The 144,179-nt window shown below is 37.6% G+C and overlaps 10 protein-coding genes, 5 long non-coding RNA genes and 5 pseudogenes across 24 annotated transcripts; 11 read left to right on the top strand and 9 right to left on the bottom strand.

Moving 5' to 3' along the window:
- LOC147522998 (uncharacterized) overlaps nt 1–303 on the top strand; it is a 2,325-nt pseudogene extending 2,022 nt beyond the window's left edge.
- Nucleotides 304–8,506: 8,203 nt separating this feature from the next.
- LOC147522997 (TORTIFOLIA1-like protein 3) lies at nt 8,507–12,809 on the top strand. Of its 2 annotated transcripts, none has more exons than XM_086596413.1 (5): nt 8,507–9,463; nt 9,558–9,666; nt 9,988–10,550; nt 11,318–11,801; nt 12,379–12,809. In XM_086596413.1, exons 1-4 carry the CDS (start codon nt 8,621–8,623, stop codon nt 11,780–11,782), a joined length of 1,980 nt encoding a protein of 659 aa, XP_086452539.1. In that variant the 5' UTR covers nt 8,507–8,620; the 3' UTR covers nt 11,783–11,801; nt 12,379–12,809. The 2 variants fall into 2 exon arrangements, with proteins under 2 accessions (XP_086452539.1, XP_086452532.1); XM_086596406.1 differs by having other exon boundaries at nt 9,985–10,550.
- A 138-nt stretch (nt 12,810–12,947) lies between these two features.
- Nucleotides 12,948–16,421, bottom strand: LOC147522996 (F-box/kelch-repeat protein At3g23880-like). Its single transcript, XM_086569185.1, has 2 exons — nt 15,818–16,421; nt 12,948–13,144 (listed from the first exon to the last, which is right to left on the bottom strand). The coding sequence occupies exons 1-2, from the start codon at nt 16,419–16,421 to the stop codon at nt 12,948–12,950; spliced, it is 801 nt and encodes a 266-aa protein (XP_086425311.1).
- Nucleotides 16,422–20,285: 3,864 nt separating this feature from the next.
- On the top strand, nt 20,286–21,044 carry LOC147522995 (uncharacterized). Its single transcript, XM_086569171.1, has one exon. It carries the CDS (start codon nt 20,286–20,288, stop codon nt 21,042–21,044), a length of 759 nt encoding a protein of 252 aa, XP_086425297.1.
- Nucleotides 21,045–24,480: 3,436 nt separating this feature from the next.
- Nucleotides 24,481–26,193, bottom strand: LOC147522994 (uncharacterized). The gene is made up of 2 exons (XM_086561179.1): nt 25,300–26,193; nt 24,481–25,231 (listed from the first exon to the last, which is right to left on the bottom strand). Exons 1-2 carry the CDS (start codon nt 25,690–25,692, stop codon nt 25,058–25,060), a joined length of 567 nt encoding a protein of 188 aa, XP_086417305.1. The 5' UTR covers nt 25,693–26,193; the 3' UTR covers nt 24,481–25,057.
- A 2,361-nt stretch (nt 26,194–28,554) lies between these two features.
- Nucleotides 28,555–31,770, bottom strand: LOC147522993 (type I inositol polyphosphate 5-phosphatase 8-like). Of its 3 annotated transcripts, none has more exons than XM_086596385.1 (7): nt 31,536–31,770; nt 31,369–31,462; nt 31,140–31,250; nt 30,413–31,018; nt 30,028–30,291; nt 29,689–29,881; nt 28,555–29,126 (listed from the first exon to the last, which is right to left on the bottom strand). In XM_086596385.1, the coding sequence occupies exons 1-7, from the start codon at nt 31,633–31,635 to the stop codon at nt 28,956–28,958; spliced, it is 1,539 nt and encodes a 512-aa protein (XP_086452511.1). In that variant the 5' UTR covers nt 31,636–31,770; the 3' UTR covers nt 28,555–28,955. The 3 variants fall into 3 exon arrangements, with proteins under 3 accessions (XP_086452511.1, XP_086452523.1, XP_086452516.1); XM_086596397.1 differs by lacking the exon at nt 28,555–29,126 and adding an exon at nt 29,193–29,555; XM_086596390.1 differs by lacking the exon at nt 28,555–29,126 and adding an exon at nt 29,193–29,547.
- A 35,318-nt stretch (nt 31,771–67,088) lies between these two features.
- LOC147522992 (uncharacterized) lies at nt 67,089–67,799 on the top strand. Its single transcript, XM_086561169.1, has one exon. It carries the CDS (start codon nt 67,401–67,403, stop codon nt 67,635–67,637), a length of 237 nt encoding a protein of 78 aa, XP_086417295.1. The 5' UTR covers nt 67,089–67,400; the 3' UTR covers nt 67,638–67,799.
- Nucleotides 67,800–74,037: 6,238 nt separating this feature from the next.
- LOC147522991 (glycosyltransferase family 92 protein RCOM_0530710 pseudogene) lies at nt 74,038–76,133 on the top strand (annotated as a pseudogene).
- A 257-nt stretch (nt 76,134–76,390) lies between these two features.
- LOC147522990 (uncharacterized) lies at nt 76,391–77,708 on the bottom strand. Its single transcript, XR_015215406.1, has 2 exons — nt 77,498–77,708; nt 76,391–76,638 (listed from the first exon to the last, which is right to left on the bottom strand). It is a non-coding gene; the product is annotated as an uncharacterized LOC147522990 (long non-coding RNA).
- Nucleotides 77,709–82,284: 4,576 nt separating this feature from the next.
- On the bottom strand, nt 82,285–87,019 carry LOC147522989 (protein COFACTOR ASSEMBLY OF COMPLEX C SUBUNIT B CCB4, chloroplastic-like). Of its 2 annotated transcripts, none has more exons than XM_086596371.1 (7): nt 86,506–87,019; nt 86,049–86,148; nt 85,884–85,957; nt 84,960–85,144; nt 84,788–84,858; nt 83,676–83,759; nt 82,285–83,130 (listed from the first exon to the last, which is right to left on the bottom strand). In XM_086596371.1, the coding sequence occupies exons 1-7, from the start codon at nt 86,826–86,828 to the stop codon at nt 83,035–83,037; spliced, it is 933 nt and encodes a 310-aa protein (XP_086452497.1). In that variant the 5' UTR covers nt 86,829–87,019; the 3' UTR covers nt 82,285–83,034. The 2 variants fall into 2 exon arrangements, with proteins under 2 accessions (XP_086452497.1, XP_086452501.1); XM_086596375.1 differs by having other exon boundaries at nt 84,960–85,108; nt 86,506–86,761.
- A 3,972-nt stretch (nt 87,020–90,991) lies between these two features.
- LOC147522988 (uncharacterized) lies at nt 90,992–92,423 on the bottom strand. The gene is made up of 2 exons (XM_086569148.1): nt 91,572–92,423; nt 90,992–91,303 (listed from the first exon to the last, which is right to left on the bottom strand). Exons 1-2 carry the CDS (start codon nt 92,421–92,423, stop codon nt 91,268–91,270), a joined length of 888 nt encoding a protein of 295 aa, XP_086425274.1. The 3' UTR covers nt 90,992–91,267.
- Nucleotides 92,424–92,447: 24 nt separating this feature from the next.
- LOC147522987 (uncharacterized) lies at nt 92,448–96,490 on the bottom strand. Its single transcript, XM_086569139.1, has 3 exons — nt 96,361–96,490; nt 96,110–96,286; nt 92,448–92,918 (listed from the first exon to the last, which is right to left on the bottom strand). The coding sequence occupies exons 1-3, from the start codon at nt 96,373–96,375 to the stop codon at nt 92,448–92,450; spliced, it is 663 nt and encodes a 220-aa protein (XP_086425265.1). The 5' UTR covers nt 96,376–96,490.
- Nucleotides 96,491–99,376: 2,886 nt separating this feature from the next.
- Nucleotides 99,377–102,540, top strand: LOC147522986 (serine carboxypeptidase 1-like; annotated as a pseudogene). The gene is made up of 4 exons (XR_015215403.1): nt 99,377–99,791; nt 101,429–101,637; nt 101,766–101,873; nt 101,982–102,540. The product of XR_015215403.1 is annotated as a serine carboxypeptidase 1-like (transcript).
- Nucleotides 102,541–103,663: 1,123 nt separating this feature from the next.
- LOC147522985 (uncharacterized) lies at nt 103,664–104,230 on the bottom strand. The gene has a single exon (XM_086569130.1). It carries the CDS (start codon nt 104,228–104,230, stop codon nt 103,664–103,666), a length of 567 nt encoding a protein of 188 aa, XP_086425256.1.
- Nucleotides 104,231–111,860: 7,630 nt separating this feature from the next.
- Nucleotides 111,861–114,048, top strand: LOC147522984 (uncharacterized). 2 transcript variants are annotated; one of them, XR_015195812.1, is made up of 3 exons: nt 111,861–111,959; nt 112,218–112,335; nt 113,334–114,048. It is a non-coding gene; the product is annotated as an uncharacterized LOC147522984 (long non-coding RNA). The 2 variants fall into 2 exon arrangements; XR_015195822.1 differs by having other exon boundaries at nt 112,218–112,421.
- Nucleotides 114,049–114,378: 330 nt separating this feature from the next.
- Nucleotides 114,379–115,398, top strand: LOC147522983 (uncharacterized). Its single transcript, XR_015195805.1, has 2 exons — nt 114,379–114,850; nt 114,940–115,398. It is a non-coding gene; the product is annotated as an uncharacterized LOC147522983 (long non-coding RNA).
- A 3,704-nt stretch (nt 115,399–119,102) lies between these two features.
- On the top strand, nt 119,103–119,694 carry LOC147522982 (uncharacterized). The gene is made up of 4 exons (XR_015195803.1): nt 119,103–119,193; nt 119,286–119,392; nt 119,467–119,537; nt 119,654–119,694. It is a non-coding gene; the product is annotated as an uncharacterized LOC147522982 (long non-coding RNA).
- A 575-nt stretch (nt 119,695–120,269) lies between these two features.
- LOC147522981 (uncharacterized) lies at nt 120,270–121,932 on the top strand. 2 transcript variants are annotated; one of them, XR_015215400.1, is made up of 4 exons: nt 120,270–120,527; nt 120,634–120,718; nt 121,170–121,292; nt 121,464–121,932. It is a non-coding gene; the product is annotated as an uncharacterized LOC147522981 (long non-coding RNA). The 2 variants fall into 2 exon arrangements; XR_015215398.1 differs by having other exon boundaries at nt 120,270–120,718.
- A 755-nt stretch (nt 121,933–122,687) lies between these two features.
- Nucleotides 122,688–128,382, top strand: LOC147522980 (pentatricopeptide repeat-containing protein At1g74850, chloroplastic-like; annotated as a pseudogene). The gene is made up of 4 exons (XR_015215395.1): nt 122,688–124,605; nt 126,651–126,965; nt 127,068–127,175; nt 127,628–128,382. The product of XR_015215395.1 is annotated as a pentatricopeptide repeat-containing protein At1g74850, chloroplastic-like (transcript).
- A 1,852-nt stretch (nt 128,383–130,234) lies between these two features.
- LOC147522979 (hexokinase-1-like) lies at nt 130,235–133,757 on the bottom strand (annotated as a pseudogene). The gene is made up of 3 exons (XR_015215387.1): nt 133,601–133,757; nt 132,015–133,279; nt 130,235–131,836 (listed from the first exon to the last, which is right to left on the bottom strand). The product of XR_015215387.1 is annotated as a hexokinase-1-like (transcript).
- Between the last annotated feature and the right edge of the window lie 10,422 nt (nt 133,758–144,179).

Genomic DNA, 144,179 nt, shown 5'->3' with positions numbered 1-144,179 from the left:
GAGAAAATTGTAACTGAAATGTTAGATAGTGGGGTGATCAGACCTTCAAGCAGTCCTTTTGCTTTCCCGGTTATATTGGTTAAAAAGAAAGACAACTCATGGAGATTGTGCATCGACTACAGGCGGGTAAATGACTTTACCATCAAAAATAAATTCCCTATTCCCGTAATTGATGAGCTACTCGATGAGTTACATGGTGCTTGTATTTTTTCTAAACTAGATCTCAGATTGGGATTTTACCAGATAAGGGTATATGCGCTGGACATTCCGAAGACCGCATTTCGTACTCATGACGGACACTGAGTTTTAGTCATGCCATTTGGGTTGATGAATGCTCCTGCCTCGTTTCAAGCGTTAATGAATTCTGTTTTCAAGCCTCATCTTAGAGAGTTCATCCTTGTCTTTTTTGATGACATACTAATATATAGTACTTCTATGGATGAGCACAAGGAACATTTGCGTATTACACTAGATTTGCTGCGACAACATCAACTATATGCCGAGAGTTCGAAATGTTCTTTTGGGCAAGATAAGCTGGAATATCTTGGGCATATTATTTCTAAGCAAGGTGTATCTGCTGATAAGTCTAAAGTGGAAGCTATGGTCAATTGGCCTTTACCTAAGACTGTAAAAGGATTGAGGGGATTTTTGGGTCTGACCGGATATTATAGGAAGTTTGTTCGAGGGTATGGTATCATCAGTAAACCACTAACTAAGATGTTGAAGAAGGACCGGTTTAAATGGGCTCCAGCAGCCGTAGATGCCTTCAACTGTTTGAAACAAGCAATGGTTTCTACACCTGTCCTCACTCTCCCAAATTTCAACAGGCCATTTGTGTTAGAAACTGATGCGAGAAAAGATGGCATAGGCGCAGTTCTTATGCAAGATGGTAGACCCTTAGCATTTTTGAGCAAGGCGCTTCCCCCTCGCAAGTTGGGTCTCTCGACATATGAAAAGGAATTGTGGGCAATAGTTTTTGCCGTAGAAAAATGGAGGACCTATCTGTTTGATAACTACTTTGTGATCAAAACAGACCACCAAAGCTTAAAGTATTTGCTCGAGCAGCGACTCTCTTCTATGTTGCAGCAAAAATGGTTGACAAAACTATTGGGCCTTGACTATGAAATAGTCTACAAAAAGGGGGTTGATAATAAGGTGGCAGATGCTTTATCAAGAATACCAGAAGAAGAAGGCAGTTTCCACAATTTTTCTACACTCCAATCATCTTGTTAACCGGGTACAAAAAGTTTGGAAGGGAACGAATTAGCTGAACAGTTGGTAACTCAATTAGTAAGCAACCCTCACGATGTCTCTGATTATTCTTTCAGGAACGGAACATTGCGATTTCAGGGCAAGTTGTTTATTGGGGATAATGGAAGTTTGAGGAAGCGAATTATAGAGGAATTACATTCTTCGGGTACAGGTGGACACTCTGGCAGAAAAGCAACCATTAAAAGGGTAGAGCAGTTTTTCTCTTGGCCTACTCTCAAACAGGATGTGGTGAATACTGTTGCAGCTTGCGATGTGTGTCAGCATAATAAAGGTGAACATATCCCATACCCTGGCCTTTTACAACCTCTACCCATCCCTACCCAACCATGGCAAGATATCTCCATGGACTTCATTGAAGGTCTTTCAAATTCAACCTCCAAGAATACTATTTTTGTGGTAATCGACCGAATGACGAAATATGGCCATTTTATAGCTATCACTCGTCCTTATACTGCTAACACAATCGCCCAAAATTTCTTTGATCACATCCATAAGCTTCATGGCCTTCCTACCACCATAGTTTCAGATCGAGATACCATCTTCCTTAGCCAATTTTGGACTCACGTGTTCAAGTTAGTTGGTACTAAATTACATCATTCCACTGCCTATCATCCCTAATCCAATGGCCAAACAGAACGGTTAAACCAATGCCTTGAGAATTACCTCCGTTGCATGACTAGTGATCGCCCTACCCAATGGGCAAAATGGTTATCCTTAGCAGAATGGTGGTACAACACAAGTTACCACACCACTCTACTGACTACTCCATTTGAAGCTCTCTATGGCTATCCACCCCCTCATTTAGCCATTCCCCAACAATTAGCTACCCGTAATCCAGAAGTTCATCAGTTTTTGGAGGAGCGAAAGTCTACAATGCAGTTACTACAGGAACAACTTCAGCAAGCCCAACAACGAATGAAGTTTTATGCCGATAAGCACAGAACTGAACGGGTTTTTGCAGTAGGGGATTGGGTGTATTTGAGGTTGCAGCCTTATAGACAAACTACGTTAGCCATGCGACGAAACCTCAAACTTGCACCAAAATATTTTGGCCCATACAAAATTATTGAGAAAATTGGTTTAGTAGCATACAAGTTAGACTTGCCTACAACTTCAGCTGTTCATCCAGTTTTCCATGTGTCCTTGTTGAAGAAAAAAATTGGTGAAGATGTTAACCCTGTGCCACAATTACCTCCCACCAATGATCAAGGTCAGTTCTTGGTGGAACCTATTGCTGTATTGGATCGAAGGATGGTTCAAAGAAGGGATCGAGCAGTGACTTGAGTCTTAGTTCAATGGTTTAATACACAGCCTGCTGATGCCACTTGGGAAGACTACGATAAGGTTCTTGCACAATTTCCAAACTTTGATCCTTGAGGACAAGGATCTTTTGAAGAAGAGTGCTATGTCAGGAGGCTATGTATAAGAAATTAGTGCATTTGCAATGGCCCACGTGTCTGTTAGTTAGTGGTCCAGGTGTCAAATTGTTAGGCTGTTTGGTTTAGTATTTGAAACCAAAAGTGTATTTCGGAGATTATCGATTGAAATATATTTCCTCTATTATTGTCTTGTCTGACTTTCCTTTCTCTCTGAATCCTCATTCTTCCTCTTCTTTCAACTCTATCTCCCTCATTTATTCATTTCTCCAAGTCCTATTCCACTAGGGCATGACAATATGCCACAACATTATTTGTGAAAGGAAAAAAAGGACAAACCAACAATACAATATTACGTTGTAAAAGTAAATTCCTTAATAAGGGGTGTGACATTTTTTTTCCCAAGAATATATAATTGTTTGTATGATCAAATTATTAGCGTCAATATGATCAACCTTGTCAGAATCGCCTGAATTTGTCCAACAATTAAGCGAAAATGTCTCTATTTAGATAGTTCACCTCTCCATGTCAGATCCAAATGCAAGGACCTACTACTATATTATATCTATCGATCCCTTTACATTTTTATCCATACATTCTCATTTCTTTCTTTTGATTCTATGGTAGGAAAACATCCCTTCGTTTTGTCATTAGTCGTAGCACTAAATTAGAGTAAATTGAGTAATCTACTAATCTGGATAATGCAGTAGAAGTTTAAGTGTGGTGAATGCGAAGTAATTGACCAACAATTTAGTCTCTATAACTCTCTATATTGAAAGAGAAACCGTGGGTACGTCTATATCCTATAAGCAATGTAAGCTGTGAACTTTTAATGTGATCCCAAATTCCTAATTACTATCAAATGTTTAAAACTCCCAACGAACTGGAAGCAGATGTGGCCATGTTGAATATTGAAAGTGTTAACCCCAGAGATGTTTGGATAATTTGGATCCAAGGGAAAACAATGCTTATTAGGATGTACATGTGCTTTGGTTCTTTTGCCACGATTTTTTGTTTGTTGAATTGTTGATTCAAAATGAACTTGGATGGTCATTGTCTCATTGAGTTAAATAATCTCGAGAATGCAGCTTACCTTACGTAAGTCTGATGGTTGTCGAACTTGGTTTAGAAATAAACCGACTAAACTTTGTTGAACTACTGTTTGATTGAGAGGTATTCATCATATCCGACCCACTACATTTGATTAAGAGATTCATTATTATTAGGTAAAGCATGCTTACTTATTTACCAACTTTTGAGAAAACAAATCAAGTTGCGCCATTTTAATTAAAGTCTCACCATAATAAAGAGTTTCTTAGTACTTAAGCAGGATTTCCTTAGAAATCAAGGGATTGAGAATGTCTAGGCTATCTGTTTGTTTTGTTTTAATAAACACGTAAGCATACTCAGTTCTTTATTAGCTTATGTCATGAAGCCACATGACTGCCGGAACATGTTGGATACTTAGTTAGATCTCAATGATTTTTAGTAATATCTGATCAGAAATGGACAGGAGTGAACGGGGTCTAGTGTTTTTTCTAATCCAAAAAGTCGCTGCAACAAGCATGAAGCCAAAGACCAAGCATGATTGACTACTGCATTCCATGTGGTGCTAATGTGCTATGAAAGGCGAGATGAAATATACTCGAACGGTGGAACCTAACATATGTGTAACATGCTACACGATAGAGTTATGACAAAAGGAATGGGTCCACCGCTACTTGCTGTGTTCGAGAACAGGGCACCACATGCTTCCTAATCCTCCAAATAGAAACATCCCAATTGCCTTTTATTTTAAGTTCACTCAGGAGAAGCTCTTGTGAATCCCTTCTCACAAGAAAATTTCCGTTAAAATTAGTGATTATGTTGTTTTGCATGGTTCAAGACTTCAAGAGTACAAATTGGCTTAAGTTCTAAAGGATTGAAATATCAGAACCTTTGCACCACAAAAGTGTATTTGGTATCTTTACCAAAAATAAAACATAGAGATTTTAACGAGTATTGCTCATCTAGTGGGGGGTGGGAACCCTTATGGTATTGCATTTCCAAAAGTGCATACCAAAAAATGTACCTCATTCACATTTTACACCCATAGACCACCAACCAACGTAAACGCCAACATGAATAGTCGCGTTCATGTGTAACTGTCCTCCTTTTCTCATACTTAAAAAAGATGCTAAATTGTCGTTGAGGAAACTGAAACCTCGTAAGCGTACAAAATGTATATCCACATAAGAATGTCTTTGTGAATAATTTGTTCTCCAATGCAGACTGTATTCCTTCAACATCACTTGGGGTCCTCAATAGTCAATATACTTCATGAATCTCCCTTACTCTCCTACACGGGCACATGTGACATTGTGAGAAGGGGATTTCACATGGAAATATATGTATCTGTTAAGAGAAATGGACGGGCAATGAATTGATAGGTGTTCCATTCCACATTTGTATTTCTCCATGTTAACTTGTAGTACTCTTGAGTCCTTATTTGCCGATTCTGCCTCTTAGTCAACCAACATTTGGGTTGACTGTCCTGAAGATTAAACATATGCACATGTTAAAGTTATCAGATTATGATGGTACATGCACCCATCACCCATGGGACGAAATATACATGTCATTTTAGATCTATCTTGCTCTCCAAAAATTCTTCTTTTCCATGCCAAATTGCCAACCACAGCAAGAGAAAGAAAATGCTGTATTTTAAGATATCTGGATTGTGAAATGCATGCAGCCCATGAGAATGTTACCCAATTACGAATTGAATGAGAACGGAGAAACGCCCAGTAATGCGCTCAAACTCGCAGATTGCTTCTTTTTAATTTGATCAATCTGCTTGTTTTTGTTTCTTTAATTTTACCCATACCTTTTTGTCATGATCCCCACGTGTTAACATCTTTTACTCTGGTGCTCCTGGAAAAGTCCTCACGTGTTTTCTCCATTTCCCAACTCTTCCTCCCTATCCAATGAAATTAGGATTTAGAATTATCTGATATATGTTTTGACAATTTGACTAGTGATTGTTCCAAGCAGTGGTAAGAAAGTTGTATTTTATGGTGAATATATCAGTAATGTATTGTAGCATCTTCTGTATTTATTTATTTTTTCGTTCTTGTTGTAGAAATAAGAAGTGTTATATTATTGATAGATTTTTGGGGAAAAACTTTAGTGGACAGATTTAGCTGATTGACCCTTCAAAAGGAGTCTTCTGAAGTGTGTGGCTAGCAAAATCAGGAAGCGTAAATCATTTGAGACCCCTCTCATAATTTTAATTAGCAACACTGCATCTGTACTACTCTACCAAGTGGCTACAGACTCGAGGTATAAACTAGTTCTTAAGAGATTTTTTACCATTATTTGGAGGATATATTAGAAAAAATGCAGCAGGCCAGCACTATATAATAAATGTTCTACTCACAATCTCTCGCTATTAATTAGATTTTGCACAATTTTAGTTCATAAGAAAGTTCCGATCCATAGTAGTTTTTGTGAACTTAAACAAATGCACTCCTTAATCCTTATCTTATCTTTTAAAAAAAAACAAAAAAAAAAAAAAAAACAATTCCTTGAGCATGCAACCAACGGTTTCTGTTCCAACACCGGCACAAAATAAAGTGCTAAAGGGTTCACAAGATTCTACACCTTTGCCATCATCCTCTTACACTCTTACCTATTAATTAAGGAGATATGTAATAATGGTACAGAATTTTCTTTCCAGTTTTTCTACAGCAACACAAAAATTGAACCGAATTGAAGAACACACTGAAGTGGCAGATAGCACGTGACTTTTGTTGTTATCTCTCTTTTTTAGTTTTCTCTCTCACCCGCTAACCGACCCAACCAGTTAACCTTTCTCCTCTCCTCTGTGTAGATGACACTGGATTAGTGATGCGAGACCACAAAGGTTTAGTCGTGCTCTAAAGTTGCATCACTTGTTCCACACTTCCATCTACTAAAATTGTTTTCTACAAATCCGAAAATGTCTTAATTTGTGAAAAATCCAACTTGGGGTTCATTTGATGATATACTTTCTCTATATCATTTTGCTATACAATCCAATCTCATTTTGATGATATACTGTTTGTAGTTGTTGGTAAGTCATACTCGATTGACGCCGGTGCTGAATTTGAAGCATATAAACAATGAGTGAACATAATCAACAGATAATTGGCCACAAGGATCTTTAGTTCTTCACTTCTTCACTTCTTCACAAACTACTAAGATTCAATGATCTATGAATAAATATTAAGCTAATAAAGTACATATTTGGGAGCGTAATTCAAAGTTAGAAAGCCTGAATTATTAATGGAAGTAATTCAACTAAACAGTTTGTGATTGCTGTAATAGTAATGTCCTACTTGTTACAAGAAAGACAAATCTTGATTGGGTCTTTTCTTTTGTAGCACGTGATAGCCTTTGCCACATCAGTGTGTTATGAAATTTGGTTCAACTTGTGTGTTACTTTAGAATTTTTGTTTTCTTTTTCTTCTCCTCGAGATCACACTCAAAGCTCATCTATGCGATTTTAGACCTACGAGATCATAATTATGTTCTGGTGAAAATATATAGAGTAGTAGTTACCATCATAGTTACTTGAGGGGAAAAAAAAGGTTACTGTCATAGTTCTTAAAAACGAGCATTTGATATTGACCTTTTTTGCGGATACCCTCATTCTTTCTTGATTCCTAAGACTCTAAGAGACAATGGGTATGTAGATCCCTTGGTACACTCACGCAGTTGCCATTATTCAATTGGTCCAAATACAGCATGGATCCTATCTATGCTACAAAAGAAGTGAACAACCAAATGACTGTTCTAATATCATTTGGTTTGTTATCTCTTTACTATGGATCATATCTATGTTTAAAAGAAGTGAACAACCAGCTGACTGTTCTAATATATATCATTTAGTTTGTTATCTTTTTTAGTTGGTAGTCTTCTTTCCTACAAATCCACAACCAAGAAGAGAAAAAAGGAAATTGGCGTTAAGTGAGGTAGTTAATGTCATCATGTATGGTTGTTGACTTGTTGTACGTTTTGCGGATTCTTGCTTGGTTCTACTAAATAAATCATGGGTCCAGAAAAGTGGATCCAAGGATTTTCAGAGGGCTCCAGCAGGATCAGTTTATTTATTATGTCTTAGGCTTTAGGTTTGTAGTTCAACCCAGCATCGGAAAAATGTTTATTAGATTATCAGGAATTCAGGATACAGAAGTGGTAGGAAACTAGGAATTGCAGGTTGAACTAATTCTTTTCTCGGAATCAGATTTTTAAATATCAGATCTTATATCAGAAAAAAACCAAACTGCTGCCTTATAAATTTTCTCCAACCAATCAGAATAAGAACTAAATATGTTGACCAAACAATTTACACTGTTTCTACACTTTAGTAAATTGTCAAATTGTTAATCCCAATGTGAAAATACACTTGATACAGAATTAACGCATAAAATCAAATTCTCAATAGTAGTTGAGCTGTTATCAACAGTTGTTACTCAGACTAAAATCAATAAAACAAAAAAGTGTACAAATTAGATTTTCCATCAAATCATCACAACTTTGTCATTTACAATAAGTTTTGAGATCATCCAAAATTCTTTTTTAGTTACACCACTAAAGATCTTTCTATTAATGGCCCTGGCTAATGGAAACAAATGAACTCAATTAATTTTTGGATAATCCCCGATTTAAGAAACAAATTAACAGAAATTCCAGCTACACTAATTCTTTTTTTGAAGTAAAAAGCAACTGTCTTTACTAACACTTTGAGTAAACTAAAAACAAGATCCATAATACCCACACTACCCTTCTCTCCCTCCCCCCACTCAAAACTATAAAACCCAACCCATAAACAACACCACAAAGAGAAACACACAAAAAAAAAAACGAGACACGATTCCCTCAACCGACAACCCACTCCCGCCAATATCCCACCGATCCAACCGCCACCACCATCCTAAAAACTCAAACAAATGCCAGAACCACACTCTCATCACATTCACACACACCACTTTTCATCAATGTCTAGACCAACTCATCAAACTCGCGATTTAAAACAAAGAGTTATAACATGTATAAACAAACTATCTGATCGTGACACTTACACTATAGCTATAACTGAACTCGAATCAATAGCTAAATCATTGAGTCATCATGACTCATATTCTATATACCTTAACTGTATATACTACACTGATCCATCTCAGAAATCTCCAGTACGTAAACAATGTGCACGTCTACTTGGTTTCATGTCTGAACTGCATGGGAATGAGTTAGCGCCATTTGTCACGAAAATGCTTAGTAATATAATAAAAAGACTGCGTGATTCTGATTCATCGGTTCGATCTGCATTGATCAATGCAGTTTCTAGTATGGTGTTACATATTTCGAAAGTTCCGTTTTCTGCTTTCTTGAAACCGTTGATGGAAGCGATATCGGTTGAACAAGAAGTGCATTCACAGATGGGCTGTTCTTTATGTCTTGCTAAAGCTATTGATAGTTGTAGTGATCCGGGTGTTGTTCAGTTGGAGAGATGTGTGATGAAGTTGATGAAGTTGTTAAGGAATGAGAGTTTTAAAGGGAAGGCTGGTTTGTTGACTTTGGTTGGAAGTGTTGTTGGGAAGGGAGGAGTTTCTAGTCGGAGTTTGTTAGGGAATTTGATTCCTTGTTTGGTTGAGTTTTTGGGTAGTGATGATTGGGCATCTAGGAAGGCGGCGGCCGAGGCGCTGGAGAGAGTGGCTGTTGTTGAGAGAGATCTAGTTTCGGAGTTTAAATCGTCGTGTCTGTTGAGTTTTGAATCAAGGAGATTTGATAAGGTAATTATGAATCTGTGGAAAAATAAGATTTTTTTTTTTTTTTTTTTTTTTTAATTTTAGTTGATGAATTTGTTGAATTTTGGTGTAATTGTAGGTGAAAGCTGTTAGGGAGACTATGAATCAGATGTTGGAAGCATGGAAAGTTGTTCCTGATGTTTCTGACGAGATCTCACAGCCTTCTCAATCCAAATCTTCTTCAAAAGGTAAATTACATCATTTTCAGTGATTTATTAATGTAGTCTAGGCTTGTTTATCACCAATTTGTAATTAAATGGAATTTAGGTAGTTTCTGAATTGGAATTAATGGGGAGAATGTTAATTTTGATGCTACACAAAAAAGGATTTATGGTTGTTTGCTTAATTTGATTACTTGACTTGAAGGATTTATCAAGGTTTATATTCTGATACTGTACTTGTATTGCATTTCTTGTTATTGCTTATTGTTTAGATCTGTTGAGCTGTACTAATATTCTACTCAAATCAAATGTTGTTGATTTATTTAATGTATTGTTGGAATTTAGCAGAAAATGCAAGTGATGGGTGTTTCCAAAGGGGTTCAAGAAATTCTGGATCACCTCAAACTAGGAAGTTTAGAAGTCCAATCAGCAGACAAACTCCACCTGAAAGATCATCTGCAACAAATGTCAGAGAGAAAAGTCCTTGGAAGATTAGTGAGAGTAAATCGACTCCAGCTCTGTTTCGTAAGCTGGATCGTAAGAAACCTGCAAATTGGAAAGTTGAGATTGCTCTTCCTCACACTCCACCTTCTCAAGCTGTATACGAGGAAAGAGATCTGGTAGTTACAGAATCTCGGGAGAATGAAGACGATAGACATCACAAGCTTGGAACTAGGCGTGCACTTTTTAATAGGAATAGTGATAATAAGATGCACAAATTTGGTGGGTTGAAGTCTGGGTCTCGTGTGGTTCCTGTGCAATCAGAGGAGTGCTTAGAGTCAACTGTTGTAGCAAGCAATAATACAGAGTACCTCCATGGGTACCAAAAGAACAGCGAGGATCTCTCTTTGATAAGGAGGCAGCTTGTTCAGATAGAGAATCAACAGTCTAATCTTTTGGATCTTCTACAGGTATGCCATTAAGCACATTAACAACAACATGTATGTCTACGGCTTTGATAGAATGCTGATAGGATAGTGGATGGCACTTGCTTTTCTTTTCATTCTTTCTCGCCTTCCATGTTATCAGCTTCTTCATCGTTTCGTATAGTAGTTGTTGGTAGAAATGTTGCAAGAAACAAACAGATCTTTCTTATTTAGAGCAGAGAATATCCTTCCTGGTTCCAATGTAGGCTAATACAATATTTGCATGATATAGATATTTCATAATTATTGTCAAGTGATAACAAAGAACATTATAGAAACAGCATACAAGTTTTGGAGCATCATTTTTCTGAGTACAATGAACAAGAAATTTTCTGATACTGAATATGAAAACAATAGATGATTTGCCCTATTGATCGAACGCTAATAGAAGACATGTCTTTCAAGAACAACTGTCTTCCTTTACTTGGGTGTCATGAACACCAATCTATTGAAACCAATTACCCTACAGCTACTGTTATCTTCAAACATTTCTTATGAATCTTTAGTCAAAATATTTGGTTCCAGTAAAAATAGTTATACACCAAATTCTTGTACATTGTCACTGTCCCAATATGTTTCTCGCGCGGAGCAAATTTCATTAATTCTTCTCTGTTTGTCTGTTAAGTTTTCTGGTGACGACTTTCTCATTATGCCACTTTATACTTCATACTAGCCGCCAATGCATTCCATGCTTTCTGAATAAGCCTGCATTTGCATACTGACCTTTTCCCAAATGATTTTCTGCAATGCAGCGATTCATGGGGAGTTCACAGAATGGAATGCGATCCCTTGAGACACGTGTTCATGGCCTGGAGGTGGCATTGGACGAGATCTCTTACGATTTAGCTGTGTCAACAGGAAGGATTTCAAACTCTGAGTCTGCAGGAAATACATGTTGCAAGTTACCTGGAGCCGAGTTTCTGAGCTCTAAGTTTTGGAGAAAAACAGAAGGGCGATATTTTACATCGAGGTTATCTTCTTCCTTGAGCAAACCATTGAGGGCTACGATGCACGACATAGCTGATAGAGATGGCATTGCAGACTCTTTTAGATTGAAGAACCGGAGGCTTCGCCTTCAGGGTGGTGGTGCACTTGTTGTCAATCCATTGGCAGATATTTCCAGTGGACCAAGAGAAAGTTTAGACGTCAATAGATTGCCAAAAACTGCTGGTCATGGTTCTGTGGGGGTTGTGGCTTCACCATCGATGGGTGTATGATGAGCTGCTGCTACCTAAGGTGATTGACTACTTTATAACCTTTACAGTTTCAATTATCTTTTTCAGGAAATCTTAGTAAGTGCAACATTTTTTTATTTACCACATGATGCTTTGTTCACTTTCCGTCTAGATGGTGTACAATGATTGTCTTTTATTTTCTTTTTCCTCCAAGAGTTCTGTTTCTTTTCTATTCTAAACTGATTAGAGCAGCTACTCATTATTTATTTCATCTCACTGTGAATGTTATTGCATTTGTGATATTTGTCATAAAAATGTTATAACAATGTATATTAATAGTCAAAGTATTGTTTTGCTTCTTTCATGTATACTTTTACTTCCCAAATACAAAAGACTATTAAGTCGGTGCCATATCTGACATAAATCCACATCCTGTGAGGTCATCCCAGGTATTAAGATGGACATAGCCTATCTAAAAGGTGCTTTTAATTTCTTATGCAGTAAGTTCTAATTTGTTAGTACTAACCATTTCGAAGTAATGGGCCCAATGGTGGTTTATTTATTTTCTAGTTGCTCTCCAATGGCATGGTTCTCCCCTGTAATATTTCTGATTAGTTTTAACCCTTGCCAATTTCCAGATAATGTTCATAGTTCATTGGAGTTTTTGTAATATACCTTTTAAGCTGGGAGGAGGCAGAGCGTCCTGGATAACATCATGTTGAATCTAATATGGCAAAGAAGTTGCTCCCCCGGTTGAGCAGAAAGCATGGTGAAGTGTTTACTCCGATATACAGAGTGCATAGAAATCTTATGACTGGATTAAATTCAAATTCACCCCATTTGTTTCTACCATACAGATGCAGCAATATCTTAATGCTAGTTTGTCCCCTTTGTATTTTCTTGATTTTTTATTTGTTATAGAACTTCAAATGTGAGAGGAGATGTATAATGTACTCAATGCATCAAATATCATACCACGCTGGGGAAACTAGTGCAATGTATATAACTGAGAAGAGTTTCTGTTCATTCTTTCCTATTGACAGAATGCAGAATGCTTTGTTGATGTCGATATTTGATTCTAGTGAATTTGGGGATTGTGGGCTCTATAACCATGCTCGATGCATGGCGCTTATAATAAAGTGCACAGGTGATCCGTTAGTGACCATTCATTATAATGAATTGGTGCTCGAAATGGCGAGTCCGATGGTTAGACTGTCATATCAGTGTGATCTTTTGCTCCATTTAAATCTTTTCCTGATTCCATTGTGGTCCATGCTCCAAGGTTGTTTACCAAACGGTCTTCTTGAGTTAATGAGTTCAAATTGAGCTGAAGCTGTGAAGGTTGGTATGGTGGAGCCTCATAGCCCATTAATAGTTGTCCATGTCTTCCCCATGACCCCATGCCTGTTTTTAATCACTTTATCCAAATTATACATAGGTACTAGATCTCCAAGACCCGAACCTGAGTATTGATATGCACTTGCGTGGGCTTCCTTAATGAATGCACATGGAGTGTAAGTGCATGAAGAAAGCAAGTTCTTTTCAACCAGGGTATAAACACTGTAAACAATTATTGGTCATGTGTTATGAGTGATATATGATGGTGATACAACAATTGCTATATGTTTCTATCCAAGAACAAATTAATAGATGGAAAAAACAATCAAATATATAGATTATAATTTGCAGAGTTAGTATGTAGTTTTGGTTGTTTGGGGTAGGCATAGCTGCTTTAAGAACAGACCCTCCATTAGTTGTCCAGCTTAGGTCTTGAGGTACCTTTACGCCACTTGACAACTACCTTTTGATTTAGCAACCTACTTTTGTTGGTCTAATTGCATCTGTAATTCGCTATATGCAGGTGTGTAGTTAATAATGTGTAATTGAACCTTTCTTAAAGGGCACGCGTTTTCTGGATATTTTATGCCAAAAATGGGGCCTGGCGCAGGGATTATTAGTTGGGAAGTATACCATAAACTGGAATAATGTCATGTAATTATCAACCATGATTATTTTAAAACCCGACTCCCACACCCAGGCCATGATGAATTGATGACTTAGTGTGTCCTTTTTTTTTTTCTGCCCACAACAATGTTTACTCAGTTGCTCATATGCCCAAAAAGGAGTTGTGAGAAGTTGGATGTGTAGGAAACTTATTCCAAAAATATATTTATTGTTAAGTAAACAAGAAAATCAAATTGATATGAACAAACCTTTAATTTTAATTTGATTTTCTTGTTTACTTAACAATAAATATATTTTTGGAATAAGTTTCCTACAAACTTAAAACATTTTCCTCACACCTTGAAGGTTGATGGGAAACTATCTCCCAAGATAAACGGATTTCCTTCTATGAAAGCTAAGACTTCAATTCTATGTACTCAAATAACACAACATAAGTATTTGACTAAATCGTAGGAGAAGAGAAAGATCGAACTCGTGTGATCTAGTTTTTTTTTTCTCCAAATTCATCCACTATTTATAAAGTGAGTGGTGCGATTTTCAAAACAACACAAATGACTCTTGGGAAAAAGTAAAACTCTTTGAAAAGTCACATGTTTCGAAAGGACACACCATTTCGCATATAAGATCAAGTTTCAACCCGATTGCCTATTTCGAAGGTTACACCTTTTTTCAAGATCTGATTACTATTTCAAACCAAAGACATTTCGAAAAGTCGCGACTTTTTTCGCATAATGCACTATTTCAAACAAATGCATCATTTTGAAAAGGTTTTCTCACATTATGTGATCGTTTGAAAAAAACTCATTTCATCTTAAGTGGGGTAATTTGGGAGACAAACTACTCATTCATATTTAAATGGATTTGAGCAAATCATTTTTCTAACATGATGCTATGTCAATGTGGTTTTCAATGAGATTCAGCAGATAGCGCTTCGTGGTCCGGATTTGTGTTGCATCCAATTGATCTCGGGGGTATCTGAAACTCAGGGAGCGGTTGACTTGGTCTTGCCATGGGGGGAAGTCATTTCAGGCTTTTCAGCAAAGTTAGTGGGGGTCTAAAATCCTGCAGTCTTTGTTATTTTATTAAGTCTATTAGTAAAACACTATTCTCTACTGTGAAAATGCAAAAACATTGGATTCAAAAGGTTGTACTGTACATTAGTACAGGATGTTGAGTTGCAAGCAAACGGTGTAGAAGAGGATAGAGCAATTAGTCTTGAAGAAGTAAGTACATAAAGCTATACAAGTGCATGGCAAAGTACTCACTTTCCCTTGTGGAAGGAACAACTAAATCCGTGGTAGAGTTTTTCACTACTAATATATGATGGTCTTGACAACATTGTAGAACAAATTCTATTACTAATTTTTTGTCACAACCAAATATATAGTAATTGAGGTACTTGAAAGAACAATCCATTGAGTATAATTGTAGAATTAGCTAGCCTGTTACTGAAGATTTGTGCTTCGCTGCAACTTAAACAATCTTCGAAGGAGACACAAGACTTCCTACATGAGTAAAAACTAGCTGAAGTGAATTTCCATCAGCATCCAGATCTTTTGCAAAGGGAAGCCGGATAGCAGTGTGTATCCTATTCTCTGCATGGTAAGATAAAAATGTTTTTCCCATTATATGTTTGACTACTCCAGGTCGTCCCCCAGTCTCCCTGCGTATCAGCTCCATAGTTCAATTGGTTGCGTATCCCTCAGTCGTCCCTCAGTCTCTCTGCGTACACAAGAGCTTCTAGCTCAATTGGTTGTGTATTCCTCTCCTCATGGAAGAGGTTGCAAGTTCGAATCCCACCAAGTATTGGTTAGAATTTCTTTCTTGTGTAATTATGTGATGGGCCTTTGGGCCAAATGAGCCTTCGTGCTAGAGACAAAATGCTCTTACAATGGGTGGATCAAGGAGCGAAAGCAAGTCTTCATGGACAAGATGGAGGTGGTTAGGTCGCATCGGCGAGAGCCTTCAGGCTAGGCTAAGGTCTTTCAATGTAACCGGTGAACCCTCTAAATATTTCGAAAAAAAAAAAAAAAAAAAGAAGCTCCGTAGTTCTTTCAATACCAGACATTTCTTGATTCATCCAAAGCCCCAATAAGTGATAGGATGCCTGACCAGTCTCCAAAGTTGTATAAGCATAACATTTCTTGACCCATAAGTCTTCCACTTCGTCCATCAGTGTACAGACTTCATGACCTGTCCTACAATTTTTCACGAGAGCAACGGTTTCCCCGAGTACAGCGAGGTAAAAATATGACCGTATCAGCTTATAGCCGGTACCCTTGAGACAAACTGGCCGCCTTAGTCGAAATTTCTCAGTCTTAAGGTCAAAGGAGAAGACATGATGCTGTGACTCGTCCTCGTAAAAATATGTCACCCAATACAAAACTCCATTGCAGTAAACAGGTGACTGCAAAAAATCAAACCAAAATGGAACATGAACCAACACTCTCCAAGATTTGTCTCCAAGAGTGAAAATCTTAGGAGTCGTTCCCGGCTGTGGATCACATGAGAACTGAACGTACTTAGATTTTTTGCTCAAGGGAGCATAACCGAAGCCCACAAAAGTATAACCACAATCGTTTTCACAGGGTATTTCAACATAGTCCCCAAGCACTGGATTGCATATGTAAATCGATTTATCTCCCTTGGCAGGACAGCATACTAAACCAGCACATGAAGCAAAACGTGTAAACTTCTCGTCTACCAGAAGCTTCATGCCTACGCCCTACAGTTGCATCCCGTGGTGTTTAAGCATAATATAGGCTAGAATCACTGGCCTTATGTTTGTAGAGGTAACCAGGATTCTTCAGAGCGTGCGTCAAGTGCAACTCGGGGAACATAGGATCCTTGATTATGTTGTGCCAGAGTTTACAAGTGTACCTAGCGGCTCCTAGGAGAGATGTAAGATGTAGTCTGGAAAGAATATTGTAGAGGCCATATTCCTGACATAAGAGGTTATAGGAGTTAAGTGGGATGTAGGCAAGTTAAGAAGGAGGAGACATGCTGCAATAGATCATGTCCGCGGAACCATAACTGCTCAAAACTGCCGCGACAGGTGGGGGAACAGATGACGATGGATTAAGAAGAGATCAACGAAGGACAAAAGGTGATAGAAGGCAAATGGGCCGTAGGCAAGCTAAAAAGGAGGAGACATGCCACAGTAGATCATGTCCGCGAAACCCCAATCAGCAGAAACTGCCGCGACAGGTGGGGGAACAGATGACGCTGGATTGAGAAGAGATCAACGAAATACAAGAGGCGGTTAAGAAAGGGGTGAGAGAGATGGAAAAAGATAGAAAAAGGGAGAGAAAAAGAGAGAGGAGGAAGTAAGCTCAGAGGTTGTAATTTTTGATAACACATTTGGCGCCGTCTGTGGGGACCAGCGAAAATGGCCACCATAGCGAAAAGAGCAGTAGGGAGACCTAAGAAAGAAGCGGTTCGAGAGGCGAAAGAAGATGCAGCGAGTGTAGAGATAGAAGGAGTTGGGGAAGAAGAGACATCGGAGGTGGCGGCGGACGCCACCAGACTACTGCAAGAGGAGATAGTCAGGTTACGTAATGAGAATGAGAGGCTGAGAAAAGAAAAGGAGTCCACCCAGGTAGAAACAGAGCGGAGGGATCTACAAGGTAGTGAAGTGGAGGGGGAGAATGAAGAATTTCCGTCTGTAGGTGTGGAACAAACAGTGGGCATCACGCTGGAGGTGATACAGGCGATGATTGAGAAAGATAAAGAAGCGAACAAAGGAGTAGAAAGAGTGAACCAGAGCGCAGCGCAGAAAGAGGTTGCGAGTCTCAACAAGAATCCACTGGCAGATTCGATATGGAATTCTGAAGTACCTAAGAGGTTCAGCCAACCAAGGTTCGAAAGGTATATGGCAGGAAATCAAATATGATGGACGTACTTCGTCGTATGATGTTCCCGGCTAGTCTTAAGGGGGGGCGCATCACACTGGTATTACAGGTTAGCATCGAGGAGCATCAGCAGATTTGAAGAACTAGAGCGCGCCTTTGTCGATCACTTCATACACCAAAAGCAGAGGGTGGTCGATATCGCGGCTCTATTCAATGTTAAGCAAAGGTCAACGGAATCGTTGAGGGAGTTTTTATGTAGATTCAAGGAAGAGACGCTGAGAGTGGAAAATTTGGAAGAACATACAGTGGTAATAGCTTTCCAGCATGGGTTGAGACAGTGAACTAGAGTCCATGAGTCGGTGTCCAAGATTGAAATCACCACTTTACACGCTCTATACCCGAAGGTGGAAAAATACATACGCTATGAGAACATAATGCAGAGAAACGCAAAAGAACATAAGAGATCAGGGAAGGCAATATAGGCTGTGGACAAAGATGACCGGAGGGATAAGAGCAGTAGAGAGGAAAGAGAAAAGATATCATACATAGGGCAGAATTGCGGACCAGAGAGGACTGGAGATCGTGGTAGGAGGGACATTCGGGAAAGGAAGCCGTACCGCGAGATAGAGCAAACTCCACTTAACAGACCTCTAGAGGAGATCTTGCCACTAATTAAGGGGCTGCAGTACTATGAAGGTCCGCGGAACACAGCAGAAGAGATAGAGGGGAAACCATTTTGCGTTTATCATCAGATCCAGAATCACGCAACTAATGAATGTTATGCCTTGAAGTGGTTGGTGGAGAGGATGATTGAAAAGGGAATGCTCAGAGAATTTGTCACTGAGGTGCCTCAAGCTGAAAGGTTGTCGGCACCAGCTAGAATCTTAGGAACTATCAACATTATTTTTAGTGGGGAAACACTTGGGAGAAATGTACACCACGAAAAGATTAGAAAGACAACAAGTCTGCGGCAGGTAAATGAAGTGGTAAGCATACCGCGGTTAGTTAGTGGAACCGCGAAGGGAGACGAAACCATAATGTTCACTCCAAAGGACTTGGAGTCAGTAATTTCACCGCATGAGGATGCATTGGTAATCACTATAGCAATGGAAAATTATCTAGTAAAGAGGGTATTGATTGACTGCGAAAGTTCGGTGGATCTGCTATTCAAAGGAGCCATGGAGGAAATGAATATCGATAGAGATCAGATGAAAACACCACAGACTAATTTGTTTGGGTTCAACGACAGTATGACCGAACCCATGGGCGAACTAGTATTACCAGTAACTGCTGGGCCGACGACGGTATTCACCAGGTTCATGGTGGTGGACACTAACTCCCAGTACAATGCAATCCTAGGGAGACGTTGGATTCATGAGATGAGGGCAATTCCATCGACATATTACCAGGTAATCCATTTCCCCACAAATGGAGGGACGTATGAAATAAAAGGAGATCAAGTAGCCGCGCAGACCATTCACTAGGTGATAGTAAAAAATATAATCCGAGGAATGAAAGGGGAGGTCATTTGCTTTCGAGGCGGAGCTGAATAGCAATTACAGGAGGCGGCTTCATCGGTAATATCACGAGCCTCTACCCGACCAAAAACTTTGGATGAAATTGAGATAGTGAATCAAGGCGTAAGACGGAGAAATTTATTTTACGGGGGGGGAATTGCGGATGAATGGAAAGAGTAAGCTAATACAATTTTTGGCAAAGAATAAAGATATATTTGCATGGGCAATTGAGGATATTACTGGGTTAGATCCAGAGTTTGCCTGTCATCACTTGAATATGAATGAAAATGCTAGGCCAGTCAGACAGAAAATGAGAAGCGTGAGGCCAAAGTACGCTGAGGGTATTCGCAAAGAGGTACAAGACTGAAAGGGGCCGAAATAATTAGTGAGGTTGAGTACACGGAATGGTTGTCGTGGTTTCAAAGAAGAATGGCAAGGTTAGGATGTGCGTTGACTTTACGGACGTTAACAAAGAATATCCTAAAGATTGTTACCCAATGCCACGAGTTGATGAGCTGGTGGACAGAACGGCAGGGTTCAAGATATTTTCTTTTATGGATGCGTCCATGGGATATAATCAAGTCGCGATGTACGGGCCAGATCAGGAGAGGACAACTTTCATGGTGGAAGGTGGTACTTACTGTTATACGAGGATGTCATTTGGGTTAAAGAATGTTGGGGCCACATTTCAGATGTTAGGAGAAAAAATGTTTGAGGATAAGATTCGGAAGGGAATGGAAATATATATTGACGACATGGTGGAGAAGAGCATGTCAGAGCAAGAACACTTAGAGGGTCTCCAAGAGACTTTCCTCATACTCAGCGGAGGTATAAACCGAAGCTCAACCCCGAGAAATGCACCTTTGGGGTAACTTCTGGAAAATTCTTGGGATACATAGTAACACATCGCGGAATAGAAGTGAATCCTGAACAGATAAGATCACTTATAGATATGTCGTCCCCTCAAAATGTGAAAGAGGTGCAAAGGTTGGCTGGAAGAGTCGCGGCATTGAACAGATTTATTTCAAAATCATCTGATAAATGCCGACCGCTGTATCGTTTGTTAAGAAAAACGCCGGATTTTTTATGAACAGCGGAGTGTGAAGAGGCCTTTCAAGAATTAAAGAGTTATTTGGGAAAAGCACCTTTACTATCACGCACGGCGGATCGGGGGAAAAGTCAGACTTATATCCGGGAGTGTCGAGTATCACGATGAGTTCAGTTCTAGTACGAGTGGTGGAAAAAGTAAAAAAGCCAGTTTACTTCCAAAGTAAAACCATGCTGGATGCGGAAACACGATACAGCAGAATTGAAAAGTACGCTTTGGCCTTGATATTTTCGGCCTTAAAGCTGAAGCCTTACTTCGAGGCCCATTCGGTGGTTGTGATAACGAATTTGCCATTGAAGCAAGCGTTGAAGGTAGACAAATCAGGCAGAATGCTAAAGTGGGCGGTGATGCTCAGTTGTTATGAGGTTCAATACCAGATTCGAACTGCGGAAAAGGCTCAGGCCATGGCTGAATTTTTGGCAGAATTTCCGGCCGAGGACCCAACTTGGGGAGAAGAAATGGTCATGGAACAGGAAGGGGAACTGAGCCGCGATCCGTTGGATCCTTGGGACTCACGGAATGGGTGGAGAGTGTTCACAGATGGGTCCGCGACAGATACAGGGAATGGAATTGGAGTCGTCCTGGTGACGCCTGAAAACAATAGGCTAGAGTTGTCAATGAAATTGGGATTTGCGGCTTCTAATAATGAGTCTGAATATGAGGCAGTAATAGCAGGATTGGATCTAGCAAAGGATTTGGGGGTGAATGAATTGTCTGTTTACTCTGATTCAAACTTAGTAATTTGTCAAATGAATGGGGGATTTATGGCAAGTTGCCCAAGAATGGCAAAGTACTTGGAGGTCTTACAAAGGAAAGCAAGCAAGTTTGATAGAATCAAGTTTGCACATCTTGGCCGCGGTTAAAACAGACACGCAGACGCATTGGCTTATGTCGCTGCAGTACTTCCGAGAACAGAGGGTCGGTCGATTGAAGTAAGAGTCCTAAGCAGACCAAGTACCTCAGAGGAGGAAGGTGTTTGGCATACTACTGAGCAAGAGCAGGGATGGATGACACCCATTAAGACATTCCTGATGGGTGTAGAAATAGAAGACAAACAAGAGAGACGAAGGATGGAACAAACGAGTCAACGATACACACTGCTCAAAGGGGATTTGTATAAAAGAAACTTCAACGGACCAATGCTGAAGTGCATAGGTCCGCCGACATATACAAGAAGTTCCGCCGAGATACCGCGAAGGGACTGTGGCGATCACCGGCAGTCGTCTGACAGACCACGATTGATATCACAGGGGTACTTTTGGCCACATATGAAGAGAAACGCCACAGTGTATGCCAAGAAATGTGAGAAGTGCCAGAGATTTGCACCGCTCATACATTCGCCAGCAAAGCCGCTACATAACGTGTTCAGCCCATGGCCATTCACCATGTGGGAACTGGATATAGTAGGACCGCTGCCCATAGCAAGTGGCAAAATAAGGTTTATGTTGGCCGTAACAGATTATTTTACCAAGTGGGTAGAAGGAGTGGCATTGCAGCAAGTTAAGGAGGACAATGTGAAGAAGTTTCTTTGGGAGAACATCATATGTAGATTCGGGTTGCCACACACGATCATCACGGATAATGGAACCCAATTTACAGGTGGAAAGGTCCGAGAGTTCCTTCAGGCATTTAGAGTGAAACAGGGGTTCTCAGCACCATATAATCCAGAAGGAAATGGGCAAGCGGAGTCTTCTAACAAGATCATAATGGATAATATAAAGAGAAAGCTAGAGGCGCGGAAAGGAGCATGGGCGCATCGAATCGAACCATACTCACTGGCATACCAAGACCACACCGCTTCTCGACTCGAGTCACCGTTCGCAATGACGTGTGGAGTGAAGGCGGTCATACCAGTGGAAATGATAGTATCCACAACCAGAACCAAAGCTATAGAAATGGGAAGGAATGAGATAATATTGGCCACTGAGTTGAACCTCATAGATGAAAAAAGAGAAATAGCACGCATACGATTGGAGGAATATCATCGGAGGTTACAGCGGCAATATGGCAAGAGAGTGAAGCCGCGCACTTTCGAGGTGGGGGAGTTAGTTCTGTGGTGTGTTATACCAGCAACGAGAAAGGAGAATGAAGGTAAACTGGGGCCCAACTGGGAAGGACCCTATGTGGTGTTGGAGAAGGGTACATTTGGAACTTATCGATTGCAAACTTCAGCCTGGGAAAAGATCGAGAAACTTTGGAACATTAGAATGTTAAAAAAAATTCATGTATGAATTGAAGATTGTCAGTTTTTATTACTTATCATGTATTAAAGCGTGCACTTCTTCCATATGTCTTATGAATATGAACAAAGGAATTAAACTAACTTGAAGGCAAACTGAGCTGCCCCATCAGGTTTCGCAGCCGCTGAAAGACAGAGGGAGGAATGAGCCCTTTGCGGACTATGGTCCAATTCAAACTGGGGCAGGCTGAGCTAGGGGTGATAATTTGGCCCTCAGGCCCTCAACCCGGCCCTCAAAAATACGCGTCAAAATCCTCAAAAGTTGGCCCTCACAGATTTGAGGGGCGGGCTGGCCCGGCCCTCATGCTTATTAGGGGCGGGCTAGGGTCTAGGTTCTGGAGCATAGGCCCGGCCCGCATTTGGCCCTTCCAAGCCCTCACTTGGCCCTCAATATTTTTTTTTTCGATAAGATATATATATATATATATATATATATTTTTCATTATATATGTAGGGTACCACAATTATCTCTATTTAAACTAAATATTTTCACTACAAATGATGTTTAATAATAGTAGTTTACCACATATCATATGGGGTATTTTGTAATTTGAGTAAAAGAGGTCAAATATAAAAAGAAAGGTGAACTATGATTATTTTGTGTAAACCCAAAATAGGGGTGATAATTTATGTATTATACTATATATTTGTGTAAACCCTAAAAGAAAACCACATTTTCTTGTTATTTTACATTATATTTATGTATTATATTATAATTATCTAAATTGTATAAAAAAATCATTAAATTAGTTTTCAATAGGGGATAAATTATAACATAATATAATATATGCACTTTTGTAGTTGATTTAATGATATGTATATAAGTCATACATAAAGCAAATCCAACCTAACAACATAGTTAAGTATGCAAAATGTAGATATTTTAAGAATATCATCTCTTCCACCATCTCTATCTATTTTTTTTTCTAAAGATATAATAATTAGTTTTGTATACTTATATACATATTATTAAATCAATTACCAAAAAAAAAAAATCACAAAAAAATCACAAAAAAATCACAAACTAGTGAAGTATAATTAGATCGGGCCCGACCCGGCCCTCATTTGGCCCTCAAAAATGAGGGTCGAGGGGTGGATTAAGGGCTTGAGTTTTCATGCTTGACCCTACTCGACCCGGCCCTCAATATCATGAGGGCTTTTATGGTTTGAGGGGCGGGCTAGCCCGGCCCGGCCCTTTTATCACCCCTAGGCTGAGCTGCCCCCATGAGGCTTCACAGCCATACAAAGCAGCGGGGGGGTTGAGCCCTTCGCATGACCGTGTCCCAATCAAACTGGGCAACCGAGAGCCGCCTCCATGAGGCTTCACACGACCCACAAAAAATGTAGCGGGGGATGAGCCATTGGGACCGATCCGAATCAAACTAGGGGGCAACCGAAGCCGCCCAAGGCTTCACAACCACCCAATGACAATGGGGGGATTGAGCCCTTCGCGGACTAAGGTCTGAATCAAACCGGGCGAACCGAAGTTGCTCCCAAGGCTTCACAAAGAACCCAAGGACAGGATGAGCCGCCCTTCGGACTGACTCGGTCCGAATCAAACTAGGGGCAAACTAAGATGCCCCCACAAGGCTTCACAGCCACCCAATGACAGCGGGGGGGATGAGCCCTTCGCGGACTATGGGCCGAATCAAACTGGGGGCAAACAGAGTTGCCCCAACAAGGTTTCACAGCCACCCAATGACAGCGGGGGGGATGAGCCCTTAGCGGACTCGGGTCCGAATCAAACTGGGGGCAAACAAAGTTGCCCCCACAAGGCTTCACAGCCACCCAATGACAACGGGAAATGAAGCGCCTTCGCCAGCGGACTATGGGCGAATCAAACCCGAGGGGGCAAGCGAGTTGCCCCATGAGGCTTCACAACCACCCAAAGCAGCGATGAGCCCATCGCGAAACGAGGTTCAAATCAACCTAACGCGAACTAAGCAGCTTCCACCGGGCTTCACAGCCGAACAGAGATAGATAAAGGGAAGAAAAACGAAACTAGACATCTTACATTACTAAAGGACTTATGCTTTCAAATTACGAAACTAGGGAGAATATAGAGAAGTTCAAAATTAAAAAAGCTTGAGTCATACCCTGCTGGGCTTACCCAGAAATCCAGGTTACACATATACACAATGCAAAATGAGTAAGATCAAATGTATATCAACTGCAAAAAACAAAATTATAAAGTTCACTCGATATTCAAATCTTTTCAGAGGCACCTTCTCCCATTGGCTAGCCTTCACACCCTTCCTTCTGTGAGGAAACCTCAGTCACCTCCCCAACAATTATAGCATCATCATCCTCGGCAATTGGGGAAGTGACCGCGTTGTTAGTGAACAGGGGGTGCGCGGGCGTATCAGACTCAGATGGCACCAACATTGGAGTATCAACGACTGGAGGCTAAATGACCGGAGGAGGCAGAGGAAGAAGGCGGCCAGCAGCAGTAAGCTCATCAAGCTGTTGCTTTAGTGCACGGTCCATCTTCTTCTCAGCTAGGACTCGAAAGCGGTCATCGGCTTCCTTCACTGCTTTGTCCACCGCAGCCTGAGTAGACAGCTTATCCGCCTCCCTTTGGCTCTCCATTTTGGAAGCAACCCCAGATACATAATCGCGATGCTTATCTTCGGCTTGCTAAAGTGCTTTTTGTGCCTTCACTGCCACTATGCGCAAATCATCCCGATCCTTCTCCAGCTTGGTATATTTTGCTTTCCAGCCATCAGGACCATTAATCTCCTGCTTCGTGATTTCCAAAGAGTCCAAGGTGCTGGTCAAACCGCGGACCACATGTCCAATGTCCAGGCTCAGCTGATGAAAAATGTACCTTAGCAAAGAATGTGCGGAAAAGAAAGAAAACTAAAGAAAGGGGAACCTACCTTTTCCCAACCAGTATAGATAGACGTTTTGTGAGAGGCAAAGGAGCCAGAATCGCCATATGCTTGATCCTTCGGAAGATGTGAGCCAAAAAAGAGGGAAGCTGCAATAGCTGGATTGTCCAAGGCTGAGTCGCGGATGTTTATATTGCGATCCCTAGCCTTAAATCGAGGTTGCCATACTTCAAACGTTCCAGAGGGCAGGGAACCGGATGCAGTTGGTTCCTTCCCATGCCGACGCCCTGGAGCTAGTGGCCGCGACGGTGCAACAGAGTGGACAGGGGATCCCAGAGGTGTAGTCCTGGCCTTCTTCTTTGGTGGACTTGAGGCAGCGACTTCTATGGCCTCGTCACCATCTGAGTCGCTGTCCCACAGTTTGAGTTTACTTGCAGCCATGTTAGCGGTAGAAAGGTTGGAAGGAGGTGGACTAAGGTCGTCTTCCCAATCCGCTAACGCAGAATACGAAGAGGGGGCGGTACAGGGAGCAGGGGAGTGGGATTGAGCAACAGCTTTTTGTGCAACGGCTTTGGAATGGTAGATCTTGGTGGTGTATTTGAAGGACCTGTGGGTTTTTCTTTTAGGGACAGGGGAGGATTTGGGTTTTCTTTCTTTGGGAGGCGGCAAACGATAGAGGGGACTTTGATAGTCGCCGATGCTTTTCAAAGATGGATCAAGTAAAAGAGGGTTGCCTTTTTCTGGGTCAATACCGAGAAGTGCGCACTGAGCACTGCCCAAATCGTGGAGGTGTTGGAAAATTTCGGATGAAATGCCGGCGTAGATTTGGGATCGCGAATCAGTTCTCCAACCTGGATCACAAAATAAAGACAAGTTAAAAACATAGTTAGAAAAGAGCACTGCGAAATAAAAGGCGGTACGTACCACTTTTAAGAACACTGAGTTGCCTTAAAGAAACGTCTGATGGAAGGTTCGCGGAGAGAAAACTCCCAGACACATATAACGGATAGTAATACCATATTTTGTCAGATGTGGTAAGGTGGAGGACAAAAGACTTCTTCTGTGGACGAGTACAGAAGGACTGGTACCCTATGCTACCAAACTTGGTACTCTTCTTTATATAAAATGAGTAATTATATCGCGGAGTTGGATTTTAAGGGACTGGGTTTCATTATAATGGTTTGCGGCATACATGACACGCCAAAAGTTACCTATGCCTTGACAGGGAGGAATATTGAAGTGATTGCATACCTCAACATCTAGAAGAGTTAAAGGAAAACGCAAGCCTGCCACTATCTGCCCTACAGTAGCGATGAGACAACCAGGCCGCGGTTTTAGCAAATTTGGAAAATGGGTGACGCCGGGCACATGCTCAAGGACCAAGTCGGCCGGGATGCCATAGGCATCTTTGATTGCATCTAGATTTGGTCTACAGTGATATGACGGTGGGGGAGAAAGAGTAGTCTTCCTTCCTGAGGTAGATGGTTCAGCGGCAGAATTGGAAGAACCAGAATTCGAGGATTCAGATCTGTTCGTAGTATGTCTGCTAGATCTAGACTCCGACCCATCGGATCTAGTGGCTGAGGTATTCGCCGACTCAGATTCTGACATATCGGACTAAAATGAAGGAAGGAAATGGGAAGCAACAATGGTGGGAACGAAGTTCTGAAGGGAAAGTGAGGCGAAACACAATTGAACACCACAAGATAACAATAGAAGGGAATGGAAAGGGAGGAAACAAACTGAATTGCAAAAGCGACAAAGCCAAAACGGAATAGATCAAAAGGAACCCGATCGGAGACTTGGAAATCACACAAGGGAGAAGAAACAAGAAAAGAAGTTGAAAAGGCCGGAAGAAGGATGCAATGCTAGAGTGAGGGATTTGAGTGGAGAGAGGGTTTTAGCAGAGTCTAAGCCGTAGGGGCAAAGAGGTAATCCCAAAAAAGGACCATGGGAGTAAGACCGTGGGACCTTGGAACTCTCTAAAAGGTCGGGGTTATATCATGCGCATGGGACAGTGGGAGGTAATGATGGACCACGTGCCAACAAAGAATGGGAGGGTAACTGAACCAAACATAGAAAGCGTACACCGCAGTGAAGAAGGGATTGAGATGGGTGTTCTCGGTCCCATTGGCTATTGTGGACCACCAAGGGGTTCACTCAACGTCGATGGGACCGAGGGGGCTCTAGAGCCATATTCCCTCGACATAGGAGGTTATAGGAGTTAAGTGGGATGTAGGCAAGTTAAGAAGGAGGAGACATGCTTTGCGATGCGATCATGTCCGTGGAACCACAATCGCTCAAAACTGCACGACAAATGGGGGAACGATGATGCCGGATTAAGAAGAGATCAACGAAGGACAAAAGGTGATAGAAGGCAAATGGGCCGTAGGCAAGCTAAGAAGGAGGAGACATGCCACAGTAGATCATGTCTGCAGAACCCCAACTGCTTAGAAACTGCCACGACAGGTGGGGGAACAGATGACGCTGGATTGAGAAGAGATCAACGAAAGACAAGAGGCGATTAAGAAAGGGGTGAGAGAGATGGAAAAAGATAGAAAAAGGGAGAGAGAAAGAGAGAGGAGGAAGTAAGCTCAGAAGTTGTAATTTTTGATAACACAAATATCATACCAAATTTCAGATGGGAGATCATTCAATTTTTCCTTCTTCTTCATTATCATACCAACACAGACTTGTGGTTTTTCCAATTTTCTTCTCACTTCCTTCTGCTCGTGCTCGTAGATCATATCCTTACCATGGCCTTGGAAACAAAGGAACCGACCTGAAGAGTTGAAGGACCAAAAAAAGTGCTAAACCACAAGGATACTAAACAAGACACCCAATGGAATTCGGAAACTCAGCTTTTTGTCAAGTTTCTCTTTTTCTAGCCGGCCAATTCTTTTACAATGGAAAGATCATATCATGCGGATATCTGACAGCTAAATATGACCAATATGCGTCAGCGAAGGGTTTTAACTAAAGATCAATCAGAAAACAGAACAGTTATGCACCTTACTCCTATTATCATCTATAGTCTATACTCTATACAACAAGTGAACCGAATTGATAATCCCAGCACAACAAGTGCACATTAGCTTCTCTGCGGTTTTTCATACATCTTGGGGAAGGCAGTATATTAGAGCAAACCTCACTGATAAAAATTGATAGAAACCATTTTTAATACATCCATGTTCCCTCATCATACACATCATGACTCAAGGCTACACAAGGTAGCATAAACATATGAATTGGTTTTATTTTCCCAGGGAGGGTTATGCTTCAAAGCATTTCACTCTCAAATTAATTAGAGATAAGCTTTTCTTCCACAATAGGATTCTAATTGAGGATTGTCATCCGTGGTGTAGTAAATCATATATACTTTTGATACCACAAATTGTACGTTTGAAGTCCAAATGCTGAAACTATCAAAATCAAACATCAGTGTCATTTCTTTCTCCAGCCTTGACACATCTACGGACGTATCTAGTCTGGGCTGTCTAGAGCTGATTATCATTTTAAGTATGTTATGGGGCTGTTTGGCAACCATAACTTTCTTAAAATAATGAAAATATAGAAAATAAAAACACATTTGTCTTTTGTAATGTGGTGATACCCGCAAGACATGAAACTGTCTACAAATGATGTAACAAGCTTCCTAGCAAGAAGGGCTGTGCACATGAAGTTTACTAATTAGGTTACTTTATCTATGATACTGAGGCCAATGAATTAATAACAATATTTGCTGCACTTTTGTTATCCAGTGTGGATGATGACGATGGTTCAATATCTTGCATGTCTTGCAAGATTAAGGATAGCAGTGTTGGTCTTGCCTGTTTTTTGTCTTCACCTTTATCTTCTTTATCTTTGTTTCCACCCTGCCATGTTAATTAAAGAACACATATATGATTGGTTTTTCTAGCACTCCAAAGTCCAAAGACATAAGTAATTGTAAATATGTAAGCCGCATTTTTGTCATTGCCCTAATTGTGTTGCAAATCTTTTCGATGTTTTAGTTAATTACATATATAATTATATAAAATGTCCATTTGGAACTTCTGCAAATATTATTTCCAAAATGTTTTGTAGGAGAACCTATCTCCAAAGTCCAGACTGCCTCTGCTTCTATCCTAACAGAGGTTTGTGCTAGTGCCAAGCATAGCAACTCTCCGGAATAGGAGATTTTAGTCTCACTAATGCCAAGCATAGCCATAAAAGAGTAGTTTCAATAGTCTCACTAAATAAGCATAGATTCAGGCCGTGAGTTGATTCTTTATACCAATCCAAATTGCTTCTTGTCTGGTAACCTAGAAAAAAAGTTATTTAGTATTTTTGTGTACCCAAAACAAGAGTCATGACATTGATATATTAGATACTAATGGTTTGATAATATAGTCTGATGACGATAATTTTCTGTATGCAAGTATGATGTCTACTTACATTCTGGTTGGCGGGAGGAAGGAGAGCTGGAAGAATGTTAGAAAGTGCGACACACGTCTGATTTTCAGACTTGAGAACTTCAATCTGAGTGGAGAAAAGGGCAGAAACGGGCCTATGATCTGAGAATTTACTCTCGCTTCTGAAATAAGATAGTTGTTTCACGCCTTTCCCGTACCAGAGGATTCTATCACACCTGCCATCACCACACACAGCTGTCTTACATTGTTGTTCACCTTCAATTACTTAGTACAAAAATTCTGAATGATATAGAAGGGGTCTGTAGCCCCTTTACCATTTAAATGATAAGCAATGCTAGAAGAACTAAGTGCGTTTAATTACCAAGCTGGAGTTCTTTGCTTTTCGCCTGATTTGGCAGATTGTCCTCCTGAGTACCGGTTAGAATTAGAAGCTGAATATTTGTACGTAGGCGCGAATTCTACATTTCCTTCTCTCCAACCTTCGAATACTCCACCAAAATCTTGTTCCTTTTTAAGCTGGTCGAACTCCTGTAAAGCTTTCCAATCTTCAGTCTTTATAAGCAGCCTCGCCAAATTGTCCTCCAAGTACAATCTATAGTTGAGATCCCCGAACCAGAATATTCGACTGTTCACAGTTCAGATATGACAAATTACATTATCTACAACAAAAAGGCTTTATCCAAATTCTACAATGTATGAATAATTGCATGCATTTGTGCACGACATTTCTAATGTTGCCTACTTACTCATGTCCTAAGATAGTCAGAGGATGTGGATTGTCGTCGTCTTCAAGAAGTCTAGGAAACGAAGTTCGTCTGAAGATCTCAGACACTTGGTAATTCCTTCGAACTTCGTCGCCGTTCTTCTCACCAGATGCCAAGTGAGCAGCAATGAAACAAAAGCTTGTTCCTTCAATTGACATGCTAACTGAAACTGAGCCCTTATTTCCCAAATACCCCATAATACCACAAGCCACTGAGCACACTTTGACATTGGAGATGCAATACTTCCTGACTAATTCTTTTTTCATCCATACACTTATGAAGACACCAACCATCTTTTTGCTTGCCAATAGCATGTACTTACTATAAGCATTTTGTTCCACTCCTTGAAGCTCTGGCTGATCAATTATTGGAGTCTCCGTTACAGCGCTAACATAATTTCTTCTTGTACCTGGCAGTCCTACATTGTTATGGTCATTACTAGAGTTTTGCTTCAATATAGGTGTCAACAGTGGAGACCCATATAAGTCATTGAGGGTTTTTCCAATGAGGTTGTTCCATGTTGTTGCTGGAGTTAAGTCTTCAGCTCCAATAACGTTTCGAGTCTTCAATGGAACTATCTCTTGAAACCTATGAATTATATTTAGATGTTAAGTAAAACCAAGGTTGATAAAGTGAAATGCAATGGAGTGATGCCCAATGTGAGGTCTCATTCCTATTCTATGTGCGAGAAACATATATCTAGACATACCCAAGAACATATATATCTGCGGCATCCTTCAGATTCAGCCAATCATCCAAGTCTACGGCCAAGCTTCCCACCGGAGACCTTCCAGCAACATTCCATGTACCAACAAAGATTCTACATGATATATATATATAAATCAACAAATCTGAGCTTGATACACTGACAACAAAAGCAAGCTAAGGATTTCATTTCATGCTCTTTTTCCTTCAAAACTAGAAACTTAAAACCAAACCTGAACTCGTTACTTAGAAAGCAAAGATCGTTCTCCAATACTGGTTGAACAAAATTTTCGTTGAAAAAATACTCCTCCTTGTCCTCTTCACCATCTGCAAAAAAGTCCTAAGTAATATGACCAAAAGCTGCCAAACGCAGATATACAATATATTCCATATACTCAACCTGAAACTTGGGCTAAATGAATCGAGTCTGGTCGCTTGTGTTTCTTCTTAAACCAGTTACTCAACCGTGTTTGCCGAGAGAGCTTGTCCTTGTAATCCATATGTCTCAACAAAAGTCAAGTCCATACCACAAATACACAGTGTGTAGTTGAAACAAAACTGTTGAAAGATTCATTCAAACTTACAGTCTGTGCTTGTTGGTGTGATAATCTTTGATTATAATGTATTATTGGCTGTACGACTTCTTTAGTTCTTTGTAATAATCGACTAAACAACGATGTTGAATTTGAAGAAGTACGTGGACAAATAAAGAATAGTAACAATCTTAGATTGATACCACTGTAAACGAGAATCCCAATATTTATGAGTGATTAACACAGCCAAACTTGAAACTTATGTGAATTATCCTGAAATGATGCTTTCGTGTTAAAAAGTTTTCATTAAATAAACTTTTTGTGACCTCGCAACTCACAAGTTTCCATCGTTGGCTTTATTTGTTCATTTATGAGTGTGGGGTTGTAATATGTGGTAATGTAAGTGTCTAAAGGATTTCTAGGTACCAATAGGAAAGCTATATGTAGATTCTTTACAAGCCACCAGTAGCAATTTGTATTTAGGTTTATATTATGATTTCAATCGCTTTGTTTGGCATTGTTAGGTATTGGTCGGACAACGATCCGGTAAGGAGAATAATTTTGGTTCAAAAACTGATTTCAGCTTACAGAAATTAATTATTTGATTATTAGCAGCTGAACAACAATTATTTTAGCAAAGCCACATGCCCACACCACATGTATAAGATGTACTTACTGGAATCTATATTCAAGTACGGAACATATATATGTGTTTAGCAAAGCAACCATCCCCTGGTGGTGATGGGTATGTGATGCTTATAAATTATACCCATCACCTGTGGATTTTTACTATACTTGTGCTGATCGGTGTTCCGTCAGACCGTGTCAAATATTTCTCACTTGGCCAATCGGATATAAATTCCCTAATGGGTATACGATTTGTTATTATTGTACCGTGTAACAGGCAGGGCAGTCCGGGGTGGGTGCGCGCTATCATGAATCCTCATACAACGAACAATGCATCCCTTCCCGCAGAAATTAATGTTTGTTGCGTGTACTGATGTACTAGCAACGTACTCATGTCCTCGAAAGGGTCGTTCCGCTACTCTTTGGGTTGCTCGAGTAAACTACTAATTTAGTTCATACATAGTACATGGTGGGCTACAAAAGCTCTGTTGTGGTGATGTCAAAAAAGGACTAGAGCCTAGAGGTCCCATCTTTGTCCCTTACGCGCACAATGATAAATTCAAAACTGAAAAAGTGGATACAAACAGGCGACTAATAACTTTCTTCCTTCTATGTACCAAACTACCAATGGGGAATTCTTCCTGTTTTTTTTAGGTGAAGTGTGGAATTCTTCCTTACTATACAAACATAAATTAATTTTGTTAACACTAATCAAAGAACAGAAGTAATTGGTGTTGCAGATTCACTTAATTTGGCATAATATACATTGTACTGTGTAATTTTCTATGCACTGCAGTACAATATACTATAAATTTTGTTTCAGGTGATGATCATGGCCTAAATTCCGTTCAACTAAAGCTAACGTGGCCTACACATGTTATTTTTTTTGTTGGTGTGGTATAGAGTCATTGTTTATGTCAGAAACTATTATCGAAAAACACCAGCTCAAAACACGTCATCATCTAACAAGATTAAATATCTGTCCACCATCCAATTTAATGGTAAAGATCTTATCTCATAACAAACTTAAGTTGTAATCTGAACAATAGACAGAAAAATCAAAATTATGATCCAATGGCCATATTTTAATTATAGCTTCATCTTCTCCATCTTCTTCCTGATCCATCACCTTCACCACCAACACAGCCAAAACATGATTTTAAATTTTTAATAAATTAAATCAATATACTTTTCGTTTCCACATAAACGAACTAAATCACTCAATTGAAAAAAATACTCATATATCAATGCATCAAATACTCCATTACTAAATACCCATTTGTATGAATACACATTTTACCGTACAATTCAACCAGCTTTCATATTTCATTAATTCACAATTAAAACCCCAATTGAGAAAAAGAAAAATTAGATAAAAGGGAGTTCGATGGGTGCATTTACCGTAGACCAACAACCCATTTGAAAAAAACGTTAACTAGCCATTCAATGGGGCCTTACTCTGGGCGATTTATGAGGGTGTGGGAGTTACTTAACTAGTCTGCCCCTATCCTTCTTAGAGCATTTGCAATGCAGGTGATAGTTTTCACCCCTCTATCACCGCCACCTCCTCACTTTTCACCCCTATCACCTGCCGCTATAAACAAGGGTGAAGTTGTGCAAATTAAAAATATCCTCGGACGGGATGTTGGATTCGTCCCTGACATAAAAATTGAAAAAACACTACTCGGAATTTAACATCCCGGCTGCCATGCGAGACGAATCTAACATCCCGTCCAAAAAAAACATTTTTTTTAAAAAACACGAGGCGGAATCCAACATCCCTTAACAAGTTCTTCGGTGGAAGGTTTTTTTGAACTTCGGGTCACCGAAGTTTATCACCCAAAGATTGAAAACCAACTTTTAGAGAAGTAGGTGATAGTTATCACTTCCCCCCCTCTATCACCTGCATTGCAAATGCTCTTAGTACACCAACTCTTACTCTTTTTAGTTAAAAAACATGTTGGTAAATAGCAATCTTATCTTATTTCTTCATTCAATCTGTCTTTTTATGGTATGCTTTTGAAAACCAACGAAGAAGGTTATATTGCTCTATCTTTTAGAACTGTTCAGTACTAAAGATGACAACTTTAGAACAACCTCAACTCTCTTGGAGTGCTCTCTTTAGTAGACCAAGTGCAAACACTTCAACAGTGTTAAAGTCTTTCACCCCCACACTTACTGATGGAATAGCATTTGTCCCTCAAGAGATTATTGATGAGGGGGTGGGGGTGTGGAAAGACTTCCTAGTAGGATATTTTCTCAACAAGAGATCAACTTTCTCATACGTCAAGAACTTTCTTGAGAAAGCATGGAAGTTGAAGGGTCACATGGATATTACAACAGATTGTGACTTATTTTTCATCAAGTTCTCACTTGCTGAAGACAGGAACATGGTGCTTGAAGGAGGCCCTCTCTTCATCTCAGGTAAAATCTTTGTCATTAGACCATGGTCGGTAGGAGTTGAAAGCTTAAGAAACAAGGTCCAAACATTTCCAATCTGGGTAAAATTGTCAGAAGTACCAAAATAACTTTGGACACTAAATGTAATTTCTTGGTTGGCTAGTTTACTAGCTGAGCCTAAGTGTATGGACAATGCCACCTCAAAGAGACAAAGATTGTCCTTTGCTAGGATCTGTATAATTATTGGCTTGGACTTTACATATCCTACTTCCATTAACATCAAGTGTGGAGATAGGCCTGAGACTATTAAGGTAGAGTATCCATGGAAACAAGTAGCTTGCTTGAAATATAGTAGGTTTGGGCATCCTAATTCTAAGTGCCCAAACTCAACTACAAATATATGGAGAGCTAGAGCTCATGTTGCAGTGAATGCCACGCCAGTTCCAAACGAGATTGGGATTTCAGAATTGGCAGTGGTACAGAGAATAGAAGATCCACAAGAAAATATAGTGCGCGACAATGCAGAAACACCTGCTCAAGGAGTAGTTCCGCATCAAGCCTTTACTAGTAGGGCTACACCCTAGAGAAGTGTACTTCATCAGGCTAGTATGAGTAGAGCCACTCCTCAAAGTAGTAGAAGAATTGCACATAATCAAAGTATAGCGACCAGAACAGAAAATGGGGATACTCCTATCTATTGTGTCACACACACAAAGGAGCATAATATTGCAGCCAAACAATGATCAATGCAATGGTGTCAACATGAATGAAGCAGGGAGTTATAGTACAAATGGACAAAACGCTCATGGAAATGCAGATAGAATAACTTATTCAAATGCCACTATAGGCAAAAACCGATAACAAGCCTAACATCTACTGTTGGGACAAGAGACTTGGTAGTGAGAGAACATAGTACATATACATATTGTATTGGATCTACCAATCCAAAGTCACCGGCCAGCATATAGTTACTCCTCTTAACCAATTCCTAAATAGTATAGAAATAAACATGTATGAAGGGTTAGTTACTGGAAATGAGGATGTAGATGACGATCTCTCAGAGAGTGAATCTGAGTTGTTTGGGGATACGTGTCACACCCCAAATTTCTAAATAATATTTAAAACAATTATATTCAATTATCTGGAAATCCGGGGTGAAACAAAACCCAAAATTCTGTTATCAAACACGATATATACAAAACTGAATCAAAGAAAACTAAAAGGAACAAATCCTTAAATTACATTATTAAACTACAAAGAAACTAACCAACTCTATTACATTTGTCTCAAAACAAAACCGTGCCTCTTCGTAAAAATCTTAAACCCGAAGACTCCAAGAGCAACTCTAAATCACGTGTTCTTATCCATCGTGCACTCCACCATCTATGTTCCCAAGAACACACCCACGTTGCAAAACAAAGCAAACATGGGTCAACAAAATTGAATTTCTTTGGTATGAGTAGACTAACAACAAAATATATATAATAATCTTTCAAATTAATAAATATAATATTACCAACCATTTCAACTTGGAAAACAATATAGTTCCGTTTTCCAAAACGGCGAGTAGTTTCTTCCCAAGTAAGATTTCACATAGATTATACAAATTCCAAGAATCTCATATAACAGTACTCATCATTCACACTTTCCAAAATAACTCACAACATAAATACCACTTACATTCCATTTATTAAATGCACATATGATAACCTAATTAAATATGAGTTTGGTATACCATACCTTTAAGCCAACACGTCGTCTTAGGGTAGGATATTTACGTCCCTGCAGAAAAGATTAATAGATCCTACCCTCCTACAAAACAGAGTTAGACATCACAATAAAATGATTTATCTCAGCCAGTCAAATTTCCATTCATAACCAAATCTCATTTAAGACATTTAAGTCTAATTGATATAACCTGGTTCGTCCCGCATATTCGGGGAATACAACTTATCATAATACCTATATCAAGGGTAATCATTCATATGATATCATTACGTCATAAAGTTTCTGCGTGCATAACCATAGATCTCAGACTATCACAAGTCATTAATATTTTTGTAATAACATATCAAGTTATAGTCATTTCGCAGTCACATAGAAATCACAATCATTTACTAATATTAATCACAGTCACACTTCACATCCATAATATCACACAATTCATATACTTTTACTTAAAAACCACGCGTCTACTTATGAGAACAGGGAAATATCACAACCAAGGAGTACATTCATCCCTTGTGAGTATCAACTCATACAAACCACGTATATATTTCTCATAAGAAATCATATACATCACATACAATAACTCCATCACACGTAAAATCAATATTTTTACTTTGCTTATTAATTATCTTGTTGACTCATTTATTTAAAGACCACATTGACCTTTTAGTTCCTATTCCACGATTTGCACTACACACATTTGCCAAATCACACATATATGTGTGCCTCACTCACACCAAGTACCACTACAACACATATGTCCCAAGCGGGATATCGCCTCCAGGAAATATACTTTCATCTTGTAAACTCGTAACTTGTGAGTCCACGACCATCTCACGGGCTTTCCATACACATAATCACAAAGCCTCCTTTAAGCATAACAAAATATCAGGTCATTCATGGCACATTTAATGAATACCTTGGGTCATTCCCGCCACATTCAAGGAATACCCATCATAATACTAACAGGTCGTTCATGGCACATTCAATGAATACCCATCATAATACCCAAACCTACATTCCCGTACATTCAAGGAATACGACCAACCCACAAGGGGAATACCTTAGTTCCTCTCTAGGGCAGTCCAAACTATTGGATCATTCATGGCACATTCAATGAATACCCGGGTCATTCATGGCACATTCAATGAATACCCATTTATCACATGACTTCACAAGTCATAATATCTCATTACCAAATCTTGAGGCGTGGATAGTTCTAAAGATGTGGGCTACACATTAAAACATTATTATCACTTATAATTATACTAGCATTACTCATGTCAAAACATACCACACATGCAGAGAGTCATTTTCGCGCGTCAAGGCAAATTAAGCACTTAAATATCATTGAATGTAAACAGAGTTATAATCAAACAAATACAATTTACATAACCACACTCATATATACAATATCGTAAACAAATAGTTCATTAGCCCAAATTCAAGTCCACACACACACTAATGTCCAAAACATATCCATATATGCTAAAGTATATATTCATATATAACTTCTATCTCACACATATATATTTATGTAGTCTCAAAACAACAGTAATTTCTAACACAATCACATAGTTATCACACAAAATAATATATATATTATAGATATATTGGTTGCACTTTTGTTCAAAACTGTCTACGTATCCAAATCTTTCAGGATTTGAATCAAGCCTTCGTAGTTCTTAACCAATTCTCCAAATATTTTAATAATCACGATAAAAGAAAACATATAGATATCTTTTCATTCCACACCAATATTTCCACAATAGTAAGAATATATCAAAAGTATAATAACCACTGACCATCTAATGCCATCATGTAACCATCCAACTATATCCATTTTAAACTTTAGATAATTTTAACAACCTTGTTAATCCGCACCTTGACAGACAACCCACCATTGGATCTGCCTAAAATTTGTATATGTCATTTAACTAGATATCAAGAATCTATGGATTAAATTTGAGGTCAATCCGATAATAGGTTGACCTCCATCTAAGCAGAAACAAAGGACTGCGCCCATCAGTTTTCTGGTGTAGTTTCTACTACGACCAGTCCCACTAATGGAAGCCTCGACAGATATCAAGCCGTTGGATAAATCTAAAAATCTAATATGGAAGACTAAAATGTGTCAAGAAACTATAGATTAAATTTCCTACAAATCTGAGTACGAAAAGATCACCATCTAAGCAGAAACAAAGGACTGCGCACTGCAGTTTTTCTGGTGTAGAAACACTACGACCTGTCACGCTTATGCGCACCTCGATAGATATCCAACCGTTGGATCTGTCTAAAGTTTTAATATGTCACACTAAAATGTCTTATAAAACTACAGATTAAATATGAAGTCAATACAATAATAATTTGACCTCCATCTAGTAAGAAACTTCTGACTGCACAGTGTAGTTTTTCAGGTCATCCTTTTTTCAGTTCATCTTCTTCTCAAATATTCCTAGTTAATATAAGTAACCAAACCTTAACAAAATGTAAGAGGAGAAATCCAGCACACAAGATAAGTGTATTAATACATACGAAATTATCCAACAGGAAACCAACGTGGAAATTACCCATTACATTTTAATTGTTATCCTTGACACCATATCAAACAACACTTGCATCATCCGTTCTAACCAATCTTTTGTCAAACCACAAGACATTAATAATTACAATAATAGATCGTAGAAGCAAATATATATCAAAGAGAAATAAAAAGAAAAATTCACTCACTTGTGATACGCTCCTGTTGCCAACAAATCCCCAGCAAGAAACCTCTTTTTTCTTCTTTTTGTAAAACTCTCCCTCTCCACTGTTTAAAATTCTTCGTGTAAACACCCTTTTTTCAAAAACCCCTTAAAAATAGAGAATGAGGTTTATCCTCTTTACCCTATCGCTTTCTAATCTTTATCCTTTTTATTTTTATCTATTATTATTATTATTTAACTTTATATATATTTAATTAAAAAGGATAATAAAATAGGGATGTTATAATACGTATACAGGGGCTCCAACGCTTGCATTGCCTAAGAGCACATCAAAGTATGCAATGCCTTTTGAGAATCAATGGACTACTGTGAAGCCAAAAAAAAGTAAAATGATCCAAGAGCGTTCTTCAAGATAAATAGAGCCTACACTTGCAATGATGAAGAAGGTAAAGTCGCTAACCAAAAACAAAAAGATGAGATATCTTGAGGACTACACAAAAGAGTTTTTGGATGACACATTGGGACTCACTTATGTGTGTTGTGCTTGCTGAAGGTTTCTTTTGTAGCTATGAGAAAGCACAAACTCATCTTAGGAAAGATCATGTTGGTAACAATTGATGCAACAAGAACAAATTGTGAATATAAAGAAGGCTGGCTGAGGCACAGATCAAACGCTTTCTTTAAAGTTGTTTCGCGTCTATTCCTCTTTATGTAGACAAAGCGTGTCAACGTCCAAAATACAACAGTCAGTTATATTCTCCTTTGTTTACTGCAGATAAACCAAAGAAGAAAAGAAAGAACCACGATATTGATCTTATGATTGCCCAAAACGTAGTGTAGAAAATAGTTTTTTGCTTATATTATAGGCTGCTAATATAGGAGTATTTATAGAGGAAAATCGTGGATCACTTAATAGATCCGGATTGTAGGGAACTGCTTCAGTTTCCCGATAATGATTGGATTCTACAAGTCTATAACATTTTTGCTTTCCAATCCATATCCAATTCTGTTTCCAAACTTATTCGAAATAGTTTAAGAAAAATGGTTTACCAAAAAGAAGATAAGGGATCAAAGCGAGCCCAAGCCCAAACCTCAAGCCCGGCCCGGCCCAGTTCGGTTCGGCGCACGCGCGTGTGTGGCTTTGTGTGAGTCCTCCCTCCTAACCCAAAAGCCTTTGTACCCTAAGGGCACGCCCTTACTATAAGACTTTTACTTATAAACACTATTCACTAGTGTTTCCTCTCTTATGTGGAACTAAAGTTCTCTACTTAAACAACTATCCCACAAAGAGGTCCAAGAATCAAACCACCACAAAGTCACTCCAAACACTAACCACTTGTTTTATTGAAAAATAACTCAACAATCCCCCACTTATTTTTGATAAAAACAAAATAGAAAATATACTTAAGGGCAATCAATATTAGTATCAACATGTTATGCATAGATGAAGGTGTCAAAGACTTAAATCTTACATAGTGAAAATTACTCAAAGTATAAAAGCCATAAGTGACTAAGTCTTAAACTTAGGTCTTGAGTATACAATAAGTTATAATCACACACAACATATCCAGTGTTCTCCTTTCATGTTCTGCATATTATAGGCCATGTGCTCTCTTCCTGGATTCGTGAATGATCTAGAGAATCAGCCTTCATTCTCATAGAAAGCGGCCTCTACTTTCACATTCACTAGGTGAGTCTATCAAGAGTGCTCTTGTAGCTATGCACTCTGCTCAGAAGGACCATAGAACTTCATTAAGAGTTTTTCCCAAAAAACCTCAACCTTTAAAGATCGCTGCAGAATTTTATACATTTTACTATCCTACTACGGGACAGATAAGTAACAATGCATGTCTCACAACCAACATTCTATGACTTGTTCTTCCCTTTAAACCTAGTTCTTGGGATCTCCAGTCCCTAGGTTGGGTTACCATCTTAGATGTTCATCTTTCAATTGGCTTCAGTCCCATGCTTTTGGCAGTAGTCCATAATTTTTCTTTTGCCAAAGCTTTGGTAAATGGATATGCTAGATTATCATCAGATCTCACAAAATCAATAGTCACTGCACCTTTAGATATAAAATCCCTAACAGTACTATGTTTACGATGAATCTGTCGTGATTTACCATTATAAAACTTACTATGGACACGCCCGATAGCAGCAGTGCTATCACAATGTATCAAAGTGGCTGGTACCGGTTTATGCCAAACCGGAATATGAGTGAGAAGATCTCGTAACCAACTAGCCTCCTCACTTGCACTAGCCAAAGCAATCAATTTAGACTCCATGGTAGACTGTGTTATAATGGTCTTCTTCTTGGACTTCCAAGATACAACACCTCCACCAATGCTAAACACATAGCCACTAGTGACCTTAGAGTCTTCTGAGAGAGTGTTCCAGTCAGCATATGTATACCCCTCAAGAACAGCAGGATATCTATGATAATGAATACCCAAATTAATGGTTTCCTTTAGGTATCTTATTAACCTGCCAATTGCTCGCCAATGCTCAGCGCCAGGATTACTAGTATACTTACAAAGAACACCTACTGCATAGGCAATATCAAGTCTAGTACAATCTGTAACATATCTCAAACTATCAATGATACTTGCATATTCATTCTAATTCACAGGTTCACCATTATTCGCAAATAATTTAACACAGTGATTAAAAGGAATACCAACAACCACGCAATCGAAGTAGTGATACTTTTTCAACATTTTCTCAATGTAGTATGACTGATCCAACCATATGCTATCAGACGATCTTGTAATTTTGATTCCCAACATTACATCAACCTCACATAAGTCCTTCATATCAAAGTTAGAAGACAACAGGTTTTTGGTTTCTTTCACAACATGTAAATTGAAACCAAAGATTAGTAGATCATCAACATATAAGCATATAATAACACATATCCCATCAGAGTACTTATAATAAATGCACTTGTCACTTTCATTTATCTTGAACCTACTGGTAATGATAAAATTATCAAATTTCTCATGTCACTGTTTAGGTGTCTATTTCAATCCATAAAGTGACTTAAGTAATTTGTATACCTTTTGACCCTTACCTGGTTCCACGAAACCTATTGGCTGATCCATGTAAATCTCCTCTTCTAAATCCCCATTTAAAAAAATTATCTTAACATCCATCTGATGAATAACAAGATTATGAACAACAGCAATAGAAAATAAGACTATAATGGATGTTATCCTCGTAACAGGTGAATATGTGTCGAAGAAATCAAAGTTCTCTCTCTGTCGAAAACCCTTGGTAACAAGCCTTGCTTTAAACTTGTCCACTGAACCATCGGTTTTAAACTTCATTATTAAAACCCATTTGTTTGACTATAGTCTTGCAACCAGGAGGTAAATCAACAAGCTCCCAAGTTTTGTTATTTATGAGAGAATTAAGCTCACTTTTCATGGTTTCTCTCCAAAACTCAGAGTCAGAAGATGCAAGAGCTTCTTCAATGGAGGAGGGATCTCCTTCCAAAGCAAAAGTGACAAAATCGGGTCCTAGTTCCTTAGCAACCCTTGCTCTCTTACCTCTTCTTGGTTCAGATTCTATAACAGTGTCTCTGTCATATAATCTCGGTATATAAGTGTCAGAAACATCAGAAGTAGGTGCCTTGGAGGAAGACGCACCCCCACTATTTCTAGATAGGTATGGAAACATATCTTCAAGAAATTCAGCATCAGATGATTCAAACAAAATATTAGTTTTCATATCTAGAAACCTGTAGGCCTTTCTGTTCATAGCATAGCCGAGAAAGACACGCTCATAAGCTTTGCTCTCAAGCTTTGAGATCTTGGGATCATGCTTCCTTACAAAAGCCAGACACCCCATGTTCTGAAGTAACTCAAATTAGGCTTCCTATTCTTCCATAGCTAATAAGGTGTAACCTTTGTCTTAGAATTAGCAATTCTATTCAGCACATAGCATACAGTCAAAACAACTTATCCCCATAAATTTGAGGGTGCTCCAGAACTAAGTAACATAGCAACAGTTAATTCCTTAAGAGTTATGTTCTTACGTTCAGCTACTCCATTCATTTAAGGTAAATAAGGAGCTGTCGTCTCATGGATTATACCATGTGATTGCAAGAAAAGGTCAAAATCAGTAGAACCATATTCAGTACCTCTATCACTTCGAATTACTTTAATGTTCCTGTCATGAGCGTATTTTTTGGAGCCACCTTCCTCAGTATCATACTGCCTTTGAAGGGCTTCCCAAACATCAGAAGCAGATGGAAGTTCAGAGTATAAGTCGTATAGATCATTAGCAAGCGAGTTCAGGATGTAATTCTTACACTTGAAATCCACAGCGATCTCCTTATCAACAGCAACAGATAGAGCAGGTTCCAGCAAAACATCTTCATCTGGAATCGGTTCACTTAGAACGGTTTCCACTTTCACCAGGGTCAGATAGAACATCATTTTCGCCTTCCATTGCTTGAAGTGCTCACCAGCAAATTTGAACGGTCGATTATGGCTATTGTCGTTGTGGAACCTAGACTGGTTACCTTCTTCATGTTCCATTGTCAAACAACCTTAAAATTGTTGGTAACAATTGTTGCAACAAGAACAAACTGTGAATATAAAGAAGGCTAGCCGAGGCATGGATCAAACTGTTTCTGTAAGGTTGTTTTGCGTCTATTCCTCTTTATGCAAACAAAGCGCATCAACGTCTAGGATATAATAGTCAGTTATACTCTCATTTGTTTACTGCAGATAAACCAAAGGAGAAAAGGAAGAACCACGATACTGATCTTATAATTGCCCAAAACGTAGTGTAGAAAATAGTTTTTCGCTTATATTATAAGCTGCTGATATAGGAGTATGTATAGAGGAAAAATGTGGAGCACTTAGTAGATCCGGATTGTAGGGAACTGCTTCAGTTTCCCGATAAGGATTGGATTCTACAAGTCTATCACGTTTTTGTTTCCCAATCCATATCCAATTCTGTTTCCAAACTTATCCGGAAACAGTTTAAGAAAAATGGTTTACCAAAAAGAAGATAAGGGATCAAGCCCGAGCCTGAGCCTGGCCCAGCCCAGCACGCATGTGTGGGTTTGCGTGAGTCCTCCCTCCTAACCCAAAAGCCTTTGTACCCTAAGGGCACGCCCTTAGTATGAGACTTTCACTTATAAACATAATTCACTAGTGTTTTCTCTCATATGCGGGACTAAAGTTCTCTACTTAAACAACTATCCCACAAAGAGGTCAAACCACCACAAAGTTACTCCAAATACTAACCACTTGTTTTATTGAAAAATAACTCAACAGATCATCCTAAGATTGTTAAGGAAATAATGACTAGGCCAGGAAATAGGATTCCTATCTCTACTTTCTTAGGGTTCAATTGTAGCATGTCTTGTGAAATCAGATATGTTATCTTGAAGTCGTCAATATTGCATCTTTGTGTGCCTCCTTTTATTTAATGATTCAACTCTTACTCTTTGGGAGGCTTGTAAGGTTTACCCATTTGCAATAAAAACCAGTGGGGGTCTGCCCTTAACCCCATAATATTTTTTTTTTAAAAAAAACAACAACAACCCATTTGCTGGAAGATCTATTTTTTAAAAAAGATTAATAATTTCATGATGATGAAGGAGTTGCGATGGTTCAAGAGACATTTGATTAAAGTATTTAATTACATAAATTAGTTACCAATTATCTATTTATTTATTTTTGGTTTTCTTGGTTTTTGGTTAGGTGTTGTTAATGGAGGTGTTGAAGAAGGAGGAGAAATGGAGGAAATTGATATCACATGCTACTCACTTGCATGGATTTTAGCTTGTGTGGCAAATTTAGAAACACCTCATCAACTAAATGGACACGTATTCAACTCTAATGACAATGTGAACAATTGACTGACTGAAAATGGGGCCTAGTCTCAAAGTGCAATAAAACTAGTAGCATAGTAAACGAAAGTGCACGTAAAATTGTATAGTACCTAAAGTGTAAAAATGGTGATTGTACATTGTATATTACGCCAATTAAGTGGTGCAGATTAGGATCATTGTACAATTTTCATGAATCATGACCGATCAGTCAAAACAGAGCCTTTTAATATGTGCTGAAATGCTGAATGCATGGTGAAGCCTTCCCAAACAGTCACAGACTTAGCTTAATTATTCAGTGACCCACAAATCCACAACTGATGTAAAACCTTAGATAATGAAGACAAAGACATTTTATTTTATTTTGACCGAAATCAAACAGCAATTTAAATTTCAGACTGGTGTGGTGTCATTCTAACAGAATGACAAAGAAATGTGTTCTTCAAGTAATAATATCAATTTGAATCAGTCTGTAGTCAGTAGTCACTTACCCTCCAACCCCAGTGTCGGCAGATTTGGGCTGGGAGTCACGAATCGAATCACGATTGTAAAGGAGTGTTTTGGATTTCTTGTTGGGACCGAAGTAAACCGAAATAACCGCCTACGATCCCTTTCTTAGTTTTCTCCTTTCCTTTCTTTTTTGGAGAGAGGAATCAGGGCCGGCGTAGTTCAATCGTGGTGGTTTTATAGGCTTAGGGAAGGATCAATCTAGAAGACACGCGTGTGTTTATGCTACACGTAAGGTCGAGATCGTGAATGAGTGTTAAAGGCGGTTATATTATAAGTCATGCACTCATTGGATCTGATGAGATTACCCCTATTTTCCGGGGATGGGTAATGATTACCCCGATGGTTATCATTACACGAAGCGCTCGCCATGTGCTCAAATGCTTGAAATATCTTCGCCCTCCTTTTCAATGTAGGTCGCTCTTGGAGGTCGCCAGATGGGTGAAGTTGTTCACGCCTCGGTCTCGAGGTGGTCGGCCCCGAAGTTAAAACTTTACGTTACACGCGTGCATGATAAGATATCGCCCCCCCACAGCCCCTCTCGGTAGAATGTTTATGCCACAGAAACATTATGTTTGAGAGAAAGAATGTGGGAACGTGGAGCGAAGCTGTGGTGGACGACTTCGACCGGGACGACATGACTTTCGAATTCACGCGATCTTTTGCTGCTTTGGCGGAAAGGGAAGTTATGTCGTGATATGCACGCGATGAGAATCGTAGTAGTAGTTGAGAGAAAACGCGGTCGCCGCATTATTTGGAACTGTTGAAAAGATAGTACCTTGAAACACGTGTGCGGGCTATAGCCTAGGCTGTAATCATAACTTTTTGGTAACTGAACAGGCGGTTTATACAAAATCAAATTTGGGACATCGAAAAGGCATTTCGTGTTTTCTTCTTCCACAAAAATGCAAGCTAGGGTTCCTCAGGTGAGTGCTTCTGCTGCTGTTATCTTTCCATTTTCAATTTGCTTTCCTCCCTGTCAATGCGTTTTGCTAAATAGGTAGGTCATCATAAGGGTATAGGGTTTCAGCTTGAGTAATTGGTAGAAAAAAGAAAACTTGCCATAATGTCTGATTCTGATGACACTCGATCGGAGGAGGTCCGAGAGATATCCTTGAGTTGTGGAGAGTACGAGGATGAAGAAGTAGTGAGTGTTGGCGTGGAGGTTGATTTGGAAGAAGAGGATAGGATAGGTGAGGGTAATGCCCGATCTAGGTCGAGGAGGACGAGTAGCGACGCGTCAAGTCGAGTGGATATGTCGTCATCAAGCGATGTGCCCCTTAGAAGTGTAAACCGTCGTGCTGCGAACTCGTTCCCCGAACTGAGGGCAGCCTATGGGATTAATGTCCCTGACCTGGAAATATACGAACCACGATTGAGTGAAAATGTTCGTAGTGAGGAGTACAACCCGCCGAATGGTGGAATAATAATCTGTGAGGGCCAGCTGAGAGCGCATATGCACATACCGCTCTCGAAACCGGTATCGCGACTTCTTGGCTTTGTTGAAGCGCTCCCCGTCGGTTCGTAGGTAACACCCGCGATTATTTAAGGTGTTCTTCCTGAATCTGAGTGGGGAATATGACATAAAATTATCCGACATAGTGGAACACTATGTGGTACCTACGACGGGGGAACATGAACTTTAGCTTGCGCACCATGACGGCGCGTTCACGCGTGATCGATGGAGTAAGTAATAAGGCTGGACTAAGAGGCCGTTGTTGCTAGTTGGCAACCACGCGGTGAACGGGTGTATACCGCAAACTAGGATTTGTAACATATCCGGTGGGTAGGACATTTATCTGTTGTTCCTTGTCAGAACATTTGATAGTTATTCTAACAGTCTTTGTTTTACTTTGATTTCAGAGTTTTCCGTGAAGAAGAAGCCGAACCGATCGGGGAAATAGAGAGGTTCGCGCGGTTGACTTCGTGAAGAGAAGCAAGCAAAGCTGCCTGAAGTTGCACACTTTTTTGTGGAAAAGGGTGGGCCTGCGATCCGGGAAAAAAGGAAGGCGCAAAAAGACCGAGCTCGAGGTCAAATAAGGGGAAAGAGTCGATGGAGGCGCCGACGAAGTGACTTAGTAACACGAGAAGAGAGACAACGGGCGCATGGTGGTGCGAGGCGACCTGCTAGAGGTGGTACCTCCGGAGCGGGAGGATCGAAGCTTCACCGAAGGAGGTTCGATCGATGCACCTGTGGAGTTGGAAACGGTGGTTTTCAATCCTCGGCGGGAGCAGGTCGGAGAAGAGGCCGCTGACGACGCCGAACAAAGACGCCCGAAACTACGAAAATAGCGCCGACACGCTCTTGGAGAGAGCTCTAGCACCGTGGGCGGTTCTGATGGTGGCCCAACTGGGGCTATGGTTTCTCGTCGGAGTGGAGCACGACCTGAGCAGGTCATGGACTTGGCCACTTTCGGGGCGGGTCTAGTGCGCCCACCGGAGGAGTGAATCCATCCACTAGCCGAAAAGCGCAAAGCTCCACGTAAAGGCAAGTGGAAAAGCTGTTATGGTGAGTGGCGACTTAGAGGGCGATTCGTGTTCCCGATGAGAATGGGCGCAACGAACCGTGAAGCCGAAGTGAGTCTTAACCGGATCGAGTAAGATATCGGGTTGCCTTCTAGAACGATATAGCTCGATGGCAATCGCAGGGAGCCGGATGATAAAGGGTCAGGGCCGATAACTGAGGCGAATGGAAATTGCTCAATGTTTGGTATCGCGTGATCTATCTTTGTTTGATGTAACTGCTCCCCGTATAGACGCTTATTGTGTTGTGGCTATTAACCATACGCGTGTATTTGCGGCGGTGGTAAGTGGGTTTCAAAATTGAAGGAGATTGCTAGCGCGATTCAGCGAAAGGCGAGATAGAGAGACGGTGGTGAAGGTCGTCTCGATGAGCTGAAAGAACGTCCGTGAGGCCTCGAAGATGGAACGCGAGGAACCGGAAGGTCCAAGAAAACTCATCAAGAGCCGAGTCCGCCAAGATGTTGAAAGAGACACGAAGTTGAAGAGTCGAGGCAAAAACTACGTGGAGTCAAAGAGAACGCCCCGGCGGCGATCGTGGAGATTGGTAGGTTGAACGATTATGCCTTTTACACCGCAAAGAAGGTTGCTCGGGACGCTACCAAAGCCTATGATGTTCGGATGCAGATTTTCGTGGAACTGGAGGCCGACTACAACGCTTTGAAGACAGATCATGCATTACCGCACGCCTTACCTCGAGGGGTTAGTAACGGGTGCCGGGAGGAATTAGTAGTGCTCCCCGTTATTTCAGAGGTTTTTTGCCCGAATGACGATATCGCTGAACCGATGCTACCGTGGTCCGATGATCACGATGAGTTTAAAGCTGGATGGAGTATCCGTGATAGTGATCGGTACGGATCTTTGAGATTGATGAATCGCCGGCCGGAGAACTAATTATGGAGCCCGAGAGGTGGCGATTTGTAATTTTGTTTTTAGTACCGTCGGCTTATAAGCCGTGATACTATAAATTTGGTCTCCGGGTAACCCGGCGGTTAAGTCTTTGTTACCAATATGCTTAAGTCTGAAGAAACGACACGGTGCTCCGCTACGTCTTTGGGGTACTCAAGTGATAACGAAGGTTATTTAGCCGGGTTGGATTTCCTGAGTAATCTTAGCAACCCGGTTAACGTATTATTTTGCTATCTTGCTAATATAGATCGGTGCTTGTGCGTATGCCATGATTGTTGCTTATTTCTTTACTACTGCTTGCTCAACTATAATTGTGTGTGGTGTCGGTTCATGTGGCGAAGAATGGTAGGTATGTTGTGATGACAACTTCTCGACGTCTGGCTGAGACGTTTGCATGAGCGTCGTGTTGTTAAATTATCTGCAGCGCTGAGGTGGTGCTCGTAATGTGGGAACCAGATCGCTGGCTTCAGCTCTGTGATGCAAGTCGAAACGCTTCGTGTTGATTGCATTAACAGGCGATGTTCCCTCGGCGTGCGACGGAGGGATCTGGCGGTTCAATGAACGTAATGATGGCAGCGATGGCGTTTGGCGTCTCCTCAAGGTAATTAAGAGGCGCTTAGGAAAAGACGTTTCCTTTTGAATAAAAACGCTTATCACATACCAAGACAAGTATTTGCTTGCCTTCTTCCCAAAAGCTTCACCGCCTACTTGCTCGCGCTCCTTTGTCGCGGCTCTCCTTCATTGCCGCTTATCCGTGCGTTTATTCTCTTCCTCGCGGGATTCTCTTGTTGATAAAAGGTTGGGGTAAAAACTATAGCTCGTGTGACGATAAGTTTGTGCTCTAGGTTGTTATCATGGCGAGATGTCGTCCGTGATTATCACGGGAAGGAACAAAGATGAGGGAAACTTCTCCGTGATAATGGAAGAGATGGAGTTTCAACCAAGATACGTTATCCGTCACCAATTTCTAAACAATTAAAAAAATGAATATTTGAAATATAAATATCTCAAACATCACTTGGTTCAATTGTCTAAAAACCCAGGCTATGACGGGGTGGATACAACACATGTCAAAACCTAACCCACATCACAACAGGATCAACTTAACAACAAAAATCTCCAAATTCCTCAACTATCACTTTATTAAAACTTTCTTCCATCCCAATACAAACATAAACAAACTTTAAGAATAACAATTTCCAACATCGTATTCTCATGTCATATAAAAAATGTAACCTACGTTATTACATCATTCCATAAGAATCGGACCTAAACGAAAACTAACGGACCGCCTCGGGCAAGAATCCCAAATCAAACGCCACTACCCCATTGCCTTTCCACCTATGTTCCCGAGAACACACCCACGCTAAGCCAAAACAATGCAACATAGGGTCGACAAAATGGAATTCTTTGGTATGAAGTAAACAACCACATATACACATTTCAAAACTTTTCTTATCCAACTAACACTTTAACTCTATCATAACTCTAATCATTCTCACTTGGAAGACGGTGTAGTTCGGTCGTCTCAACCTAAGATAGTTCTTCCCAAGCAAGACTTCCATCTTATCAACTTCCATTTTATTAACTCATTCTAATAACTCCTTTTAATATCTAAATAATTGAATTACACTTACCGATATCCACCATTTGTATAAGGGTAAGGCCCCGTCACACAAAATATTATTAAGTCTTACCCTCCCGCAGAAAAGTTAACTTGCATATAACATATGTAGATATCCCATGATTCAAAAATAACCCAAACACTCGCGATAATCAAAGAATACAACTAACCAACCGAATAATACCTTTCCTCCTCTCTAGGCGGTCCCAAACAATCCTGGTCATTCACAAGACATTCAATGAATACCCTAATCATTAATTCGTATTCAATCGTTCGATGAATATATATATAACTTAATCGGGCCATTTATGCACACTCAATAAATGCCACCTAACATACGACATCAATCCACGGTCGTAATACTCAATTCTAACTCGAGGCGTGGAGAGTTCTAAAAGAATCGCGGAAAATGTATTTCGCGTTATTGAAATTTATTGTATATATTATTTCGCAGAATCCATTTAAATATCTTGATTCACGATTTTTTTGTTTTTGTTTCTGCGTTATTAATTTAAATGAATGATATAAGTGTCATAACGTTATTATCAAACCGGAATATCACATAAGATTTAATACACGATACACGTATATTTAGAAAAGTCTTGCTTTTAAGGTCAAACATGCTAATAGTCCTAGACTTATCCTAATAGCCCAAATTATAATCCGAGTAAAAAGGTCAAATTGGGTCAACTGGCCAAAGTCAACCCTGGTCAAAGTCAACTCTGGTCAACAGTCAAAGTCAGAGTCCACTCTGGTCAACAGTCAAAGTCAACCTAGCCTAAACTCCAAAAACCCAAAAGCCCAAAGCCAAAAGCCCATAGTCTAAAATTTAAAAAAACCAAACAAAAACATATAGCCCACCACGATTTGGCCCAAGCCCAAATCGTGGTTCACTGTTCATCTCCTTCCTCTCAAATTCTCCAGCCACCACCGACCACCACAACAGCCACCACCGGCCACCTCTACACAAAAAGAACCCAGCGGTTTGGTTCCCTGTAAAAACCCCTACACAATGATACCACAAAACACGATTTCTAATCCTATGATGAAAATCGATCCGACTCCATTAATACTTCTCCGGAGCTTCAACAGCCCCAACTTACTACGAAATCAACCTTCCAATCACTAGCACAGTTCCATATTAGAACCACTGCCTAACCCCTCCAAACAAACAACACAATTACCCAGTACAAATTTCGAGTTCGCGCCTCCATTACCGTATTTACAGAGCTTCAACCGAGCTTGAACAGCCCCACTCCTCTCCAACACTCAATCACCCAAACCAAACATCAATTTCATGCCCAACACTTCACAACAACCACCCAGCATCATGAATCAACAAAAAATATACCCCAGTTCAAACAGTTTACAGACGGTTCTATTGGTGGGGCTTTAGCCGCCATGAACCGCGCATAAGCTTCCACCAACTCTCGACCTACCCATAATCTATCTAACACCAATAATAACACGAACAGTTCTAACATCACCACAATTCAAAAAAATAAAAAAAAAACTTCGAACACAAAACAAAAAGAACGGTTTGGTGTTGACGGCGACGCCATTAACCACCGGTGTCAAGATGTCAATGCTTCGACAGTTTAACTTTTTCAACTTTACCAGAGTTTTACATACTGTGGTACTGCGACATTCGTATTTATCAGCCGACACCATTAACGGGGTTTACACTATCTCAATTCTGGAAAACAGTATTACTGGGAGGAATAGCTTAAACAAATATAACCAAAAACTTCAGACTACTCACCTTTAGCGCGCTTCGAACCAGCTAGATCTCAGAATAAAACTCTTCCTTTTCTTCTTTCAGCAAGATCCCGTTTTTCTGTGTAAAACTCTCGCTGTGTTTTTGACCGACCCTATTCTATTTTCTTTTTTTTTTGAAAAAACAAAACCCCCGAAATAGGGAAGAAGGTTTATCCCATAAACCCACGTCTCCTATTTCCACTAACACTTATCCTATTTTTATTTTTTTCTATTATCCATTATTATTATTATTAGGAAAATAAACGAAATAAAATACGGGGTGTTATATGCATGGTGATCGCGGGAAGAGGAAAGCTGATGCTGTAGAGACGAAGAGTCATAAGCGTTCTAGGAGGGTCAAGGCCCCCAATCGGCGGCATTGTCTTTAGGTCGCCGCGAACGGGTAGGCGACAATCGGTCAGCCACGCCACGAGTGTAGCGACTGGGGAAAGGTCATCCGGCCATTCGGTGAGAGCTTCGTCCCCGACCGCGTGTGATGGGGCGAAGTTCTACTACGGAGGGGAGGGAAGAAGAAGCATATGGTGAAACGCCAGATCAGGTAGCTTCCACTCTCGGCACCCATAGCGACCCGGTGTCCCGAAGGGATCGTCTTGGATGGTGACAAGGCGAGGTGAAGGATGAGGACATGGACACGCCATCGGGGCGATGGATATGGCGCTTGTTTGGTAAACTCCGGACATACCGAGTTGTTATGTCGGTTACTAAGGCAACCGATTCTTTAACTTGCTTCATGCGGTTTTTGCGTGATATGACAAAAATCGAAAGATGTTGTACAAAACGCGGAGATGAATGGCAACCCTCACGTCGAGCTAGGATGTATCGCGAAATGCTGCGTGGAAGCGGATAAGAGAAAGCCGGAGTTGATGACGACCAAATATCGAACATGCTACACCGCGAGAATGCCGCGTTAGTGTGACCGACGGATGAGTTAGAAAGGGAACTAGCTGTGGGTGATCGCTTATCGCGAAGAAATGTCGGAAGGTGGCGCTGAAAAGAAGCGCGATCTTCGGCTCAGATCGCTTCTTGCCGCCGCCGGACGAAAAGTATGACACCGAGGAAAACGATCGAGGCGATGAAGGAGGGAATGAGATCGCGTGTGATCTTTGAGTCACCAAGATATCTTTTTCCGACTAAGCGCAGACCCGAAGATAAGCATGTCATCAATCGGAGAATCGATAAGGTGATCTTCATTTGACTCTGTTAGTCTTGAGTTGTAAGTTTCGTTCACATTTTTCTCTCTTATACGAGAGTCAACAATAGAGCTGTGTTTTCAGGCTTGCCTGAGCAGTTCTCCATTTTTATTCAAGGAACTGGTTTCCACGAAAGTGGCGCCCACACTTGGTTAATTTTGTAATGATAATCGATCTGGATTTCCTGGGTAATCCCAGCAGATCGGTGGATGTAGCTGTTATGATGCATGGTTATATAATCTAATTGGAGATGTTCCGTAAGTATATTGCCATGGACTGGTGTGTAATTAGCGCTCTGCTTAGGATTCTAGTAATATGCGTCCTGTCTTGAGGTCACCCTAGAAATATAGGTCGTCGACGTGACAGAATCGGAGGGGTCAATGGATCATCGCGGGCTCCGGGGCGATCCGCTCATAGGGAGCGTTAAAGGCGTAGTCAATCGTAGACATATAAGTCATCGGCATAACAAGACTGTAAAGTCAGAGCACAAAAGCTCCGAGAGAGTATGTATGCCGCCGAGAAAGCGTTCTCGTGTGGTCGATCCTAGAAATATAGGTCCTCGACATAACAAGACTTGGAAGAGGCCCGTAGAGCACATAAGCTCGGATAGTCGCATGCTTTCGCGGAGAAGTTCGTGTGTGGTCGATCCTAGAAATATAGGTCATCGACGTAACAAGACTTGGAAAGGTTGTAGAGCACTGTAAGCTCCGCAGAGTCAGTATGCTTTCAGGAGCGTTCTCGTGTGGTCGATCCTAGAAATATAGGTCCTCGGCGTAACAAGACTTGGAAAGGTCAGAGCACGTAAGCTCCGTGAGTCAGATGCTTATGCGAAGCGTTCTCGTGTGGGTCGATCCTAGAAATATAGGTCCTCGGCGTAACTAGACTTGGAAAGGTCAGAGCACTGTAGCTCGGAAGAGTCAGTATGCTTTCGAGAGTGTTCTCGTGTGGTCGATCCTAGAAATATAGGTCCCTCGACGTAACAAGACTTGGAAAGGTCAGAGCACATAAGCTCCGGAAGAGAGTCAGATGCTTTCGCGAGCGTTCTCGTGGTGGTCGATCCTAGAAATATAGGTCCTCGGCGTAACAAGACTTGGAAAGGTTGTAGAGCCCGTGTAAGCTCGAGAGAGCTATATGCTTACTGGGAGTTCTCTCGTGTGTGGCGGGTCCTTGTTTGAAAATGGTGGACCCAAAGCGTGTTGTTTATCTATGCTGTGTAAACTGGTTGACTTGTCAATACAAGTAAGTAGATTATACCGCACTAGCTAAACCAAGAAACGTAGTTTTCATTAATGTGAAGATAAAGATATACAACGTGAATATATCGCCACCGGGTAAAAAATTTGATGAGATAAGTATTCCAAGGGCGGCAGGCAATATCTTCCCCTCTTGGGTTCTTAGCCAAGATGCTCCATTGCCGGCGAAACCGGCGTTCCACGATGTAGGGCCTTCCCATGTGGGTGCTAACTTGGAATCGCCTTGCGTCTTTTTTGAGCACTAGGTCTCCGTGGTTGAAAAGACCTAGGATGAACTCGCTTTTTGTAGGAGTTCTTCAGAGTTTGCTGATAAGATGCGACTCTGATGGCAGCTAAGTCCCGCTTTTCTTCCAAGAGGTCGACTTCTCGTGCTAACACGGAGTCGTTATGTCCTGATTCGACAAGTTCTCGATCGAGTCGTAGTGGATCGGCATTTCGGTGGAATTACGGCTTCTGTGCCATAACATAAGGAGAATGGAAACTCACCGGTACTGGATCGAGCTGTGGTGCGGTGGGCCCATAAAATATTCTCTAATTGATTTGGCCATTGGCTTTTATTCTTTTCAATCTTTTTCTTCAAGTTTTCCAAGATTGCTTTGTTACTGGCTTCTGCCTGACCATTACTCTGAGCGTACTGTGGAGTAGAAAAGGCGTGAACGATCTTTCACTTGGCTAGAAACTCTTTAACCGTTCTGCCTTTGAACTGAGGCCCATTATCCATTACTAATGTGTGTGGCAAACCGAATCTGGTGATGATGTGGGTCCAAATGAAGTTTTTGACATGTAACTCCTTGACGTGTGCTAAAGGAATAGCCTCTACCCACTTGGTGAAGTAGTCGGTTGCAGCTAGGACAAATCGAAGCGATACTCTTACGTGGGATGAATGGGCCCATAATGTCCATGCCCCACATGTGGAATGGCCCCGCCGCTCGCTATCTTGATCGATTAAGCGGCGAGGTTGGATGATGATATTGTGGCCAAACGTTTGGCATTTGAGACATTTGAGGGATCGTATGCTTTGGCATCGATCCGCATCCGGCCAAAAATATCCTTGAGAGATGGCCTTGTGGGCTAACGACGACGCCCGCGTGATTTCCACATTCTCCTTCGTGGATTTCTGCAAAAATCAACCGACCTGTTACGGGTAATGCAATCGTAAGTCGCGGGCCTCCGCCGGATTTTCTCGAACAATTTGTTATGAACCAAACAATAACGCCGTGCTTGGTAGGGGATCCGCTTAGCCTTGGTGCGCCCTCGGGAGGGGCGTCGCGTCGATATAATCAATCAATTATGGGTTGCATCCATGTTTGACTCAACCGAAAGTGGCGGAGAGAGGAAATAGGTCGCTTATCATCAAGGTGTAGTCGACTTGGTATGCAGGTCGATCGGCGACTTCTATGAGAATTTGTCGGGGAACGCAAAATCGGTCCGGGTAGCCAAGTAAAGCTAAACTGTCTGCGTGGCGGTTCTCCTCACATAAAGAAATGATGTATGTGTACCGCTTAAAAGAAGGCAATAACCGATGAACGACCTTAAGATACTTGGAAAGGTTACCTTCATGGGTAGTGTACTCTTTTGCAACCCGGCGAATCGACCGACCGTTCATGAGTCACTAAAGACTTGGATCTCTTCGGCCCGAAGCGGTATATCATACGAAGTCCCCGATCGACGCCTCGTTACTCCATCTCGCCTCATTGTTGGAAGTGGCAAAGTCGATCGAACGGACTTTTCCATCACCGTTCCATCGGGTGAAACTAAGACAACCCCACGGCCGCCGCCGAGGATTGCTAGAACCATCTACAAAGAGAGACCAAGTGGATTTGATGTGCTCCTTCAAATCACGGGAGGTCGGTCTCTTTGTTCCCAATTAAATTCATCAATAGGAAATCCGGCTAGAAAATCGGCAACGACTGGCCCCCACGGGAAATTAAATTGGTACAAATTCAGTGGTGTTCGGCCGAAGTTCTTCGCCCAAAACCGCCATTCGAAAGTAGTTTTGTTTTCTTTGTGGAGGATTTTCTTCAATGGGAGGTCGGTAAGAACTTTGATTTGATGCTTTGAAAGTAAGGCCTGAACTTCCGTGCGAATATAACAAAGCAAAATCTTGCTCTTTCCGGAAGGAGTAATTCTTTTCCGCTTTGTCGTGGCGTTTTGCTTGTGAAGTAGATCGGTTTTTCTGAATTGTTTTCCTCTTTGAAGAGAATTGAGATGATTGCAAAATCGGATACTGCCAGATAGAGCCCCCGAGTCTCTCCATCTACGAGTTTAGCTAAGGCGGGGGTGGTGAGGTACTCTTTGAGAGTGGCGAATGCTTGATGGCATTGATCGCTTCCATGAGAACGCTCGCCTTTTTGAGGAGTTCGCAGGGAACGATCTACACTTATCCGAGGCCCTTGATATGAACCCGGTTGAGTGTTGCGACCATTCCCCGACAACTATCTGTTTCTTTTTTGCGTGGATCGGCATATCTAAAGAACGCCGGATCCGGGTCGATTTGCTTCGATCCCACGCCGCGACACGATACCCTAAAAACTTGGGGAGGGCGCCCAAAAGGCATTTCTCTGGATTGAGTTTCATGCCCGTCCGGCCGTAATCGAAACGCTTTTGCTCAAGGTGGGCGAGTGATCACCGCTTTTTGCTTTTGACGACCATATCATCGATGTAGACCTCCATGGTGTCGCCTAACATGTCTTGGAACATGTCGGTGACCGGCGTTGATACGTTGCTCGGCGTTTTTCAAGCGAATGGGAGAACGTTAGCAATAGATCCCTTGCTCATTATGAAAGAGGTCTTCTCTTGATCCTCCCCGTGCGAGTGGGATTTGGTTGTACCCACGTATCGTCCATGAAGGAGAGAAGCTCATGACCACCAGTCCGGTCGACAAGTCGGTCGATCGCGTAGGGGGAAAAGCGTCTTTTGGCATGGCTTGATTGACACATTGAAATCAACGCCGCATCTAACGGCTAATGCCATTCTTTTTGGGGACTGCGACAATATTTGCAATCCACTCGGGGTAGTCTACCTTTCTGATGAAACCGACTTGCTTGAGTTTTTCGACCTCGTCGTTGATGGCTTTTTGAAACCGCAGGGATAGTCGGCCAATTCATTTGGCCGGTTGGACAGCATTGGGGTTTACATTTAATTTGTGGCATACGAGTTTAGGATCGATTCCGGGCACATCGATATACGACCAAGCAAAAACATCTTTATTCATAGATAAGAAATTTACAAGGTGGGATTTGAGTGTGGGGTCTAGGTTAGCCCCTACATATACAAACTTGGGGTCGTCATCGGTGCCAAGATTCACTTTTCTTTTCTGCATTTGGAGGTTTTACAACCGATGGCGAAAATTTGTTGGCGACTTCGCTCCGGAGGAGGTCACGAACACCGTGGGACGACACGGCCGGTCATTTGAGGTGGAAGCGACTGCTGTTATAGCGCCGCCGGGGATATCCGACACAGGAAATGGGACCTGGCTGCAAGCACATTGGTGGCGCGTCTTTCATTGTCATCAACTGGGCGGCGACATGGCTGGGGCGATCTCTGAAACTTTAATCGACGGCTAAGCGTCGTTGGATCAATGCTAGAGGTCTTCCGGGCGATTAAGGACTTCGGGGAAAAGTCGCGGTATCGGCATTGGAGAGAACTTCGCTTAAGAGCCCCCCCGTTACGCTGGCGGTTCGGGGTTGGACTTGCGACTAAGTCACATGCCATTGTGGTACCGAGGGTTCCCGTGGCGGGGGGGGAGTTCACGGGCGGTCTCATTTGTTGATTTGACCCGGTTACAATGGTACGCCTTCAAGTTGATTGCTTCTAAGTTCCATCATTCCTCGAGGTCCTGGAAACGGAAAACTTGATGTAAAGTTGACGGTATCGCTTTGCATCCGATGAATCCAGCGTCCGAGGATGGCATTGTATGGCGAATTTGTCAGCTAGAGCGCGAGAACCCGTGTATGGCGGGTGATCTTGTCCTCTCTAGATCCCACCGACAATCGGAAGTATAATATCACCAATGGGATCGCCCGATCCATTGAACCCATAAAGGGGCGATCGGGTCGATAAGGACGGACTTAAGGAAGGCTCATCTCTTGCATGGTGTGGTAGAACAAGATGTCACGAACTGCCGGTCGATCGAACGCCGCTTTGACCATCCGGTCGCTAATTTTGACATGGACAACCAATGCATCATTATGAGGAAGGCAGACTTTGCTTAAATCGGCCTCCGTAAAAAGTGATATCACTCGGCTGCGCGACTGAACCACGCGGCGGAGCGTGAGAAGCCCTGGAGGTGAAATGATAGACTTCTGAAGAGCCGACCCGGCGTCTTTTCTCCGGATGAGGTTACGGAATCATCCGGAAAGTAATCACGTGAATAGTTCGATCATTGTCACGATCGGATGAGTGCTGCCGGCGCCGCGGGCGTGAAACGATCTCGGGACGCCCTCTCGCTGCGTGGACGACCTTTGAAACTCTTGGGAGTGACGCCGAGATGGAGACCGACTCTGGACTCGGGCGAGCCATCGGTTTAGGTCGCAAATCGCCGTCCGGGAATGTTAGTGTATCTTGTTTGATGTTGCGGCTTCCACTAGATCCCGGAGATAGTGTTTAAGCCCCGCAAGCATCGGTTTCATGGCATTTGGCGTTGTGAAATCGCGAAAATGGCTTGTCGCCGATCCATCGGGCTGCCTCACCCGGGCCTAAGAATGGGGCTCGCTTAATTTTACCGAATGTAGGCGGGGAGCGCCGTCGGGATAGCGAACTCTCTACGGTTTTCGATCGAGTCGGCCTTTGGTGCAAGCGACCTAAGCTTTGCCCGCCGAGGGTGTACGATCCGAGACCACTGCGACCTCCTCGGTTCTCTTATAAGCCGTGGAGTTTTAAAGTTTCTGCAACTTGATGTACTTGTCCACGCTGAAAGAGCTCGGACAAAGGTCTCCGGCGTTCCTTCATCAACGACCTAGAGAGGTCGGTATTTCGCGCGACTTTTCGCAAAGCATTGGAAAAGGCCGATTAATGGCGAAAGATTCTTTCAAGCCACTTTCCATGCACAACATGTTCGGCCTTGAACCGCCCTAGGAATTCACGAATAGTTTCGGCCCTCCTTGAATGATAACTGAAACAAAGAATCAAGATCGCCTTCTTCCGCTGTTGTGGACGTCATCGGGTGGGGCGAACAAATCAATAAGCCGCTCGAAGGTTTTATAGAATCGATTCCAATGAAAAGAACCCGATCGAGGCGCCATCCTTGAGGTCGGGCCGGGAATAATCTGCTGCATGGAGATGATCAAACTCGGTGAGTCAGAAGTGCCAAACTCTGAATATAGCGAGCCACATGCGACCCGACCAGGCACGGTTGCCGTCGTGCATACGGGAAAGCGTGGCTGGATAAAGTCTTGTGGAGAGGGTTTATTGAGGACCTCATGGCTGAACGGAGATGCGCTTGTGATACGCCTTAAGCATCTTGTGCACAATCTGTGTCGAATCCTTCTTTGCGGCGTTCCGCCAATCCTTTGGGATAACTCATTAATCTGTTGATTAACGTCATTGATGCTGTTCTCTGCTCCGTTGCCGACTTGTTGTTGCTGGTAACTATCCACCTGAGCACGTAAAGTAGCATTTTCCTCCCTGAGCAAGGAAATGCTCTCATTCGTTATTCCCAACTGGTGGGCAAGGTGCTGGACTTGATCTTCTAGGCTAACCATGCTTCGTGGGCTTGAGAGTTAGAGATGGATGAACTGATTTAAAGTGGCTCTCAAGTAATCGAAACCACGACGGCCAATGTAAAGGAGTGTTTTGGATTTCTTGTTGGGACCGAAGTTAAACTTCGAGCGGTAACCGCCACGATCCTCCTCTTCTTAGTTTTCTCCTTTCTTTTTCTTTTTGGGAGAGAGGAATCAGGCCCGGCGTAGTTCAATCGTGGTATTTATAGGCTTAGGGAAGGATCAATCTAGAAGACACGCGTGTGTTTATGCTACACGCAAGGTCGAGATCGTGAATGAGTGTTGAGTCGGTTATATTATAAGTCATGCACTCATTGGGTGCTGATAAGGAGGTTACCCCTATTTTCCGGGATGGGTAATGATTACCCCCGATGGTTATCATTACACGGGCGCTCGCCATGTGCTCAGATCGAAATATCTTCGCCCTCCCTTTCACGTGGGTTCGCTCTTGGAGGTCGCCGTCTGGGGGAGAGCCGCTCACGTTCCGCGTCTCGGTGGTCGGCGCCCCCGAAGTTAAACTTTACGTTACGCGTGCATGATAAGATATCGCTCCCCTACAACGATGTTCTTGAATTAGTCCATGGTGGTTTAGTTTAAATCCGTACCGAATTGGATTGGATTCTTTTGAATCTTACGAAGGTTACCTTGATATCGAACATTCAATTACATAATCTTCTCCAAAAACGACACTAGGTGTGCTGCGCGGTTGCGCCCCTCATACGCACCAGAGTCATGGGCTCATGGCCCTAATTAGAGGTTTGGGACGCCTGGGGCTTGGGCATAACCCGCAACATACCCCATTGGCACAGCTCACAGTCTGCTCCAAGACCATAACATACTTTTGGCGGATATTGCTACTCTAGCCGAAATAGAGACTTGAGTCCAAGGCTCCAAGTCAAATTCGAGTGCCTCGGCTGATCGGCTTGTCTATGGGCCCTGCATGGTTACACTTTGCCGATACACCAAATCTTTATGCATCTTTTTCGTACATCAAAACTTTTAGCGTTACATTGTGTTTAACACTTGAACAGTTCAAATTGTGGATGGACAATTCTCTGAGTATCCATGATGCAGACGCATGGCATCTGGTAGACTGGTACTTTCTTGCAGTAATTATCACTCTCTTGGTTAACCAACATAATTTGTTACACTTTTCAGCCTAACTTGCAGAATTTTCGCCGCCCAGTTTGGGCTCTATTGGAAACTTAGCCCATCAACATTCATATTGTCTTTATCTTTATATATATATTATAGCTCTACCCTCTTCAATTGGGGAAGCGTTTCTAAAGTGTCCACGTGTCAAGGCTAATTAAGAAAAAATAGGAGATAAAATAGGAAACAAAGATTTATCTTTATCCTTAGATATATATTATAACTATACCCTCACAAAGACTCCAATTTTTTTTAAACTCTATTACTAAATATAAAAGCAGTTTTTTCTAAACCCTATTACTAAATATAAAAAAGTAGAATATAAATAAATAAACAATCACATCTGAGTTTTACATACTCTCTAACTTTTTCTAAACACTATAGCTAATCTCTTCAATTGGGGAAGCGTTTCTAAAGTGTCCACGTGTCAAGGCTAATTAAGAAAAAATAGGAGATAAAATAGGAAACAAAGATTTATCTTTATCCTTAGATATATATTATAACTATACCCTCACAAAGACTCCAATTTTTTTTAAACTCTATTACTAAATATAAAAGCAGTTTTTTCTAAACCCTATTACTAAATATAAAAAAGTAGAATATAAATAAATAAACAATCACATCTGAGTTTTACATACTCTCTAACTTTTTCTAAACACTATAGCTAATCTCTTCAATTGGGGAAGCGTTTCTAAAGTGTCCACGTGTCAAGGCTAATTAAGAAAAAATAGGAGATAAAATAGGAAACAAAGATTTATCTTTATCCTTAGATATATATTATAACTATACCCTCACAAAGACTCCAATTTTTTTTAAACTCTATTACTAAATATAAAAGCAGTTTTTTCTAAACCCTATTACTAAATATAAAAAAGTAGAATATAAATAAATAAACAATCACATCTGAGTTTTACATACTCTCTAACTTTTTCTAAACACTATAGCTAATTATGAAAAAACAATCACGTCTAGAGTTTCACAAAATCTCCAACTTTTCCTAAACAATATAGCTAATTACGAAAAAAAAAATAATAAACAAAAAACTAAATTGCTAAAAACAATAATTTCCACCGAAAACGATTTTTCTAAAATCCTTTCGATTTGATTCGCCATCCACTGTGTGATTTAGACATTTATTCATAGTTAAGGATTCAAAAAATCACAATTACGACCACAATAATTATGACATATTCCAATTCTTTGTATATATATATATATATATATATATATATATATATATATATATTAGTTACACCCTCACCAATCTATTTTTTGGAACACTCGCAGGGACTCCAGTTTTTTCTAAACTCTATTACTACTTATAAAAAAGTAGGATATAAATAAGAAAACAATCCCATATAAAGTTTCATAGAGTCTCTAACTTTTTCTAAACACTATAACTAATTACTTAAAAACAATTCCATCCGTAGTTTCATAAAAACAATCCTATCTAGAGTTTCATAGAGTCTCTAACTTTTCCCAAAAATATAGCTAATTACTTAAAAAAAAAAAAATATGAGACAAAAAAACTAAATTGCTAAAACAATTGTTTCCACCGAAAACAATTTTCCTAAAACCCTTGATTTGATTTGATGCGTCATCCACAATGGAATTTCAACATTTATTCATAGTTAAATATTCCAAAAATTACAATTCTGGACACAATAATTACGGCAGATTCCAATTAAATTTATAAATTTATAAATTTTCAACACTATATATATATCACAATTCTGGACACAATATATATATATATATATATAATTTTCAGTTAAAGTGGACGTTGGGATTAAATAAATTATATACCAAATCAAAACAAATTACATGTGAAAAATTAAATTATACAAAAAATAACATCACAAAATATATAATAGAAAATGGAAAAAAAAAATAACGGCAAAACAATAATGACAAATATTTCAAAATATATATAATACTAAATGAAACTAACGTCAAAGAACAATTAATGGGGAACCAAAAACTAAATTCAAATGCATCGAACTAACCTCAAATAATATTTAATCGGAAATCGAAAACTGGATGCAAATGCAAGCATATATATATATATATATATATATATATATATAATTTTCAGTTAAAGTGGACGTTGGGCTTAAATAAATTATATACCAAATCAAAACAAATTACATGTGAAAAATTAAATTATACAAAAAATAACATCACAAAATATATAATAGAAAATGGAAAAAAAAAATAACGGCAAAACAATAATGACAAATATTTCAAAATATATATAATACTAAATGAAACTAACGTCAAAGAACAATTAATGGGGAACCAAAAACTAAATTCAAATGCATCGAACTAACCTCAAATAATATTTAATCGGAAATCGAAAACTGGATGCAAATGCAAGCATTAAACTATCTTAAAAAGTAATTAATAGAAAATCGGAATATGGATACAACTGCATTAAACTAACCTTAAAAAATAATTAACGGAAAATCAAAACTTGGATGCAAATACATCAAACTAATATAAAAGAAATAATTGTCGGGAAATCGGGAACTGGATGCAAATGCATTGAACTAACCTCAAAGAAAAATTAATTATAAATTGGAAACATGATGCAAATGCGTGGAACTAATCTTAAAGAATAATTAACGGAAAATCGGAAACCGGATGCAACTCTTGCCAACTAATCTTAAAAATAAACTAGATGCAAATGCATTGAACTAACCTCAAGAAATAATTAACGGAAAAATGGAAATTGGATGCAAATTCATTGAACTAACCACAAACAATAATTAACGGAAAATCGAAAACTAGATGCAAATGCAACCTTATCAAATAATAAACGAAAATCGAAAACTGTATACAAATGCATTAAACTAATCTCATAGAATAATTAACGGAAATTGGAAACCGGATGCAAATGCATTAAGTTGACCTCAAAGAACAATTAATAGAGAATTGAAAATTGATGCAAATGTATTGAACTAACTGCAAAAGAATAATTAACGAGAATCAAAAATTGGATTCAACTGCATTGAACTAACCTCAAAATATAAATAACGGAAAATCAGAAACTGGATGCAAATGCATTGAACTAACCTCAAAACATAGTTAGATTATATGTTGTGAGAATGTCTTAATAAGTATAGTTTTGCATTTAAAATGGTGTTTATTTTATCTCTTTCTGTATGACTGGTAACTCCTTATTATTCAAGTAGCTTCAATATATATGAACTTCGCCTTATTAGGCAACCTTACAAAACTTCAATCAAATTTATATTATTAAACAACAAAATGAAGTTAAAGGGTTTTATCAAAGGTGAGTTTTTTTTTTAATGGAGAGTGAGGTTTTCACGTTATAAGAAATTTGGATGAGTGATCAATATAATATTAATATATAATAGTTATGCATATTTGCAAATATCTTTTAGAATAATTAATATAATAACACCCGTTCGTAGATAATCTTTGCAGATTCCACATAGTGAGTCATGCATAATTTAAAGAATAATTAATGAGAAATCGGGAACTAGATAATCTTTGATGATCCCATATAGTAAATCAAACATAATTTATTTTTTATGTCATGTTTGCAAGGACACTACAGATGGATCAGTAGAAGTTGATACCACATTGGATAATTAAAAGAAAACCGAAAATTGGATTCAAATACATAACTGAACTCAAAGAGTAATTAACGGGAAATCGAAAACTTTATGCAAATACAATAAACTAAACTCAAAAAGTAATTAACTAGAAATCGGAAACTAGATAGATGCAATTGCATTAAACTAACATCAGAGAATAACTAACGGAAAATTAAAAATGGATGCAAATCCTTAAAAAATATTTAACGGAAAATCGTAAACGGTATGCAAATACATCAAACAAACCTCAAATAATAATAAATGGGAAACCATAAACTGTATGCAAATGCATTGAACTAAACTCAAAAAATAATTAACAGAAAATTAAAAATCGAATGCAAATGCATTGAACTAATCTCATAGAATAATTGGTGGGAAATCAGAAACTAAATGCAAATATGCATTAAAATAACCTCAAAGAATAGTTAACGGGAAATCAGAAACAGGATGTAATTGCATCGAACTAACCTCAAAGCATAAATAATCAGAAACTAGATGCAGATGTATTGAACTAACCTTAAAGAATTATTAACGGAAAATTAGAAACTAGATGCAATTGCAATGAACTAATCTCAAAGACTAATTAACAAAACATTGAAAAAGGGATGAAACTACACTGAACTAACCTAAATGAATAATTAATAGGAAATTATAAATTTGATCTAAATGCATTGAACTAACCTTAAAAAATAATTAACATGAAATCAGAAACTTGATGCAAATACATTGAATTAACCTAAAAAAACAATTAACATAAAATCGGAAATTGGATACAACTGTATTGAACTAACCTCAAATAATAATTAACGGAAAATTATAAACTGGATGCAACTACATTAAACTAAAATTATAGATTAACTAACGAAAAATCAGAAATTGGATGCAAATGCATTGAAATAACCTCAAAGAATAGTGAATTGGAAATCGGAAGCCGGATGTAACTGTATTGCACTGACCTCAAAGCATAAATAACTAGAAATTATAAACTATCGAACTAACCTAGAAAAACAATTAATGGGAAATCAGAAATTGGATGCGATGTATTGAACAAATCACAAAGAGTAATTAATCTAAACATCAAAAAATTGGATGCAACTGTACTTAATTAACCTTTAATGAATAACTAACGGAAAATTATAAAGTGGATGCAATTGCACTCAACTAACCTCAAATAATAATTAACGGAAAATCGAAACTTAATACACCGCATTGAACTAACCTCAAAGAATAATTAATGAGAAATTGGAAACCTAATGCAACGTGCTACATTGAACTAACCTCAAAGAATAATTAATGGAAAATCGAAACTTGATGCAAATGCATTGAACTAATAACCCTAAAACATGTTTGTATTATATGTAGGGGGAATAAATGTCTCGACAAATATAGTTTTGCATTTTAAGTAATGTTTATCATAATTTTTTTTATTATGATTAAGAATGTCATGCTATTTAAGTAGCTTCAATATTATCTTCGTCATATTGGGCATTCTCACAAAACTTCATTCAAACTTTTATTATTAAACCTAACAACAAAAAGAAGTCGATGAGTTTTATAAAGGTTTTGTGCTTTCTTTTTATAGAGAGTGGTGCAAGAAATTTGAATGACTGATTAATATAATTTTCATATCTCATAGCTATGCATAGTTGCTAATATTTTTTACAATAATTTAATATAACGGCACCCGTTCGTAGGACGGGTTCGAAAGCTAGTATATATATTATAGCTGTCCCCTCCTCAATTGAGAAAGCATTGTTAGAGTGTCCACGTGTACAAGTTAATTACGATAAATAAGGAGAAAAAAAAATTGCCCAGAAAAAAAGAAAAACGAGCAGCGAGAAACTCTTCGACAAACAAAACTTTCACATCAATGAGAATGTAAATAGGCAATATACGTGTCTCCCATACCTGAGATGCTCCCCATGTGTCAATAGGATTGGATAAGAAACTAATTTAAAAGGATAGGATCTGAAACAAAATTGAAAGATCATAGCATCGACGAAAGAATAGAGAGAAAATTCCACAAAAAAAGAAGAAGAATAGAGATAAAAGGAAGAGAAAGAAAGATGAGAGCATAGCATCGACGAAAGAATAGAGAGAAAATTCCACCAAAAAAAAGAAGAATAGAGATAAAAGGAAGAGAAAGAAAGATGTCTGGAGCACAAGGAGCACAGCCAAAGGGAGCCTTGACACCAACCACATATGAATCAGTACAAGGAGGAGAAAACAAGACCAGGACAGATATTAGATCAAAAGAAGATGAAGGAATGATACAGATTGATAAAATTGAAGACAAAGTTGAAGATGCATCGGGTAAAGGAGGTCCAGTTTTTGGTGCTGGGAAAGATGAGAATAAGCAAGATTTGGGTGTCACTGGTACTGGTTAATGTGGAAGTAATAGTGTAGCTAGGAAGTTTAGTATGGATTTGTGTTGTACGTCCAGGTGTAACATGTGTTAGTGCTTCTGTGTGATGTGAATATATGAATGTTACAGATGGTATCTACTTTTAAGTAGACTTTAATCGAATAACAGAGTTTGCCATTTACACGTACACCAATATTATTGATAAGTGAACGTGTAGAGACTAGACTACTAGAGACTCTTATACTGTGATATAGACATAGTACAACGAGAATGCGCGATGATAGATTGCATAAACCATTCATCATATTTGCCGAAAATGCATTTTGCTTATTGACAAGTTATTGTATGCATAAAAAAGTCATTACCAGCTCAAAGTGTTGCTTTTGTAATCTTGAAATGGAGAATTCGAAATACTTGGACTGTTTGTATACATGTAAGAGCATCTTTAGGAGTGATATCAACCTAGCACCAAACACCAAATTTCCAACAATTTAGTGTTTTTTTTAATTTCAGAAGAGTTACATATTGATGAAAACACAAACAAAACACCAAACCAAACACCAAATCGACAAATATTTGGTTCTAGGTTTGATGCTGTATCAAATCACTCACGCGGTTTTGCCAAAACCGCGCCATAAAGCCCATTTAGCAGATATATATATATATATATATATATATATATATATATATATATATATATATATATATCTTTTAAGCGTTTAATGCATGAGTTTGGCGTTGATCATTTTGGGTATCTATACACCTCAAGCTATGTCGCGTAACCTCCGGAACTATCTATGGAAGATAGGCATGAGTAATGGATGACCAATTATAGACGAGTCTACAAAGACTGTTGAGAAATAGATGTGCTTCCAGACATTCAAAATCAACGTCGAGTACATTGATACTTTTAACAAAGTTGGTGATCAAACCTATGTGCTAAGTGTCAATGGCTTTGGTCGACCAAACCAATGAAAAGTTTGTAGCATCTCGAAATGGATACAAGAAATCCTCTGAAGAACGAAAGTTGGAGACATCTTTCAGGTTCGAAAATGCTGCAGTAGTTCCATCTAGCATGGATTGGAGAAAGAAAGGAGTTGTTACACCAATCAAGGACCAAGGCCAATGTGGTAAGTGAAACATACACTTCTAAGTTCTAATAAGCTATATACTAATATGAGTTGCTCTTGGTTTTGGCATATCTAGGTTATTAAAAAAAGACACCCCATTACCATTTTTCTGTTTTTGCTAATAATTTTTTTTTATATAAAAATACACAAAAATTCAGGAAGTTGTTGGGCATTTTCTACTGTAGCTTCTATGGAAGGTATAGCCCAACTCACAACAAGTACATTGATATCTTGACCATAATTGTGGAGCCAAGTTTACCATTAATTGGTATTATTTCATTGATTAATTGTTCAAGCCATGGGTTTTTAATTCTAACATGTTTTAATTGAGTGTTTGTATATTTTTTATTAAAAAGGAAGAAAAAATATCATATATATATATATATATATATATATATATATATATATATATATATATATATATATATATATATATATATCCAATTTTAATGAAATTGAACAGACCCTATTTATATATAGCGACAGCTTCTTACAGGCTCAATTGAATGGGAATAATGATTTTTTTGTTTGTTGATTTATTCTTTAACTATTTTCATTTATTTTTTTGAATTATTTGTGAGAATCCCTCTTAAAGTTATGTGGAAAACTTTTGGAATTAGTAGGTGTTAACTTGACGGATCTTTATTTATTTTTTTGTTATGGATATTGACAGTCTGATCGATTTATCATTTGTTTAGGAGGATGTGTGGTGGTTTCTAGAGTCGACGTGGAAGAAGAAACCCATCGAAAAATATCTGATGAGTTAAACTAGGAACTGATAACTATCCCACTGAAGCCGTTAACATTTCCTATTGTGTTGGTATCGTCACGGAGAATGAGTTGATCAAAAGTGGCGCTTGGAGCAAGAATGCCGCCGCCCGTTATAAGTGGGTTTTGGGATTGAATTAAGAAGCGTGAACTCAAGTGATTTCCAGTTATTTTTTTCAAGATTTTTGTCTTTGAAATATATTGTGAAATATTTTTCATGTTTGCTATCTGATTTGTATTTTATTTCTTGCATGGAATGATTCATACTTCACAGGGTGACTTTCTGTATAGCACATGTAATCTTTGATCGAGGTACATCAAATTTAGAGATGAACGCCAACGTGAGGAAGAAGCCTATAACTCCCTTGATTTTGGTGAAAGGTTAGTTTCTTCAATAGCGGTGTGAAACCCCATTGGATTGTTATGTTGTAATGTTCTAGATATTTTACAATTCCAAAGTTTTTGATTGATTAAAATTGTGCTAAAGGTTTGCTGCCGATCAACTATATTCATTGCAAACCAGTTGAGACTTGATAGTAATCACATTGGCTCAAGCAGCACAATTTACAGGTTTGGTATTTTTTTAAACAAGCTGAAGCAAGAAACCCGGTAGGAAGATATTGAAGTTCAATCAAATGTGAGTTTCCGGCCATGGGTTTCATGGTTTACTTTTATATATCTTCGATTCTCCGATATGGGTATATTTGATTTCTTTATTGGCAATGTTTTCCTATAATCATCTACAAACTATGCTATGGGTGCTTCACTTTTTTTCTTCTTTGTTTATCTTTCTGATTTATATTTTGGTGGTGTTTGAGTTGTTCTTTAACACATGATTGATTTGGACAGATGGCTGGAATTTCATGGGACTTCATTGCAAGCATAGCCATATAAAATGAAAAAAAAAAATATCATTTCATGCTAAATATAAGATGTCTTTATGAGTTTTCATATTTGAAATGCTGTTATTTTTTTCAGTGATGATATATGACATTAGTCGGTAGCTCAAGCATAAACCTTTTATCCATTAATTTTATCTTATCGTGAGTATGCATCTCCTTTCTTTTCACTTCAATTTTTCTAATTATTCAATTTGGTTGTTGTTGTTGTTGTTATTGTTGTTGGATAAGCTACTTTAGGAGAAAACTTGAGTATCACATTTCTCTTCTTTTATTTGCCTTCAGTCGGGTCATCAAGTGTTCAGATATATATAAACAAACATTACATTTGCTGGGTTGCTAGCTTTTTGATCTTCTTAATTGTAAATGAGCTTGATGGGGGGAATTAGTTTAGTCGTGTGACATTGGAGTTGTTTGATTTTATCATTTCAAGATTTATAGTCGGTTCTAACAAGAAATATATTTTCCCAAATATGCAAGTGGTGGTGTTTATTTTTTCGTCAATTACCTAGGTTTTTCTTTTTCATTTCTTTTCGGTGTATGAAGCCTGATGGGGAAGCATTTATATATTTTGGCTACAATTTGTCGTACTTAGGTTGGTATGATGCCATTGTTATTGTTAGTAATGGTACAGATAATGGCGTGGACTAATTTATGCTAAAGTATTCACAGGGAGCCAACTGTAGGGAGATAGTGGTGTATCGGTTTAGGGCATACATAATGTAGCTGGCAGTAGAAATAGCACTAGAAAGTGCGGGATTGCCCTTCGTACCCCAATAGGAACGACCAGAACCAACCCAAGCATCGTCCTTCTCCTCCCAAACATGGACCGTACCTTCATATTCTCTAACACATCTCAACATGTTATTGCTTTAGAATCTATGAGTCTTTTCTTTGTTATGTTATTGGTTGTCGCCGAAATAATTTTCAACTATCTTCTGCTGCTGCAGGTGAATTTTATACTTCTCCAGGAGTCAAAAGTCAGGTATATCATTGACACCTATTCTCTGGTTTGTGTTTCAGTTTCTTCTTTACTACTCCAGTACTGTTTTTAGCATATGACTTCCATGTACTTTTAGTTTAGGTCTAGCATCTGATTTGTTTAGGAACAACTTGATATGTGTTACCAGTTTAGATCGTATGAACCGAAAGCGATTTGGATGAACTGAAAGCTATGTTTATGACAGGTACAATTCATAAATTCCTATTCCTATACTTGCACTCTAAGCCACAAAATAACATAATCTCCTTTATAAAAGGCGATGAACATTTAGTAATCCTTAAGGTTTACGTGCTCACTTATCTGGATCAGTTTTTGTACTTAAGGTTATCTATATGTTTGTACTTAAGGTATTAGTATAGTAAAACCCGTTAAATAGGACCCTATCCACACCGAAAGCTCTAACCGGAAAGTATAGACACTTATACTTACATCATATATTTAATTCTTAGAGAATATCTTTAATCATGAAGTGGTTAGAATAGGTTCTTGGAGAAGCTCCAAGATAACCGTGTCGGTTTTAATGAAATTACAAATGTTTGTCGATATTATAGATGTTCACGAAGTTTAAAATTTTAATCTGCTTTGTTTGCAAAACTCTACGGGAAGTTAATTTAAAATTTTACATTGTTATATGTATATCTAACATAACTATTTTGGAGCATACTCCATGCGTTATAATGTATTCTCTCACCCTCCTTTCATCCTCGGATGCAAACGTTCTTGCTATAAATAAAATCCGGATGGTAAGATAGGTTAAAACTCTTAGTTTAATACTTTAACCCTCCCTTATCTCGATTGAGCTCATAACGCACATTGGGTAGTCGAGAAATGAACCTCACTCTTAAGTCCCAAACAAATGAATGGATGAGTACAATACCACAAGTAGAATATGGATTTGTATTATTTAGACATAGACTTAACCATAGAAATCGTGAGAATACGTGTGTGGGCCTTCGACCTCAAGGAGATTATGCTTATTGGGTTTTGAGGTATTTCTCATGACATCGAAGTTAACAAACTATTTGCTCCATTGAATAGCCTAGCACTTTTGTGAAAATGACCATCATCTATGAGCATAAACACTACGATTATGATCATGGCTTTTATGATCCAAATGGAAGAATGGGTAGCGAAGATGCTACCAAAAGAAGAAAATGGTAAAAGCAAGTCCATTCACAGACTTAGGAACGCATTTCTAAGCCCTCGGGTTTGCAATTACAGTTTGTGTAGTTCGGATTTACCCATTTATGTGTTTTTTTTTAAAGCTTACAAATATTTGTTAGTTTTGGATATGCTGAACTTATTTGTTTATGTAGCCTGTGAGAGTCTCTTCACTTGCTGTGAAACAAATATTTATTTGGTTTTGATTACTTAACCATACCATATTTCATCTTGTTGTATTGAGTTCTCACTGTTAAGACGGATGTATATCGGGTCATAATTATTTAGTTAGTTTTCATTATCATGATTAGTGAGGCAATTTTCATTTGTCAGTGTTGTATCCTGTTTTGTCTATTTATTTGAAAACAATTTATCCTGTTTTGCCTATTTATTTGTCGAAATATTCAATTGTAAAGTAATATTTAGTTTACACAAAATGCCAAAACATTCTTTCCATTATCTTCCTAACTAGCACTCTCTTCCCACATCTATACTGCGAGTCTGCGACACTTCTTAACTGGATGTTTCTTCCAATCCTCTTTACTTTGTTCACTAAATGAAATGGAATTTCTAAGTCCGATCCCTAAATTAATCACAAACTGGATTGAAATCAGATAAAATCCCTGATGATAGTTACGCTATTCTTAGGCTACTTACGAGCTGCAGGTGTTGATACCGATACCGATGGATTATTTTATCAGCTCCTTGGCTTGGCTTGGCTGTTTGGAGTGACAAAATAAATAATTTTCGAACAAGGAAAAATACTTCATTCTCATTGAAGTTGGTTCCTATTATATGTACTAGATTGATCCACGTTACATAAAAGGATAATATCGTCAATCTCTACTAAAAAAACAAAGGTAAAATAGTCAAAACAAAACGAATATATTTTCTAATTTATATTTTAAAATAATATTATTAAATGGTACCCGTTCGTAGGACGGGTTCGAAAACTAGTATATATATTATAACTCTACCCTCTTCAATTGAGGAAGTGTTTCTAGGGTGTCCACATGTCATGACTAATTAAGAAAAAGTAGGAGATAAAATAGGAAACAAATATTTATGACGCTGCATTCTCAAACAGGAATCCCAAGTTTATCAGAAAGCATCATTGTTGTGTTAGGGCGTTAGGCTGATGTGACTATGTGAGTACAATTTTGCTTATCCAACATACATTACCTTATACCTCAACGGCTCAACTCACTGTACAATAACGATATTTGTCGAATTCTGAGAAATTAGCGCGACACACAGTGTTAGTATAGTTGGCATGTCACTATTACACCGAAATTTGAAAGTCGATAATTAAGTCGACAACTAATCTTGAACTAACGCCCAGGTGTGCGAAAACTACAAAAGATGAGCCAACAAAGGTGTTGGAGACAATTCCAGCGCACCAATAAAAAGATGATAAAGTGACCAAGACAAGAATCAACAACTTTACCAAAATAAAATAATAAACAAACACCAATACCTTGGACTCACTTCTCCAAGACACTCTTCTACTCACTATGCATTTACTGCACTAATAGTTACAGTGTACTTACACTCAGTAGCATGGAATCTTAGATCTGACCTTGTACACACTTTTTCAGTCAGAATGCAATCTGACCAACAGCGCCGGAAAAGAAAACAGCGTTTCCTCAAACCACCGTACTTCATCACCTCTTCATACTACTATTTTTTGTAAGGTGTTGTATACTTTTCCTCTTTTACTATTCTTTCTCTTTTCAATGGTTTCACATTTGAATCAGATTTCTTGTTTAAGTCTGTCCTTGGGGTCTTTCGCTCGACATCGGTATCGTTAGCTAGTAGTTTAGAGTTGTGTCCAGTGAGAGTGGAGGATTGGGTGCTGTTTCCAGACCATGTATTGTTGCTTGTATCAAAGAGAAGTAGGCTATCTTGGTTGAATCTTCATGGGGGATTAGATTGTATTTATCGCCAAGGATGGACTAATTCGTCTTTTGAGTTTGGAGATAGTGGGAAACTAGTGGCACTCCCAGTGTTATCAGTAGACGAATACAATGAGTTACAGTCAATTGCACGCTGCCCACTTCCGCCGTCTAACTACTCTGCTATGGTTCAGCTGAGAAAGCGCGTTATAAGAAGAAAGGATGGGGTTAATAATTTGGTATTGGTAAATCAAACAGTTCACTCATGGGAAATGTTGGTATACGCGGCGGCTTTGGATGGGGAGACAGCAGTGGTGTTTGTTAAAGGATTGAATTTACGGCCAGATCGAGTATCTGATCCTGCGCAATTTAGCTGCCACTTCGATTGGAATGATTCAGAAAAGAGTGGAAAATATGCACTTAACACTAATGCTGTTACTGCTGCGCAGGAAATTATTAGGTGTTCATTGCCTCTTAGCCTTAAAAAATACCCTACCATGGCTCATGGACTTGGAGTCTCTATCAGTATTGCTTCCCATCCTGGTCACAGGGATGTTGTTGGAAGTAGAGGTCGAGGAGAAGCCATTAGGTATGATCCTGCAATCCCTTCTGTTGCAAAGATAATCCATTCTGAAGAACAAGCCAAGAACAAGTATGAGCTTTGTGCGTGTACCATGTTGTGGAATCAGGCCACCTCTTTACGTGAATGGATAGTATATCATGCCTGGCTTGGCGTGGAGCGTTGGTTCATCTATGATAATAATAGCAACGATGGCATAGAGAAAGTAATTGAAGAGCTCAATCAAGAAAAGTTCAATGTTAGCAGACATGTATGGCCATGGATCAAAAGCCAAGAAGCAGGGTTTTCGTGCATTGCATACTGAAGGCAAGACGTGAATGCAAATGGGTGGCGTTTATGGATGTCGATGAATTCTTCTACTTCCCATTACCCACTGCTAATCGCCTGAAGAAAATTAACTTGGGTTACCCAGGTCGTCATTCTCTCCGGTCCTTGGTTGCAAAATTTTCATCTTCAAAAACAATAGGGGAGATTCGGACCGTTTGCCACAGCTTTGGACCTTCGGGGTTAAGCCTACCTCCTTCACAGGGAGTTATGGTAGGGTACACTTGTAGGCTACAGAGCCCAGAGAGGCACAAGTCTATTGTGCGACTAGATGCTCTCGACAGTACACTACTGAACGTAGTTCACCACTTCCACTTGAGTGGGTACAGGTACCTTAATTCGCCACAAAGCACCATCGTTATAAACCACTATAAATATCAGGTGTGGGAATCATTCAGAACCAAATTTTTTCGAAGGGTTGCCACCTATGTTACTGACTGGAAAGAGAACCAGAATGAAGGATCAAAGGACAGGGCACCCGGACTTGGAACTGAAGCCATTGAGCCTCCCAACTGGCCCCTCCAGTTTTGCGAGGTCTGGGACACCGGGCTTAGGGACTTCATTATCTCTAACTTGGCCGATCCTATCACTGGGATGCTGCCCTGGGAGGTACCTCTAATCTAATTCTTGGGGCTGAAGCTAAGCTGCCCATATACAGGGCTTGTAAAACAGCCATTCTTGTGTTTTAATTGCTCAACATAGATATCCAGAAGATTTTCTAGATTTAGAGATGCATAGCAAAGAAATGTAATACTGCAGATACCACAGATTTTTGGCTGAAATGCCTATTAAACATTTGCTTCCAATTATATGCCATTGTTACAGTACACTTAGATTCAAAACATATCAGCTCAACTTGGGACATGAAGTTTAGATATGATTCTCGTTCATGGATATATATTACATCTACTTACAAGATTATAAGTCAGCTCATCCGGGAAACTCACGGTCAACCAACAAATTGAGTAGAGAGTAATAGAAGACTAAATTGAATGAGTGGTTAACTGTGAAAGCGTAATCAAAACCACATACAATAAACTTCCAACGAAGCTAGATAATCATAGTACAAGTATTTCAGGCAAATATTCCAGTTGGGAGCCATTTATCTATGTCCTACAATCCCATCAATCAAAATTGAAAAAGAATGCAGCAGATAGGGTTACATTCCAACAAATAAAGAAAAAGAAACAATGGAAAACTGAAATGCCATAGAAGAAACTCCTCTTATCGACTTTGATGTTGAGACTCCCCTTCACCAAGTTTCTGAAAAAGAAAACATTGCAAACTTAAGTCAGAATCTGGCGCAACTAATGCAGCAGAGATATACTTAATGTCACCAGAAAATGATATAACAGAGCTTGAAGATGCAGCGGAGATGTTATACTGCAAGTCACCAGGAAATGATATACCAGAGTAGAAGTTTCCTAGTTAAGGTCAGTGAAACTACAGAGCCTCTCTCTTCTATACCAAAAAATAACAATATCTCAGATATATTTAACAATAACGAAATAGAAAACATGGACTACACCCTTCCAAAAACAGAACCAAACATGTTTAAAACACAGCAATGAACTTAAAAAGCTCGGTAAAACCAGTGCATTGCACACCAATGTTGACGAGACTGAGCAAACAAAGATGCACAAAGTGAAAGTAGCATTAAGCATGTACTAAAAACCCACTGTTCGGGGAAGGGGTGGATGCATTCAAATACAAAGCTTATATCTTTAATCTTTATCACCGTGTCTATCTACGTCTCGATTACTTTCTAAAAAGATTGATAGGAGAGGAGGTAAACCTTTTCAGTACTACCAGACAAATTTGCATTCCTACATAGAATTACCCAAAGGCCAAAGCCTTTGCCCAAAGTAATTGTAATTGGTTCTCCTCAATCATCATGTGGCATCCATGAAGGATAGCCGTAAATCACTTTGCACTTTTGCAGCAAATGCAATTAATAACAAAAAAATAGAAATCAAACTGAAGAAAACAACTGAATAAGGATTACTTATTTGCTTATATTGCAGCAGAAGTTTCAGAAAGTTCATGCAAAATGAAAGGGATTTTAAATTTTGGAGCTACGGTTCGAAATATCGGGAAATAAATAAAAGGGGTGGTTGGGTACCTGTTGGGCGTTGTGCCAAGAGAGGCCACGGTAGACATTAACAGAGAAAGTAGCGGTGAGATATATTGTGACTACACCTAGTCCGCCAGTGAACGCCTTGAATGCCCAGTCACCTACTTTACTTGCTGCCCCACTCATCTCTTCTCACTTTCTTTTCTCTCTTCTCTAGTTCTCTGTCTCTGTGTTGTGTGTGCCGACTGTTATACTCAAAAAATCAAGAAATCAAAGACGTGGTTGGTTTTAACGAAACAGATCAAATATAGGATCCGATCCCAGACTGTCATCTATACCGACGGATGTTCCTCGATCTGATTATTAATGTTTATTGATGATTTGACTATGTGACTTTTATTTTACCTATTCATAACTTTGACCTTTTTTTTTTTAACAATTTCATTTATAAAGTATATCTATTTGATTGAAAAATATTCAAAAATGTTAATTCTGTGCATTTTATATATTTATTTATTCTAAATATACCTATATGTATTTTGATTTGTTCAACTGCCCCAAATCATTAGTCCAACATTCCGTAGCTGATGAAGGCCATTTGATTAATACTTTGTCGTGCAACTTCTTTTGCCTATTACTAAAAAAGAGCACCAAAATATCAAGCAAGAACGAAAATATTTGAAGTTTGTCTGGATGAAACAACTGACATTTTGTCTACAAACAACCTCAACATTTCAGCCATCTTCTTCATGTCTTGTTACGGCCTTCTATGAAATTTTATTGTTTCTAAATGTATGATAAAAAATCTCTTTATTTTTGTGAAACTCACCCATTCTTTCTCAATAGAATAAATCTGATAAAATGTCCATCAAGCATGTATTTTAGTTCTCTCAATACCTCATAAATTTTCTTCTTTTATTTTTTCTAATTTGCCACAATAAAATGAGATGAAAGGTGATTTATATTTTGTTCATTGATATAATTGTAAGAAAATAACGACTTAAAGGATTATTTATACAACACATAAAAGAGAAACAATGTAATTTGCATGAGTATATACCACGACTATTGGCTGATATGTATCAATCATGCAAGAAGGCAAAACACATGCACACATAACAATGATTTTTTTTAATTTTATTACTCTAAACCTACTCGATCAATGATCCACGCCATCTCTTCTCACTTTATTTTCTCTTTCTCTCTCCTTTGTGCGTGTGAGTATTATTCTCACTCAAACAACTAATTGAAAAGTTAGACACACTACAGATCATAGTACAAAATATCCCGATATATCGCGATATTTTGAGATATCTATCCGGATTTCAGAAAAAGATATATAAATATCACGATACGTTTAGAGATATATACAACTGCAAATATCGGTGATATTTTAACGATATTTGCGATATTTGTGATATTTGAAGATATTTTGCGATATTTGGAGATATTTGGCGATATTTTATGTATATAACAATTTTATTTAATATTTACCATTATATTTCAAATAAATATAAATAATGTATCATGATATATCAAAAAATATCCACAATATCTACGATATTTGTCGATATTTGCATGTGAAACAATGTCAAATATCCCCAAAGAGAAGAAATATATCCATCCATACATATCCAAAATTGAATATCGATAAATACCCATATCCGATATTTTTTACTATCTTACTGAGATAGGGTTGCAAAACTAGTTGGTCAATAGAAGTAAGATCTTACTTTTATTGAAGAGATCGGCCAACTGAAACCTATCATGCATACACCGTTAGACAGTCCTTGTTGTGATTCATATAATGTTCATGTAGATGAAATCTAGCTAGACCATTAATATTATTAGATTCTATGTGATTTGGATAAATATAATTACTTGTACTATATATTTGGTAGCCTACTGTTAATATTTGATAGATGATTTAAATTTCAACAAAATGGAGCGTGATTTAAGAAAGTTCTTTTAAAAAATTTATTTATTTTATTGAAAAGAAAAAACAAATCATTATTTACCGGAAAAAAAAAAAGTAAAAATTTGTATTATATTTAAAACTCAATTTTTTTTTCGCTAACATTTAAAACTCACTTGTATTGTGCATGACTCAATTTTTATTCTAAAAGTTAACTTCCTTAACAACACATCAACAATCGATTAATCTAGTGTGGGATGTTCAATTGTTCAAATGGAGATTGATTGCAAGATTAACAATGTCTAGCTATCTACACGACCTCAACAACTCCAAATGTTAGTCTTGGCAATTTTGTTGTGTCTTTCTATGAAATTTCATCTTCTCTCATTTCAAGTTTTAGAATCTTCACTTGCTATCGATGCAACTCAACCATTTGCACGCTGTATGAAAAAGGAAATCAATCAAAATAACTCACCCAACCTGATAAACATGTCCATACAATATGTGTTTTAGTTTTCTCCAATTTCCCAATTGTTTAACATAGTAAGGCCTAAAATATTGGAAAAACAAGAGGGTTTGCTTTTTTTTTGCCAAAAATAAAATGAGATAGAAATATATTTGTTGATATTAGTTGTAAGAATATTACCAAATTGGAGGATGATTTATAAAAGAAAAGCAAAAGGGCAGTGCAATTTGCATTAGCCTTTATCACAATTTTATTGGTTGACAATCATGCAAGAAAAGAAAATACACACACAATAACGATGATTCTTTTATTTTTATTTTTCATCAAACAAGGCTACTTAGTTTTTCAAGCGCCTGATGAAATGATGAATGTAGTAGGTTTTCGTTTTCCTTTTCTTTCAGTTTTGATAATTGTGATACTCTTTTTTTGGTGAAAAAAAATTGTAATATTCTCCATTTTTTAATCTAGTAGTAAACAAAGTGAAAAAACTAAACCGGAATACTGAGGTGGCTTGATGTATGACTAGGAGTTGCTACAAGAGTAATGTCATTAGGACGCTGAGCGCCGATTTAATATCAAAAAGGGATATTCAACCAGTGATTATGTGTTTATATATTATTTTGAAGAAAATTTGTATTATGAAGTGGAAAATTGACGTACTTCTCGTCGACCTATGCATGACTCTGTGCGGGATGGCATCTTGTCCCTCAACCGAAGTGTGATTTTGTGCCTTTCAAACATGCAAGTTGTTGGAAAAACTTACCTTGTCATCAACCATGAGGGACAGGGTGCCTATAGGGATAGGGTCTGCTGCATATGCTTCAAGCAATTCTTAAATGAAAGAAATGTAACACTAAATTATTTTTTGAAAAGTTTATGGGGTTAAGGCAGATCACTACCGGTTTTTATTGCAAATGGATAAACCTTGTAATCCTCTATAATAGTAAGAGTTAGATCATTAAAAGGAGGCACACAAAGATGCAATATCGGCAGGCTTCAAGACATAACACACCTAATTTTACTAGACATGCTACAATCGAACCCTAAGAAAGTAGAGATATGAATCCTACTTCCTAGTCATAATTTTCTTAACAATCTTAGGATGATATTTCCTAAGATGAATCTACGCTTTCTCATAGCTACAAAAAAAAAACTTTCGCAAGCACAACACACATAAGTGAGTCCCAATGTGTTATTCCAAAACTCTTTTGTGTAGTCCTCAAGATATCTCATCTTTTTGTTTTTGATTAACAACTTTACTTTCTTCATCATTGTAAGTGTAGACTCTATTTCTCCTGAAGAACGCTCTTGGATCATTTTGTTTCTTTTTGGCTTCACAGTGGTCTACTGATTCTCAAAAGGCGTTGCATACTTTGATGTGTTATTAGGCAATGCAAGTGTTGGAGCCCCTATATAAGTATCCCCAAACAATTCAAATTCACTCTTTGAGAGATCGTCATCTACATTCTCATTTTCAGTAACTAACCCTTCATACATGTTTATTTCTCTACTATTTGGGAGTTGGTTAAGAGGAGTAACTTGTACACACAAAAATGTGTATCTCGGTCTATGCAATTGATTTTAGAGTCGCCACTAACTTTATTAAGGAAAAATTGAGTAAAACCTATGTGAAGAACTAGCCCTCAAAATTAGATGATTATTGGGTTCGGGAGTCAAGGTACGATGTGAAAAGATGTGAGAAGGCGTTAGGCACCCACGCTCGCCTGGTAAAACCAGCCTTAATTACTTCTATTGAGGTGTAATGTTTTGAGATAGGTGAATGAAAAAAGCTTGAAATTTTATTACCATGTTGGATGATTTTCGCTAAATTAGTTAAAAGCTAATAACTATATGTTATAATAAGACTAAAAAATAATCCTAATTTGCAATGCGAACTGAAGAAAAAAAAAATGTCACCTTATTTGGAATGTTGCCTCATACTTGATTGTAGATTGATTAATTAATTGTTGATGAATGATGATGAACTTGATCTTGATCTAACAACTTTGATGATTGAAACATGTGATTTGGGAGAAGAAACAACTTTTGGTGAAATAGAGCTTATACTCAGGATTAAACTAGGAAAAAAGATGGCTAAAAGAAAAAACTAGAAAGAAAAATGAAGAACTCGAAGAAAAAAAGTGTAATTTTGACGTTGGGTAACATGAATAACTTTATTTTGATTGAAGAAAATGACGTAGTTACATTTTTGAATAGCTTATTTGTATAGACAAAGAAAAAACAAAAGTAAAATAGCTAAATGAAATAATGTTCGAAACTTCAAAACTCTATCATACCACATTGTACATTCTCCTGGTTTTTGTTTAAACCATATTATAAACTTTCTATATTCCTATTATAAAAACGAAATCGGAACGTCAGAGAAAATAATCCACAAGTTTGTGATGATCATGCCTTCTTCTCCAATACCAATTGTAAACTGCAGCAAAACCAAGTTGCAAGATTAAGTCTCTGAATTGAAATTTATTGTAGGATACTTCAGGACACAAAGAAAACAATTGTTATGAGCCATTTATTTGTAGGATAGTTCAGATCATCCAATTTCTATGAGCCACTATCACGGTAATTGATTGTTAAGTTAGGCAAGAAAAAAAAAAGTCACGCCGCATGTATCACACCAGAACCATCACATAAAGCATTCAGACGATTTTAAGAGCCTCCCACAAACGATCCCAAGTAAATTTTGGCTGGTCAGCTGGCCGTGGTAGTCCATTTGCTGAATACGTCTATATTATGGATACAAGATAGTGTCAGAGTAATAACCAATGAGACAACCGTCAATAATTACGCTTCTCTAATTGCTTTTCTTTTCCTCCCGTCAATCCCTGATGTACTTCTACGGTAAGATATTTCATATCTACAACCAATAAACTATTGGTATGATACAAGGGTCTCCCCACCCCTGAAGGCGTAGTCATCCAACAATAAGCAGGTCAAATTGGAGAAACTTCATTTTCTACATTCTCTGAGCTTTCCAACAAATAAATCCGGGAACACTGACAATGTAAATACTAAGCTGTCCCTTTACTTGTGTCCAGCAAGATCACCGTCAAAGCAACTTGATATATTCTGATAATGTGAATAGAAAGCACAGTCATTCTGCACCTACAAGCTTCCTCATACATGATAAATAACCAGGCTACACCCTCTATCAATAGCCAAGCAGTGATGTCCCTCTGATGATTATGCCTGAACTTTGTCTTGAACAGCCACTCTAATCTCAGATTCAAATTTCAACAATGTAGCATCCAATTTATCAGCAAACAATGTGATCCATGCCTGTAACATAAAACCCAAGTGGGGTATCAAAAGATAATAGAAGACATGGTTTTCACCAATATAGGTGAGTACATCAAATGCACATGCAGCATAACTCCCTTTTTAATCAGGATAACTGGAGCTGCCAGGGCCCTTGGCGTAATTAGTTTAACAAGACGAGTGGTAGCAAATCAAAGAGCAGAACCGTAGTAAAAATGCTATCATGAAATGCAGGAAGAAAACGTTTAGAAGTTCACTTGGCATAACCACATGAGACAATATTCCTAACACAAACTGATGAATATAACGTAAAGCACACATCTGTCAGAACCTAGGTTACATGGACACGCCATATTTTGAAAAAAATCTGTGTCGGATACGTATCCACGTGTCCGTGTCGGACACATATTGCATGTAATTTATCTCGAATTTTGGTATTTTGCCGTGTCCGACAATTCTTATCCGTGTCCGATACGGAGTGTCAATGTAACCTAGGTCAGAACCTATCAGTTTCTATGCCACAAGTAAACAAGAAAAGATTAAGATTGGGAAACAAACAAAGGCACCTGATCAGCACTTGTGAAGCCTCTAACTGTATCACCTCCAATTACTGCAATCCCTTTATCTCCAAGTGGCTGCAAAATGACTGCCTATGTATACATAAACACTTTATCAGGTATCTTTCTAAAACGAGGAAAAAAAGAGAGAAAGAAGAAACAGACTACCAGTCTACCAGAGAATGACATAATGATTGAATTGCCAACAATGACTATTTCTTATTTTAAGACAATGAAGTTTCTGTAGATGATTAGATGCTAATGCTTAGTGTGAAGCATAAGGCACTTATGCATGAACCATGTTAATAGCTACAAGGAGTTTAGAGAAAACTTAAGAAAGTAAGAGGTCCGCACAATATTTCACTGCTATAACACTAAAGCAAGGAGAATGCAAGTGAACCTAAGCAATGATTTCTGCTTGAACTTGGGTTAGGTACTTAGTTAACAATTATCAGCATCTTAAAAGTTTATCTAAAATGTGAAAAGAATTGTAAACTGAAAACATGAAAAATAACAAGAAAAAGACGGTAAACCAAGATACTACACCTTTCTTGTTCATCTTATCTGGTTTTAAAATGGAAAATGGGCAACTGATGTGAGTGAGGGCTCTACAAGGAAACAAAAAGGGACACAATTTGGTGTAAATACGTAAGGAGAGAGAGCAGATCTGAGCAGTGTTATGTTGATGACAATGACATCGTAGCAAGAGAAATGTAAAAATATGTGGTTCTGTTGTTGTCTTCATAATTTATTTTTGATTTCAAATATAGAACAGTCAAATCTTTACTTAAATAAAATGATGTGCCCTACACAATCATTAAGTCATTTATAACATTATTGATCTTCAAAAGTTAAGAAGTTTCAGACAATAACCAAAAAATGTGGAAATTACGCTATCGAAGCGAAGTATATATTTTCTGAAAACTGAGATGCAAATGCAAACATAAAACCACAAGAGAGGTATTAGCAGAATGTTAAAGATATCTGGATTTCCAATCACTTTTATGTAGCACTTTCTTTATTTAGTTTGGTACGTTAACAGAAGCATAAGTATGAAGAGAATCCATTGTAGCTTTCCCCGCCATTAATATGAAAAGAGCAAGAGGAAAATATCTAGATACCTGTGTATTTCCAGGTAAAAATGGCAGTTGAGATCTTCCAGGATATAGTGAAAGGTTAGCCAGGTAACTTTCTGCAGAGAATAGCTAGACAAATCGTTGAATCAACATTGTGATTCATGAGGCCAGAAGTAGCCAGTGCTTGTAAACAGATAAAAAGGCATAATTTACTTACGTGCTCCAGATTTCAGAACACCTTGATACAGGGATCCTTGCATCAAAGTAGTGGCATCGACAACCATAGCATCATCCACGTCTGTAGAAGATTCAGCTGCAATCCCAATTTGAAGTATACAGCTGCTTTGGTAAACCACTACTAACGACCTGCAGCATGTCACAGCTGACAGAGATTCCCAGAGCCTGATAATCATTTAAGAATATAGGAACTATTACATCTAGAACACACAGAGAGATTAACTACTTAATCACTTAAAGTTTGTACCATTCAATGAAATACAATAGAAATATCAATCATATTGTTGAGTTCCAGACGGATGTGAATAGTATTTTAGTACGTACAATGTCTTCTTTTTAAGTTTCTCTGAGCACTTCATCAATATCAAATTTAGTCCATCTTAAACCTATATGCTTTCAGGATGCTTAATGATTTCGCCACACTGCATTATATGAAAAAGAGCAGACCTTCAATTTATATTCAACTTTCAAAACCTAGACTTATGCACTAGATGTAAACTTAAAGAGGCATATAAACAATAGTCACACATTACATATTGTGAGTTAGTAGATCATTTCTAGACAGTTGAAGACATACTAGTCCACAAATAGAGATTAAAAAAGGCTAAGAAATAATCTAACCCCAAGTCCTCAATAAGAACAACGATAGCATAAAATGTTGTATTAGTTATCATCTAATTCATTCTGTCACCCCCCTTTTTCTAATGTAGAATATTTGTCGCTAGATGGAACTGATTGTGGTGATAAATTGTGAACCATTTGTGTTTGCTTGGCTAGTTAGCTGTATTCTTTCCCTTTAGTTTTTCATTGTGTAATTCTGAGTTCACTCGACCTACTTTATCGAGAGCAAAAAAACATAAAATGAAAAATACAGAACATAGCAAATGGAAAATACATAACGTACCAAAGTAACTCGGACACAACAACTTCAGGAAGGTCAGAATTTATCCTCCGACATTCAACACCTTGAGGATTCACCTGAAAATTTTATAAGCACCATTGGTCATCTACTCATCTATAAAACTCAATTCTGGAAGAAAGATACAGTACATCCGGCACAGATAATCACCGCAGATATTGATTTTGGTCGTATAGAAAGCCACACTAATCCAGTAAGAATATTAGTAACCGCTAGTCCAAGTGTCAACAAATCTGCTCTGGACTGAGAACTGCCAGACATAGATATAAACAAAGTGTGTTACAAAAATGAGAAATCTGGTTTAACATGTGATTATGTGGCCATAATGTAGTAATAAGATTTTGTAAGCAAGAGACATTGACATTTTTATAACTAATCGCCCATGGTCTTTGATTGTTCAAGTATATGCTTATGCTACTTATTACTACCTGACCATTTTACTCATGGCTAGTCAGCTAGTCCTCAGCACGGGGCAACTTATGTGATCAAATGTCAATATTGTTAGCATATTCCTATTGCACAACAATGACATTGTTTCAAATGGTTTACCAAATGTGATAAAATGCAGTATTACTAATCTAGACAATGAAATGAAAGATTTAGTTACCTACTGGCGTCAGCGACAGGGGCAATGCCGGAAACAGTGCGGTTAAAAAGAACAGCTAAAAGTGAGAAACCACCAACGTATATAGGCAAGCTACGAACAGTGTCATCGTTTTTAGTAACCCAGTCAGCTATCCACTCTTTCTTGGGCTTTGGGCCTTTGTAACTCTTCTGGAAATCTGCTTTGATGGAGAGTGGAATGGAAGTGTGGAGAGTGGGATGGAAGTAGTGGCGTTTTTTAAGGATAAGAGAATTGGTCGGAGAAGGCGGGACGTTTCCATCAAAATAAGATAAGAATATGATTGTTGATTGCTCCTCACTCCTCATATTAAAGTGCTGTTAATGGGCTGATTATGCTATTTGGTTGTTCTTGGACCTTTTGGTTTAGACCTGTGCCCATACTCCAAGCCCTGTGAGTACTACTCCAGTTTCCAGTTTTTTTGGGATAAACAGGTAACAAGTAATTTACCATTGTATGGACTATGGACTATGGACTATGGTCTATGGTCTATGGATTGTATGACTTGTGGTAATGAAATTTAGAATTGTACAGGCTCAATATTGTATTAACTATGAAGAGCTAGGGTTCAATAATTCAAGCTCGACGAACTTAACTTGAGTGAGCCAAAAACAGATCATGTTCGAACTCTGACTCTCTGAGTATCTCATTTACTACGCAGTCATAAATCACATATTAATTGATTTTTAAATTGAATGCGTTTTCAAGATATGCAGCAGTTTCTAGATCTTCCCCATTTTACATGTTTTTAGTCTTAGGTGAAGCCCCATAAATCTAGAAGACTAGAACCACTAGGCTGCTGTTCTCAGAGGCTACCCCTGTTGAGAGCAATCCAGATGAGTTGTTCAACAGAAGAAAGAGAGGACTGTTGTCTCAACTCTCAATTACAAAAAGTCACCACTCACCAGATATCAAGTCAAACATACATAGAAACTGGTTCATTAAGATATTGAATACCTTCATTTAAAAATTAAAAAATAAAGTAATCTAATTTGGGAGGAGTTCAGTAGCTTGTCATGAAGGTTTCTCCCTAATCTTGCTAGCTTGTCTCACATTGAACTTCCATTTGACGCAACTGATGAGAAAGCCTGTCTTCTTTCCTTTGCATCTAATGCTAATTGTTGTCTAAACATCATAATAAAAGATTCAACTCTAGCATTAAGTTCTTCCTTAGACACTTCAGGCTCATCAATATCATCACTATCAACCACAACAATGTCGTTTCTTTCATCCTCGTGAGGCAACATAGGAACAGTTTCTTCAATCTTGAAAAGGTCCTCAACTTGCACTGGCCAAGTACTGCTGCTACATCTCTTACTCTCCACATTCTTCTTACCCTTTTCCTTCTTCTCGGTGTTAGTGCTAGTGTTGCTAGTTTTGGCTTTGGTGGAGTTGAAACGAATAGATGTAAAGAGGATACTTAAGAGGAGGAGGTTGAGCAATAGGAACACTAATGCACGCCATTGTTCTACCAAAGTTGTTAATCCATGCTTCACTCCTGCAATTAGAAGAACTACTCCCAATGCTACCATTGCTGTTTCGACCTCTTTCTGATTCTCCTTCATCTCAGCCATCTCTATGGTGTGTTGTGTTGCACTAATGTGGTTGTTGATTATTTATAGAGTTGTAGGATACTAGGATGTGAGAAAGTCCACAAAATCTTATTTAATTAGCAAAAGTGATATTGTCTGTTTGTTATCACTTATCACTGGATTTGGTCCCACCTAGTACACGCCAGCTTTCATCGACCAGAGCTATGGTGAGTTCAAAACTTTGGAGTGGCATGATCATAAATCATTATTTGGATTGGCAAAGGAGACAAACTGACATTCAGAGTGCAATCTCACTCTTGCTGCTGGCTTTTACTTAGTTTTATGTGGTTCAAAACTTGGTATATGTAACACAGGCAGCGAGGCGCGTGTGTGCAGTTTAGAATGCACACCTCAGGATGTCGTTGCACTTGTGTCTTCTTTATTATGTTTTTCTCCATCAGGCAGTCATTCAAAAATTGAAAGGAAACGGTTGTTATAATGGTCACAGAGCAACAAATTCTGTCCACTCCACTGAGCATAGTCCAAAAAAATCCATCATCAGATCCGCGAATTACATTAACAAAAATATAAAGCAGTCTGACATATCCAAAATATTAGCTATGTCTGTTTATGAAAACCAAAACATTGAGCAAAAAATACTTGTACTTGGTATAAAGCAAAGTGATCATCATCATAGGGAATTAGGGATGTTAGAGTGCGCAACCTTTCTTGGCTGGAAGCCTGGAAATATAGAAACTCCCCGGCCCTGAGCAGGTGCCATGTGAGCGACCGCATAGGGCCCTAAATATACAAAAGCTCCAAAAAATATGTTTAGGTGAAAATGCCTATTTGGCATATCAAAATCCCAAACCAACCAAAACCCCAAAAAATTGGAAATTTCACAATAAACAACTGAAATATCTTCTCATATTCTCTTTCCTCATTAATTATTTTCGTAAAATAAAAATAAATAAGAGATATAATAAATGAGGAGATCTTCTCAACAACTAGATATCTCTCTCCCTAATTAATAACGTTTTCTTTTGGAAAATCACTCTAACTAATTATTGTTTGAGCCCCTCAATTACTCAAATACAAAAGAAAGAGTAAAAAAAAAAATACCCTTTATTTACCTTTTGATTATCTAGTATTCTCTCGTTCTCAAAATTTCTTTCTTTATAATTGTAGATTTGTATTAGTTTTCACTTTGATCAATCTCAATTACTTATTCACCTAACTTTTTATTCTTCTTCAAGTAAGCATAGCTTATAAAATTTTGTTAACTGTTTCCGTTACTCTGCAGAAATAAGGTTTTCAAAATTAAAATGATTGAAATTATATCTTAGATCGACTATGTCACAAAAAAGACTAAATGAGCTAGCGTTAATATTTATTGAAAATGAATTTTTAGATAAAATTAATTTTGAAAACTTCATTGATGATTTTGCAGCTAAAAATGCGAGAAAAATAATATTTCGATGATCCATTTTGTATTGATGGAAGACTGAAAGAAGACCACATTTTGTTGTTTGCACAGAGCCATTGAAAATTTAGAGACGGCCCTGAATTAAAAAGGTATGCATAGAGCAGGCTTGCTGCCAAATAGAAACAAAAGAGGTCCAAGGTTAATTGGGTAATATAAGTGAGACATCGGGATTCGGGATTACCTGGGTCACGAGTGCGTTTCAGCAAAAAAACAAAATGAAAGAAAAGACGGTGAAGGCAGCTGCATCGAACAGAAAAGCACGCCAACATCACAATAGAGTATAGACAGCACGACCAACATGTCTCCACAGAAGATTACATTATCATCTGCCCTCTTTTTGTTCCTGTGCACAGTTGCTTTATTCCCCTAGCTACATTGGGCCATAATGCCATAATCGACTTGAGCCTCTTTCATAAACCTATTGAGTGGGCTCTGGGCTTCACCCACTCCAAAAATTGGTTAATTACTTAATTTAGATGCCCACCAGGCTCCAATGATGAAGAAAAGTTGGTCTCCATATCCTCAAGACAACCTGAACCTCTAAACCACCAAAATGGCGTCCTGTAGACCCACTCCCAGAACTAACCAGCTGGGATCTTAGTTGAAAAAGTTCTGGGGGTGTACATGTACATGTATTTAGTGGTTTGGTGCTAACGAAGATCGATCTGACCAAGAGGTGGGTTTGGGACCTTTTCAGCTGTCTTCAAACCGAATGCTACGTAAACACAAAATTTAGTAACCGTCCCAATACCCTCTCAAGCAGTGCCGGCTCGTCCATAAGGCCAAATTTCCACAAAAATCGTACTATGCAACATAAAATTCCTACTAAATCTTACTAAAAAAATTTTGGATACTACAAAACATAATACATATCCCATAAAAGTCTCCTAATAAAAAGTAATAACTCTCCTTCTCTTATGTTAAAAAAGAATTTCCTAAAATACCTCAAATTTCAAATGGTTAAATTTTCAATTTTCCATCTCTATACTATATCTCCACAAATGATAAGTCTAACCACCTATGAGAAACAAATTAATCAAAATAAACATAAATTTCAATCCTATTAGGCAAAGAAAACTTGCTATATAGTGTAGAATTGCAAACAAAAAAAAAAATGAGTAACTGACTTAAAATTTGGTTTGGAAAAAGGCCTCAAGTTCTGAGTTTCACTTTAAGGCCTCACCGAAGCTATGGCCGGCCTTGCTCTCAAGTTTCCTATATTAATTTCTACCTGCTCAACTAAAGATTCAAAAGATTATAAGTTGAAATGAATTACTAATCTCAACTACCAATTAACAAAACTATCAATAATAGTCAAGGATACTTGTAAAACACTACAACTTGTACACTTTAGCCAGGTTGGAACCCTCTTAATGAGAGGTTTCCCATGATAACGACTAGCGCCTTACGATCCTGTTGCAGATATACAGATAAGCTACGAAGAAAATAGAAATACCATCTGAAGCCAGTATATATCAGCTTTAACATTTTTATATCAAAAAGATAAAACTATGAGAAATGACAAATGAAATATTACTACAATTACCAATACTTATTACTTTATTAGTATGATGATTGAAATAAATACTCTATCTTGTGCTCTATCTTGACGATTAGCCGGTCATCCATTGAGAATCTTTGAAGAAACGTTTGCGGAGAATTACATAAGACACGGAAGGTGCACCTCAAGTTAACAATATTTATTGCCGTATGCAAGTAACAGCCAGTTCTATTGCAAGCATCTCTTCTCAGACAAAGATCTTGGCTGCCCATGTAAAAAAATTAGATGATGGGATGAAGGATGAAGATAATAAATATGCCAAAACAAGAAATGAAAAGGTGACAGTTGGGTAGGACGCAATATCGCTAATTGGCATAAATGAACAGAACATGACCATGGCACCATGCACATGCAGAAAAGAGGCCGTCCAAAATGCAAATTGGTCAATATGATATGATAAAAATCATCATCATCACTCCAAGAGCAACAAAAAAAAAATAATGGAAGAAGGTTAATCAACCTGATGAGCTACCTGTGCTAACCGCGGACTATCAGGAGACTCCGTATTCGAGCTAAACTTATGAGGCGCCAGAGCACCAATTTGATTCTCCTCTGCTCTTCTCTTCACGGTGTTATGTTCTTGATATTCATTTTCATCAGGGTCGCTCAAGGATCCCTTTTTGCGTTTCCTCTGAAATGTGAACTTGATAAGCCTGTCACTTGCAGGTTGGATATTTGCTTCATTGGAGGTATTACGTGCTTCTACACCTGTCAGATTAGAACCTTTTGGTAGATCAACTGTTTTGTGATCAACCTTACAAAGTTGAACCCCTAAACTGTCTTCACCATTCTGTCTTGATAATTCTGACTTATCTACTACTGGTTCATCTTCTGCGGAAGTATTTTGAACATTTACTTCATTAGTGGTTTTAGTTTTATTTCCACTACATTCACGAAGAGAATCGATATCAGCTTTATCCAACGATGACACAGGATGAAAATGGGAGTCTGAGTTCTTCTCGACTTCCTCTTCAGTTGCCCTGGGTACACTTTCTCTATACTTGGCCATGCTATTGCCTGAACATGTATAAACGTTCCAAATATCAGATAATTCACAGCTTTGCACGCCATTGTTAGCACAAGGGACAACAACAGCCTTCCTATTTTGAGTGCTTATTCTTGAGGATAACCTGCGAGAGGGCGTGACAGCTTCGTGTTCATCTTCCATCACATCTGATTTCTTCTCTGTTATCCTGACATCAAATTCTCTGGGAGGAGCTACAACACAAGTTACTTCAGCTGTTATGTCCTCTTTAGTGGTTGGTCCTGTCTTCAGGTTTGATTCCTGATCCTCTGTCTGCATGAGAAGAGGCGCGTTCCCCATCAGGAAGGTTCCTTTCAAATGCACCTAATTCTCTGAGTATATCTGTTTCTGTAGAGCTCGGGCTCTTTTGCTTTTCAAGATTATGGATGCTAAATATGCGTTACCAGAAAAACATTTCTCCAATGAAAATTTTCTCCAGGGGTCAGTTGGTGTGGTTACACTTTCTGAGGTAAAACAGCAGTTATCGCCAATTTTTCTCTGGTCCGAAGATGCATTGTTATGTCTCCACCTTGCATCCAGAGAAGGCAATAAAATGACCTCAGAAGTCTTCAGTTCGTTTGCATGTGAAGAGTTTTCGTGTGAAGCAGCAAAACTTTTTGAAGTTTGCTCATCCAAAGGCTTCAATCGAGTTTTTTTCATTTTTTCCAGTTCATCTTGCACTGCATTCAACTGTGCTCTAAGATCTGTCACAACATCCTCTGCTTCATTAAGCTGCGCTTCAAGCTCTTCAATTTTCGATTTTTGTTTCAAAGATGTAATTTCCATATCAGCAATCTGTATAGACGGTATATAATCAGTTGACAATAAACAGAAAATGGTAAAAGAAATCAAAGGTGTGGAAGAGGGCTAAGAGACTTTTATCTGCATCCTGAACAGACAACTCAAGAGGTCAGTCTCATGGAAGGTCTTAAGTGTTCACAGACAATCTCACGAGACTAACCCTTGCACAATAAAAATCTACAAGAAACAAACAGAAAATATTTGAGAGGCGTTAAGACTGGGGAGACCTGAGATCATCACATAACACATCAACTATTGCGTAAATTAATCAAATGTGGGATCGCAATGATTTTTTTTTATCAGTGAAGTAGATATTTTATATTAATAATAGTAAAGAACAAGGATGAGATAGTATTACAAGGCAAGAACTAGAAACAGGGGAAGAAACAAGTGTAAACAAATTCCAAGAAAAACTAAACTAAGTGACAACATGGAGACTCACAACGGAACACGAATAGGCCAAAAGGTGTATCCCTCAAAGAAACAACCGCAATTTGGTACAACTATTTAACCCCCCTACCCTGTTCATTCCCCTTAGTTTTTCTTGCAAACTACTAAAGTTACAAAAAGGATAAGACCACCTTTTACACAAAATTTTAAGTCTCCTGTGCACAAAAAATTGGATAATACTTTATGTTATTAGTGCCTGTCTGGACTCTGTACCTCTATCAGGGTATTCCCCGTACTATTTTGTTTACCTTCAAGATATTTAAGACCACTTTCTGACAAGCTTAACTGCTGGCATGCTGAAATACATGCTAAGTTATGCACTTCAAAATCACAGCCAATGTCAATTATTTTATATACTAGCTTCAAAAGGTTAAATCCACAAACAAGATTTGGTAGCACAGGTTTGCACTCTGCTCGAAAAATCCATTTTTCTTATCAGGATACATTTAAAGGTGCCAAGTGCTCTCCGAGGCGACTTTCTTTGTATAGTGCCCTATTCTTAACACATCCCGCTTATAGACAATCATGGAATTTCAGCCATATTCCTCGTCTGAATTGTTTTGATCCATTATGGTGATATATTCAACAATTACAAACATTTTACTTAGTATTTAAAGATTCTGTGCTAGTTTAATCATAATTAGTGGTTTCAATAGCATTAGGAAGTTGAATAATTAACAGTTTCCTATTTTGAGTCTAATTAGAACTTATTGTTTCTAGTTTATCAAATTTGGCTTCTCCATATAAGGAGGCCAAATGGTCAATGTAACTTTATTTATTTGATGATCTAACTGTTCAACAAATTAATGTATCATGTCTCAGCTTATTATGTTCATCTGAGTCTTCATATTCAATAAAATTGATCTTCAACTTTCTTATGTGCCTCTTTATTTTGTCTCCTTAATATCCTCCTTCTCTTATTCTTTCAAAGATCTACAAACTCTTTCCTTTTTATCAGCTCAACCTTACATTAAGTGATATCAACAGCCTCACTTTCTACTTTCCAGATCACCATATAGAAAGCGATCCACCACCACCATCAAATTCGTTACCTCCACCAGGCACCAGCACTGTTAGTTCGTGTTTCCTTTCTTTTTCTTATGTTGTGGTTTTCCTGCTGAGTTCCTCTCATCATTCTCTTCTGTTTTTTATCATTACATGAAAAATTCACCCAGAAAATTATGAAGTTACAGGGAAAATTTAGGTTTTTCGCTTTTCTGCCTTTCAGGATTTTATGATCCCTAAGAACACCTTGCACCTTCAATTTCTGAATCAAAACTTATTCAGAGAGACCACATGTTCTTTCATTTATATCTAGAAAGTACTCATTTGAGACACACACACACTTACACAGGCACCTATTTGGTGTGGGTGGGCCTTCATAACAATGCAATGATTTTGTAGGCCCTTGAAAAAGCATAAGTTGTTTGATAAGCAGGGTAAGGGGTGACACCCAAGTACTAGTAGGGATGTCTTAATAGATAATATGATCAAAACAACCAAGGCTTTGATTGCAAAAGATAAATGGTCAAAGGGGTGACAACCTAGTAAGGATTCGTTTTAATAGGGATGCCTATATAACTCAGGTCTGGAGTGCAAATGATAAATGGGCCAATGGGAGGCAGCCCAGTTGGGAAGTTTTAATATGATCTGAATAACTAAGGAAGTTATCTAGATAACCCCGTAAGAATGTAGTAAGAGAATCTCAGTGGTGCCCCACTTCTCTAGTTTTAGATCCTTTTGTAGAAACAACTATTTGGAAATAATTCTTCAAGCACAACAAACTTGCACAATTGTCCAATTTCCAGTTGGCAAGTTCGAGCATATTTCCTTCATATATTTACATCTTAACCCATGTTTGGAACTGGAATACACATCCTGTCCCTGCTACTCCAATCAAATGAAACTTCTAGTAGTTCTCCCTAGCTTCCAATGTAAAGGCGCTAATCATACTTTTAAGATTGATGGCGATGAAACTTTCCAGTAGAAATAGTAATGGATAAGGGTGATTAAAATTTCCAGTAGCAAGTACGGCCATATTTTTTTCATATTTAACATCTTAACCCATGGTTGGAACCCAAACAAACACTTTATCCCACTTCTTTAGTTGACTAGAACTTCAATTTGTTGTCACTAGGTAGGTTCCTACCAAAACAAAAACACTTCCATGTGGCAAGGTATCTACATGACTACATGATCTATCCACAACTGAATCCTATAAGATCTGAAAATGTTAAAGTGCATTGAGTAGAAACACAAGTTCAGTGGACAGAAAGTACTAATTGAACAGCATAACACATCACATCCGCCATTACAAGGAAAGGATACAATTTTCAATTCAATTGCAGCTGGAAAGAAATATATGCCATCCTCCAATGGGAGATGATATAGAAATTCATCTTGAAGCTTGATTATCCTTTTCTACTCTTACACCCAACCTATCCTATCGCAATTAGGATCACCTAGTCTCAAAATCTTAAAATAGTGACTTTCACCAAACACCTACATTTGGCATGTACCTCATTCTCTCAGATTCTACCCACCGCCAACATAACATAAAACCAAACAGAACTGTCCAAAACCACCCCCCTTGTGAATAACACAAACCAACTCAAAACTATCTCATACAAGTACAAATAAACAAGTAATCGCCAATGATATAAATAACAACACTCCACAAACCAAACATAAACAATCATTCCAACTTAAATAAATAAAAAAAACTAAAATATTACCTTAGCATCCATAACTTGTTTAATCCTCAAAAGCATATTAACTGCTTCTGCTTTAGTATCAGTAGCATCTTTCTGAAAACAAAATGCCTTTCTTTCACAAACCATAATCTTTCCAGCTGCTTCTTTTACTGTATTCAGCAACATATCTGCATACACTTTCTTCAAAACCATAATTTTCTGCAAACAAACAAACAAAAAAATCAAATAAACTGAAATAACTAAAGCACCAAAATGAAAAAATAAAAGTTTACCTCTGATTCTTCCATTTTTTGGGTTTTTTTTAAGTTTTGAGGAAGGAACTGTGGGGAAAGAATTTTTTTTTTTTTGCTGTTCTTGCAAGCTATGTGTCCGTTGGTTTTTTGTTTACGAAATTACCCTTTGGGTTTTGGTTGAAATTACGGAGTTGTCCTGCTAAATGACAAAATGGAATACCGGTCGGGTTTTCATTTATTTTGACATTCCGTGGAAAGAAGTCAACATTGTTATATACTCGGGTACTATATATATATACTAGGTATGCCCGCGCGCCGGCCCGGCGAGACTCGATGCGCCCAAGGATATTATCCCGACAACTCATCGCCGCTTCCGTCGCGCGAGCGCATTAATGATCTTAAAAGATAAAATATTCGCACAAGACCAAATAAACAACTCAATTTATAAATACATGACCCATAGCGCCATCCCAATTACCCATTATTTATAAGCCCAAATCAATTGGAGGCGCTTAACAGTTTATGGCTAATTTCAACAATTTATAAGTCCAAATTTAATTGTTGACTTTTGGTTGATTTTTGGATAGATCCCATAAGATTGATTACACTTAATAAAATTACACAAACTCTCCAAACACTTGGATCTCCCTCTTATGCCACAACTTAGAAAAGATTATGACAACCATCGGATGGAGTCTCTGGCTCTCCACACCATTGCTTTTTATTAGATAGATATATGCTCATCTTTGTCTTTTTTTTTTTTCATATCTTAAGACTAAATCATAATTATAGGTCTATAGTCCATAGATACTTTACAACCAAATCAAATGGATTATCGGAAAAAAAACACTTCTGAAATATTACTTCGAATGTACATGTGTTTGGACAAAGTGGATATGATCATATGAATGTATAAACATGTTGAAAATGCTTACCACATAATTGTGTTAACAACTTCAAAATGGTTGTTGAATAATTGTATTAATATGTTAACAATAAATTATGAATGTATTGCTGCATTAACATGCACAAAATGGTTACAACATAAAGTTTTCGATTGTTTTGGCAATTCCGAGGTTTATGATTATTTTTTGAATTTAGAAAAGAAATTGCAGATCCAAAATTAATTAGATCATAATTGAAAAAGATTTTGTCTTTTGGAAAAAAAAAAAAAAAAAAAAAATCCTAAAAATCCTTGATCCGATCGAAGTCAGTCACTCGATCCAAAACCAATCTCTAGCCAAAAACTAGCATATATTCATGCACATCCTCCTCTAGACCTCTACTAGTACAATTATTAGCTTTTATTCTAGTTGAGACATGTAAGTTGTTATTAATTTTTCCTTTGAGGCTTAACTGCTTAAGCAATCAAATAGGGTGAGATTCATATATATTTAATTTGAGAGATTCTAGCATGCTTAGTCGCACTGACACAATGGGCTTAAGAGAACCTAGATCCAGTACATTGCCATGCAATACACCCTCATCTTTTGTTAGTGGAGAGCCCAGTCGCCCAAATGACTGCACATCCATAATCCCGTGTACTCTAGATTTTCCAATTTAATTTTATTAGAGTTGCTTAGAAGCACGCGGGATTATGCTACTGCATCTAGATCTAGAGCCTTTCAGCGCGCTAGCATCTAGAGCCTTGGTTATAGACTCGTCATGCAATACACCCTCACCCCTTAATTATTAGGGTCGGCAATGGGTCGGGTAAGAACCCGATACCGATCCAAATTCAACCAATAAAATGGGTCCGGGACGGTGTTAGTTAGCATATTGGACGGTTCGGTCTTGAAAATCGAACCCGGACTCTTATTGGATTGGTTCTCGATTAAGTATGTACCGACCGTTATGGACCTAATCCAATTAAAATTTTTAGTCTTATTCTTTTAATTTTCCTCCACCATATATTTCTATTACCTTATACAACATTGCAATATTTAAAGTTCCAAAATAAGATATGCAAAATACATATGTAATATTACGATATTTTTTTACATAATAAAAAGATGGTTTCTATTACAAATTTGGATTTCAAATCATTCATTATGCCTTTTTTATTTGTATATCTTGTTTTTGTGTTTAGCAAAAAAAAATTATTTAATATTTATATAACAAAAATTAGGATCCAATTATTAAAAACTTGGTTCACCGGGTTGAAATTGAGCTTATTGGTTCGGAACGGATCGGATCCTAATCAAAAAAAAAGTTCGGTTCGGTTCTCTAACTTCTAACTCAAATATCCGTTCGGATCGGATCTGGTTCTGGGTCTTTATTGTTGAAAAGCGGATCGGTTTTGGATTTGCCTATATCCGGACCGATCCAACCCATTGCCAGCCCTACCCTTAATTGCTTATTAGACGGCCCAGATGTGATAGCGCAGGTACAGCCGGCATATGCTAGATTTTGTATAATTTTATATATGAGTTTTCTGATGATATGTTGAAGTTTTTTTTTTTTTTTTTTTTAATCGAATGCGCACTAGTTAAAGAGAATTGACACCAAGTACTTGTTTCAGTACAATATCCGTACTTGTATCCACTCAAGAGATCCAACAATTTGTGTAACCAATTAAAAGAACTAGTTATCTTTTCGACAAAACAAAAGGGCAAAAGGGCAAATAGTCCTTTACGTCCGGTCGTCAAAAGCATTGCATGCTCTTCCGCAACTTCAACATCTTCATTTTTATTTTTTATTTTTTTATTTTTTTTGCATATTGAAATTTCTACCATTAGAGGACATTATGGAATGGACACATATCGTGATCCCCAAGACTGATATATATAATATATTTTCATTTCTCGAGTGACCAAGACCGATTTGTATTGATATTAGGCATTTGAGATAAAAATAAACTTCACCTTTTTTTCGAAAGAGGATACTCATAAACTTGAGTCAACACTTCTTCATTAAGACTATGTTCAAAGATTCTGACATGGATACAACTCACGAACAATAGGAGGCTAGTGAAATTGTTGATCGATTATCAAATGGTGGAATAACTTAAGGGGATCGCGCCATGAACTAAAGCAGAAACACGCAAAGTAAGTCTTTTGTTTCCTTGAATTACCATTAGTCAAGATAAAAGTCACGCGTTATTAGTCATTGCTAATTTATTGTAAGGCCAGAATTGCTTTGACTAAAAATGTTATGAACCTCAACTGCTGGTTGATCGAAAATTGAAATGGAGACCATGGTGGAGATTCTTACTATCGCTGATACAAGTGACTCGGAAATAACCAATTTTGTAAGTGCGCGCGGCAGAGGATCTTAGAGGTGTGAGTTCTGCTTTGGAGAAAGAAAAAGTTGATATCGACGAGAAAATTGATATTTTTAAGGAGAGACTTAAGTACTGGAGTTTGGTCCAAGAAGAGTTGGCGGAGAAGGATTTGGAGATAAGAATGTTGCGTGAGGAGCTTGAGAAAGTGAAGACGGATGAGAAGAAGATGGGGAGTGATGATGAGGTGGTACGTACACAGTGTATAAGTTGTTTGTTTGTTATATATATATATATATATATATATATATATATATATATATATGTCCTTATCTAAAAAGTAGTTACTTAAGTTAATTTTTAAAATAAAGATTAAGTAAAATTTCACCTACAAAATGAATTTAAACCTATTTTTTTGTAGATATTATATACTTAATATTAAGATCATCTCTACAAAATTTTAAATCATTTAGAAATCTTTAACATTGTCAAAACACTTACAAAAATTCAACATTTTTGGACCGTTAGATTTCTTTTTAAAGATGACAATAATTTTTATTTATGTTAGAGGTTTTCAAATAAACTGAAATTTTGGAAAGATAATCATTATGGTGAGTCTTCATAATCACAAAAAATTAGGTTTTGAGTTCATTTTGTAGGTGAAGTTTAACGTGATCGTCTTTATTTTAAGTTAACTTAAGCAGTATTTTTTGTATTAAATTAATGTATAGTGTAGCTTGAGTAGCTACTTTTAAGTTAACTTGAGTAGCTACTTATTTATATTTATATTGTAGTTATTCATTAATTATTTATGCAAAACATAATTTTATTTCAAAATTTAATGATACCGTTATTAGTATAAAGAATTATATTTTTAAAATCAATTATAATGTAAATATTTTTGAGATGATCCTTTATAGAATAAATGATACCAAACAATCAAATACAAATCAAATTTTGATTTTATGACTAAACTAAAAATGGAAACAAAAATTGTCAAAATCCTAAAAGAATTAAAATATGGTAACTTGTTTATAGAGGAAAGCTCCATAAATTTTGTTTCTTATTATATATATATATAATCACGAAAGTTTTAAAAATCGGGCCCGAAAAACTGAAAACCCCAAACCTCTCTCCTTATTTTTCTCTCCCCAATACCTTTTTTTCATGAGAACACTCCCTCCTACATACCACTTTCTCTTCCTCTTTTTTGCCTGTTTTCCTCAAATCAGTTCACAAAATTTATGAGATTGAACTTTTATCGTTATGGAGTCTGAGTTTGGTAGTTTTGAAACAAATTGAATTGATCGTGTTCTTGGGGTCTGATTTTAAGGGTTGCGGCTTGGGTGAGTATTTTTGGTAAGCTCTGAGTCTAGCTTCCAAGATTTGATTTAATACAAACTGATGTAAACATAAGATCATTTCTCCATTTCTTCAACTCCAGTTGCTTGCAATAATTTGGAGTATTTGTTTTTGAATCAGAAGCTTCAAAACAGAAAATTGAGATATGGATTCAAGTTTGTGAAGTAACTTACATAAAGTTAATTTACTTAGTGTTGTCTGCAACTCTTCATTGTTTGGGTGAGTCAGGAGTCATGGTGCTTTTGTGTAGAATTATGTTGTCAAAACTCAAAACAGGTTTGACAGTCTCGTACTTGAAACTTTGCAAGCTATCTATCTACTTCCTAACAAAAGCTATTCATTTCCTCGATCTGTTGAAAACTTGTATATATAGCAACCATGAGGGCCAAATTTCTTAGCTCATTTCTTCTACTTTTACTCTTTGTTACACAAACAATCCATGCTAGACAAGAAGATGCTCTCACTCGCCTTTACAAAATGAAGAGAGAGAGGAAGATTGACACAAACTTCTATGATGAACTTCAGGTTGTTGATGAAACTAGAGTTCTTTCACAAGAGGGATTGAAGGAAAATGATAGGATTGAGAAGTTACCTGGACAGCCTCATAATCTGGACTTTGCTCAGTATGGAGGCTATGTTACGGTTGATGAAAAGGCCGGTTGCTTTCTAATACTACTTCACTGAGGCAGAACACTCAAAAAGAATCTAAGCCTCTTCTTTTTGCCTCAATGGAGGTACATGACCCGGCCTGATTCTCACTAATGCTGTAATATGTTGCTTTAATGTACTTAATAGTAATCTGATGTTGCTTACCAATAAGGATCTTAATGAGAGTGACTTGTTTTTGTTTATGTGTATTCAGGCCTAGGTTGCTCTTCTCTTGCTTATGGAGCAATGCAGGAGCTTGGACCATTCCGAGTGGCCAGCGATGGCAAAACGCTTCACCACAATCCTTATGCATGGAATAAAGGTAGAATTATCTTAAGTTTAGAATATTGATTTAGATTTTTAGTCAAAACAATTTCATTGTTTCATTACGAACTTCTAACTCTAATTATTTGTTATGTGGGGATTTTAGTTGCAAACGTTTTGTTCTTGGAGTCCCCTGTCGGAGTAGGTTTCTCATACACGAATACAACATCCAATTTGAAAAGAGTGGGGATAAAATGACCGCGGATGATAATTATGTTTTCTTGCTAAATTGCCTTAAAAGATTTCCTGAATATAAAGACAAGGATTTCTATATATCGGGAGAGAGTTGCGTGGGGCATTATGTTCTTCAGCTCGCACATAACATCGTGAGACATAACAAGCTGGAAAACAATACTACTATCAATCTCAAAGGGATCATCGTATGACACTCAATCCCTTCTGATGGAAATCAACCTGCTGCTATTTTAAGCCCTCCAGCTGTGACAAATGAAAAGGCTGAGTCCAATACAAAGAAAGAGCTTACATCACCATGGCCAAATGAAGGAGAAACTGAGTTCAAAAGTGAGAACCCCATTAAAAGCTTACTAGGTTTAGCCTAAGAAAGTTTTGAAAGTGAGGAAGATTGATTGTTATGAAGTTGATGTGTATTGGTGGAACACTGTATCTTACTACAACAATATATTGATATAACCTTTTGTTTCTGACTTAATTTTTTTTGTGCAAGACATGAGCCTCTCTGTGCATGTGTCAGTACGAAAAATCAAGTTAAAATTTCAGAATGTTCCAAAACACATGTAGAATGAAATGAATTTTCTTTTGCTAGACAATCTGATCGATCAAGTTGCTTTTAAACTTGAATCAACATCTTGATCTATTTGAGCGGCAGGGCACCTGCTGATCTTGTTAATGACCTAACAGCTCTTGCATTTGCTACTACAAATCTTTGTTGAGGGTTGTAATTTGGGATTGCTACGCCATTTCCTGTTTGTCTGAAATTGGCTCCATTAAGAAACACGTCTTTCACAGACCTCAAGTTCCATGACCTTGAAGCCCCTCCTTGATCATGTGCCCATGTTACCTGTTCAATGTTATTTTCGTACATGGATATCAGTAAAGTTGAGAAGCAAACACTTGTTTCTAAATAACAATAAACTAAATGCTTTAGAGCTAGGATATGATACATTTACAGCATTGGAAAGTAGTCTTCTTCAATGATGTTTGGACAAATAAAAAACTAGAGCTGCGAGACCAATAAATTTAATGTCTCAATTTCCTTTCCGAGATCAATCTGTTTTCAAACACTTCCAAGCTCTCATGAACACAAGAAATAGAAGTTTCACTCATCTAGGACGACACAACAACTGAATGTAAATGATATAGCGAACACTCTAGTTAATTTTCTACACATTCAATGCAAAAAAAAACTTCAAATAAACCCTTCCAAATACATGCAGAACCATTCAAATGAAACTTCCAAAAGCAAGCTCCACATCACTCATCATAGCTTGTATTCTTCAAAATGGCAGTAACCTTTGCAATGCGACTTTCAAAATCTAATTATGTGCAACTCTCTTTAATTAAGCGACATTCCTACAACAAACACATGAATATTCAAAGCTATGAAAATACAATAAACATACATATAAAAAAATAATTAAAAATGTATATTTACCCGAAGATGAATAAGAATCATCATCTGTGGTAAAGTCCAAAGTTGAGTCCTTGTCGTACAAGCAAGTTTTTTCACTGCAAGTCAATTAACATAAGAAAATAATTTGTGAATACTCTACTAGGAATAAAAAGAAAGGGAGGAAAATTTTGCATTTCTTATCCATTGCTTAGCTCTTCTTCATTGTTTAGCTCTTCTTTACCCTTCTTCTTAAGCTCTGGACAATTCCTTTTATCGTGTGACACTCCAACCTTGTTACATCCATTGCACCGTCTCCTTTTATATTTTTGTGCCTTTTTGAGTACTTTCTTTTTATCTCCTTTAAGTATTTTTCCACATCCTTTTGGTCTTGCTTGACTTGGTTCTTGATAATTAATTGCCAAGTTAGAACTCTTTGCTCCAGAAACTCCTACACTTGTATCACAACCAAACGCTTGACTACTTTTCTCATGTGGTGTTGCTACACTTGTATCACAACCAACCAACTTATTAATTTTTTCAAGTACACCACTTAAAGCATCTATAAACACTTTAGTTGCTTCTTCACTTTCAAGGGATTTATCAACTACAAGTGTTGACATTTGAATCACTTCATTCCGCTTCATGATGTATAATTTATTATCTCGAACCTCCATTCCACCATCATCAATGACTGCCCCTGACTTTGCAGTTTTACACCATCTCTTCAAAATGTATTGATTCGGCAACTTATCCAAATCATGCATCTTATTCAAATAAGCTAAAATATGCCTACAAGGGACCCCTAAGCTCTCAAACTTTTTACAAGTGCATGAAGCAAAATCTAGATCTTTTGATAAGAAATTTCCGCACTCTAGACTTTTCGGGCCGCCATTTTTCTATGAACCTTATAAACGCAAAATGCAACACTTTTCATTCTCACTAACAAGTACAAATCTATAATTCAAGCTCTCCCATAACTCATCTTGAAATTTAAAGAATAACTCATGTGCATAAACATCAACCATGTGTACCAAAAAGCTATGGGGAATTTTCATTTTTGGTTTCTCAATCATATCTTTGTTATATGCCATTAATTCTTCATGACGTTGGCGACAAGTCCCCTACCAAACCGAACCATAAAATCTACCAAAGAATTTTCTTTTTTGAAACATACATTTTGAAAAATGAATGAGCTTTTTAAATTCGTTGACTACTTGACATACCTGCAGAGAAGATGTGATTCACATGAGCGGTACCCATTGTGATCGGTTTAGTACATCGACTCCAACCACTTGTTCTCATGTAAACCACTCCTCCTGAAGAATACCATTCCACTTCTAGTCAAACTCATCTTTCATCTCGGATCCCCAAATGCAGTTTTGAAAACTTCGAGTAGTACTTACTATATATAACTGAATCTATTTTCATCGAAAATTTCATCGAGATGTGCCAACCGCTACAGCATTTTGACAAAGTACCCAAAGCTTCAGCACGTAAAACAAATAAAAAAATAATAACGTCTGCAAATTAATTCTAAAAAAAAATAATAAAAAAATAACCTGTGAAAAGTGGTTGAAAGAGTTTGAGAAATGGCTTTTGGCATTGCTGGATCTTGATCTGTAATAATCATCTTTGGGAGATTGCCTGACATAGCTTCTAAAAATTGGTTCAACAACCAAATAAATGATTCTGTGGTCTTATCACATAAAAATGAACAAGCAAAAACAACTGTCTGACCATGATTTTTAACCCCAAACAGCGGTGCAAGAATTAAGCCATATCGATTAGTGTTGTAGGTAAAATCAAAGATAACCATATCACCATAAAATTTGTATGCTCGTCTCGAGGTTGCATCGGCCCAAAAACAACGTGTAATTCTCTGTTCATCGTTTCTCTCAATTTTAAAAGTGAAATAAGAATTCCTCCCTTGTTCCAATTTTAAAAACTCATAAAACATATCTCCATCATGGCCTTTCATCTTATTATGCTTGTCCCTTTCATGGTTATTTAAATATTTCTGTGTGAAACTAATATTTTCTATCTCTCCTGATTGAACTCCAAGAAGACTGAACTGCTGATGTTGTGGTATGTTTACCATGCTAAGTTGTTGTGTTAAACATTTTTGGGCACTGAAAACACCACGGTGAGATCGATCTTAGAAGATGTACTCTTCGCGGGGTCGACAGCGGGTGAGAATTCCCTTCAACAAATACAGTAACAACAAATGTACCAGAGTTTGACTTCGTCACAGCAATTTTTGCTTTACAATCTTCTTTTACATTGCCCCGACGCCTTTTTGTATCAACGTCCGCTATTCCGAACTTTTTCCTTGCTTGTAACACACATATTCCTTTCTTACACATTCACCATCTTTCTTCCTTTCAGACCAACTACGAACACTGAATCCAAATGGCTTTGGCATAATTATTGTAGAAACTGTAGACATCATCAAGTGATTCAAACTCCTGTTCTTTTCTAGGTTTGGTATCATTTGATACTTGGGGATTGTAAATGTGATTAGGTTTCCCACCTACACTCCCTCTCTCAATTTCGAAATCCTCATTTTCCATCACAATGTAACCCTAAAAAAAAAAAAAAAAAAAATTATATATATATATATATATATAAAACCTAAGTTAAGCTTCAAATATATAACTACAATTATAGCCGACCCTTATGGTTTAATTTCGATTACGATTTGTATAATCGCTAAGACATCATATGCCTTAGGTACATGTTTTCTTCATTAATAGAAAATGGCGCACGCCAAGGACATTCAAATTCTTGTTTGTGACAATGGAACAAGAATGGTCAAGGTAAAAGACTATTGTTGCTTATTAGATAGTCCTCATTCCTGAACATCGTTTGTTCTATTATAGTGAATAAAGATTTTCCTCCCTCCCGAATATTAATATAGTGAATGACAATTATAGCCGACCCTCATGGTTTAATTTCGATTACGATTTGTATAATCGCAAAGACATCATATGCCTTAGGTAATGCGTGTATGCATATCCATTTTATGATTTTCCTTCGTGTTCCATGTCAAATAACTAGATATATAGAAGTGTTATACACTGCACCAACATTCAATGTAGGGACAAACCAAGTCTGACAAAGGAAAAAACTCCCGTCAACTATATATGCTTACACTAACTCAATTTGTCGATGACTAATAGCATGCACTACAATACTATCATTTACAATGACTGTTCGTATAATAAGCTTAAAAAAGACACTTAAATCACTCTAGCAAGTAGCAATACGTCTCTAACAAGTGAAGATTTAGATTAGGAACGTATATAAAAATTGATATCGTAAAAAAAAAACTTACGTGTAATAGAAGATTCTCTAACTTGTGTTGTGTACTTGTGTCTTGCTTTTTTTTTTGGCAGGAGGGGGTTGTTATAAGATGAGAGAGAGAAAACAAACAACCAGGAGATATAGAGAGAAAGAGTGTTAGGAGGAGAGAGTCACGAAAGATAGGAGAGAGAATAAGAGAGGAATATGGAATAGGATCGAGGTTTGGGGTTTGGGGTTTTCCCTTTTAAGACCCAATTTTTAAAACCTTTGTGAGTATATTTCAAGTGATATTTCAAATTTTAGATCAAATCCGTTTAAGTACATCCGCTTAAGAGCTGGGCTATATATATATATATATATATATATATATATATATATATATATATATATATATATATATATATATATATATTAATTTTAATGGATTATCTAATTTTGAGAATGAGATAATGGTTTCTAAGAAAATTTACCAAACAATTTTTTTTTTAGTCTAAAAACAATTATGGGACTCATAATAGATTATATGTCATAAAATGGATTATCATAATTGTTCCCAAACGACCCCTAATGATGTGTTTCATTAATTATTTATGCAACATAATTTGTTATAAGTATAATTTATTTTTATCAATTTTAGAGTTATTGTTCATACTATAGAAAGTGGTTACTATTTGTTCGCACTTAAGTGGGGACCCACTTTAAATCCTAGTGTGCTGGAAGACACTTTGATATTCACGGCCTACAACCACAATTTTAAACCCTTTAATGGGTCATGTGAAAATTGTTGAGCCTTTGAGCGTGACCAAGTAAATGTTTTGAATTTTCTTTCAGAAAAAACGTTAGATAGTTGTAGCGGTTATTATTACTAACTAGAAAGTAGACCCGTGCATCTGTACCAGCTATTTTAAAAACTTGTTCAACAATCATAACAAATCACGATTCATGTTTTTGTCGTTAACCCGTTTTGATTTCATAACAAATTGTTTTAATCAAGTCTTAAAAACCCATTTTAATTTCTCAACAAATTGTTTTAATTAAATTTTAAAAATCCATTTTTTAATTGGGGCATAGATCTCGTTTTAATTTAAAAGTGTGATTTCCGTTTTTAATAGGAGAAGGATTCTCATTTTAATTAGAAGTGTTAAATTTTTCTTTTTCAATAGGGGAGAAATTCTCATTATAATAAGAGAATGATTCCCGTTTAAATTAGAAGTGCTATAATTTCCTTTTTTAATAGGAAAAGAATTCCCGTTTTAATAGGAGTTGATGACGTGGAGGAGCCAGTTGATCGAACCGAAGTGGAGGTTGGAGAAGAGTATGAGATTGTACTCACCAGTTTCGTAGGTATAAAGCCTTTTCACACAATCTCGTAAAAAAATTACTTTTACGCCTTTTTCTTCACATGGATGTTAATTTGGCTAGTTGATGCTACAATGCAATAGGTTTTATTAGTCGTTCCAAAAAGTGTAGAAAAATTTGTGGATAAAGTGATTGATAAACATTTTCATAGGTTGACAAAGTAACAACTTAGTAAAAACCATGACCCGCCATCTTATAATCAAGGAGGTGATATATATGCAATTATGCGCTGTGAGTTTGTGATTGCATAACGCTGACCTTAAGTGGATTGCGCACCACTATCGAGAGAGTCCAAGGACATTGAAGCAACTGTTGAGTTTGAGACCACATAAACACATAGTGTGTATGTAAAACTAGCTAGCTAATTTTAGTACTCTGTTCATGTTGGATTTAATTCGTATTAGCTAGCAGAACGATGATCTCCGTAATACAATTTCTCCTATGCAGTTCGCCAACTAGCTAAGCTTTCTTGAATTACCATCATCTCAAATAATCCCAAAATTATCAAGTTAACTTACGTATTACTTAGTTAAAGCAATTAATCAATTTGCTCAACAATTATAACTGTTTTCTAAGCAATTATCAATATGTAAATTTTTAATAAATCGTGATTTCTGTTTTAAATTAAGCTAACCCGCTTTTAATTTTATAACAAATTGTTTTAATCAAATCTTAAAAACCCGCTTTTAATTTCTCAACAAATTATTTTAATTAAGTTTTAAAACCCGCTTTTTTAATTGGGAGAGGGATCCCATTTTAATTTAGAAGTGTGATTCTCATTTTTAATAGGAGAAGGATTTCCATTTTAATTAGAAGTGCTAGATTTTTTTTTTTTTTTTTTTTTTTTTTTTTTTTTCCAATTAGAGAAGAATTTCATTATAATAGGAGAATGATTTCCGTTTTAATTATAAGTGCTAAAATAGGAAAATGATTCCTGTTTTAATAGGAGTTGATGATATGGAATTTTAAGAGAGCTAGAAAAATTCCCCGTGTAAGAGCTTTAATATTAATATATAGATAAGCTAAATTGTTAGGTAAGCTCAAAATCTATGGAAGCTTGAACCCCTATGAATTTTCTTTTACTCTCTAAAACAAAAAAAAATGTCGCTAATTAAAACAAATGACATTCATCTTACACCCAAATAAAATCATAAAAATTAAACACGTGTTTTATTAGTTTGTTCATAAATTAATATTCTAAAAATCCAATGGATTTAAAATTCTTAGCTTTAAAACCTACCCTTATCATAACTTTGGGATAATTTTTTAGTATAACTAGAAGTGTTAATACTTGAACATGAAAAAAAATAAAATAAAAAATAAAATCAGTAAGTAATACATCGCAACTCAATCACGGTAGTTTGTACTATGTGTCTACCTTTTTATAATCAACTATTTTGTCCCCAGATTTATCTTTGACATTAATATTATTGTACTATTTGCTTTGACATTTGACAATAGGCCGAGAAAATGAGCTAGGTGACTAACACTCAACCTTAGAATATTACTCACACTAGTATTACACACCTTTGCCCATTCTATAAAATAATCTACAAAAACTGAATTACTTATTTAACAGTTTTGTATGTAGTATTTATTTTTTTGATTTTGCTTTAGGTGTAGGGATAAATTCGTAGTTATCATATATCTCTATTAGTATAGTATACCATAATTAACATGAACATTTAAATTGGACCAACCTTTTTTCTACCATGAAATACCCTTCATAAAATATTAAAATCAATTATTCAATGCCTTTAAAAAGGATTACTTAGTCATTTTAAAATTTACTACCATTTATACCCTTGAGATTATATAATAACTTAAGGACGTAAGTGTAAATTCAAGTGAAAAATCAACTATATGCCCTTATTCAATTGTGCGCGACTTCCCAGCATTGATTGTCCAAATAAATACCTTTTATAAAATTAAAATCGAGAAACCAACCGTCTCTCTTCCACACTTTACGACTTCTCCTCTTTTGTAAACAGAAAATGAACATTTATCCTAGACGTCTTTCTCTTTTCTCTTTTATAAGTTTTATCTCTCTCAAATCTCCCCTGATTCAGTTACCAAAAAGGAATCTCCTCTCATTCCCTCTCTCTTAAAAAAGCTAAAAGCTAAAAAAAAAAAACATAGAACCCATCCCTAGAACTTTTTGAAGTCTATAGGAAGTATTTATTTGAGATACATGTATTTTTTAACCCGTTTGATAAGGAATGTTGAGATCTTGAATTCTTGACTGGTCTAAATTTTGGTTTGTTTCTGATGGTCTCATGGGTTCATGTCTTTGCTTCCGCTTCAAGTTGTGGTGGATGACACAAAGGATGGGGATGTATGGGAAAGACATTCCATTGGAGACTCAATTTATGCTTGTAGAGAGCAAGGACGATAGTTCTCAAGAAGATTCAACCATCTATACCGTCTTCCTTCCTCTCCTCGAGGGACAGTTTAAATCTTTGTTCTTCAAGGAAACAATAAGAATGAAGTTGAGATATGTCTTGAGAGCGGTGAGTAATTGTATTCACATGACCGCCATGAAACCTCCTCAATCCCGCTTTGTTTACACTAGACATTGCTCCACCCAAATGGCGAAATGCCAAACTTGGGAAGAGAAATTTATTACCGTTATTCTAAAACAAGATCTCGAATTTGGAGGTGTGAATTCAAATGTATGTAGTTTATGATATAAAAGCCATCAAGTTGGTAAGAATATAAATGACCGGTGTTTGTGTGTCTTGCTCATTTATTTTGCAGGCGACAATGCCGTTGAGACCAACCAAGGGCTTCACACGGTCTACATGCATGCCGGCACCAATCCTTTTGAAGTCATTAACCAGCCGCTGAAGTATGATTTCCCATCCTACTATTTTCCAAGTAGCTTTCTCTTTGTTAAATTAAATTCAGGACAAGACGATTGTAATGAAGAAGATTGATATAAAATTTGTTTCATGTGAAACAGGGGTAGAAAAAACACATGAAGACATTCCCACCATCGGAGAAGAAAAAAAGTGAGTAAAAGGCCTCATCTTTTTTCCTTACATTTAAGGAAGGAAACTAAAATCTTACCTACTTTTTGAAACTCTCTTGAAAGTTGTTCTTCCAATTTCAATTACAGTTTGCCTCAATTTCTAACCACTTCACCTTTTGATTGTTTTCTTTTCTCGGATGATTGTAAACATGTTTTTCAAATATCTCAGATATTTATTGAAATGTCGAAAAAAAATAAAACATTTTAAAGCAAAGAGATAAAAAGAGAACCTCGGCTTGACCAAATCCCTAATGTAGATAACTCGATAAATGTTAAGACTCGCATTTAAGACAGGGATGACGGCGAAGAAACAATGGTTAGTGCCATATAATGTAATGAAACATAACTAGATTTCAGGACAACTCCTTGATATTAAAGCCTTAATGTAATATGTACAACAAGACAAGTTGTGTTCCGAGATCGGTAGAAATAATTAACATGAAACTTATCGAGAAATTTTACAATCACATACACTCTATATTGATAGTAACACCTCTCTACTTTGCGATTATCTCTCCATTGCCTCCATCACCGATTATTATTTCAACATAAATGGCTACCTTAATTTTGTTTTCTCCCTACTTGCTACAAAAAGTGATTATTCAGATTTCTTCAATTAATGCAGGGATGTGAATTGGGATCTATGCTAGATGACAATCAAAGTCCTATCGAGTTGATTTTGTAAGATTGAGTAACTAAATTATGTTCTTATGTGAAAGGTGGACTTGACTTGCATATGTGGAGAAGCATGAGTTTTGTTTTGATGCTTTGTTTTGGATGAACAAGTTTCCAATGATGAGGTACCATGTTTCATTTTTCGAGTTTTCTCGAGGTTCATTATGCAGAATGTTGTTTAGTTTTTCTTTGTATTTTTTTTTCGAGATAAATTTTTTTTTTCCGAGATAAAATAACCCATTAGTTGTTTTTCAACCAGTGTTGTTTCGAACTTGTATGATTGTATCTACTGATTGCAAAATTATCGTCTTGATTATACATTCGCCACTCCCCCCAAAACATTGTCTTTATGTTGAGATTTGATTGCTTTTCATATTGAACAGGTGTATCGTGTTACTGTAGAGCCAATTATTCCTGCCATTTTTCAGCGAACGAAAGCAACATGCTTTGCATATGGTCAGACAGGTCGTCTCAACCAAGCCTTCAGTCAAGACAATTCAGGTAGGCCTTTATGTTTCCAAACACTAAATCCGGATATCCTTGAGACTCTGTTCCACTGATTGGGTTTCTTCTGGCAATCAAAGATAGTATGTCCTTCTTCATACATTTATCTGATGATACCAAATATTCATTTTTTAAGTTGTAGATTTCAGTCGCATCAGATTTGTGTATGTGTTTATAATTGAATGCCAATTCTGTGAACGTGGATATATACTTCTCATTCTCATCAATTAGCCTATATAAATTTTGATTTGTTTGACTAATCGCTTCATAAAATACTCTGGTTTCTGAAATATCTGAGATGATTCATAGGATAACGTTATTCACTAATTCCTCGAGGGCTAAAGGTACCTAATAAGTTAAAATTTGACATATAACTTGCTGTATTCAGATTTGACTTCTTTAGTGACTTGACTTTGTAATATATTTTCCTCATTTGGGTCATTGGTTGATGCTTCTTCAATCTCCTTATTGAATTTGATTATCTAAAATGAAAGTACCTTAATTTACGTACAAGCAGGTCTAAAAACTGGATGTTGTGGAGGTTATGTCAGTTGTTATGACTTATGATTATATATTTATATAAGAGCTGTGGCGATTCCAATTCGGGTTCTGAGTCAAGGCTATGCTAAATTAATCAGCAACGTGATCATAAATAATGAATATGCAAGTTGGTCGGCACATTCTTTTTTCTGCTTTGGCTAGAGAGTTAATCAATTTGCTGTTGCTGTAGCGTCCTGATGGCGATATAATAGATTGTGTTCTATAAACTTTATAAAAAACACGTAATACATATCGCTGTTGAGTTGCTAATACCCAAGTTTGCTCAACCTTTTTCTTCACGCCAAAAAAAGTTCTCTGTTGCCAGTGAAAATATATTAGTGTAATATTACCTTCAATATATTACCATCAATATTAGTGTAATGGTTTTCAATATTAGTGTAGACAAGAATTAGTGTAATATATTACCTTCAATATTAGTGTAATGGTTTTCACAGCTGTTGGTAAGAAGCCCACCTGAAGCATACAAGAAAAGGAGTAGACAAGAATACTGTGAAAGGTTTGTGCAGTCAAGAATATCAGATGAGTTTCAGGTATGAATTTAATTACTACAAGATTCTTATGGTATATATTTTCTTCAATTTAGGATGCAGCATAGCTATGTTTTGTACTTCCATATATTTTTATGTCCACATGAGCTGGACTAAGGAGGGGTGATAAGCTCTAATTCTTGCAATAATTATTGGTTAGTGAAATTCTTTGGTGATATATAGAAAATTTTCTTTGGTAGCTTATCAAGGTTAATAAGCTCATAAATTGTATTCACCATAATGTTTGAAGAGAACCCATCTATATAATCACACAGTCACTTCATTCAGTTCCATCATCAATGAAGAATTTAACCACACAAGCTTCGTTGGACATCTGATACAGTTTATGGCAATGGGTCATACTCGAATTCACTTTCTGTTGAGTTCGTAGAAATAACACTCAACGTACAAGATGACGACACTGTACTTCTTCGAAGCGTTGAACCAGCAACTTCCACCAACCATGATGGTAATGGCACAGATACACCCATGTCGTCAAAGCCATCAACAATGAAGAGAACTTCATCAAGCAAACTTCTACACTTTTCACAAGAACTCAAAGCAGAAGCTATCACAAAAGCTAAGCAGTTTTCGCAGGAACTTAAAGTTGAATTTCAAAGGAAGTTTTCAAGGAATCATAGTCTTTGCGTCGAAAGCACTTTCGAGATCTTCTTCTTCTTTAAATCATAACCAAAATGGTGGTCACCGTTGACTCGGCTTTAGTTTGCTAGAGCTTGAGGCAACAACGAAATGAAGTTTAACAGACTCGACGGGTGCTCGAAAAGCACTTAAGGGGTTGAGATTTATTAGTAGTAATGCAAGTTCAAGTAATGGTGCTAATGGTTGGAATGATGTTGAGAATAATTTTGATAAGCTTTCGAAAGATGGCTTTCAATACCGATCCGATTTCGCTCAGTGCATAGGGTTTTCATTTATCATTTTTTGTTAATTTTTATTTTTCTTAAAAAATATTTTTTTTTCCGTTAAATTTAAATAGTTAATTTATTTGTATATTTATTTGTTGACATTTTTTTTGTGTTTGAAGGAATGAGAGATTCGAAAGAATTTGCATTGGAACTATTCGATGCGCTAGGCCGGAGTAGGCGAATGAAGGTGGAAAAAATCAGCAAAGATGAACTATATAAGTTTTGGTGTCAAATTGCTGATCAGAGTTTCGATTCGCATCTTCAAATATTTACCGACATGTATGTTTGTTTTTATTATTGATAGTATATCAAAAGTGCTTGAATATGTTACAGCTAGCAAAATGTCAAACACCAAGATAGAAACATAATTAACACCTGTTTTTTTGGCATACTAGCAAAATGCACGTGCTATGTGCATTCTTCAAGATGCACGTGAACAGCCTTTTTTATACAGATTGGTCAAGATGAGCCTGTACCTTGAAACCATTCCAGAATCATGTATGTTAGGGGCCTGTACTTGCATCTTTTTTGCCATAAACTTACAAAAATTTCTTGCAGCATTTTCTTGATTTTACTTTTGCCATTAGATGCTTCATTGTGGTTTCTTGAAGGACTGAACCACACTCTCGAAGCCACAAGGCTAGCATAAGTGCATATCTCAACATGCATCAAGCGATCGTATGTAAACTATTTGCAATGGGGGCAGAGATTTGTCAAATACTGCGTTAAATGTTCACGTAGCATTTTTTTTTATCTCCCTTCTCTCTTTTTCCTTTTTTTCCTTGTGCAGGTGGTATTTTGGTATATGCCATCTTATGCCCTCTGTAGTCAAGCTGAGGGAGACCAGTTAAAGCAAAATTCAATCAGAGAGATTCAGAATGCCAGCTATGTGAAGCTGTGTAGTTGCATATGTTTAGTTATATATATTTTTAATATTCATATGAAGGGATCAATTGTAAAACTGCTATCTATTATGTTTTGCTGGTTTAGTTGAATTGTTGAAATTTACACCTATTTTTTAATGGAATTGCTGTTCTTTCACAATTCATTGTCTGACTTTTTGGATCCTTAAGCATATCTTAATGCAGCGTGTTTCTTGGCTGCAGCACTACATTTGCTTCATAAATGAAGGATTGCAAACCTCAGTTAGGTTTGGAATTAGAGTAGGAAATGAAAAACATTTAAATTGGCGAAGTGTGATTTTAAAGAACAGGTTGGATGTGGCTCCTGAGTCATGAATCATGATAGACCCAAATAGGGATGCTTTCCCCTAAATAGATATAATAGCTACATTAAAATGGTTCCTCACCATGTCACCATTAAGCTTACTGAGAAATTTTTACCAGGCCGACTTTCTCAGATATTCCTGGATCCATCTTCTAAGTAGGGATTGTTTGAATTTCGTATGCGTGGCATTCAGGCTTCTAATGTGATTACCTGATCTGAATCTTGATTATTTTTGCTTTTTGCAAGCAATCAAGCAATCTTATACTACAAAAGTAGAACTAAAAGTTCAGCATAGTTTCTTCCCATAGGACACACCATCTATATAAAAATGCATCAGAAACATGATTAGGGCGTGTTCGATCTGTGGAAATAGTTTCCACACTTTATCTATAGGCTAATATTGTATGGTTAATTAGTTCGTTTTAGTGAGAACTTTTCCCATTCAAAAGCACTATCTCACCTAAATTCTTCCACTCCCCCTACTTAAAAGAATTACGTTGAGAACAAGAACACTATGAGGCAAAACATATACCTTTCTAGAAAGTATGTTCACATTAGATGCACTAGCTTCCCGAGATAGTATAAAAACAATTTAATCATAACATATTAGGCATTTGAGGCTGCGATCATCATGCCTAACATCCTGTTAATCTGTTCAGGATGAAGGCCATCAATGCTCCAGGGATAGATAGACTTATCATTAAATCCATCATGAGCCTTGATTGGATCTCCAAATGCAAGATCGATCGGCGGCGGTCTTTCGAAGTACTTCTTTGCCATGCTGATATGCCGATAATCTTCATTACTACTTGTCGACGTATCTTCAGACACTGATTCTTCTTCGGACGAGAATTCACATGTCTTCATTGTTTCTTAACTTTAGTTGAAATTTCAATCCCAGTTATGTGTTTTTCTTTTGGCAGAAATTGGTGGGTGTAGTGAGAAGTTCATTACTGGGAAGTCAGACTTGGATTACAACAAGGAAGGTGAAGTTGGCTTTGAATCTAATGGTAATTTGTTTTATAACTCAAAGTTGATTCATTTTTAGTCTCATTTATTGGAAATGTTATTCTATCTTGAAAAATAAACTTATTCATAAAAAAACGAGGCCTTATGTTCCTGGAGGTTCACAGGTACGCCATTCGAATTCAAACTTTCACTAATTGTATGGTAGTTATAGCTGGCTAGGTTGCAATTTGATAATATTGTTTGGTTCCAGATAAATCATTTTGTTTACACATATTATAATTTGTGTCTAATCAAACTCCGAGTCCTCCAAGAGTTCACATATGCAAATTAGGAGGTGATAATTATTCGAATGTTATTAGTTACTACAGTTCACCATTGGTTCACATGGAAACTCAAAAACTTAGATCTTAACGTCTGTTTAAAAGCTGAAAGAACAAGACCCCTATAGTTAACATTGTCAAAATTACCTCCATCATCATCATTTAAACATTTGTCCCTATATAGTTAACATCTTTTGATATTTTTGTCATCATCATTTAAATATTTGATATTTTCGAATTTCAGAATATTTCATATATCTAATTGCAATTTTACTCCAAATCCCTTATTACTGTAAACTTGAAATCTAATAATCTTCAATGATTGCAAAACAAGATAACTCTATAAAGGTGTTCATCATATTAGTTCTTTTATTCAAGGATTAACCCATCCATTTTACGCGAATCGAACAAGTGGTGCTACTCTGACTATTGAACTAAAATGCCCCAGAAACACATACAAATTGGTCAATGCACTATCTAAGATAATGAAGGAAACAACAACATAAGATTGAGATATAGTATAAAAAGCCAGGCTATCTCAACCTGTAACTTCTATATGCAAGATGACAATCTTCAAGTGAATGCTAAAATGCTAACTATGATCATCATGCTAAACTGCCCTAAAGGATGAAGTGGGCTACTCAAAGAGAGAGGAGTTTGGATGGCCTCTAATGCTCTAAAGAGGGCGATCTTAAGAGAGTTAGAGTGATGGTATGAGAGCTTCATTCCTAACTAATCTTTAGTTTGAAGTTTTCCATGCAGTTTTAGGTGTTTAGTTGTAGGATTTAAGTAACTCTAATAGTCTAAAATAGTTCAATAGGATTGATAGGTTTGTCGGGTATATCTTAGATCAAATTTTAAAAAGGATTATGACATGTAATCGAGAATATACCTTGGAGTACTCATAAATTGGATGAACTTTTAGTGATGATTAGATGTGGACATGTTTTAAGCCCCTCTTTCTTCATATCTCTGTTTATATAAAACTAAATAAGATCTTCCTCTTTCTAATTTTGTTTTTAAATTTGGTTCGTTGGCTTTAAGTTTATTTCTTTACGTTACCACCGAGGGGGAAACTAAAATATATAAAATATTCAATATTCTAAGGATTATTGATTGATTTTCAGTTTTATAGTGTACTAAACGCATTTGCAACTTCTGAGGGAAAAATAAAAAGAAACTAAGTAGGTTGTGGTTTCATCTAGCACACAATAATATGTGAAGGTGTCAATGGGGATGACTGCATGCCGGTACCTCAATTTATAAATAATATTGTGAGTTGCGGGGATCTCTTCTCTTCGTAAATTGAGTCAAATGGATGAGAAAGATCATCCAGTACAATCTGCTAGGAAGGTTTGTTTCATTTTCACAACTTTTGAATTTCATTACAAAGGAAATGCAAAGGAAATGACACATTTCTTTTTTGCTTCAAATGCAAAGGTCAAAGCGTGGGAAGTTTATACTTTGGATAGAAGACCACGATTTGGAGAGATCTACAAAGGAATCTAAGAATCTTTGTCCTACAACATCTTTCATGGCTTGGCCTTGATTGGGATTGGGATGAAGGTCGATTTTTTAATCAAATTTTCCTAATTTATTGTTGAGTGTGGTAGATCATCAAATTTACCCCTGGCTATCACAGTCCCGTATTGGTGGAGATTATGGTCCATATCGGCAGGTTTGGTGCATAACTCTTTATACAACCATTATGCCAAGAAGCTTTTGGATTCGGTCATGTTTATCATTTGTTTTTGTTCAAATGAGGTACTTCATCTTTCTATCTATTTCTATATCTATCCCCTTTATCCCCAAATCTCTCAAATTTCTTCCGATGACCTTTCAAATAATAGACTTATTCCATATGTATCTATATAAAGCGGTGATAGCCAATTTCTTTTCTTCCACATAAAGAAATATATATTCAATGATAGCTAAATTGAAGTGTTTGTGCCCGAATCAACATTGATCCCTGAATCTTTGAAGCCCAAGTTACCAAGTAAGAAAGATCTAAAGCCTTATCCTTCCACATGCTATCTTGAATATAAAGGTCATAAGGGCACCGTCATGTCAATTTCCGTTCAAGTGTCGGGCCCAATGGCTAGCCTATGGTAAGGAAAGCTATACTTTAGTTTTTCTCTTCATTTGGTTTTCCATGTCATAAATTACACATTCGTCTCCAATCGATTAAAGGTTCGAGTGATGGAACCGTTCAAAGCGTATGGGAGGTTGAAACGGGTCGATGTGTTAGAATTTGGAAAGTTGGTGAAGCCGTCCACTATGTTGCCCGGAACCCAATACCGAGCTAAGAATCTTGGCAGCCTCTATGTGAGTGCATGCACGTTTCTACTTTTAGCTTACCAACCGTGTATTTGCAGCTACTTGAGGAACATCACTCTTAGCTTATCATAATTTTATAGGGGGCACGATGTGCTTCTTTTGAACTCTGGACTTGGTAACGATGAAGAACAGGAACAAATTAAAAACTTTTACATATTGAGGCTCCTCAACCACTTGATGAATCCGGGTTGGTAAAATTTATATCCGCTTTCATCTTATTATTAGATCTTATGGTTGCTTATCCTTTTTCTATTTTTATAGGCCATGTCACATCCGCTGTGAACTGGCTTCAGCATGACAAGTACGACGGTATAAGGTTGAAGCATCTTAAGGTGACACTATTCTTCGATCATCTCTATATAAAAATCATCTGTTGTTTGCATTAATACTAGCGCCAGGTTTAGGGTTTTATTGACTCCAATTGGACCACTTTCATGGGCTCTCACAGGCAGTGCCCTCAGTTGAATGGCATTATAGAGGAGACTACTTGATCGATGAGATGTACCGACCCATATCCTTTGTGATTTGATTCATTATCTGATGTAGTGCCTTTTTTTTTTTTTTTTTTTTGGGTCATCACTTTGTTTAGTATTATGTACCCTATTTTCTAAAAGTTTGTTAACTTCTATCATCTGCGATTTGTTCTTTAAGTGAATTTGATCCCACCAACAATTTCTGAGATGAATGACATTATAGAGGCTTACTACTTCAAAGGCGATGGTACCGGTGATATCCTTTGTGATATGATGCTACAGTAGTGTCCTCTTTTTTTTCATCCGTTTATTTAGATCGTGACTTTGTTTGGTAGTATGTACCCTATTTTCTAAAAGTTTGTTAACTTTTGTCATATGTGATTTATTCTTTAAGTGATTTTAATCTGCACCAACAATTTCTAATATGAGAATCCAGGCCAAGGTGTAGATCACTTGGGCTACAAGAAGCCTAGGTAGCCAGAGCACATCTAGGCATCTAGCTGACATGGAAAAGCTAAGCTGCATTTACATGATATGTTCTCATATGTTACTATCTTAAGTTATAGCTCTTTTTATTTAAATAAATTCTGTTTATGGTCAATCCTTGACTCCTCTACTTACGTGACTCAAAAGCAATCCTCATACACCAACTTTCAAAGAAACACACGCAGAACATTCCGTTCAAATTGCATGGACTTCCGGTATCATTTGTTTTCCATCCATCTCGCCCCATCTTCTTCATTGTAACAAAGAAAGCCATCCGTGTCTTCGATCTGGTGAAGCGTAAGCTCATCAGGACGCTGGAGCCAGGCGTTCGTGAGGTTTCCTCCATTGCAATTCATCCTACAGGTTTTGTTATCGTTGCTCAATTTGTTTGTTTATCACTTTTCTTTGTAGACAAATCTTCTCGAGTTACACACCAAACTTGCTTTTCTGGTGTTAACTTTCCATGCAGGTGATCATCTTATTGTGGGTAGTCGCGAGGGAAAACTTTGCTGGTTTGACATGGACCTTTCATCTCAACCTTACCGAAAACTAAAGTATGTCACTCCTCTAAGTTTGAAAACTTTTCTGCAACTGCTTAGGTGCTATGTATCTACCCTTGGATGGCTTTGCCAGTTGTTAATCCCTCCTAATGATTCTGCAATCCCATAGAAGCTCTCCCTCAAAGACACCATTATCACATCTACAATTCAACTGGGATTAGCAAAAGGCTCAGACTTTTAAAGATATTCTGTTCTATTGTGACACTTCAAGCACTTTAGATTCCCTTCAACACATGGTTTTGTAACTGAGTCCTCAAATTTAGTTTGGGGAGGGTGACTTGAGGATCATATCAAGTATCAAGTTCTCCTGATCATCATGTTCATGTATCATCAGTTTAAAAGGGAAAAAATATTAGGGATTTTGATATTGTTTGAATATCTAGCTGGTTGAATATATTATACGTGCATTTTGCAAGCTAATTATAAAGGCTTAACTACCATGCAGGTGATCAAGATATTCAGGCATTGTCTACCAAGAGAACCATTTATGCACATATAGTTACAATCTGATAAAGCTCTGCACCGTCAAAAATTCCTGGCGGTTCATGTATAAATTTTCTCTTTTTAGGTAGTGTTCTTTCAAAAAAATTAAGTTCTCACTTTATCCTTAATCGTCATGTGTTGATATCTCTAATTACGTTTTTCTTCTGCAAACTAAATCTCTTTCCATAGCTTTATTTCCGAGACGACGAGTACAATGTTTAGTTTATAGCTAACGACAATTTTATTATTTTTTCAGTCATGCCACTACATGCGGTGAGTTGCTACAAATCATTATTAAAAGGTTTAAAATTATGGATAGCGACATGAATGAGGTTGTTTTATACATTTATGTTTAGGCGGACTAATTTAATTGCATGACACTTTTGGTAAGCTCTTCTCTATATTTTTTTTGTACTATATATGCTCGTCCTTCTTATATCAGATTGAATTTGGACTCATTTTATTTTTTGGCAGGGTTGGTCAAGAACAAGCTGCGTGAATATTGCAAACAACTTTGGTGCAATAACTTTGGACCATCATTGGCAACTAAGTTATAAAAGTATCAAACCTTGCAAGAGGCTGACAAATTAGTTGTATAAACAATTTCGTACTTTTGGACTGAGCTTTACTTCTATTGTATAGTCATGAAAGCCTAAAATTTGCAACCTAATGTTGATGCATGTTGCTTTTATATTATTTTGACATCTGTAAATACTAAAAATTCATCCTACACTTTTATTTTCCATCCACGTGCAAGCACGTGCATTTTAGCTAGTAATTATAAAGGCAAAACAGTCACAAATAAATGACCAAGAGTCACACATTTTTTAATATTAAATCACTATTGTAACATTGTAGGTGGGGGTCATGATTTTTAAAATAGTAAAAGATATAATTGGATATAATAGACAGTAGTACGAAAATTTTCATCAAATTTAGCCATTGAAATGGATTTATCATGACGATGATTATATAGATTTCACTGTAAATATTATGGATATATCAACATATGTCACGATAAAATCAATTTATAGCCATTCAATATAATTTACAAAAAAGATTTCTTCGATATATGAACACATATCACAATAATATTATGATATTGGAGATATTGGATGTCTTTTTTTCATTATTTTTTTTATTCGCAAGCCAGTTTTAAATGAGATCAATAACTCATTCATATCGGCAAAGTTGAATTCCCATACTTTTGGTATCATCACTTAAATGTTTTACCAATTTTAATAGTTAGGGTATATATATTTGGTCAGGCCTGTGGCGCGCACATTCATCGATGGAATTGTTAATTTGCCGCTTATGTGCGCACGGTTCGAAGGCCTTCCAGTCTACTACTACTACGCCAATTCAAGCAAAACTGCATAAATATCGTGTTACTGATTTTGTCGATATTATAATAAAATATCGTACCGATTTGTCCTAAAATCTCGTTATCCACACTCTGAAACTTACACGTGTGATCTACCCAAATCCTCTTCAACCTCTTCAACTCAGCTCACTGTTCTTCTCCAACAGTTGAAACCTCAAAACACTAATTTCCATTCTCATGCAAAACAAACACTCAAATGACACTCATGTCCTCATCTCTTCCCATCTCTAAAACACCACCTATCTCTACACTCTCAAAACTCACATTTAACCCCAAGCCTCTTTTCTCACTCCCCTTTCATTCCAAAACAAAGATTCTATCTCATTCCTTCAAAACAAGAGCAAAGCCAAGAGAACTTATCCTTGGTAACCCATCAGTAACAGTAGAGAAGGGGAAGTACAGCTATGACGTGGAAACACTTATAAACAAGCTAAGTAGCTTACCTCCAAGAGGTAGTATTGCACGTTGTCTTGATATTTTTAAAAATAAATTGTCTTTAAATGATTTTGCATTAGTTTTTAAAGAATTCGCACAACGGGGCGATTGGCAAAGGTCATTAAGGTTATTTAAATATATGCAAAGACAAATTTGGTGTAAGCCCAATGAACACATATATACAATAATGATTGGTGTACTCGGTCGCGAAGGGTTGCTGGATAAGTGTAGTGAGATTTTTGAGGAAATGCCGGCACATGGTGTGGGTAGGAGTGTGTTTAGTTATACTTCTTTGATTAATGCTTATGGTAGGAATGGTCAGTATGAAGTTTCACTTGAATTGTTAGATAGAATGAAGGATGAAAGGATAATGCCTAGTGTATTGACTTATAATACTGTTATTAATTCGTGTGCAAGGGGTGGTTTGGATTGGGAGGGGTTGTTGGGATTGTTTTAGCAAAAATGCGCATGATGGGATACAACCTGATCTTATAACTTATAATACTTTGCTTAGTGCTTGTGCTAATAGAGGACTTGGTGATGAGGCGGAGATGGTGTTTAGGAGTATGAATGAGGGGATTGTGCGGATATTACTACACATGCTAATTTAGTTGAGACGTTTGGAAAATTGGGGAAGCTTGAGAAGGTATCTGAGCTTCTTAAGGAGATGGAGTCGAAAGGAATTTACCAGATATTACATCATATAATGTTTTGTTAGAAGCTTATGCTAGGTCGGGATCGATGAAAGAGGCTATAGGTGTGTTTAGGCAGATGCAGGCAGCGGGGTGTGTTCCGAATGCTACCACTTATAGTATTTTGTTGAATTTGTATGGGAGACATGGGAAGTATGATGATGTCCATGAGCTGTTTCTTGAGATGAAGGTGAGTAATACAGAGCCAGATGCAGCTACTTATAATATTCTTATAGAGGTTTTGGTGAGGGAGGTTACTTCAAGGAGGTAGTTACTTTGTTCCATGATATGGTGGAGGAGAATATTGAGCCTAACATGGAGACATCTGAGGGCTTGATATTTGCTTGTGGAAAGGGTGGGCTCCATGAAGATGCCAAGCAGATTCTCTCTCACATGAATGAGAAAGGGGTGGTACCAAGTTCCAAGGCTTTTACTGGTGTTGTTGAAGCATTGGGACAATCTGCATTGTATGAGGAGGCTCTTGTTGCATTCAACACTATGAACGAGGTGGGAAGCAAACCAACTCTTGAAACATACAATTCTCTGATACATATGTTTGGTAAGGGTGGGCTTTACAAAGAGTGTGAAGCAATATATTGGCTTAATGGGTGAATCCGTGTAGCACGTAATACATATTCGTTCAATGGAATGATTGAGGCTTTTGGACAAGGAGGGCAATTCGAAGCGGCTTTCAAAGCTTATGTTGATATGGAAAAATCAAGATGTGAACCTGATGAGCGTACCCTTGAGGCAGTTCTAAGTATATACTGCTCGGCAGGTCTTCTTGAGGAGAGTAAGGAGCAGTTCCGGGAGATCAAAGCATCGGGAATTGTGCCAAGTATCATCTGCTACTGTCTGTTGCTATCTGTAATAGCAAAGAGCGAGAGAGGTCAGTGCTGTTATTCTTTTTGGTATACCTGTTGTTGCTTATTTTGTTACTCTATTTTGGTGTGTTTCTAATACTAATAGAACATCATGACATAATTGTTTAGCCCATAAGTATGGTTTGTATAGAAAATGCTTTGGGTAATGTTTAGGAAGCAATTAAAATGCAGGAGCTATTTCCCTATTAGGTATACATGCTAGCACCTAGAGCCACAAATAGATCTAATCTGTGCGACATTGTAAAGGAAACACTAAAAACCTACACTGGTGATATATAGTTTGTGTGAGTGAGACAACTAAACAGTTCCTTTGATTCCTTAATGCTGTGCCATAGGCAAGATCAACAAGGAAGAGTTTGTTTTTAAAGGAGACGAACAATATATTCTGGTGCAACAGGAAAGAGTTAAACTTTGATCGCATAACTATCTTTTTCATCTTTTGATGTCGTTGTAAGTTCTAGTAGGTGGTGCCTGAGATTATACTGACTTTAATTGAAGTATTTCATAGAATTTTCTGCTTTTTTCCTATTCTCCTCAGTCAAAAAGGAAAGCTCATTCCTGGAAGAGGAAAAGGAAGAAGAGTTGTATGACTAATTCTTCAGCTTACAACACAGCGAATTCTCAATCTTACTGGAGTTGACCCTCGTGACTTTTGATAACTCTTCAGCTTTATTTGATGACACATGGTTTTACTTTTAGGTCTGGTTCCTTCTGCATATATATATATAGTATATAGTATACTATAGTTGAACTTTGTCAATAGCCTAAAAAGCTTTACAGAAAGTAGATGCAAACTGTTTGTTCTTAGTTTAAAAGTGTTGTTTATTCTTATTCTGGCGTTGGAAGCCAAGAAATGAAAGCGGTAATACGTCATCCCTTCCTAGGACTACTTGGAAATGATGTGTGAATAATCTTTGTCATTAAACCTTTTTTGAAGCCTTTTCATTTTCCTTTTTCCTTAATTCAATAAACTTTTCGTGAAGCATTCTTGACGGAATCTTACTGCCAATGTTGCAGAGTAGCAACGATCTCTTACTTTTACCTTTTAGTGCTAGGTTCGAGCAGTACATTAGATCTCCCCTTGCAGTCTAGGTCGGTTATTTTGTTCATTCATGAAAAAAGTAAATTATTGCTGGAGAGCTTTAGCAATTCAGTAATGAGGTGATGGGGAGTTCCTAATTTTGTAGTCAATCCACTATTATATATTGTACCCCTTTCTATGGCCTGTGGAGCATTATCTTGATTTATATTTACTTATTTAATGCATAGTTGGGGTTTATCTTAAGTTTATTGTTAAATACCTCTACATTGTGAACAATAGCTGCGAGTGGTTTTTCTTTTTCTATTTTTTCTTTTGATTAGGAAAATCAGACGCGTTTATATTAGTCGTTGTCTAAAAATGCATATAATGAGTTTAAATGAGGATGTCAAAATCAACATGTGGTAAAAGCTTGGAAAGACCACCTACTTGTAGAGTATCAGTGTATTCTAAAAATTCACAAAGAACTTCAATTGGGTATAAGATGAAATTTATTTGAAACAGTTTGAGATGAAGAATATGAACAGCATAAGGTTACACATTAATTAAGGCTGAAGGCTTTGAGAGGAAAGAGGGAAGCTGAAGTGGGCGTGGATGGAAATGCTAAAAAGAAGTTATGAGGGTTAAATGGCCCGATACAAATGGGAAATGGCGAGCTTCGCAATATAAACAACATCTATAAACCTTTGAACAGCGGATTTATTTGACCTCGGGTTTCCTCGTCATATGGACTGATCAGCCTCAAGTTGGAGGTGATGTATTGTACTTAACATTGATGATCCTTTGTACTTGTCTAGAATATAACATAGGCATCTGATAGCTTCTGGTTTAATATTCAAGAATTAAGTACAACTTATCTACAATTGTTCAATTTCTAATCACACCTTGACTTAGTGTAATATGATATTGCTAACAAATAGTATGGTGTTCTCTCTCATGATTTTACTGCTTGATGTTCCTCACACAATTTTGTTTTATATGTCTCACCTGTGAGGTTCACATATTTCAGGTGGGACGAAGCTAACGAGCTTTTGGAAGAGATGATCACAAATAGGGTATCTAATGCTCATCAAGTCATAGGGCATATGATTAAAGGGGACTATGATGATGACATTAACTGGCAAATGGTAGAATATGTCTTTGATAAATTTAATTCTGAAGGTTGTGGTTTGGGATTGAGGTTTTACAATGCACTTCTAGAGGCACTCTGGTGGTTGGGCCAAAAGGCACGATCTGCAAAAGTTCTCCGTGAGGCAACAGTACGTGGCCTATTCCCTGAGTTGTTCCGCAAAAGCAAGCTTGTTTGGTCTGTGGATGTTCACAGGTGTGATGTTTGCTTAACTAGCACCCCCACCCCTCTATTGTCAAAAGATTATGGTTTCAGATATAACATATTTTAAAATTTGTGATGTTGTTATCTTTTTAGGATGTCAGTTGGTGGTGCTCTTACAGCAACATCTGTCTGGCTGAATAATGTTCACGATATGTTCACCAACCGGGAGGATCTTCCACATTTGGCAGCCGTTGTGGTAGTGTAAGTCATTCTTCTCTTCCTCTGTTACATTGATGACTCTCAGACCTTATATTTTGTATATGTGAAGACCATATGCATAGACAAAAGAACATGACACGGATCTTGAGCCAAATACATACATGCAGCCAAGCAAAATTAAGAGCTCACAACCCATCACCCATTGCCCAAAGTGGTAATCTGCCCCATCTAGCCATGAAGCACTCAAAAGGGCAATCCCCTGATTCTTTGAAGAGACCATTCAAAATGGATGTCTCTGATGGTCATGAATAACCTTTACATGCGAAGCTAATATTGCCTCATAGACTCATAGTGTCTCAAACATATATGGACCTAGCAATATGTGGAAACCGGAAACTTAGTCACAAAATCTTAATTTTCACTTGAGACTTCTCAGTTCTCCTGAATCCCTTTTTGGATGTCCTTAATCATTGTACTCTTTTGTGTCTTACCAGTCGAGGAGAAATGGAAAGAAGCTCGATAACACGGGAGTTTCCTGTTGCCAAAGCTGTATATTCATTTCTAAAAGATAGTGTATCATCATATTTCTGTTATCCGGGGTGGAACAGGGGTAGAATTATCTGCCATCGGCCTCAGCTGAAGCGGATTCTAACTGGTCATGGGCGATCATCAGATGGGCCCGCAATGGAAAAGTTGGTTACCATTAATAATTCCCCATTTCCACGTCCTGGAATTAGAGCATCCACGACTACTGTGAACGTGGATCAACATGTCAATGAGGACTCGGAAGCTGGCATTCTGACATCAAAGCTTATGACAATCACAGTATAAATGAAAGTGCTTCTTACTACTCCTTGGTTATCCATGGTTTGCCTCTTAGCTGGGATTTTGTTAGCATTCCCCCTTCCAAGGCAAATTCAGAGTGCAGGCCAGCTGGATTCGAGCAGAGTTGACACTTAACCAAATTTGATGCGTATTTTTGATGCATCGATTTTGCAAAAGAGTCAAGTGAATCGACATCTGAGCTGTGAGCTTGTGACTTGTTTTTGAGCTATATCCTGAATGGGGTGGTACTCGTCTCATCATGACCCATGAAACCAATCAAATTGGAAAGAAGAGGTGAATAAATGGCTCTACTTAGATGCCCTTGAAAGAGAAAATTTTGGCTACATGATGTATATGTACAGGATAGTTATCAAGGTTTTGTTTATTATTCAGTAAATTGAAGGTAGGTCGGCTTAAAAAGTGATTGATTTGCGTTTCTCAAATTATCAACTTTAAACTTGTGTGTGTAACATGGAGCATCAATGCATCATTCACCAATCATGGCAATAGTGATTATACCAGTATTCCCAATGAGACAATGATCTGTGCAATTGGCCAAGCGCCGCACTTGCATGGTGACTGCAATAGTATGTAGTAGCTTAAACCAGATACTATTGGATCCGAAAAAGCGTATTACTGTAGATGATTTGCATCATGTCCATCGCGGAATTAAGTCGTGAATTCGTGATCCATAATGACAAAGAACAAGTGACAAAGTGAGAAGAATGACTTCTTACCATAAAAATTGTGAACAACTTTACAAGAAATAAAGTAGTCAAGAAAATTAAATATCATCAAAGTTGTTATATATATATATATATGAGCCAAGTACAACCTGCTCAATCACATTCTCAAAGCATTGTTAAATGTGGAACAAAAAGTTTTTCAGTGCTGTTAAGTTGATTTATTACAACTGAGATGGACGACGAAAGAGGAGAAGATGAGATCCTTGCTATGTCTGGTTACAAGGTGAGGTCCAAGGATGTGGCTGAGGTAGCTAAGAAGCTGGAGCAAGTTGAGGCAATGTTGGGTTTAGCTCAAGAAGATCATTCGCTTTCACATCTTCCATCAGAGGCAACTGTTCATTACAATCCTTCGGATCTCTCTTCTTGGCTTGAATCCATGCTGCGTGAAGTTGACAATCTCCCACACCCCAGTAAACCACCCCCCCCCCCCCAGTCCCGTTTATGTCATGTTGATGAACTCAAAATGTATGGCTCATGGAGTCATGGTTGCATGTAGTTTTATCAACTTATTATTATCAAATTATACTACTGTTATTATCTAGATGTAGTGTTCAGTGAATCATCTTATATTCTAAATTATGAAATGTGATGTCTACTTAAAAACTGCCAAGTTTATTCTTATGAACACTAGCTAATTTAAATGCCACTAATCCTAAATGGTTAGTTGACTTGAGTTTGGAACTTTGGATAAGTGGTATATACTCTAAAGAATTTTTCCGTAGTTGTTGATTTGCTTTAATAGTTATGGATTCACGCTGATAAATGCAATTTTTTTCCTCAATAATTACAAGTACTTATTAAAAAATTGAGTGGAGTGGGAGAACACACTAGTGCGGATTTGGTGCAATTGTTAAGCACTTGATAACTATTTTTCGAATAAAAATTGGGAAATTGCATTGTAACTACGTAAGGAACAATATATTTTCGTCAAGTAAATTATTGTCATTTTTCTTTCTTACTTCTCAATAGGCAAAATAGTCTCCAGTAGTTCAGTCAATTCTTATTTGCTTGATGTAAATCTCATCCCTTCATGAATTTTTCAATTGCTCGATTTTGGGTACAAAGACTCTAAATTGACACGATCACCCTTCCAATAACCATAAATTCTTGTAGAGCTGGAAAATGTGTTAAGCTCCTTGTGCATGGTTCATTGCTCAAGGTCGTTTACTTCATGTATCGATAGGAGGCAGAGTAAAGAGACCCAGTTTCACAAGTGAGCCAAGCCTGATCAACTGAAAGTCAGTAACTCAATTAGCTAGGCCTGTATATCATCCGAACAAGCAAAGTAAACAAAGGTACTCGGGCAAACTAGCTCAAGATACTGGCCGAGGCCCGAAAACAAGGCACAGAATCCAGCTCAAATTTTGAAAGATTTGTTCATGGCGTATATACTTCTAAACTCTAGACTCTATACTTCTGTAAGGTTAAGCCTTAAGGAGTTTAGAACTTGAAGCAGTAAGTGCTTTGTTTTTTACTGAAAAAAAACAGAACGAAAAAGATTTAGCACTAGAAAAGCCAATACACACAAAGGAGACGAAATATATTCCCATTTAGCACTAGAAAAGTCAATACACACAGATAGGAACAGCACCTGTACTAGATGATACTGGCATAACAACTTTGATTTACCTCCTGGTAAAAAAATACAAGGCAACACACACAGAAAGGAGCAGAAATATATTCCCAGAACATACGGGGTTGCTAACAACTACGCCAGTCTCACACTTCATGCCATGGTACAGGGAACGTGAAGCTGCAAGAAGAGCGGCCCCAATGCGGGGCCATCAATAGCATGCTCGATGACAACAGTGTCCGTAAACTCCTCCCCAGCAACTCCTTAAGGGTGTTCTCCAAACACTTGCTGAATTCTGAGTAATGCTTAAATACTCCACCATCAATGGCTATCACTGTTTTCTGCTTGACTCCCTCCTTGACTGTGTCTCTTCCTATTTTTTTCAAGATGCCTAAGATTCCAGCTGCAGAAAGACGAGCTCCACGCTCTGCAACAGTGATGCAAACCTCAACAACTGCTCTTCTAGTTTCCTGGGATGTGTTAGATATACCCAAGATATCTTTCAATATGCTTCCCACCAATGTTAGATCAGGCTTAATTGTCGTGATGCAGCGCAGACATTTCATGAGTCCTAAATGTAAATGGAACCCTAAGCTTCGAGGGAACAGTATCACCAAAAAGTCAGCTTCTTCAGCCATTTTAAGTAATACCTTGCGCACAATATCCCCATGTACTTACCAGAAATAATCTTCCCAAAACTCTGTTCACCAACATTTAAACTCTCCACATCCAGAGCATGATCATATTCTGTCAGAGGAAGATGTACTGATCTGAAGTTACCCCATTCCATGTTAATAACCATCTCTCCTGATTTAGGTAGAACACCACGCCACTTAGAAATCGCACTTGCACGCTCCACATATGCCGCATTCGTTCCAGTACCTAAAGTCACCGCAGCAACGACATCATTATTAAGGTATCTTTCACCAGCTAAAGTACGAATTGTGTCGTTGACTAGAGCCGCCACACGCATATCAACACCTCTTCTTTTCATGGATTGTGTCAACTGTCCTACCAGATCTTGGTTAATCGCACCATCTATGGATACCGAGGGATTTGTCCATCTGATAGGAGTCCCGGATGTCTGTGTCATTGGGTATGAGAAACTAAACCCCAGTTCCCTTTGCCTACTAGGAGAAATATGAAAATCACCATCGCCTTCTGTAGCAACAAACGTTGCTAATTTCTCAGCAATAAAATCACATAGTCCTTTAGAAGTTCCGACCATCATATGAGGAGGTATTGACACTTCAGTAGATTCTTGCTCGAGAACGCGTCTTTTCTTTCTACCCAATTGTACACGTGAAAGGCGGAATTTTGTTCCACCAAGGTCCAATGCATAGAATAATCCGTGCTCATTCCCTGTAGGAAGATTATCAACAGAGCTGATAAGCATCCCAAGTGTACTTCCACCTTCTGAAGCTAAACCAGCATGCATTTCAACAGTCATGGCTTCAGCAACTTGTTTCAATTTCCCAAGTGGTGTATCACACATGTCTTCAAATTCTTTCAGTATTGCCATAACTTTAGCCCAGTTCGCCGAATTCTGCGTTCTGGTTCTGCATTGCACAATTAGGAAATTAGAGAGGGGGGGAGGGGGGCACTGTAGTACACTGAGGAGTGGTTCATCTTTGTCTTTTCACAGACCTTCAATAGTCAAGGTCAATTCAGACATAACCAACTTAAGCATCAAAGACTTAATTTCGGAAAGAAAAATCTCATAGCTAGTGATCTTACCGTTCACTCCGGGTGAGAGAGACATCAGAAGAAACTGGTGAAGGAGGAGGTCCGCTAATTGCTATGGAACTAGCTCCCAATTTGCTTGCGTTTAAAGAGACGCTATATGGAAAAAGTGGATCGGGAGGGGGCGGAAGTTGTATGTACCCCTCAAGAACTTTCACCACCTTGCTCATGGTTGGTCTGTCACCGGGATTGTGCTGAGTACACCACAATGCCACAACAGCTAATGTTGTTGCATTTTCTCTGTCCATGTCCTCAATTCCACATTCCTCCATAATTTCATTTACTTGTCCATTCTTAAAGTTTTCCCAAACTTGTCCTGGAAACCAATTATCGCCGACACAAATCCTCCTCCTCCCCAAAACTTCGAACAACATCATGCCGAAGCTGTAAACATCACTTTTGTAAGTTATTGGCATTTGCATCCACATTTCTGGGGCAGCAAAGCTGCGGGTCCCTCTGAATCCGATCAAAGATAATTGACTGACATCTCTTTGAGAAACCTTGGCAAATCCAAAATCCGCAATCTTAGGAGCAAAATTTGAGTCAATGAGCACATTACTAGCCTTTACATCATAGTGAACTATTACCTCGTAGCAACTTTCATGCAAATAAGAAAGCCCCTTTGCTATCTCAGTTGCAATGTCATACAACCTCTGCCACGGCAACTTAAGATGGTTCTCATACAAAATAACATCCAAAGATCCATTCTCCAAGTATTCATAGACAAGTGCTTTCATGTTTGCCTCAAAGCAATACCCGTAAAGTCTAACTAGGTTTCGATGAGAAGTACTGCTCATTGATCTCACTTCAGCCATGAATGTGGATTCCATAACATCCATTGCAGTTTTTTTTAATTTCTTAACCGCTACTTTCTCACCGTTAGGTAGTTGACCTTTAAAGACTTCTCCATAAGCGCCAGAACCTATTTGACAAGTGAAATATTTAGTAAACCTCATAAGATCCTTAGGTGAATATCGCCGTATTTTATCTCTTTGCAGTTCTAATGACACTTCCATCGCATTTGAGCTACGCACGGCCCCTTTAAAATTATTCACCGCTTTGCGATTTTCCAACACGTTATTCTGAAGCTTGTCCCCATCATCAAATTGTAGATGTTTTAGTCCAGGAAGTTTTTCAGTCCCTTTTCGTACCTCATCCATATCGTCTTCTTTGATTTCTACTTTTGATTGTTAGTTCTCCATTTGGCTTTCTCCTGTTCCTGTTCACGTCTGTAAGGAGGATATTACTCACTACCAATCCTAAAGTGGCACATGACAGTAGTTACATATTAGAAGCCAACAAGTGGTGAACCGTCAATAGACATCAAGGCATAGTCAACATGCATGTAAAAGGAAACATAATATAGAATCTTTCTGTTTATTATGAATTGAAAGCACTCAATCATTTAAGCATACCAGAGAGCTATAAAGTTATTTCGAAGATCTCACAAATGAGCTAGCTCGCAAAACACTAAGTTCACACGCAAAAAGATTTTTAAGACAACAACTCTGTCGTTGATATACAACTTTAAAACGACGTACGTGCTAAAATAACAAATGAAGGCTTGGATATATACTTACAAACTAAGCCGTGAAAAGGACGTGTTATATCATAACTTCCAGGCTCTGTAGTCTTCTCTACTAAGGCAAGAGAAATGAAGAACTCAGAAGTACCCAACTTATTAGCTACATGGCTGCTCCTTGTCCTTCAATTATTTTAACAGTTGAAACAGTTTACAGTTTGCTGACTTTACTCAAGCGGATGGAATAGGACTTTGTAATTAATTTCACACTAGTCCATGGGCACGTGTCACACACGTAGACTTGCTGTACAAGACTCGGATTTGTTTTCTTATTCTTTAATTTTATCCATGATCCAACTACCAATTATTTAATGAGAGAATTACTAAAAAAAGGCCTAATTGCAAATATTCCATTGAACTTGTCTCGTTTTTTCATTTTGACCGTTAAACTGTTTTTTGCGCTAAGTAAACCTTGAATTGGTAAAAAAAATTCCACTTAAGTCCATTGATTAGTTTCACTATACGCTAGGCAAAAAAAAAAAAAAAGGTATTCAGCAATCAGCATATCCTAGGCAATATCTACAAAGAATATTTGAAAATATATTGTAGGCCCAACTAATCTACTCTTAGAGCTATTTAAATCATCTTATTCTTAAAAAAATTAGCAATGATTACGATCTGATGCCAATTCGCTATTAAAATAATTTGCTAAACTTAATGCGTTGTGTGTGGAGCAAGGCCATCAATCGATTGGTTTGGGTCGGGTTTTGAAAAATCCAAACCGAACTGATAAGAAAATTGAAAACCCGAAACCGAACCAAATCGATAATATTATTTTTCATCCAAAATCGAACCGAACCAATAAGATATACAATCTGAAACCGAATCAATCCGAACCGAAAACTATAAAATCAAATAAATCTTAAATTAAATCAATTAATTTCAGCCACACAATTGATAAACATATAAAAAATTAATCATAAATATTATTAAAATATTATTTTATCGGTTCGGGTTCATATCGGTTCGGTAGAAGACAAACTCGAAACCAAACCAATATCTTATCGGTTCGGTTCGATTTCGAGTCGGTAGAGGACAAACAAAATTATTAAAACCCAAACCATTTTTTATCGGTTTGGTTTGGATCGGTTATCGGGTTATCGAAACCCCCATTAACAGCCCTAGTGTGGAGTAGCAAAATATCCTTAAATATTGACTCAGAAGTCATAATCAAAAGTCAGGTTGTTCAGGATTCCGTTCATGTAGAAAAGGGAATTAGAATACATAGAAGTATTAGTGTGCAACCGTGCAAGACTCGGACTTAGGGGTGTAATACTGGGCGGGTCGGGTCAATTGTGGGTCAAATAGTGGCGGGCGGGCGAGTCCTAGGGATACAAATCCAAATGGTCTCCGACGGGGTGGGGCGGGTTGAAGTGTCATGTCTTAGTACCATCACCCCGACTGTTGGATTGGTCAACTTTTTACGGGACGGGTTTTGCAAAGTCATCCGGTCGGGTGGAAATTATAATTTTATCCCAATTTCACCTAAAAAAACTTTATAATTATGCAAGTAATATATTTCCAATTCACAATATAGATAAAAAATGGAATCAATCAATAAATTAAAAAAAAAAAAAAAAACTTGAACCCAAAACCATATCTACAAATTTGAAACTTCTTTTTCGTGATTTATTTGTAAATTGATTATTTTCTATAACATGATAATATGAAGATGAGAGCGAGGATCTATGGTACAAAACAATAATATATAAACTAAAATAATTCGAAATTAATACAAGGATGAATGATTCATCTTCTCCAAAATTCGAAAGTTGAATTTGAATTTTTGATATTTGCCCAATGTTCAAACTTGAATATTTGAAATTGATGTTGAACTCATAAGTTTGTGTTCATATCTCCCAAATTTCTACAAAAGTTAAAAGAAAATATAAACAAAATACAAAAATATTAGAGTTAGAGTTTTGAAATTATGCGGGTCAACGGGGTTTGGTCAACGGCTTTTCACACAGTGCGGGTCGGGCGGTTTGACGGGTCGGGTTTGAGCATAGAACATACACCCATAGTCCGACCGCGTAAAAATGGTGGCGGGGCAAGGCGGGTCTGTTTTTGGGTCGGTGCGGATTTAGGTGGCGGGTGAAGACCGGGTACCCTACCGGATGATGGGTCAACGGTTTTTTTTTACACTCCTACTCGGACTTATTTTGTTATTATCACTAGTTAATGCCCATGCTGAAGGCACGGATTCCATAAAGAAGCACAATTGATAATGTGATTTAAAATTCCACATGCATTGACTCTTTCCCTAATCGTAAGGGAAACAAAAAATTGATAAGCAGGCCAAGTTGATGAAGAAGCCTAAATAATGCGCGCAAAAAAGAAAAAGAAAAATATGATTGAATAATGTAGAGTAGGTGACTCGGATCATCTTTGTTCCAAATTAATTGAAAGCATTTTGAAGTAGGATAGTAATGTGTAACATTATGAAGAGGGAAATGTACAATACAAAATGATTCGAAAACGTAATAATAACTAAATTATTCATGGAGGAATTGTGGTAAACGACATAACTCTATGATGTGCAACAACTTAATCTATATTGGCCACACATTCAATATAATTCAAAGATCCATTTTTTAGGGTTTTCTCTAAGGATGAGTTTTGGTTTAAGGTACGACTTGTAGATGTACTCATAAAGATATAGAAAAGCTTTATGTTTTGAGGTGCTTTGAGTAGTATAAATTGGGAATCTGTCTTCAAAAGATGTTGTGGTTGTCTTGTTTGTATCTTTAGAGGTGTTTGACAGACTACCCATTTTATGCAAAAAGAATAAATTAATAATATATAAAATAAATAAATAAATAAGCAATATTAACTATAGTGGGAGCAACATAGTTACATAGTGAAATGATGGATATAATATACAAAGGAAGGATTTGTCAGGTTGAGGACGAACAAAAAAAGTAAGTAAATATTGTACAAACATGAACATTGTTATGTTGGGATTATGATAAAGGAAGTTTTTGAGTTGATTATGTTGGGATTGTGATGAAATGCATCTAATTATGCACAAAAGTACATAAATAAAAGGTATATATACTGAAGGGAAGGTGCTTGACAGTAGTAGAAAAAAAAATTAATAGAGAACCATACCTTTCAGACCAATTAACTTGTTTTTTTTGTGGATCATGCAATTTATAGAGGTGCACAAAGTGTAACGCTATAATCAAAAGTGGTAACCCCATGCCAAATGAGTTACTATTACCATCAGTACAAATGAGTTTCATAATATTGAAGAATTATAACAACTTAGAGTGTTGGTTTTGGAAGGTGGAGTATTGTTTGTTGTAGGTACGCCAGTAAGCTTGGAAGCGGAAAAAACCCTATATATGTATTTAACTTGATGAGTCAATTTGGTAGCCGTGACTATTTGCTTTGCTTTTGGTAAAAGGCAGTTCAATTAAGGGCCAACAATAAAATGTAAAAGACATTGTGAATTTCTAAAGTTGTACTCACCTGTGCGACTGGTGGAACAATACTGTATGTAGTGGTTCTCTATCGTGAGGGGATAAATGATAAAGTAGCTTATGATATGAAATCATCAATAATCTATATATATTTTTGGGCGTGTGGGTGTGTGCGGGTGGTTTTTTGGTGTGTGTGTGTGCAAGGGGTAGAAGAATCAATGAGCAAAACCCATATGCACATCAAAGTAAAGCACACACAAAAAAGGTACCCTTTGCTAGAAATATTTTAGCAATCATCATTAATTCTTGTGTTCAAGTTAAATGAATAACACAAACACCACATTCAAAAGAGAAAGTTCTAACCACACAGAAAATTGTAAATGTAGACGACGCGAGCAAATAGTAAATTGAAAAGCAAACAACTTAAGCAAAATGAGTTCCAACTCCGAGACATGTCCTGCATCAGGGAGGAGACAGTCATGTGATATTTTGATGTTTCATTTTTAAATGTTAAACCAAAAAAAGCTGAACTGGATTGGACCAAATGGTTGAATAAGTGCTGACCCACTATTGAACCCTTGTTTTTTTTGCTTGGTGGAGTTCAGATTGCATATCTTGGCTTGAAACATCTTTTCCAGTAACTCCATTTTCTAAATCGGGGCTTCCACTTTTTTTGTCTTGTATTTAACCACAATAAGTTTAATGTAGGTGAAACAATACTGTTTTTTTAAATAAAGGGATCAGAAGAATACCTCATCAATCATTTCTTTAGTAAGTGGGTCATCACATCCATAGTAGGTGGGAAAATTTTGTAGATTTTCCTTCGTATTCTGACTGAAATAATTTATTTTAACTTGGAAGATGTACTCTTTTCCAGCAACGTGTTGCAATGCATCCTGAATGATTTGTGGGCCGTTTTTCTGTGTTTTGAAGCATTTTATTTACATTTGGTGAGAAGAATGTGTTTTGTGTTTAAAAGCAAAAAAATTGTGATATGAAAAGTTATAAGGTGTTGTCTTCTTGTAGGAGTCCACCAATTCTTTAACCGGCTTCTGAATAAGGTATTTAGCTTCCCGATCAAAAGCAACAAATTGAGTAACCCCTGATGAATCTTCCACATCCATTCTTGGAAGGTACTTGGACACTCCAAATAAAATTTATAAAAAGTTTATCCGCCAAAAGAAAAAATTCGATAAGGGATTAATGATTGACCTCTCATTGCAGCTCTTGATTTCAAGGTGACAGCTTGGGCAAATGCACTTAACAACATTCTTGTTACAGTTGTTGTTGGTGCATGAAGTGTAATACCAATTCGTGTCGAAGACATATCCTATGGTTGCTTTGCAAGTGTATGTTGCTCCTTGTTTTACGATCATAATGAACTTTAATAGAATGTTGGGCAATGAAACAAAGTTGTCTCTAATGGATTGAATGTTACCTTATTCGATTCATCTAGTCCCATTTCCTTTAATTTGTCTATTGAAACCCTACGGTTTCTAAGTAGTTCTTCCTCAGAGAAGCCCTCTTTTGTAGATGAATACTGCTTTGCTATTTGCACTTTGGTATCCCCCAAACTATATAATTAAGAATGACAAATATTGTAACATGACATGATTATGAAGTAATATGATAAAAACGAAGAATAATATGATACACTGATCTGTTTTTATAGTCGATAACATTTTGGGTGTCCAAATCTATGTAGACCTTTGTTCTCCACTAAGCGATGAAAGAGAAATTTTGCCTACAACATAGTATTAAGACATGAAATATGCATTATTTTGCTTTGCGTAGTAAAAAAAAAAAAAAATTTGATTACATGAAGGTGGAATAAATGTGTACCTTGGAAATCTTTTCGATTAAGTGAAGTTACAATGACAACCACATCTTCCTGTGTCAAAAGATCATCTGGAAACTTTTCGGTTAAATAACCCCATAAAGCAATAGTCAATACCACGGCACTGATTATAGGATAGTTTGTGTTAGGAAAAAAAAATACATAGTGCTTATTAGAGATGAACGTCGGCAAGTTACCTCTTATCCATGAGCACAATCTCTCGAAAAACAGTTCCATTTTTGTGTGTGATTTCACCGATTCGCTTAAGGAGTCCAATAACATCTTAATTTTTTTTTGACAAAAATGTTAGAATACATTCCTTAAGAGTTTATTAAGTTATGAAAGCCAAAACTCGTAGCAAACTATTACCTATAAGGTGAGTCCCATGTGAAACTCTACTCGAAAGGGTGTCGAACTGGGAGAAGTTGAATTTGTGCCTTGCAATGTGGGTACCTTCCCCATCAACTGGTGTGATAACCATTCCATCATTAATAAAAATTTTGTGATCATTCTCAACCGGCCGATAATCTTTTGCAAACCACACATCAAATTTCTCCATGGTGTAGACATTGCCTTCTTTTAACACACCATCCTTAAGTAAATCGTAAAAATCCCCAAAATATTTCTTCAGTAAAACGACATGGATGTGAGCATCCTGTGTACGATGCGGGAAACAACAGTAAAGTCAGCAACCCATTATAGCATGGCTTTGGCAAATAGATGGCACATATAGAATTATAATCACCTTTACATCTAAAAGAAGAAACTCCAAACTAAGAGTGTCCTTATATTTCAAATGCACTGACTCCCACAACCTTGTAATGCAGCCCCTCACTTTATATCGATTTGATCCGTTGTGGAGTTTGTCAAGGTCTTGATAGTTTTGCATCGACATCGGGAGTCACAGCTGTTAAGGATAGGAAAAGGGCCAAATTAAACAATATGGAATTATAAAAAACAAAATGGAGGATAAAAGAAAGAAAAATTATAACTAAAACAACAACAAAGCGCGAATTGTTAAAAAGTGTGTCGATGAAACGACAATGAAGGCAAATGCCACAACAATTTACCAACCCATTCAAGAATAATAACAATTGGTTGACCTTACAACTGGGTTAGGATGGTCAGCAGCAACGTTTGCATAATATACGGGCAGCTTAAATTACACAAACAACTCAATAGGGAAATGGATGTAACTAAATGAAAATTGCGCAAGGAAACCCTGCAAATTCCTTTATATTTTTTTGGAAGACTGAAGAGGCATAGCACATGAATCAGTAATAGAAAGGACAAATTAAGTAGGGAGTAGCCGACATGCAGTAAGGAATAAGACAGAATAGAAATTGCATAATCCATGTATCAAAATATTGAATTGCGCATCCACATATAAAGCACAGGACATTTGTGAGAAAGATAAAAAAATAAGCACAAAACCTGATTGCTGATCTTGTAACACGAATAATATCTTGATATGAAGAAGGTGAACAAATGTGGTGGATACGAAATTCCGATACTTTTTTTTTTGCTAAAAGGTAATTGATTAAATTAATTTAAAAGGAAGTTACAAAAAAAAAGAATAATAAGAAGAAGGCTGAAGATGGTCTATGGTGGACGTCATCAATTGTGTATCCACCATTGACTTACAAAAAGGTGTTGTCTTATGCAATGAATCTAAAGTAAGTAGTATAGTGGTTTTCCAAGTTCCTCATAAACGGAGGTCTAGATGTCCACCATTTACTTTCTCCCTTTGATAGAGCCGCACCATGTCTTGCACAACTGTCCGCACCTAAGTTTGTCTCCCTCTAGGTGGACGTAATATTTATCCATGAAGATTTGGCCTTAAGCTGTATCCACCTTGATTTGACCCTCCAATGCATTTTATCATCTTGGAAAGCTTTGACCACTGAAGCCAAGTTCGATTCCACTCAGATGTTCCTCCATCCCAAATCTATTGCTTTTGAGACTCCTTCTATTATCGCAAAAGATTCTGCCATGTAGTTGGTTGTATTGCCTAAACCCTTGCAGCAGCCCCCAAAAGATCTCCGTTACAGTCTCTAAGGACCACTCCCCAGCCTGACCTACTAGGATTGCCTCGTGAGCTCCCGTCAACATTAACTTTCACTATGCCCGAGGGAGGAAAAAGCCAATAACATTCTAGGATTTGCGGTGCTTTTCGAAGCTTGTGTTGCAAGTTAAAAGAATGTAGCACCTTTATATCTGCCATGAAATTCCAATACAAATTTATAGATTTTGGGAAAAAACGTATAGAGGGAGAAGGAGAAGAGCCCCATCTATTACAGTGATGATGAGGATCGATGCTGAAGCAAAAAGTACCACAAAACATGAACATATTCTAAGTTGGACATGTACACACAACACAACATTCTTTTTCGACACAAACACGTGGCTCAAGTAACAAGAAACAATGATAAAAGAAAATCAACACTAACAAACCACTAGAATGTACGAATAAGATGCAAATCTAACAGTTTCCTAGTATGTATTCTAGTCAAGGTCCTGATAGCATACTATAAAAATACTAAATATCTTTCTTCCAAAATAACTAAGTATTTGTGAAAATATAAGCAATTTTGGAGAAAAACTTCACCCATAGATCAAACAAAACTACATAATACAAGAAACAACAGAAAAATCCAAACTGAAATAGTGATTTATATTCGTGATGTACTTAATCTCTTCCAAACCCCAAACCCTCAGATAAGTTTTCATTGGTCTATACTTGACTGCCTTTCCATTTTGGGTGCACATTATCTTATCAAATACCAACAACAAGCAGACCTTCACAAACATTTCGCACCCCGACTTCTGGATAAGTACTGACTCAAACAACTTCACTGAAAAAAATCAATTAGAGAAACAACCAAATAGGAACATTATACATGCACTAAACGGAAAACACTTGCTGTGTCAATTAATAGTTGCAAATTTAGAGTGAATTCTTGGCTAAGCAACATTCGATTACCATGGAAGAAAGGATGGATACTTTGATACACAGAAATAGAAAACCCACAATGGCATACTCTAACAGTTGATTGAATTTATAACTGAATTAAAAGACTCAAGACCACACAAAATTCAGGAATAGGGATCACACGAATACCATACTGAATTTCATAATCTTAAAATTAAAATTAAAATAAAAGATAAAATTACAAAATAAAGAAAGAGCACAACTATAAGCTGGAAATCTACCAATTCGCAGAAAAGACTACCAAATTTACTAGATTTAATTGAAAAATATGATAAAGGGAAAAAAAATCATACCTTTACAACAAATCGTAGTGTAAACACTGAACCAAGACCAGAAAGCTACCAAAAAATTCGTGAATCACAGGATTACTACACAATAGTAGAGTAAAGAGGTTAGTTTACTAAGAAAAAAAATGAAATTCGTTAGTTTTAACTTTTAAATGGCAGCAGTGAGACAACACGAGTGGCAAAACCCTAAATTATAAGAGATTTCAGAGAGGGTTGATAGAGAGAGACAGAGAGAGAGAGGAGCTTTTATTTTAGTTTGAGAGTTTTTTTTATGTTGTTCCCAAAAGTTCCCTCATTCCCAAATTTCTAATTTCAAGTTAATTTTTAATTTTTTTTACACTGTTAACGTTTGCCTAACGATAAAATTTCGTGACCAAATAACATAAAATCGTTAGAAATTAATTCAAATCTCACTGGAAATTAAACTAACGCTTTACCATTATTCCTCACAGTAAAAAGGCAGTAAAAATACACTAACGGTAAAAAACTGTTACAAATTAAAAAATATGTGTGTTACAAATATCCTGTTTTGGTGTAGTGGGATGTGGTTACAGAAGACGTAGGGGTTTAATTGAATTGTGGATGAGGGTGGAGAAAAAAGAGGAGTGTGAGAAGTTTATTATTAAGGAGTGTTAAGAGTGCTGGAAACTGTTGAGGACCAAGGAAATTCATCAATATGCAGAAAAAGTCACCCTAACGACCTCACATTGTAGCTTGCTGAAATGTTTTGGAATTTCATCATAATCGGAAAATATATCTGTGGAGGGCCTCAGAGAGCAGTCATCTATTGCGACATTGTGACTCCAATGTTTTTTTCTCTTAAACTTTGTAAATTAGCAATGCATCCAATATTGTTTTCCGATCCTTTTCGAGTACGTTAGGGATATTGGTGGCGGCCATGTATTATAATTAGATTTGATGTTATTGTATTAGGGTAATAGTTTATGATCATTTTTTTTCCTGCATGGTTGGAAATGTGTTGAGTCAAGGTAAAACAAAGGGCATATCACATCTGCACCATGGCTGAGAAAAGTATAAGGCATGCCCATTAATATTGCTTTGCAAAAATTGCAATGTATGCATGAACCCTAACCACGACATAACTTTCAGGGGTAACTGATATGGAAGAGGAATCTCCTTCCAAAATTGAACACAATAGCTTGCTGCTCAAGTCAGTTAGTGTGCAAAGGTATATATTAGATATATAACATCTATTGAATGCTGATCCTTAATTGTGGCTGTCAAAAGCAAGTGCTTAAATTAATGAAACCACAAAACATTCAACTAATTTCAACAAGAAAACCCCAACCAAAAAAATGGTTGTTTTTAGAGAATGATGAAACACTAATATTGTGCCAAAATGTTTTTTTGTTTTAGCGCCAGCAGTCAAGCCATCATGATGGCACTTAGAGCACCAAAGAAAGGAGAAAAATGTTGTCTGTGGGAGAGATTGGCATAGCACACTGTTCAAAATTAGTGCCAACAAATTATAAAAAAGCAGTTAATTCATATGGTCACTGGTTAGTATAGTTATGATCTACAGGGACGATGAGTTGATGCTTCATAAAGCAATATATTGAGTCATGTAGATTAGGTTAAAGCTCAAAATTTTGGCAAGGCTTGATAGATAGCACTGGGAAACAGGTCAATAACATTTCATGCATTTAACATTTTGAATCGGGAAATCATTAGTATTTGAAAAACTAAATAGTCAAAAATTTATTAATGTGAAACGGAGGCAAGTGAGGATTGGGTTTAACTTGTTATGTATTACAACTTAATCTATGTTGTCCATGGAAGTGCGATTAAATTCTTTATCATAGGAGGTTTTGATAGGCGTCTTGGTGCTTTTGGCAGGGGTCTCTTCAACATTGAGTTTTGGTTTATGGTAGTTTAGGTGTGACTCGGTGAGATGATCAAAAGCATACATCATTGCGTTTAGACCGACAATTCCTGGTGGAGTTTCGGGCTTATAAATTGGAAAGTTGTCTTCATAGGATGTTGACAGTGGCTTGCTTGTATCTGGGCCTTCGTTT

This window comes from Coptis chinensis, chromosome 1 (genome assembly GCF_015680905.1).
Source record: "Coptis chinensis isolate HL-2020 chromosome 1, ASM1568090v1, whole genome shotgun sequence".
Classification (NCBI taxonomy): Eukaryota; Viridiplantae; Streptophyta; class Magnoliopsida; order Ranunculales; family Ranunculaceae; genus Coptis; species Coptis chinensis.
Note: the sequence above shows the minus strand (reverse complement) of the source record. Positions and strands in the feature narration are given on the sequence as shown.

Coding starts and splice junctions, on each gene's coding strand:
- LOC147522997 (XM_086596406.1), top strand. CDS start 8,621: ATGCCAGAACCACACTCTCATCACATTCACACACACCACTTTTCATCA. Junction 9,464..9,557: donor AATCAAGGAGATTTGATAAG/GTAATTATGAAT, acceptor GTGTAATTGTAG/GTGAAAGCTGTTAGGGAGAC. Junction 10,551..11,317: donor ATCTTTTGGATCTTCTACAG/GTATGCCATTAA, acceptor TCTGCAATGCAG/CGATTCATGGGGAGTTCACA.
- LOC147522996 (XM_086569185.1), bottom strand. CDS start 16,421: ATGAAGCTTCTGGTAGACGAGAAGTTTACACGTTTTGCTTCATGTGCT. Junction 13,145..15,817: donor TTATACAACTTTGGAGACTG/GTCAGGCATCCT, acceptor GATTAAAAACAG/GCATGGGGTCATGGGGAAGA.
- LOC147522995 (XM_086569171.1), top strand. CDS start 20,286: ATGAGTTCAGTTCTAGTACGAGTGGTGGAAAAAGTAAAAAAGCCAGTT.
- LOC147522994 (XM_086561179.1), bottom strand. CDS start 25,692: ATGGCTGCAAGTAAACTCAAACTGTGGGACAGCGACTCAGATGGTGAC. Junction 25,232..25,299: donor TCTATACTGGTTGGGAAAAG/GTAGGTTCCCCT, acceptor ATTTTTCATCAG/CTGAGCCTGGACATTGGACA.
- LOC147522993 (XM_086596385.1), bottom strand. CDS start 31,635: ATGGATTACAAGGACAAGCTCTCTCGGCAAACACGGTTGAGTAACTGG. Junction 31,019..31,139: donor GCAGATATATATGTTCTTGG/GTATGTCTAGAT, acceptor TATAATTCATAG/GTTTCAAGAGATAGTTCCAT. Junction 30,292..30,412: donor CTGACTATCTTAGGACATGA/GTAAGTAGGCAA, acceptor AACTGTGAACAG/TCGAATATTCTGGTTCGGGG.
- LOC147522992 (XM_086561169.1), top strand. CDS start 67,401: ATGTCTGGAGCACAAGGAGCACAGCCAAAGGGAGCCTTGACACCAACC.
- LOC147522989 (XM_086596371.1), bottom strand. CDS start 86,828: ATGAGGAGTGAGGAGCAATCAACAATCATATTCTTATCTTATTTTGAT. Junction 83,760..84,787: donor TTTTACCTGGAAATACACAG/GTATCTAGATAT, acceptor ATGTATACATAG/GCAGTCATTTTGCAGCCACT. Junction 83,131..83,675: donor GCTTCACAAGTGCTGATCAG/GTGCCTTTGTTT, acceptor TTTATGTTACAG/GCATGGATCACATTGTTTGC.
- LOC147522988 (XM_086569148.1), bottom strand. CDS start 92,423: ATGGGGAACGCGCCTCTTCTCATGCAGACAGAGGATCAGGAATCAAAC. Junction 91,304..91,571: donor ATAGTCCGCGGTTAGCACAG/GTAGCTCATCAG, acceptor TTACATGGGCAG/CCAAGATCTTTGTCTGAGAA.
- LOC147522987 (XM_086569139.1), bottom strand. Junction 92,919..96,109: donor AACAAGTTATGGATGCTAAG/GTAATATTTTAG, acceptor CCGTCTATACAG/ATTGCTGATATGGAAATTAC.
- LOC147522985 (XM_086569130.1), bottom strand. CDS start 104,230: ATGCATGATTTGGATAAGTTGCCGAATCAATACATTTTGAAGAGATGG.